The sequence below is a fragment of the Babylonia areolata genome, chromosome 11, assembly GCF_041734735.1.
Source record: "Babylonia areolata isolate BAREFJ2019XMU chromosome 11, ASM4173473v1, whole genome shotgun sequence".
In the NCBI taxonomy this organism is placed as follows: Eukaryota; Metazoa; Mollusca; class Gastropoda; order Neogastropoda; family Buccinidae; genus Babylonia; species Babylonia areolata.
Window position 1 is genome coordinate 10,725,288 of NC_134886.1, and position 142,500 is coordinate 10,867,787.

Here is a 142,500-nt window from a genome sequence, read left to right on the forward strand (position 1 = left end):
GCAGTCTTTCCATTGAGACTATTTCCGAGATTATTACCAGCAGTCTTTCCATGGAGATTATTGCCAGCAGTCTTTCCATGGAGATTATTGCCAGCAGTCTTTCCATTGAGACTATTGCCGAGATTATTACCAGTCTTTCCATGGAGATTATTGCCAGCAGTCTTTCCATTGAGACTATTGCCGAGATTATTACCAGCAGTCTTTCCATGGAGATTATTGCCAGCAGTCTTTCCATTGAGACTATTGCCGAGATTATTACCAGTCTTTCCATGGAGATTATTGCCAGCAGTCTTTCCATGGAGATTATTGCCAGCAGTCCTTCCATGGAGATTATTGCCAGCAGTCCTTCCATGGAGATTATTACCAGCAGTTTTTCCATTCAGACTATTGCCGAGATTATTGCCAGCAGTTTTTCCATGGAGATTATTGCCAGCAGTCCTTCCATGGAGACTATTGCTGAGATTATTGCCAGCAGTCTTTCCATGGAGATTATTGCCAGCAGTCCTTCCATGGAGATTATTACCAGCAGTTTTTCCATTGAGACCATTGCCCAGATTATTACCAGCAGTTTTTCCATGGAGATTATTGCCAGCAGTCTTTCATGGAGATTATTGCCAGCAGTCCTTCCATGGAGACTATTGCCGAGATTATTGCCAGCAGTCTTTCCATGGAGATTATTGCCAGCAGTTTTTCCATGGAGATTATTGCCAGCAGTCTTTCCCTAGTTTCGTTGGGTCTTTGTGATTCAGCTGGCAGACAGGCAGGCTTTAAGGAAGCCACGTGTACATGAGCACTTAACGCCACCACACAGCCACAGGTACATGAGCACTAAACGCCACCACACAGCCACAGGTACATGAGCACTTAACGCCACCACACAGCCACATGTACATGAGCACTTAACGCCACCACACAGCCACAGGTACATGAGCACTTAACGCCACCACACAGCCACATGTACATGAGCACTTAACGCCACCACACAGCCACATGTACATGAGCACTTAACGCCACCACACAGCCACATGTACATGAGCACTTAACGCCACCACACAGCCACATGTACATGAGCACTTAACGCCACCACACAGTCACATGTACATGAGCACTTAACGCCACCACACAGCCACAGGTACATGAGCACTAAACGCCACCACACAGCCACAGGTACATGAGCACTTAACGCCACCACACAGCCACAGGTACATGAGCACTTAACCCCACCACACAGCTGTCGTTTACGGGTGTCACATATCCTCCCCTTCACCTGCTGAAGAAATAAATGGCACTCAGGGGATTATGGCCTGGAGGTAACGCGTCCGCCTTGGAAGCGAGAGAATCTGAGCGCGCTGGTTCGAATCACGACTCGGCCGCCGATATTTTCTCCCCCTCCACTAGACCTTGAGTGGTGGTCTGGACGCTAGTCATTCGGATGAGACGATTAACCGAGGTCCCGTGTGCAGCATGCACTTAGCGCACGTAAAAGAATCCACGGCAACAAAGGGGTTCTCTGGCAAAATTCTGTAGAAAAATCCACTTCGATAGGAAAAATAAATAAAACTGCACGCAGGAAAAAATACCAAAAAATGGGTGGCGTTGTACATGTAGTGTAGCGACGCAGCCCGAATTTCCCACAGAGAAATCTGTTGTGACAAAAAGAAATACAATACAAATACAAATTATGTTGCTCTTGGCGCCAGAAAGCACCGCAGTATGTCAGGGAAGAGGTCAGGTGTGAAGGAGGATTGACCCCAACCTGGGCAGTGTCCACATTTCCCTTCGCTCCTCTCTGTGACAGACGGAGTGACTGTCCACGCCTTATGAACACTGCTCATTCCGTCTTGAGGGGAAACATTGTGGACATTGCCCCCAGACTGTTCTCTCCCACTGCGTTCGGAAAACAGACAGAAGGGACAGCCAGATTTGATGTGGTCATCAAGACAGAAGGGACAGCCAGATTTGATGTGGTCATCAAGACAGAAGGGACAGCCAGATTTGATGTGATCATCAAGACAGAAGGGACAGCCAGATTTGATGTGGTCATCAAGACAGAAGGGACAGCCAGATTTGATGTGATCATCAAGACAGAAGGGACAGCCAGATTTGATGTGATCATCAAGACAGAAGGGACAGCCAGATTTGATGTGGTCATCAAGACAGAAGGGACAGCCAGATTTGATGTGGTCATCAAGACAGAAGGGACAGCCAGATTTGATGTGATCATCAAGACAGAAGGGACAGCCAGATTTGATGTGATCATCAAGACAGAAGGGACAGCCAGATTTGATGTGATCATCAAGACAGAAGGGACAGCCAGATTTGATGTGATCATCAAGACAGACGTGACAGCCAGATTTGATGTGGTCATCAAGACAGAAGGGACAGCCAGATTTGATGTGGTCATCAAGACAGAAGGGACAGCCAGATTTGATGTGATCATCAAGACAGAAGGGACAGCCAGATTTGATGTGATCATCAAGACAGAAGGGACAGCCAGATTTGATGTGGTCATCAAGACAGAAGGGACAGCCAGATTTGATGTGATCATCAAGACAGAAGGGACAGCCAGATTTGATGTGATCATCAAGACAGAAGGGACAGCCAGATTTGATGTGGTCATCAAGACAGAAGGGACAGCCAGATTTGATGTGATCATCAAGACAGAAGGGACAGCCAGATTTGATGTGATCATCAAGACAGAAGGGACAGCCAGATTTGATGTGATCATCAAGACAGAAGGGACAAGACAAGAGAGACGAATGACGAGACAATTTTTGTTGACGAAAGAAATAGAAAAGCCTCTGTGTGTGTGTGTGTGTGTGTGTGTGTGTGTGTCTGTGTCTGTGTCTGTGTCTGTGTGTGCGTGCGTGCGTGCATGCGTGAGTGTGTGTGTGTGTGTGTGTGTGCGTGCGTGCGTGCATGCGTGTGCGTGCGTGTGTGTGTGTGTGTGTGTGTGTGTGTGTGTGTGTTCAGGGGTGGTGGTTCGTCTTTTACATCTGGCCCTCCCTCTACAGTTAAGTGGGACGTACTTTACGGGACGTACAGTATACGAAAAGAACAATGCAATGAAAAGTTGTGAAAGAATGCACACAGTAATCGATTCGTTTTGCAACTCTCGCTTCCATTCGACTTACATTTAAGCTATCCCTTCGTTACCCCTTCCCCGCGCCCCCCCCCCCTTTCCAGAGAGAGAGAGAGAGAGAGATTCAAAACCTTTATTTCTCAAAGATTAAGATTTTAGGCATTGTCTAGTCTGTGCTTGTGACAGCAATAACAACCATAACGATAAGACACAACTACAGCAATGTTAGTCAATACTACCACTACTAGTGATAATAATCATCGTTATCATCGTCATTGTAAAAAAAAAGTAATAAAAGGAACACATTCACACGCCAACACCGACACACCCACCACCCCACGCAGAGAGAGAGAGACAGACAGACAGACAAACAGACAGATAGAGAATCGGGGACGGGGTGGGGACTGGTATCTTATCCTGATTCTTGAAGTTCAAAGCGTGGCCACATAATCTTACCGCCCCCCACCCCACCCCCCACACCCCTCCTTGAAGTAACCGGTTCAAGTGGAAGAGGTTTCCGTTACAAGTGGATTCATTCAATCAAGCTCAAGAGGATCACAAGCATGCATCAGCTAGTGGCCTCTCCTCAGCCGAACACCGGCAGCTTCTGTATTTTCTGCCTCATCCAGCAAGGACTCACACAGGCCGGTGATATAAACACACATTAATGTCAACGCATGTCCGTTTTATTGTACATATTTCAGCCCTGCTATGGCCCTATGTGATCGGGAGTGATAATTTCAGCAACAAAACATACTAATAAGGTTTGCAACTCCGTGTGTGTCTCTCTCTGTCTGTCTGTCTGTCTGTCTGTCTGTCTTTCTGTCTCTGTCTCTCTGCTCTCTCTCTCTCTCTCTCTCTCTCTCTCTCTCTCTCTCACCCTCTCTCTCTCGCCCTCTGTCGGTCTGCCTCTCTTCTCTCTCTCACCCTCACTCTTTCTATCACGCCCTCTGTTTGTCTGTCTGTCTCCCTCTCCCTCTCTTTCCGCTGGGCCACACTCCATTCTTATGGACGGGCTTTACCTGCCCTCTCTCTCTCCCTCTCTCTCTCCTTCCCTATCTCCCCCTCTATCTCCCTATCTCCCTCTCTCCCCCTCTCTCTCTCCTTCCCTCTCTCCCTCCTCTCTCTCTCCCTCCCTCTCTCTCCATCCCCCCTCTCTCTCTCCCTCTCTCCCCTCCTCCCTCTCTCTCTCTCCCTCCCTCTCTCTCTCTCTCCTCCCCCATCTCTCTCTCTCTGCCTGTCTCTCTCCCCCTCCCTCTCTCACCGCTGGGCTACATTCCATTCTTGTGGAGAGTCTATAGGAAGCCAGTCACGTTGTCTGTACCAGACGTCCACCAAACGGCTCCCGATCTCTGCCCCATAAGAATCGACTTGAAACCTTTTAGGACAGCCAAATATTTGTCTGCTCAGTCCCCACCGCTGGACGTAAGTGCGCGGGGTGAAATGTACTCAGTGCAGCCACTTAACTCATGGTGTGACTGTTTATACAGCAGAACCAGCTGCGAAAAGTTGAATAGTTTTTTAAGACCGTGTGTGCATGTGTTCGCAGGCCGTTTCGCATGCACTCGGGCACACAGAGTACATGATCACACACACACACACACACACACACACACACACACACACACACACACACACACACACACACAGAGTTACACCAACGCACACACACACACGCGCGAACGCTAACTCACACAGTATGATCTCAAAACGCTTTGGATTCAATACTTGTACATCCTTATACAATACCTATTCATCTTTCTTAGTCTGTACGCTCTGCTGCTGTTTCTGGAATGCTGACAATTCTTCGGAGAAAAGAAACAACAACACACCTCAAGGTCAGCGCTCTGTCTCACATCTTGATCCAGAGGTGTGGAACAAGCTGCCCTTCTTAGCGCGTCACGGGGATTCCCCTGTTCACTGTTTTTTTGTCTCTCAAAACACACCTCTTCCGCATAGCTCACTATCTTACTGACTGCTTCTGGAATCTCTGACGGCGGTGGGTGTGGGTGTGTGTGTGTGTGTGTGTGTGTGTGTGTGTGTGTGTGCGCGCGTGTGTGCGCGTGTGTGTGTGTGTGTGTGCGTGTGTGTGTGTGTGTGTGTGTGTGCGTGTGTGTGCGCGTGTGCGTGTCAGTGTGTGTGTGTGTGTGTGTGCGTTCGCGTGTGCGTGTGTGTGTGTGTGTGTGTGTGTGTGCGCGTGTGCGTGTGTGTGCGCGTGTGTGTGTTTGTTTGTTTGTTTGTGTGTTTGCGTGTGCACACGCTTGTGTTTGGTTCGTTGAAGTTGAATGCATGTATACTTTTGTATGTATAACTTTCATTGTAAACGCCACGAGCTCCTGCCTGGAAGGTGTGAGCGTCAATCTGCATTGCTGTTGTTCTTATCATCATCATCATCGTCATCATCATCATCCTCTCTCCCTCCCTCCCTCTAACCCATACCACTGTCTCACATGCCACTTTTTGCAACATGCAAAATGCGCGGATTATTCACACGCCGGCATATTACTCTCTCTCTCTCTCTCTCCCCTACACCCGCTTTCTTCTTTCTCTCTTCCCCTTCCCCCCCCCCTCCTCCCTCCCTCCCTGCACCCGTCTGTCCCCTCTTTCCGTTACCACCCCCTCCCCCTCCCAATCTCTTTCTCTGTCTCCCGTCTCTCTCCCGTCTGCCGTCATCAGTGTCTCGGTCCACCATCTGCAGTCCCAGACAGCGTGCAGTCGATACTCCACTCTCCCATCGGAGTCCTGGTCGATACCCAATGGCTTTGATAGACAGCACCATCACTCCCCTCACCCTGCTTTCCACCTCTCCTCACCGGCCTCTTTTTATTTATTTATTTTTTTAATGAAATTTTATTTATGTCTTCCTCTTTTGACTCTTTTTCTTCTTGTTCTTCTTGCTCTTTATCTTGATCTTCTTGATCTTGTTGTTGTCGTTGTTGTTGTTATTGTTGTTGTCGTCGTCGTCGTCGTCGTTGTTGTTGTTGTTGTTGTTGTTGTTGTTGTTGTTGTTGTTCCTCTTCTTCTTGTTGTCACTGTTCTTCTTCTTCTTGTTGTTGCTCTTTATCTTGCTCTTGTTCTTGTTGTCGTTCTTCTTCTTCTTTTCATTTTCTTCTTCTTTTTTTTTTCTTTCCTTTGACCAACTTTTTCTTTCAAAAGAAGTGGGCCGCGATCAGATGTCACCGATTTGAGGTTTCTTTTCAGACATCTCTATTTCTGTCTGACACTCTGTCGATGGCTCAGAGTGTGTGTGTGTGTGTGTGTGTGTGTGTGTGTGTGTGTGTGTGTGTGTGTGTGTGTGTGTGTCTGTGTCTGTGTGTCTGTGTCTGTGTGTGTCTGTGTTTGTGTCTGTGTGTTCGCGCTTGCGTGTGTGTACTCAGGTGTGCGGTGCGCCCGTGAGTGTGTGTGTGTGTGTGTGTGTGTGTGTGTGTGTGTGTCTGTCTGTCTGTCTGTCTGTCTGTCTATCTGTGTCTGTGTGTGTCTGTGTCTGTGTTTGTGTGTTCGCGCGTGCGTGTGTGTACGCAGGTGTGTGCGCGTGAGTGTGCGTGCGTGTATGTTTGTGCGTAAATGCGCGCACGTGTGTGTCTGTGTATGCCTGTGTGTTTGTCTGTCTGTGCAACTAGTACCATGTGTGTATATGCACATGCGCGCATGCGTGCGCACCTACTGAGTAGCTAGCCAATATTTTCATATGCGCGAATACTTTTCTAAGTCTGTATGACATTTTGATAACCATCATGCCAGTCCGAACGACGCCGGTACATTATCAGGCCGGCCTTGCACGCAATCGCTGGCTGCAGTCACTCTGGATGAAAAGAAAAGAAAAACAAAAAACACCCCAGTATCTGCACGGTTGCCATAAATTTTCCTTCCATGCTATCCAGCCTTTACTTTCCACACTGTGACTTTTCCCTCGCTGAACTGAAGAGAAAGAGTGTGCGTGATTTGTGCACGGTGTCGTCGACTGAAATGGCCCCTCGTCCTTTTAGACCTCAGGACCGATTTGGAATATTGTTCTTAAGAAACACTGCTTCCAGTTCAGATTTAGCCCCCCCCCCCCCCCCACCCACCCCTCGCCACCACCACCTCTCTGTGTCAGTCCCCTCGCCCTATGCCAGACCAGTCATCATGGACTCCAAGTCTGGCTCTGGCCATACACATCTTCCGAAGAAGCAGATCATTCAGCACACATGTTGTTCTGTGTATCCCCCTAAAAACATAGTCGTCTTAGAAATGTTTCTTATGCCATGCCGTTCACTGCAAACAACTGCACTGTAGAAGCAATAAAATGTTGTTACAGGTATAAAATTATGGCTAAAATTGAAAGTCATATTTGAATGAGAGAGAGAGAGAACGCTGATATGTTTAATGTCATTAACTGTGAAAATTAAACATTTCAGTGTTCAGAGAGAGAGACAGGCAGACACACAGACAGTCAGACAGACATACAGACAGACATACAGACAGAGACAGGGAGAGAGCAGGGACAGGGTGCGAGCAGAGAGACATACAGAGGCAAACAGCAATAAGAAGAAAATATTTCTATTACAAAATTTCCGGGTATACTGTTTACCTGCATAATAAATCAACGAAAACAAAGGTCACTAAATCAAATGATGACTCATGCATCCAAAGTGGAGAAGAGGTGTGAAGATGAATGTGACTGTGACCTTCGCAGTCCAGGTGACCTTGGCATCATTGTAACTTCCCCGCCGACCGTTTCAAAAACATCTTCTGTTATTACTGCATCATTTTCAGTCCAGGGGCACTATACATCACTTGCTCAACTTGAGACGTGTCCTCTGCTGTGTCAGCATCCTTCTTGGTCCAGATGTAGTTAGCGTCATGACAGTTTACTGAACTGGACCCGTCTCGGGATGATTTCGTGGTGTGACCACACCTCTCTTTTTTCAGACGTAACTGACGTCATGGTAAGAACCAAAACAGGATGGTCTAAAATCACTTTGGTGAACAGACGTTCAAAAATTAATGACCAGTCATAGGATGGTCTCTGATTTATTGCATGGTGTGCTGTGGCTTAAAACATGGCGATTCCAACCGTCTTTCGCGTAAAATCCTGCTGGTATATGTGAGAGTGAGACTTTATCGTCATGATTTGGACGGCTTATTTTACCTTTCTCCTCTTCCAGAAATGGGTTTCTGGGCACAGCATCGATGTCCTTTTAAAAGGGTAATACTGTGACTCTTTGACTACAAGATGTTTGTGAAAAGCAGTCACTTTAGGTTGTATGCTCCTTGAAATGAGTGAGGCTGGCCTCAGCCGTCATTGGCCTGTAACTCCCCTGAACGGTCTGGACAGTTCCGCAGCCGTCTTAGATCTTGCGCATGCGCATCATACTTTCACTCGAAATGCGAGCAATGTCAAAGGCGATCGACACAGAGAAAGGCAGCAAACATGTGCTGTCCTCCATTTCTTCAGTTGATAGCCTCCATTGCTACAGCCAAACTCTGCTCAATCAAGTGCCATCGTATGCACATACAAAAAAGAGCGCGCGCACACACACACACACACACACACACACACACACACACACAGCCTGCTGTTTCGCACGTTCTGCCGAGAGAAGCTTTGTTGCTCGAAATTTCGGAGAGCCAATCAACTTCGAGAGCACAGATCATGCGACGCGCCTCGACAAGTCATGTAAGTATGGAACTGTCAAGCAGTCTGTTCACGACAGTCTGTGTCAACACCAAGGTCGGGTGGCTGTGGCCAGACAACTTTCATGCAGCAGTGAGTTGTGTTCATCCACAGCCTGTCCAGCCCAAGACTTTTCCTGCATCAGTTTGGCTGGTGAAGGTGGTGGGAGACAACCAAAATACACAAGTGAGTTGCTCAGCAACTTTTGAGTCTTCTTCTTCTTCTTCCATTTATGCTCAGCGGTCATAACTTTGACCATTACTAGCATTTTATGCATGATGGGTATTTTCGTGTCTCCATAACCCACCGAACGCTGACATGGACTACAGTATTTTTAACGTGTGCATTTGATCTTCTGCGTGCGTATACACACGAAGGGGGTTCAGGCACTAGCAGGTCCGTACATATGTTGACCTGGGAGATCGGAAAAATCTCCACCCTTTACCCACCAGGCGCCGTTACCGTGATTCGAACCCGGGACCCTCAGATTGAAAGTCCGACGGCTAAACCACTTGACTGAGTAAAGAAAGCTTTCAATGATATGAATTCTTTACGTATACCACAGAAAGAGAGCGAGAGAGAGCGAGAGAGAGAGAGGGGGTTGGGGGGGGGTATTACAAAGACTCACATACACGCGAGGCAACAAAACCAGTTTAAGTGTCATTACAGAAGAGCTGGACCAGTTCCCTGACAAGTACCCATTTCCGACCTCTCCTGCCCCCCCCCCCTCCCCCTCCCTCTCCCTTTCACCCTCACTTGTACATTCCACTCCATTAATTAAAAAAAAAGTGTGTCGTGTTTGCGTTGTACATTTCTGACAGGACAGCTTAGAAACCATTGAGGTGGCTGTCTCTATCTCCCTTACACTAACCATTGAGGTGGCTGTCTCTATCTCCCTTACACTAACCATTGAGGTGGCTGTCTCTATCTCCCTTACACTAACCATTGAGGTGGCTGTCTCTATCTCCCTTACACTAACCATTGAGGTGGCTGTCTCTATCTCCCTTACACTAACCATTGAGGGTGGCTGTCTCTATCTCCCTTACACTAACCATTGAGGGTGGCTGTCTCTATCTCCCTTACACTAACCATTGAGGTGGCTGTCTCTATCTCCTTTACACTAACCATTGAGGTGGCTGTCTCTAACTCCCTTACACTAACCATTGAGGTGGCTGTCTCTATCTCCATTACACTACGATTCGCGTGTGCAGCACGCTTCAGTGAATCCTTTCAACCTATTGAACGGTTGGAGGGAACAGCGACAAATCTCGAACAGCCAAACATTATGCATAATTAATGTAACGACAACAAACCCCACATAAACCATGAGGAAAGTAGATATATATCTATCCATACAGTCGTTCGTGAAATTATGCACTCAGTGATGAGACCTTTACACGAGAGATTCTACAAAATAATGAAATTTCAGCGACCGCTTTCAATAACATAATTACTATCGCAAACTATTGATACGATCCACATCCTGATTTCCTGATCAAGAACATGTGAACTTGGCGTCAGCTTCCTGGCTGATGTCGTCACAACATGACTCTGATTGGTGACTTGCTATTTGTTCTTTACGGACGGCACAGGTGAAGAAGCTGTGCCTCATCCTCTCCAGGCTGCTGCTGTTTTGACCTTCCCTACCTGGAGTCAGGTAGCCATTCACACCTGGGTGGGGTGAGGTAAACTGGAGTAAGATGCCTTCCCCCCAGGACACAGCATCATGCCGAAACGGGGACTGGAACCCTGATCACTGGTGAACGCTGGGTCAGAAGACGAACGCCTTGCGCTAATACGATCGTCAACATCACGCAATCGCGGAGTTCTGTAGCGCTGGTAGTGGGGGTAATAGCTACGTTCACATAGATTCACAATTCCACGCCATCGAAAGCAATTTCGTGGACACAGCACGCACAGAAGTTTGCATCAGCTCGTTTAATTTGTTGCCGTGGGAGAGGAGCCTGCTTGTTGTTCATCTGAGTTAACACTATTAAACATGCATGTGGTGTGATGTGTGTGTGTGTGTGTGTGCGTGCGCGCGTGCGTGTGTGTGTGTGTGTGTGGGTGTGCGTGTGTGTGTGTGTGTGTGTGTGTGCGTGCGTGCGTGAGTGCGTGCGTAACACCTTACATTGTCTCTTCCTCTCCCTTTCACTTAAAGAAGGACAGATCCCTCTCTCTTCCGCTCTCTCTCTCAATAGATAAATGAATGAATAAATAGATTAATAAATAAGAGTATTCCTCTCTCTCACATGCCCCCCCTTTTTTTTCTCTCTCTCTCTCTCTCTCCCTTCCTCCCTCTCTCTCTCCCTCGCTCCCTTCTCTCACTCTCTTTCTTTCTCTCTCTCTCTCCCTCTCCCTCTCTCCCCCTCGCCCCTTCTCTCTCTCCCTCTCCCTCTCCCCCCCCCTCGCCCCTTCTCTCTCTCTCTCTCTCCCTCTCCCTCTCTCCCCCCTCGCCCCTTCTCTCTCTCCCTCTCCCTCTCTCCCCCCTCGCCCCTTCTCTCTCTCCCTCTCCCTCCCCCCCCTCGCCCCTTCTCTCTCTCCCTCTCCCTCTCTCCCCCCTCGCCCCTTCTCTCTCTCACTCTCCCTCTCCCCCCTCGCCCCTTCTCTCTCTCCCTCTCCCTCTCCCCCCCCCTCGCCCCTTCTCTCTCTCTCTCTCTCCCTCTCCCTCTCTCCCCCTCGCCCCTTCTCTCTCTCCCTCTCCCTCTCTCCCCCTCGCCCCTTCTCCCTCTCCCCCCCTCGCCCCTTCTCTCTCTCCCTCTCCCTCTCTCCCCTTCTCCCTCTCCCTCTCTCCCCCCTCGCCCCTTCTCCCTCTCCCTCTCCCTCCCCCCCTCGCCCCTTCTCTCTCTCCCTCTCCCTCTCTCCCCCTCGCCCCTTCTCTCTCTCACTCTCCCTCTCTCCCCCTCGCCCCTTCTCTCTCTCACTCTCCCTCTCCCCCCCTCGCCCCTTCTCTCTCTCCCTCTCCCTCTCTCCCCCTCGCCCCTTCTCTCTCTCACTCTCCTTCTCTCCCCCTCGCCCCTTCTCCCTCTCCCTCTCCCCCCCCCTCGCCCCTTCTCTCTCTCACTCTCCCTGTCCCCCCCCTCGCCCCTTCTCTCTCTCACTCTCCCTCTCCCCCCTCGCCCCCTTCTCTCCCTCTCTCTCTCTCACTCTCCCTCTCCCCCCTCGCCCCCTTCTCTCCCTCTCTCTCTCTCACTCTCCCTCTCCCCCCTCGCCCCCTTCTCTCCCTCTGTCTCTCTCACTCTCCCTCTCCCCCCTCGCCCCTTCTCTCTCTCCCTCTCCCTCTCTCCCCCTCGCCCCTTCTCCCTCTCCCTCTCTCCCCCTCGCCCCTTCTCTCTCTCCCTCTCCCTCTCTCCCCCTCGCCCCTTCTCTCTCTCACTCTCCCTCTCCCCCCCCTCGCCCCTTCTCTCTCTCCCTCTCCCTCTCTCCCCCTCGCCCCTTCTCCCTCTCCCTCTCCCCCCCTCGCCCCTTCTCTCTCCCTCTCCCTCTCTCCCCCCTCGCCCCTTCTCCCTCTCCCTCTCCCCCCTCGCCCCCTTCTCTCCCTCTCTCTCTCTCCCTCTCCCTCTCCCCCCTCGCCCCCTTCTCTCCCTCTCTCTCTCTCCCTCTCCCTCTCTCCCCCTCGCCTCCTCTCTCTCTTTCTCACTCGCCTCCTCTCTCTCTTTCTCCCTCGCCTCCTCTCTCTCTTTCTCACTCGCCTCCTCTCTCTCTTTCTCTCTCTCCCCCCTCGCCCCCTTCTCTCCCTCTCTCTCTCTCACTCTCCCTCTCCCCCCTCGCCCCCTTCTCTCCCCCTCTCTCTCTCACTCTCCCTCTCCCCCCTCGCCCCCTTCTCTCCCCCTCTCTCTCTCTCACTCTCCCTCTCCCCCCCCTCGCCTCCTTCTCTCCCCCTCTCTCTCTCACTCTCCCTCTCCCCCCTCGCCCCCTTCTCTCCCTCTCTCTCTCACTCTCCCTCTCTCCCCCTCGCCTCCTCTCTTTCTCTCCCCCTCTCACCCCCTCGCCCCCTTCTCTCTCTCTCTCTCTCCCTCTCTCCCAATCGCTCCCTTCTCTCACTCTCTTTCTTTCTCTCTCTCTCTCCCTCGCCTCCTTCTGTCTCTCTCTCTCTCACTCTCCCTCTCTCCCCCTCGCCCCTTCTCTCTCTCACTCTCTTCCCCTCGCCTCCTCTATCTCTCTCACTCCCCCCCCCGCCCCCTTCTCTCTCTCACTCTCCCTCTCTCCCCCTCGCCTCCTCTCTCTCTCACTCGCCTCCTCTCTCTCTTTCTCCCTCGCCTCCTCTCTCTCTCTCCCCTCGCCTCCTCTATCTCTCTCACTCTCCCTCTTCCCCCCTCGCCCCCTTCTCTCCCTCTCTCTCTCTCTCACTCTCCCTCTCTCCCCCTCGCCTCCTCTATCTCTCTCTCACTCTCACTCTCCCCCCCTCGCCCCCTTCTCTCCCTCTCTCTCTCTCACTCTCCCTCTCTCCCCGTCGCCTCCTCTATCTCTCTCTCTCTCACTCTCCCCCCCTCGCCCCCTTCTCTCCCTCTCTCTCTCTCACTCTCCCTCTCCCCCCCTCGCCCCCTTCTCTCCCTCTCTCTCTCTCACTCTCCCTCTCTCCCCCTCGCCTCCTCTCTCCGTCTCTCTCCCCCTCTCTCCCCCTCGCCCCCTTCTCTCTCTCTCCCTCTCTCCCAATCGCACCCTTCTCTCTCTCTCTTTATTTTTCTCCCTCTCTCTCTCTCCCTCCCTCTCCCTCCCTCCCTCCCTCCCTCTCTCTCTCTCTGTCCCTCCCTCTCTCAGTCTCCAGACACAAGCCCAGGTCAAAGGACACCTGCACCAGCTGTAAAGATGACGTCATCCTCACGAACTGAGGCGCTGAGTTGTACAGCGCCAGAGAGGAAGGTAGGCAACGAACGACGCAACACACAGCTTCACACTTCCACGCCATCCAAAGCAGCTTCAAGCACATGTAAGACATCTCTCTCTCACTCTCACTCTCTCCCCCTCGCCTCCTCTCTCTCTCTCCCCCTCTCTCCCCCTCACCCCCTTCTCTCTCTCCCTCTCCCTTTTCCCCCCATCGCCATCCCCTTCTCTCTCTCTCTCTCACTCTCCCTCTCTCCCCCTCGCCTCCTCTCTCTCCCTCTCCCTCTCCCCCCTATCGCCACCCCCTTCTCTCTCTCTCTCACTCTCCCTCTCTCCCCCTCGCCTCCTCTCTCTCTCTCACTCCCCCCCCCCATCGCTACCCCCTTCTCTCTCTCTCTCACTCTCCCTCTCTCCCCCTTGCCCCCTTCTCTCTCTCTCCCTCTCTCCCAACCACCCCCTTCTCTTTCTCTCTCTCTCTCCCTCTCTCTTTCTCCCTCCCTCCCTCAGTGTGTTGAATTGTGTCTCCACGGGGGCGGGGAGCTGGTTGTTCAATCAGAGCAACAGCGTGTGCTAGAGGGAGGAGGAAGGGGAGGGGCGGAGGGAAGAGGTGTATGGGGGTGGCATGGGGGCGGTGGGGTGCGGGAGCGAGGTGCGTGCGGAAGTGAATGTGGATGTCTGGCTGGAAACTAAAATTCTTTTTGTGAAAAGTGTCTGCATTGAACAGTCAGACTGAAAAATCTCTCTCTCTCTCTTTCTTTTTCACACACACACGCACGCACGCACGCAAGCACGCGCTCGCGCGCGCGCACTCATACACACACACACACACGTCAAAACGGCCTATTTCACAGTGACTATGTTCCAAAGTGTTCTTTACCACAACATATTAAGCCGCAAAGCAGTCACAGAGAAACAAGAAATGAGACTTTTGGACGCTTTTAAAATGACTGGCATCCATGCGTTCTGTGGCGAGAAGTAATTGGGAAATCCACGCAAAGCTAATTGAAAAAACAAACAAAAACAAAAAACAAAACAAAACAAATCCAAAAAAACCCACCAGCCTGATAAACATGTCTTGTTACTTGCTGACCCGCTCGAACGATCGATTAAACCTTTCACTATTTTCTAAAAATGACGGCAGCATTATATTTCTTTTACGTGTTGATCAAATTTCGGCAAATGAGGAGAAAAAAGTAGGGGGCTTGGGGAAAAGATAGCCGTTGTTGTGGCAGCAGCACGAGAGAGAGAGACAGAGAGAGAGGGGTGTGGAGAGGGGGGGAGAGAGAGGGGGAGGGAGAGAGAGAGGGGGGAGAGAGAGAGGGGGGGTGGACGGAGGGAGGAAAAGAGGGCGGGAGGGAGAGAGAGAGGGGGAGGGAGAGAGAGAGAGGGAGGGAGGGAGAGAGAGAGAGGGAGGGAGGGAGAGAGAGAGAGGGAGGGAGAGAGGGATGGAGGAAGAGAGAGGGGTGGACGGAGGGAGAGAAAGAGGGAGGGAGGGAGAGAGAGGGAGGGAGGGAGAGAGAGAGGGGGGTGGTCGGAGGGAGAGAGAGAGGGAGGGAGAGAGAGAGGGAGGGAGAGAGGGATGGAGGAAGAGAGAGGGGTGGACGGAGGAAGAGGGAGGGAGAGAGAGGGAGGGAGGGAGAGAGAGAGGGGGGTGGTCGGAGGGAGAGAGAGAGGGAGGGAGAGAGAGAGAGAGGGAGGGAGGGAGAGAGAGGGAGGGAGGGAGAGAGAGGGGTGGACGGAGGGAGAGAGAAGAGGGAGGGAGGAGAGAGAGGGAGGGAGGGAGAGAGAGGGAGGGAGGGAGAGAGAGGGGTGGACGGAGGGAGAGAAAGAGGGAGGGAGGGAGAGAGAGGGAGGGAGGGAGAGAGAGAGGGGGGTGGTCGGAGGGAGAGAGAGAGGGAGGGAGAGAGAGGGAGGGAGAGAGGGATGGAGGAAGAGAGAGGGGTGGACGGAGGGAGAGAAAGAGGGAGGGAAGAGAGAGGGAGGGAGGGAGAGAGAGAGGGGGGTGGTCGGAGGGAGAGAGAGAGGGAGGGAGAGAGAGAGGGAGGGAGAGAGAGAGAGGGAGGGAGGGAGAGAGAGGGAGGGAGAGAGAGAGAGGGAGGGAGAGAGAGAGGGAGGGAGAGAGGGATGGAGGAAGAGAGAGGAGGGAGAGAGAGAGGGGGGGGAAGAGAAAGAGGTGGGGAGGGATGGAGAGAGAAAGAGAGGGACGGAGAAAGAGAGACAGAGAGAGAGAGAGAGAGAGAGAGAGAGAGAGAGGATAAAACAAAAAGTCGGAAAGTGAAAGAGAAATATGCAGAAACAGCCAGCCAGCCAGAAATGGACAGACACACCAACAGATTAAAAGAGAGTCAGACAGATGATAATCATGACATAAAAAAGTTGATGATTATACAGTAAGAAGTTTCAAAAAGACACGAACTATGACGGTGACATAGAAACTATAGTGGATTCCCTTGTATAGAAAAATGAAAACAGTGGGAAAATAAAACCGCCCCATCACGTGAGCAACACAAGACTCCACAGATACAAGTCTTCCAAAGACAGAACCATCCGACACAAGCACGTGCAGGTGGAACAGTGTGACAAAACCCATTACTTTGTTCACTCCTACAGAAACTGAGAATAACAGTTTTTCTCAACCGAAGGGGATGGGGGTGGGGATTGCTTTACATGTTCAAACTAACGGTCTTTCTTGGCTTTTTCCCTTCTTTCTTTTTCCTATTTTTTCCCCATGTCCTGGTAAGATATTCGGTTACTTCACAACCCAAGCCTCAGAACAATGGTGTATAATGAAAAATCTGAAACCACCAGAAAAGAGGCAACCATTTGAAGCAATTCTTGTTGTCAGATAGAGAGGGGGCGGGGAGACAGAAAGAGAGAGAGGAGAGAGAGAGGGGTGGGGTAGGAAGGGGGGGAGAGAGAGAGAGAGAGAGAGAGAGATAACTTTGGTTGCACACAGAAATCAGTTGCTGTAAGTTAGCTCTCTCTCTCTCTCTCTCTCTCTCTCTCTCTCTCTCTCTCTCTCTCTCTCTCATTTGCCGGAGAAATGAAAATTGAAAGAGAAAGAGAGAGAGACAGACAGAGAGACAGACAGAGACAGACAAACAGACAGGCAGATAGACAGACAGACAGGGACAAAGAGACAGAGACAGAGACGGACAGACAGGAAGAGACAGTCGGAGACTGTCAGAGACTGAGACAAAATAGACACAAAGAGAAACCATAGCAGATGACGAAAGTGGGTCCCCTTGTACATCACACATCCAGAAAAAAAAACCCACAAAAAAGACACACCCCCCCCCCCCCCGCCCCCCTAAAAAAACACAACCAACAACAACAAAAAACCCAGCCCTATCACGAGCACAAGAGATCCATACAGTGTGATGTACGCTGCACCTCAGTCATCAGCCTTTAAGCGGCGTGGAAGGCAAGAAGATGATCGAACAGCTATTGTGAAACATTGCATGTGACGAAACAATTCCCCGCTTGCCCCCTGGGGAAACGGTTTTTCTCCCACAACATGTCATGTGTGGGTCATTGATCCTGAAGCTTACGTGTTGCCGCGCGGGCGCAGGCTTCAGGTTTACCCGTTGTACTTACCTGAAAATTGTTTACATGGCAGCAGATTACGTCAGGATGATAGTGGGTGTCTGAAAACACTTCTTTTCGTCCCCCAGTCTGGGCTCTAATTCAGATTACCCCTTCCCCAAAAATCAACTGCGCAATATACATATACACGCGTCTACACACACACACACACACACACACACACACACACACACGCACGCACGTATCCTCCCCCCCCCCCCCCCCCCACACACACACATACACACGAATACACGCAAACATGCACACGCTCGCCAGTATCGATTTACACGTCCAGCTGTGTTAGTTCACACGTGACCACCTGCAGCATAAATAATAGAGCGCTCGCATGAATACCTAAACATAGGTTACACACGCTCACATTTACAGGTGCAGAGGTACATCCAAAACACGATGCATGATAAAACACACACACACACACACACACACACACACACACACACACACGCTCTCTCTCTTCATTTGAATGAACTTGAGGCCTGCGGCCCACACTTGCAGCAAGTACAAAAGCTAATGAAATGTGATTTATTATCTATTTGACCTTTGCCATAACTGCATAAAACCTTTGTGGTATCATCTTGAACAAATCGGAAAACATTTGCGTTTAGAGGAAGAACACCCGTTCTCAGTTTAGCGATCATATCTGTAACTAAATGTCAGTTTTCCCTCAATGTTATCTGCACATTCTCAGTTCAGCTGTCATATCATAAAATGTCACAGTTTTACCATTGTGTTATTCATATATGATTCGATTACCAAATTTGACTTGAAAGTTGAATACAGCGAACATCTCTGACCGGTGTTAAATGCAGTCAACCAGTCGTCAACAAAGTTTGCTACGAGTCGTTGTCTTGGCAACGAGTGGGGAAATGTTGGTTTTTGTTTTGTTTTTCGTTGTCTTTCGTTGTTTTTGTTTTTTTCCAACACCATTGTTCAACCAGACAAACCAAAACCACATTTCTGGAGCATGTCTTTGAGCTTTGATGCCCAGACAGTTTTCAATATTCTTCCACATTTACCTGCATTAGATATGCCTGTGTAGGCATTCCATTAATATTCATATGCAGCAGTTTTAACCAGTGCTTGATTACTCTCAGGCTTAAATTTACACGTGTCGGATATCCATCCAGCTTTCCATACACACATTGGTTTGGTGTCTTAGCAGAAACGTTCAAGAAGCTTTCACATGCCTCTGTGTGTGTGTGTGTGTGTGTGCGCGCGCGCGCGCGCTCGCGCGCGTGTGTGTGTAGTGTGTGTATTTACTTTTTCAATCGAAGCAATAGGTTTTAAAGCCCAAACTTCTGCACCATATGAAATTACATCGAAAATCCTATAAAAGTTTGCAATGTCATTAAAATTGCAGAGAGCACGGGTGCAGTCATAGACAGCTTTCTTTCCTTGTTGTTTCCAAGTTTTGCACTCCCCGCACAGTGCTCAATTTTGCTGAGGACGTATTATCCTGAATAGGTATAACTGTTAACCACTTGTAGCCCCGTATCATCCAAATATCACTTCTCATTTCTACCTGGGTGAACCCCACGACTTTTGACTTTCCTGCATTCATTCAGAAAACACACCTTTCTTTGTATAATGTACAAAGGTGATTTAACTGGTTCTGCACGCCATGAGTGTTCTTGATAATGTGTAAGAGCTAAATCATCTGCAAACAATAAGAGGAACAATTCGGTAAGACCAGGTAGAAGTGTATTCTATATTTTGTTACCTCTTCTAAAGCCACTGCTATTTCATTCGTAAACAAGGAGAAAAGTGCGGGACTCAAAATACATCATTGCTTGACACCCAAATAAAGAAATTGTTTTAAGTCATTTCCTCACTGACACGGATACATTACGAAGCTGAAGAATAAATGGCTCCTAAAGCATTCAGAATGGTCCAGATAACCCTGCTCTGAAAACACTGCAAACAAGGAAGGGTGAGATGTACTGGAACTTTTTTTTTTCCCGATCTGTGAAAGTACCTCGATCTTCTATTCAAACATTTGTCAACCATAGATGACAATGTAGGCCTATATTTTTGATATGATCAGTTGTTGAATGAGATTTTCTGAAGCCTTCCTGTTCGTCAACAAATTTTCCATTCTCATCCATGCATTAGGAAAGTCTTGCTCATAGTACACTGTATAGATCTTGCTGACTACACCTAGCAAGGATACCGTCCCCTGTAGTTATCGGGTGAATCTGGATTGCCTTTCACAAAGATGGGTATGATCATAGCACAACTCCTCGATCTGTTCTGGGAATTCGCCATTATTGAAAATCCTCAAGCATTTCGGCAGTTACGAGAAAGAGAGAGAGAGAGAGAGAGAGAGAGAGAGAAGAAGAAGAAGAAGAGGAAGGAGAAGAAGAAGGAGAAGAAGAAGAACCACGTCAAGCAATCAACACGCAATGCATCACCAAAGTAATCTTCCACAGACGGAGGAAGATATCGAACAGTATGCAGCTGCAGCAAAACAACCTGGTGAAGCCGATTTCTCCTTTCCCTCTCAAAGACAAAAAATAACGGGTTTTCTCAACAGAAAGGGAAGATTATTATCGCATATTGAAATGTCTTTCTCGGCTTCTTCTTTTCTTTTCTCAGCCATGTGCTGTCGAAATATTAATTAGCCTACTTCACATTCAGAAACTTTGAACAATAGTGTAATGAGCAAAGAGAAAGCTTATAAAAAAAATAAAATAAAAAAAATAAAAAAAAAGAGAAAAAAAGAGAGACCAGAAATGAAAATTCTTTCAAGCCCAGTCCAGCAAATGGGTGAAAACACACACACACACACACAACACACATACACACACAACAGATTGCAGCAATTGATCTCTGTTTTAGAAGCATTCCGAAGTAATGTGCAAATAAAAGGTCACAACAAGTACGTGATGACTGTTGTGACACATTCTGAATTATGACAGGGTTTGTGCCGCTTGTTTTGGCCTGTCTACAACTGCTGTTCCGACAGAGCGCGAATTTCTTTGCTCTTCATACGTATTTTCACCCTCACTCCCTGTCTCCCCTCACGTTGTTTATAGTGCAATGCTCTCAGCGTTCTGCTTGCCATGGTGAAATACATGTATGCTAAACACATCATAATTGTTCTACATTTCATTTTGATCTGTTCAGCGGAGAGTTTTAAAGTGTTAGACATTGCTTTGTTCGCGAGGTGCAGCCGGCCGCGCTTAAATCCTTCCTGCACCACCACCAACATGGCCGCTAACATGTCTTCTGCGTTCTGTGAGGTCATGTAGAAAAGCTTCTGTATAGATATATAGCATTCAGTACATAGCCAACTTATTTCAGTGCGCGCACGTGTGTGTGTGTGTGTGTGTGTGTGTGTAGCACACGCATGAGCGAGAAACTGACAGACAGAGAATGAGAGACACCATGAGAAAGAGAACCACAAACACATCGAGATTTTGAGAGCTAAACAGATCTCAGTCCTTCCATAAACAAATGACCGAGTGAAAACAAAATCCAACCTTAACGCGAGCACTAAACATTGGCCTACATGCACAATACGCAAAGAAAGCCCCGACCAAGCGATCGAATAACTGTTGCGAACGACGCATGTGACGAACCCAATTCCGCGTTAGCTATCAAATAAGCACGTGAAAAACGGTATTCCTCATACAGCGTAATGTCGTGGTTGGACTATTGATTCGTAGACTTAGGTGTTCCGGAGCGGTTGGAGGTTACAGGTTTACTCGATGTAGATAGACTTAACCGTGACCATAACGTTTACTTGGTGGACAGCAAATCAAGTCTGAGCGATGGTGTGTCTGTGAACCCTTACCCTTTTCTTCCTTTTGCCCCGTTCCCCGCCCCAACCCCTCTATCCCTTTCCTCCATCCCCCAGTCAAGGCTCTAACTCAACTGCTCTATAAAACGATCAGTACTGCATGATGCCTGTGCGCTCTGCGCCAACCTCCACTACCCACCCACCCTCCCGCTTCCCTACCCCCACTCACGGCACAAGCCTGCAAATCAACTATCGATTTGTGTGGCCGCCAGGTCTAAGAATCTATATTCACATGTGGCCGAGCTATGGCATAAAATTAGAGCACGCACGCAGATATTAGGCTACTTGCAATGATGCATGCTGTTACACTCACACAGTCACTGTGTAGAATATAGTTACATGATGGAGTCTCCCGTCGGACCGACGGACGAGTAGGCAGGCAGGCTTATCTGTCGGTATGTGTCCTCATATAGGAGAAGAAGCTGATTCTGGATGCGCATCACTTCCCACAGGTGTTGCAAGGGAAACTAGTGTCTCCAGAAACTGAGCCCTGCTTCCTTCGCTCACGCTTCTCCTTAATGGCCAGCGTTCTCTTGTTTTCAAACGTCTTTATGCCACTAGAGCACAGCATCCTCCAGCGAGAGTGGTCAAGGGCATCAGTTTCCCAGGAAGCGATGTCTATGTCACAGGCTTTGAGGTTTGTCTTCAAGGTGTCCTTGAAGCGCTTGCAGGGTCTTCCAAGTTCGCGGCGGCCTTCCTTCAGCTGGCCATACAAGAGCATCTTCGGGATCCTGCTGTCTGATAGTTACATAAACCTGATGCATGTCTACAGAGAGAGAGAGAGAGAGAGAGAGAGAGAGAGAGAGCACGCGATGTTAACACAAAAGAGATGAAGATTTATTATTATCATTATGATTATATTCTCTTTTTTTCCCTTTTTTCTTTCTTTCTTTTTTAATTTTTTTAATTTATTTTTTTACACAATCTTATTCCTGTAACTGCCCCTTCCCCACCTTCCTCTTAATTTCTTCCGCATTGCCAAGCACACTGTGCCACATGAACTCCACACACACACACATACGCACACACACACACACGCGCGCGCGCACACACACACACACACAAAACGAACGAGACCACAAGAAAATGCAAACAAGAATAAGCCAAAACTGAAGGGATTTTGTAACAAGCCTGTCAGCCGCCGGTATTGATTACTTGAGGATAAAGTCCAGCCGGCTTTGACCCACCTGGACAGAACAGATCAGACCACCACTCTATCTACTGCGGGGGAAAAACGCCACATGGTTCCTATGGCAGTGACTACTGATAACTGGGAACCAGAGTATTCCAGAACTTCAGTTCGTCTGCCTCAGTGTCGGCCGATTTGCACGAAATAAAACGTACATTCTGTCATGGATAATAACAAAGTGACAAGAGCACGTGCAGGACAGTAATGAGGGGAGATGGGGGGATGGGGGGGGGGGATATTTGTGTGTGTGTGTGTGTGTGGATGCGTGCATGTTGACGAGTGCACTTGTACAAGCATGTATACCATTAAGTCAGGACTGGCAATATCACAAACTGTGACGGGGGTGCGGAGTGGGGAGAGAGAGACAGAGAATGAGGGAGAGAAGAGAGAGAGAGGGGGGAAGGGGTGGGGAAGAGAGAGAGGGTGAGAAAGATGATTGGATGTCAGAATCTCCAAGGAGTCTCTCGACAGCATGCAGACGGATCAAGGAGAAAAGAAAGTCGATCTCTGTGTAGGTTTATGTTTTTGCCAACAGCAGTGCCAAATGAACCTTCAGACACGGTTATTTTGTGCACACAGTAAATTTGCATCCACTTGCCACGTACTCATGTTTTTCATGTGTGCATATCAGAGAGAGAGAGAGAGAGACAGACAGACAGACAGCACATGTTTGTGTGCATGCCTGTGGTGTGTGTGTCCGTAGCCACTGTGTGCATTGGTTTATTTTCTGAGGGGTCAGTATATTTTCAAGCAATACAAATATGAGTATGGATAAACATTACAATATATCATTTTAAATGATAATAAGGAATTAAGAATTGAGAAATCTAATAGATGAAGAACAAATCCCCTAAATTAAAAACAAACAGCTATCCCTCATGCTGTGCATGATGATTTGATTCAACATAATGATCCAACTGTCAAAATTCATCACCTGAATTTATGCACAAATTCAGTGATTAAAATTTGATGAATCAGTCTTAAACTTACAACTGACATTGGAAGATGATTTGAGAATTCCCATGTGTGACTTTTTTGCACTGATTGCGACAGATAATCAATAGGGGTTGAATTCCATTCTTAAAGGGGATGCCCCAAATACGATAACTTACAAAATCAACTCATTTCATGGAAGTACGCGTTTTCTTGTTAATTTTTGCAAATTATTACATGGGAATGAAGGTGTTTGGTTAAATCAAGTGAATTGACCAAATATCACGCGCACATACAGAAAGAGAAATTGAAAGAGAGAAGAAGAAAGAGAACAGGAAAGAGGAAATAGTGAGTTCTGGAAAAAAAGAAGAGACATACAAACTCCATTCTGCATTTTGTGTAAGTGAACTTTTATTTAAAAAAATATTTATATAATATAAATATATACTGTACAATAATTTGTATATCATACGGAGAACGCACTGACTGGGGAAAAATCAGCAATATAATCAGGCACCATTGTCCAGAAATCAAAAGAGCTACTAGTATGAACTCAGAAATAATGACTTCTTTTTTCTTTTTCTTTTATTTATTGCACAGCAAACACAGTTTGTCTGGCAGACAGAGAGATGGAAAGGAAGGGACAGAGAAAGAGAGAGAGAAGAGACACAGAGAAAGTGTGGGGATGGGGAGGACAGACAGACAGACATGACAGTATAAGAAAGATATAAGCAGAGAAACAGTTATTACGAATCATTTCAAGTTATGTAATCAATTTTACAATTGAACCGAACACATTATAAGTTCTGGTAAATCTGGTGTAAAAAAAAAGAAGAAAAAAAAAGGGGGGTTATGATCTTATGATGCATACATGTATCTATAACTCCAAATAAATCCCTGGTTGGTTAAATAATTCATGAACTGAGGTAATTTGCATTACATTGTTCACACACTGTCAAACAGTTCATCAAATATTTATGTTGTACACAGAAGCAAATTTGTTTGTAAGTTAGACAAACAAGCAAATGAATAGGCAGGTGGACAAGTAAACAGACAGACAGAGAGAGACTAAGACAGACAGATAGACATACAGATAGAGGCAGACAGACAGAGAAACAGACACAGAGAACAAGAAGGGGAGAAAAAACAAGAGAGAGAGACACAGAGAGAGAGAGAGGGCATAAATCTTAAACAAATTCCATACAAAAATAAAACTACAAATTCCATACAATAACAAAACTACCAATTGCATACAATAATAAAACCACCAACCCATCACCCTGAACCAGATATTCTCTCTCTTTCTCAGTCTCTCTCTCCCACACGCACACACACACAAAATTGTTGAAAAAAAACTGCAACAGCAATCACAAACCAATGACAAAGACAAATCCCACTACAGCCAACAAAAAAAACAACCACAAAAAAAACAAAACAAAACAAAACAAAACAAAACAAAAATCTGGCCCACTGTATTTCAATTTAGAAATTGTCTTTCTCTCATTTGCCAATCGCTCACTCACTGAACGGATGAATGCAACTTGTGACCTAACTCCAGAAACAGACCAGTCACTGACAGCACAGTGATCAGTTCTCAACATTCTGACAGATCAGTATCCATGGTTTTCATGCAGAGGGGAAAGAAACATCACCCCCATTCAGAGATGATAGGAAATTTCTTTTCTGGGCAAGTGAGAAAAGTATAACACAGCCCTAGTGGGATATGCTTCACAGAACCCTGGTGAAAAAACAAGAAACAAAAAAAAATATATATACACGTGTGTATATATATATATATATATATATATATATATATATTTTTTTTTTTTTTTTTTTTTTTTTTTTTTTTTTTTAACTGGTCAGGAAAGCCTTACAGAGCCCAGGTGAATAGGCCTTATAGAGCCCAGGTGAATAGGCCTTACCGAGCCCAGGTAAATAGGCCTTATAGAGCCCAGGTGAATAGGCCTTACCGAGCCCAGGTAAATAGGCCTTACCGAGCCCAGGTGAATAGGCCTTATAGAGCCCAGGTGAATAGGCCTTACAGAGCCTATACAAAACTCTGCTGCCCGACTTGTCCTCAGAAAGAAAAGATCTGAGCACATCACTCCTCTTTTGCAACATCTCCACTGGCTCCCTGTCTCACACCGAATAAAGTACAAGATCAGCACTCTATGTTATAGATGTATTCACAAAACTGCCCCTTCCTATCTCTGCGGCTGCCTTCACCTCTACACTCCATCTCGCTCACTACGATCGGCTTCGGATCCACTCTGTTTACGCATACCCAGATTCAAACACTCCACTGTTGGCCGCCGTTCTTTCTCTGTCTCTGGACCTTGCAATTGGAATGAACTTCCTCTTTCACTTCGTCAAGTCTCCACACTCAGCTCTTTCAAGTCTGGCCTTAAAACCCACCTCTTCCCAAAATAGCCTCCCTTGCCTGCCTCTTCCTTGTCTTTAGTTTCTACAGTTTTAGAATTATGCATGCGTGTGAATGACTGGCGCAAAAGCGCTTTCATTTGTCTCTGCACAAGATTCAGCACTATATAAATACCATTATTATTATTATAGGCCTTACAGAGCCCTGGTAATAGGCCTTTACTGAGCCCTGGTAATAGGCTGTACCGAGCCCTGGTGAATAAGCTTTACCAAGCCCTGGTGAATAGGCCTTACTGAGCCCTGGTAATAGGCTGTACCGAGCCCTGGTGAATAAGCCTTACTGAGCCCTGGTGAATAGGCCTTACCAAGCCCTGATAATAGGCCTTACCGAACCCTGGTGAATAAGCCTTACCAAGCCCTGGTGAATAGGCCTTACTGAGCCCTGGTGAATAAGCCTTACCAAGCCCTGGTGAATAGGCCTTACTGAGCCCTGGTAATCGGCCTTACTGAGCCCTGGTGAATAAGCCTTACCGAACCCTGGTGAATAGGCCTTACTGAGCCCTGGTGAATAGGCCTTACTGAGCTCTGGTGAATAGGCCTTACTGAGCCCTTGTGAATAGGCCTTACAGAGCTCTGGTGAATAGGCCTTACAGAGCTCTGGTGAATAGGCCTTACTGAGCCCTAGTAATAGGCCTTACCGAGCCCTAGTAATAGGCCTTACCCAGCCATGGTAATAGGCCTTACTGAGCCCTTGTGAATAGGCCTTACCGAGCCCAGCAGAATAGGCCTTACCGAGCCCAGGTGAATAGGACTTACAGAGCCCTGGTGAACAGGCCTTACTGAGCCCTGGTGATAGGCCTTACTGAGCCCTGGTAATAGGTCTTACTGAGCCCTGGTGATAGGCCTTACAGAGCCCTGGTAATAGGCCTTACAGAGCCCTGGTAATAGGCCTCACTAAGCCCTCGAGAGAAAAACCTTACCGAGCCCAGGTGAATAGGACTTACTGAGCCCTGGTGAGAAAAGCCTTACAAAGCCTTGAAGATTAGGCCTTACCAAGCTCTGTTGAATAGGCCTTAACAAGCCCTGGTGAGAACAGCCTTACCGAGCTCTGGTGAATAGGACTTACAGAGCCCTATAGAACAGGCCTTACCTAGCCCTGGTGAGAAAAGCCTTACCGAGTGCTAACTACTGTTACAGAACCAAACCTAAAATATTTGTATAAATATACAAAAATATATATTTAAAAAATCTCTCTCTCAATATATATATATATATATACATACACACACACAATAATAATAATAACTACTGTTGCAGAGCCATGGTGAGAAAAGTACTCCTGCTGCTGAAGACAAAGCTGCACAGGGCAACAGATCATGCCCCAATGACTAAATGGGCATTACACTGCCCTAAGGGAGAAAATATCAGCAGTTCTGTTACAACTTACATACAATGATACTGTATTGAGCCCTGCTAAGAAGTGTTGCACTGCAGTGCTGTAATAACTGCTGCAGATCTCTTCTGGAAATCAACAACAACAAGACAAACAAACAAACAAAAAACAAAACAAAAATCTGGTGATAAAAGTTCTGAAGAAATTGGGTGAGTATAGCACTACAAACTCATAAAGGGCATGATAAAAAAATATTTTTCAAAAACAAAAACAAAAAAACAACCTATTCATTTGTAAACAGTGGTCCAGAAACAAAATCCATTTAATTATAGGAATGAGTCCAAAACTTCCTGTCCAAACAATGTAATTAATGTCCAAACATTTTCTCGAACATTTTCTAAATAAGAAAAGAAATGTGCCCCAAACCTTCATATTCAAAGTATGTTTCAAATATGCACAGGAGTGTGTCCACAGTCCAAACAAGTACCAGATAAGTCCGAAATTGTCCCCAACTCTTACTTCCTTTGAACACACTTTCAAGATAAGCACCAGAATGAACCACAATCTTTGTGTCCAATTTCAAAGTATGTCAGATAAAAATCTAAAGAATGTGTCCCCTATCTTCCTGTCCAGTTTCCAAATAATTATACACAAAAAAGCCACTAAACTTCTTGTCCAAATCAATTCCAAACAAATCAATATGTCCCAAAACTTCCAGCCAAACAATTTCAGGACCAAACAATACAGGAGTCTCTTAACTTCCTGTAGAAATAACCAAATAACTCAGGAATGTATCCCACATCTTCCATTCCAAGTCATTTCCAAATTAGCAAATAAATGAGTCTGAAGCCTTCAAAATGTCAAAAATAAATAACACGTCCCAAACCTCCCTTTCCCCCCAAAAGTAAAAATTCATCAGGAATGTGCCCAAGAGCTTCCTGTCTAAACAATTTATCAGTAAGTACAGGAATGTTTACCAAATCATTCTGCCCAAACATGAACAGAAGCTTGAACACATTGTTTCTTTTATCCTTGGATGCATAGCAGCTAACACACAAACATACACAAAGAGTGAAAGACATTTATGTATGCACAGGCATGCTGTACACAAACACACACACATAAGCACACATGTGCATCATATCATACACATAATGTACATCCAAATATACACAACATACAAATATTAATCTTTAGTTTTCTGTGGAAATTCAGTCCACATGAACATAATTAAATTTTTACATTTTATAATCATACATAATTCATTATCATAAATATATTATCATATGATAAAAACACCCACCAACAGACCACCAAATATTCAATTCCAAGTCTCCCTTCTGACTACCTTAGATGTACGTGAATCCTATGTGGATACATACAAATAAAGACATACCGAACACAAAATCACAAAATTGACCCATCAATCTTGTTTGACAGTTTCAGCAGCTATTTATTTATCAAATAATCTATAATATAAACTGCTGATGTTCACTTCTTCACTGTGACTTTTTAAAATGCTATGAACAGTTATGATTGTCTTACAACTGTTTTCACTTGAACTTTTCCCAGAATGATTGTATTCCTGTCATCCGTGTGTATGTATGTGAGGCAATTTACACACACACACACACAGATTATTTGGAATTAAACACAATGGACGGCACACACACACACACAAAAAGCAAAAAAAAAAAAAAAAAAAAAAAGCAACTGAGTCATAAACGGGAGAAGTAATACTACTGCATTCTGCACCGATATGAAAGTTACTCTAACATGTATCGATTCTCTCCTTTTGTACCCCACTACATGAGACAACAAAAGAAATATCACATAAATGTTGACTTTTTCCACAGCATACCGTGCATTTTGTGAATTTGGATTCTGTCATTAAAAAGAAGAAAAAAAAAGTAAAAATACCTGAAAATTTCAGCCTTATGGTGTTTGGTTTGAGGACAATAATTTGTGTTCTATTTCACCATTTTCTTTTATGTCAAAAACAAAAGAAACAAAACAAAAAAAGCATCAAAAACAAAAAGAAACTATCAACAGATGCACACACACAAAAACACAAAAAGTTACTAAATCAAACAAAAAACTACTATGGATATATAACAGAATAACAGAAATATTATAATTCCAGCAAGGAGCCAGTTACACTCTCACCAAACTTCTCCAATTTGTTGTTTACTTACTCAGAGTACAACTGTACTCACCAGTGGATACAAAATGGATACACTACTGACAACACGTGATGAAAACTGTGAACAATTCAGTTTCTGAGTACTCTGTCTCTGATTAGCTGATTGAAAATAAAATGACATACCAGTATGTCCTTACAGAGCAGTTCATGTGACTGATTAACTGGTCTCTTGGGTGACACTCAATATATCAAAACAAAACAAAGCAAACTTGAAGCATTCTTGTACAAGAGCAGACAATGAAAAACAAGAATCTTGCACCCCAGAGTGCAAAATGCGACAAGGTTCATTTTCCCACCCAAAGACTTTTTATTAAAAAGATTCCAAGATTTCTGAATACAAAGCATGTCGAATACAAAGGATATAATTCATGAGACTATACCATTTAAAATACTAGAAATCAATGCCGGTGCACTGGAGAACAAGCTCCGGACTCAAAGATAATGCGCGCACACACACATGCACACAAAGTGACAATTAATATTCTCACTCTCAGTTTCACTTACATAAATGGGGCTAGCATTTGAATTCAGCATCTAAATTTCCAAGATGAGAGAGAGGGGGGAGGGGGGGGGGGAGGAAAATTTATTTTATTTTTAATTTCTGCCTGAAATGTCAAGCTGGGATCCAGTCAGCAGTGAATTTTTTGTTTGTGTGTCTTCACACTGTGTTCAATAAGAACAAAAATCCACTTGTGTAAAAATAGGTTGTTGTCATTTTTTGTTAAACTGCAAAAGGAGTCTAAGTTTGATTCTCCATGCACTGATGCAGCAATATATATACATTCAATGATAAAGCAAAATACTTGCAGACTGTTTATTTAACATTGTGTGACTGTTATTTTCAAATTGCACTTTAAAGGGGTGAAGGTTTTCAGTAGTTACATCTTGTAGTACTAAACAAATCATACTTTTGCTCACCATCTGGAATGACTGTTGTCAAACCAAAAGTTGTGTGCTGCAACTAATTGGTAACAGAACAAGAAAATCTAGCACATCCAAAGGATTTATAAACAAACTGATCTGTTCACCATCTTGAAATATGGTTTAATCTGGAGCAATTACACTCCTACATGTGGAATGTTGGAAAGAATTTTCTTTCAGCATCAGTTATCTAAATTTGGTGTTGATAAAGTATTTCCAGAGAAAATGAATTTGTTTATGTTAACCATGGATTATACATTACAAACATACACACACAACCAAATCAGTGTTATTACACTTACAGACTCACTTTGTTCACACATGTGAGCAAAAAACACCTTCTCCATCTCCATTTCGTGTCCTGAATATGTTAAATAAGAACAGGCACTACTGAACACCAACGAAGTGACTTGGCAGCAGTGCAGGTCTCCTCTTTGGCCTCCTGGTGACCTAACAATCTCTGTGGACTGCTGGCGCTGGAATGGCTATAGACGAACCTGGGTGTGACTGTATTCATATGGAGGGCTCAGAATGAGTGGCATGGGAGTAATGTCACTGAAATGATGCAAATGCCGGGACAAAAAAAGACGTATCATATTCAAATTTTTCTTTTAAACAATTACAGTGGAGAATCTTTTTTTAAATTTTTTTTAAATGGAACACAATCTGTGAAACAAAAAATGCATGCCTCTGGCATATTTCTGAATTCTCCTTTCACATTTTTCTCATCAATATTCAGTCCATCCTCAAGAGTCATGGTTAAACAAGTATAACTATGTATGAAACATAATCTAATCTAATTTCAAGTTTACAATTACATTGGTGATGTGCTGTTGTGACTGATGATATGACAGATAATGAAACACCTGAAAGGAGGAGTTTGTATTATACTCCATGTTTGGTGTTTACATATACTTACCATGTCAATGAAAAAGTTTTTGTTTTCCTTCATGCCTTGTCGTTTCAATGTTGTTTTTAGTTTGTTTAAACTCATGCTTACATGTATTGTCTGACCAGTGCGTTGGGTTTATGCGATTGCGAAAGTCAGGCATCTGCTCCTTTAATTTTTTTGTTTAAACATAAATATATACATTATTTTTTCTTTTCTTTTTCATTTAAAATAAATTTAAATAAAGCAGTTGTCTTTCAATATTAACATAAGTTACTGATGGGCAAGTTACTACATTAAATGCAGTTAAAGATCTGTGAAGGAATTAATGCATTTGAGCAAGATCTTCATTAGAATTTCACTTTCAAGCAGTACACCATTACCAAGGATGTAAAATAAATTTATGCTGCATTCCACAGTGGACTTGAAGTAAGCATAATCCTCTTGTCAGCAGTTTAAGCATTTTCACGGGCTTTTGTAGAAGTAAAATCATTTTTCAAAACAACAGATCATCAACACAATAGTCTACAAAATGGTTAAACCAAGCGCAAACAAGCTGGATGACAGTGAACACACACACACGTGTGGGCCCAAAATATCTGCCCAAAGATTCTTCATTCATGTCTATTAGTGGCGCTTGATGTCTTCCAGCAGATGTCTGTTCAGGCAGACTGCAAGATAAAATCTTAGTTTAAGAAACTGTCTGAAATAATGCTTCAGGTACATACCTAAATGCACGGTATATTCTTTCGTTTGTGCACATGTATGCCAAGGAATAAAAAAATTATAAAAAAACACACCTAAAAAAACAAACAAAACAAAAAAAAAAGAAAAAGATTTTCCTCCATCAAGCAGCTGTCAATTTGAGAGTTCTCAAAACAAGAGATACAGTTTAAAATACATGCAAATCAATGGCCACCCGCTCATATAATGGTCAATAAAATATAAAAAAAAAGAGACAAAAAAAAAAGAAGAAAATGTATCATGGTATGACTCATGACAGTTGACACACTTAATGAAGCACAGAAACTATGGAACTGAAAAAGAAAAAAAGCACTTCCAAGATGGTTTTGCAAAACAGCATTTTTAATCAAACACACACACAACTATGACCTTTACCTTTGAAAGCGAGTATGTTCTGACCATGATGCATTATCATTCCAAATTTGATGAAAATCAGAGGAAAAACCCAAGCTCTATCAAGTATCATACTTATTGTTTTCTAGATCCAGATATTGTACAACAGGTCATGTTGTTACCTGAACTTTGATCCCTGGCAATGACTCTCACAAAGGGTTTTGTAAACTATGACTTCTATCAAGCCTTTTCTATTTTGCCAAGTGATGATTTTGACCTCTGACCCAACAACTTCTTTCCGCATGCATATCATCACATATGGGATGATTTGAAATGAAAGGTCTTATTCTACCATTTTTCCCAGTTTAATTCTTAAACCACTTGCAGCAGTCAAAAAATGCCAAAGTTATAAGTAATTCCATGGACTTATGCAAATGCACACACACACACACACACACACACACACACACACACACACATGAGACCTGGCTCACTTGGTTTACTCATGTGAGTCAAAAAACAACACACACACACCCTCCCCCAAAAGAAATAACAAAACAAAAAAAACAAAAAAACAACCCACCCCCCCAACCCCCAGAAAAAACAAATCCCCTCCATCATTCTGTTGTTAATTTCAGAGTTTTGAAAAAAAGTGAGGTGTACATGTCTGGAAATCAATGGGCAGCAGCCTAAACAATGGTGATTGATTTCACTACCTCTCGAGTTTCGTTGGTGTCAAGGTTGGTCTCCACAGAGATCATGGAGATGGTCTGAGTGCCCATGTCTCCAGTCCCACAAAACTCTTTGATGGACTGCACATGATACTTCACGGTCTCCATTCCCATAACCACGCCAGCCTTCACCTTGTTGGCAGCTGTGGAGCCAGACTCCATGATGTTATGCACATACACGCTCCCAGATTCCTTGATAGACTGGACGTTGCGTATGCCACTTTCTTTGATGAACTGCACATTGCGCTTTACCGTCTGCATCTTTCTGCCGACGCCATAGCGGAGCCGCCAGCGCACTTCTTCCATTGTGTCCACAATGTTTGTAGGCAGCCAACCACCGGGTGGAATGTCTTCGCCATTTTCTGGTGTGTGGATCTTGCGAGGGGAAGTGGTGGGGCTGACTGCAGTAGGGGTGGTGAAGGGGGTCTCTGGTGGGTAGAAGTCATCACTGAAACTGTCAAAGCTTTCATCATCCTTGCAGTGCGTTTCTTCAGTCAGACTTTGGTGCTCCTCGCTAATGGAGATGACTAGTGGTGTCAGAACCACCACCTTTTTCTTCCCAAAGCGCTTCTTGCCGGCCAGCACACTCATCTTGATGCCGCCAATCACCAGTCCCAAGAAGAAAAATCCTGCCGCTGTGAAACCTCCCATGATCATACTGCAACGAACACTGTCCACAACAAGACCACGATAGACTTGAACCTGATGCACAGCTGTGTCATTGCCAAGAAAGTTAAAGGCTTTGCAAGTGATATTACCATTGAAATAACTGCGAAAGTTGGTGATGTGGAGTTTCTTGCCTTTACTCAGCACAGACACTGTGGAGACAAGGTCGATACCTATGCCTTTATATTTGCGCTGCTGTTGACAAGAGTGGCAGTCCTTTTCCAGCTGTGACCAGTGTGATGGGTCTGCAAAATGGTGGCCCCAGGGTGTTACCCACAACACTGCCGGATCAGGATTTCCTTCAACATCACAGAGGACCTCCACATTTGCTGTATAATTCACACTTTGACTAACAAATTGATGTGTAACATTTGGGGAGGTGCAGTTGATAAAATCTATATCAATGTCTGAAATTTGTTTGCCTTTGTGGACCAGAGGGGTGGAGCATGTTGTTTGGTTGATTTTTTTCAGTGTGATTGTGGTGCTGTTGAGGACTGTTCTTAGGCCTCTCAAGGCACAGGCACAGTGGAATGGATTGCCTGACACATCAAGGACTTTCAAACTGGGTATCTCAGCCACCACATCCACAGCAAATGACCGCAGCATATTGTTTCGCAGACTCAGAATATTCACTGCGCTGAGACTGACCAGACTACCTGGCATCAGATAGGACAAGTTGTTCTCATTTAACATCAGCTTCTGGAGGCTAGGAACTCTGCTGAAGGCATCAAAGGGGAAATACATGAGCTGGTTAAAATCTAGATTTAGCACCTCAAGATAAGGCAGATTTGCGAACACAAGCTTGGACACAGAAGTCAGGTTGTTATGGCTAAGGTCCAACATTTGCAAATAGTGCAAATCCTGGAATGCATCTGGTTGTATTTCCTGAATAATGTTGTGACTCAAATTCAACGCTTGTAGCCGCATCCCAAGAAACACGGCATTCTGAACTTCAAAAATCTTGTTTTCTGCCAAGCTGAGTTTATGCAAAGCTGGCAGCTGAGACAAAAAGCTTGGCAAAGATGTCTCAGCAGTGCGGATGTGGACAAGGGAGTTGCGACCAGCATTACTGGTTCTCAAAAACTCATTAAATACCAAAACACTTTGTTGAAACTGCAGGCTGGCATTGCAAGTTATCAGATCTGGACTGTCACACAAACATGAAGCAAAACATGGCAGTGGTTGAGCGTGACGAAAATCTAGCACCTGACAGAAGGAGTAGCTAACAAACAGTCCACACAGCAGCACCAAGGCACTCCACATTGCACTTTCCATCTTGTCTCACCTCCCTCTCGTATTACAACTCAGTTCACTGACATGCCATCAAAGTCTACAGCAGTGAACACCACCACAATCTGGTCAACATCAGCCACCTGATGGTTTGGTGGGGATGTCAGCTGACATCACTGCATCACCTGAAAACACACGCCATAAAAACTTTCAACAGAAAGTTCAAATTGAAATATACTGCAGTGCTGTTAATGTAAACATTAAATGATTACAAAGTTAATTACAAAGTTCTACAGTTTATTTTCCCATATGGACTTCATGATAACATATATATATATTGTTTTTGCTTTTGTTTTTATTGTCATCCTATTTTTCATTGTTATTATAGATGCAAGTTCTTGTTGTCTAATAAATTAATGCATTATCATTAATGATTTAGCTCATTATTATTTTGATAATGGTTTCCCAAGAAATAAAACTTCCATGTGTTAGGTCTTTGTCATCATCATCACACATACACCACACAAACATACTGTATACAGTGTATTAAAAAAAAAAACCCCACTGAAAATAGCATTGTTAAAATCAAGCTCCATGACACCTATGGACTATAAAAAATATATCTTTTCACATGAAGCTATTCTTTAACAAAGCTGTTTGCATGAATGTGATGTATGGAAATGCTCCTTCCCCCCTCCCCTGCACCCCTCCCCCTGCACCCAAAAATGGAAAAAAGATTGCAACACTAACCTCTGTTAAATGGGTTATCAAAACTAAAATTTTAAAAAATTCAGGCCTTAGCAGAACTAAAACAGCAGAAATGTCCTATGACTCCCTCCACTATTTCCAGATCTTCGATCTAAAAAAGTAAGCAGTTAACTCTCTCCATACGAATGGCGAAAGAGACGACGTTAACAGCGTTTCACCACAATTACCATCATCAAAATATTGCAAGCAGAAGGCTCTTATACTGAAGAGGTGAATGTTGACAAAGAATACCACAATTCTGACGACGGAAGCTAAAGGCTGGGTCATTCAGACACCCACTGGACATCCAAGGGGTCTGTGTAGAGGAGAAGAGAGGACTGGCCGTACTGAGTGAATTAATTGGGATGAGTATCACCCATGTTTGTTTTAAGTTTAACTAATTATCTAGAACCAATTGTCTCCTTTTTATACTTTTGCACTTTTAAAGATGACAATGACAAAATGCTTTTAAAACCAACCCTCCCCTTTTCAGACTTCTGCGTTTTAGTTTCAGTTTCAGCAAATGTTGACAAATTCAGGAAATGTATTCTCCAAATCTGTAAGTGTGAAGCAACAGGAATCTGTGATCATGTTAATGCGAAGCTCCGTTTTCAACAAAGTTTATAATCATCAAAACTGTGAAATTTCCTTGAAAAGAAGCTCGTCCTGACGTCAAACGATGGAGAAGAACAAAGTTCGAAAAACAAACTTCCTGTTCATCGAACAGTGTGTGACAGAATGGATTTGGAAATCAAAACGGTGGTATCAATTGGACAGGTTATCTGACCCACTTCTGCATAACATCTAAATAATATTGCAAATGAAATAAATGCATATTTTCGCATGATTAGATCGATACGTATGTAAATCTTCAAGAATACTGAAAATCCAAACCTTTGTTAACGATTCAGTGCAGAACTGGCGGCCATCAAAATCAGCAGCTGTACTCTACTTCCGTTTTTTTATTTTTAACTTCCGGCTGTTCCATTGCCTTCACATACACCGTCGTCATTGTGTGTTTCGGTTTCTGTGGAAAATCCGCGATTGAGACACCTTTGAGTCATTCATCACGCAAGCTCTTGTTTCACAAATCTTTTGGATTTTCCTTATAGAAAACCATTTGAGCAGCGTTGTTGCTATAAATACTTAAAGGAGAACGTGGTTGACAGTTGCATAGAAATTACCACTGACGTCATTTCAGCTTCATTAACATACACAGTCTGCATCAGCCATATTTGTTGTTGCGGCGAGATAGTCTTCGGTACTGGAGACCATAAGGACCCGTACATATTTGTGTCGTTGAAAGCCGTCTCCTTCAAGATTGTTTGATTGGTTTCAAAAAGAAGATGAGGAGAATCGTTGCTTTGCTGGCCTTGGCCAGCACAGCTCTAGCGATGTCAGGTAAGTTATTTGATCTTGTTTCTGAACAGTAAGTAGACGGGTAGAATTCAGTCAAGACCAATTTTATACAGTTCAGATCTCAAAGCATTTTAAAAATAGGCCTATTATTGATCTTATCTATTCTCTAGCAATTATGGGAGTATGTTTACCATCACATGAATACGCAGTCAAATTATATGAGAAGACTGGCACGATTTCATCAGAGGAATCTCTGATTGTGCAGATCTGGAGAGGTCGGACTCGGAACACGACATAAATTCATGATTCACATCGACACATGATTTAGTCTGGATTCCTTACACATAATATGGCGGATAGGCAAATACCAATCTTAAATCTAGAATGACTAGGTCTGATCAAGATGTAGATAAAGACGTTCACTGTTCAGAAGTGTTCCACTTTTCGATCACATTTCAGATCAATTGTCTGGGGATTTGGATTGAACACAAGCAAAGCCAGTTTAAATTTTTATTAAGACAAGACAACAACTATGATTATAATCTTAGGATAAGGGCAGAATGGGATTAGCTTGAGACGTGAACATCCTTTTTTTTTCCATGCCAGCCAGCACTCCAGTCTATGTGGGGTCTTTGCCCACTCTTGTTGGCATCCCACATTATTGTGAAAAAGAAGCTCCCTGTTGTAGTGTTCACTTACACAGATTACATATATTCTTCGGAAATCAAAATGGTGACAAACTGTTACTAATCAATTTGATTTTATTATATAAGATCCAGAGCCTGAGTTTCAGTTTCAAGGAGTCAAAACCTGTAGACTATACACCACAACTGATGCTATTAAAAAAAGAAAGAAAAAAAAGAGAAAAAGAGGTGTGGATGCCTGACCTTGATCAAGTTGATGTAAACCCAAAGCACTGATCAGTTGAGAATGAATTAGTCACCACAGTGTAATGATGTTCTAAAACACAAAGTATCTCTAATTCAGACAAAAGTAGTATTTTAGAAAAAAAAAAATTTTCTTCTCCATATTCTGCTCAGGACATCAGTGAGAATGACTGGAATGGGAAAATTCCAGAATATTTGAAGTGATTGTGCACGTATAACCCATCAGATAAAATTGGCAGTGACTGAAAACAGATCTTTTCTCTCAAGGCTTTCCGAAGCATGTCTGGTCATGGACACCACTTTTTATTACATTGTATACATTAATTTTGTGTGATTCAGATTCAGAAACTTGTCCACTATAAAGTTCTGAAGTTAACAGTTAAGAGAGAATATATATATATATATATATATATATATTAATGACAAACTACCAGTAAAACATTAAAGTCTCTAATAGCACTATTCGATCATAAAAATATTTTATCTTTTTCTTTTTATTACGTTAACAATTCCTTTGTTGGCAAGAAAAAAATTCTTCCCATTTGGTATATCTTATATTAGTTATAATTTCCTTTTTGTAATTCAGTATTGTGATCTGAACATAAGTTTTGGGTTGAACTCGGTAAAATGGTAACTTCAATTAGTTCAATCTTTTGTGTTTTGGGTTGTCATGGAAACAATGAAATTGAAAATGGCTTTCAGTCAAATGTTAGCCATGCACTATGCAGTTAACTATACAGATGCAATCTTTATTTCATCATGGGGTTTCCTTTTTATTTATCATAATGAAGTTCAGTTTAGAAATTTCAGTTGTTTTACATTTTAAAAAATTCAAAGAAATTTGAATAGTTCACTAGTTGTGTGTGTGTTTTTCATAACTTTTAATTTTATTTGTTTATTGATCTGGGCTTACAATGAGAATAACTTTTTAAAAACCCAGTAACACAATTAGAAATGACTATGTTGTAACCATTCTACCTTGATACATTAAATCTGCTGAGTAAAGTGTAAACCTAAAAGTGAAGAGAATAAGATCAAGGGTGATACATGTAGTAGATACTCCAGGTCCTGATTACCACTATGCCAGGATACATCTCATTTTGTAAGTTGTATCTGACCGATGTATCTTGTCAGCAGCATTTGGCCTAAAAAAAGTTATTTTAAAAAAGATTTTAGATTTTAATTTTCCTTATCCATTATAAAGGTAACGCAAATTCACATAATTTCAGCTGATTACAGTACCAGAGGCTAGGATTATTTTCACCACATAATCAATGGGTCATTTACAAATTAAACTGGTCAGCAAAAACAAACCTTGATTTCCACCCCATTAGGTCACCCCACACTAAAAAAAAATAGTAAATCAGTTTGTACTTTGTCCATTTGGTTGGTATATATTATTTTATTACATATGAATCTCTAATGTCTGTCAGATTTGAAAGAGTTGAATAACAGTAATCAAGAACAGTGCTGCCAGGTTCCTCAAGTTCCATTTGAAATTTGATTCAGATGGCATGATGAGTGACCTTTTAAATTTAATCTAAATTTTTTAAAGCCTGTCGATATTTGAAAATCCAAACATTACTGATCTCTGGCTTATTGTGAATTTACACAGTTGTAGTCTAAGTTCAAATAATATTACTGATTTTCAGAAAAGTTACAAGGTTTAATCCATCCAGTCCAATGTATTTTTTGGTTGTTTCACACCACACCATTTTTAAACAATAGAAAGACTGATATTCTTTGTTCTTGAACTATCATCTGGTTAAAGAAGAAGAAAAAAAGAACAAACATTCTCTTTTCAAACTATTCTGGTTTGTTTAAACAAAGAGGCTAGTATTATATATACATATATATATATATATATATATATGTATGTATGTATGTATAGTACCATTAGTAGTAATTAGTGAAAGTATCCTTAGTCCTCTGCATCAAACATGTCCCTCATCAAAGTCTCTTGTCAAACATAAATGTGATATACCGGGTAATATACAGTTATTAGCAATGTCAGTCTTAGTTGTGCACCTGACATCATGTTCTTTCATCAGTCCCTCATGAAACAAATAAAATGCTGCTTGCAACTGAGTTACTAAAATAAATCTTAGTCCTCTGCATCAAAGATTAAAGCACTTGATTAGTAATTCTATCACTGATCACAGAAATCGGCAAAACACACCTCTGCTTTCATTATCTCTTTTATATCTTTTTTTCCACACAACATTTACAGTTGCAACAAAACACAATCAAAAGAAGAAAGATTGGTCTTTATAATTATATTGATATATGAATCAGTTGAAAATTTGCATATAACAAATCCACAGAGCTTCATAGAAATAGTGTCAAATATTAGTATTGTGCACACTTGGTCTTTATTTTGATTTGAATCAATTGAAAAGATGCAATTAACAAATCCACAGAGCTTGATAATCATAGAAATAGTGTCAAATATTAGTGTTGTGCAGACTTGATGGTAGCACAGTGGAGTGGCTGCCAATTGTATCAGTCCCTCATCAAACAAGAACAAGATACAGTGATCAAATGAATAATTCACAAAGGTATATATTTTTACACACCTTGCAAAAGAGTGGCCTTTCGCCTTTGTATTGTGTCTTACAGAGCCCGACATCACCTTCCAGTCCCACATGCCATACTTTATCAGCTCTGCTCAGACTGCTGCCAGCTTCCCTTCTGTATAACTATAAGAAAATGGTAACACTGAGAGGCAGCAATATCAGCTCTGCTGCCAGCTTCCCTTCTGTATAAGAAAAGTTTTTTAAAATGGTAACATTGAGACAGCAGTGCTTGTTGTGGACCAAATAAATGTACAAATTCACAGAAAAATGATAATGTTAAGATTTCCCAAAGACATTGAGATAACTTTAAATCTGTGTTAATTAGATCTGTATTAGTTATAAAAAGAAATATCTTAATTATGGATAATGTGCATAAATGTGGATAATTTAAACAAATGCTGTTTGATTTTTTGTGTCTGTATTTAAGTTGTAAGGATATCGGCTTTGTTATGTTGTAGGTCTCATTTTGAAAAAGTATGTGTGTGTGTGTGTGTGTGTGTGTGTTTCACTCTGTGGGTGTGCACACACACACACATATGATATATATAATATATATACACATTACAGTGCATATGTGTATTTTGTGACAGTACATGTGTGTATGTCACTATGTATGTAAGAGTTCCATGGGTTCACAGTGTCATGTGTGTTACTCTGTGTGTGTGTGTGTGTGTGTGTGTGTGTTTGAAAATTGCAACTTGCATGAAGGACACAAAAACTTTAAAAAGAAGACCTGATCAAGTGTGCCACCTTTTCTGCCTTGTTATACACAGAAAGTTTTGAATAATTACTGAGTATGTATTGGATCCTTTTTCAGCAAAAAAAAAAAAAAAAATGATATGAATAGAGCATGGCTGATTGGTGATTTGAATTAAAATTGAAAATTACTCTGATTTGATGTATAAGCAATTTTGATTTGAAAGTTTTTATCAGTTCATTGTGGTAAAACTTTGTGACATTTTTCTTTCCATTTTTTTCACAGAACCAAATGCTCACAAGCCTCAGATAGTAGCTCACCTGTACAATGACTATGGGCGACCTGAGTTTCATGGAATCGTCCGTGAAGATGAAACTGAAGTCACCTTGCAGCACCCACTGACTGCCACTGACAATGATGATGTTGGTGGTGCATGTAAGTTATGTGTTTTGTTGTGTTACAGTTGCCTTTTTTATTCTCTCTTGAAATTCAGTTTTATTTGAGTTTATTTTCAATTCAAATTAACTGCTGCAGTTTATCATTTTTATACAAAATGACCTTTAAAAAAGTATAATAATTAATAGCATGTATAATATTGAGTTGTTTGGCATTTTATTATGAAGAAAATACTATTTATGGTGTTTGCAGTTCGAAAAGATAGTTAAGTAATGCAATAAGACCGTCAAGCCTTTTACAGTTCTTTTACTAACATGACAGCTGTACTATTTCTGGGATATCGTGTTTAACACTCAAAGACTGATAATGTTTGAACTGCCATGACTGCATTGAACTGAAATTAAGTTACTGGTGGATTGGATCATGATGGAGAAATATTCAGTGCAGCATCCCCGCATGCCTCCATCTTCCCCCTTCTACCCTCTCCCCCATTATCCCTCCCACTTCCTGTTCACCACTGCCCCACACCCTCCCTGTCCACACTGGCAAATGTCAGACTTGTTGATTGAAACTGAACAGAAGTTAGAACTTTTGAAGTCTTGAAGATATTATGGCGGTAAGAAATAAAATTTGGCTCTTCCAAATTTTTCTAATACTACGACGAGTATGATACACACACACATCAGTTGAAACATTTGTGTTGAACTTGAAGCCTACTGGTTGTTCCACCAGTTCTGGAGAGAAATCTTCTGTTTCAGCTTTCATCTGCGCTTTTAAAATCAAAGAGAACAAGAAACGCCCCAGAAAGTATGAGCTGCCCTTTGAGGTGCAGCTGAAAGAAGAGGGCAGTGGAGAAGGCGTGATCCGGGTCAAAGAGGGGATCCATCTGGACTATGAGAAACGCAATCATTACCGCTTCTACATTGTTGCAGAGGATTGCGGCTCTCCCCCCAAGGAGTCAGAAAGGTGGGTCTGTTGTTTGGAGGTCTGTTGAATGATTGATAATGCGCTTGGTAAAATTCATCAATCTGATTAAGAGAGTAGTGTTGATAGGTCTGTGTGCTATTGTTAGCCATGTATTGTATGATTGATTGTACCTTTACATTAGCATACTAGCCTAAAATTGTATTGTGTGATTATGTTACGATTCCAGTGTATGTGCTTATGTATCATACATATATATAGATGTTTTTTCTGTGATAATTTGGAATAAACAGAAGAGAATTCATTCTTTCCACACTTAACAGTCACAGTGTGTAATTGTTGCAGATTAAACTGTATTTTTTTTATCATGAACATCTTATTTTATTTACCTTCCAAATCCACAAAATTTACTGAGTTGTTCCTGACTTGAGTTGTTCATGTTTTTTGTGGATTTTCCCCCATAATATATGGTTTAATTGTGGTTTAAGACAGCGTGACATATGTTATCTTCTTCACTCAAAAGAACATTATACTATTGACATTTTTAATGTATACCATTATTCTAAAGAGGTACCAAATAAACAGAATAAAAATTTCAGTCAGTAAAATTATTTACTACTTTTTCATCAGCCATTTTGTTTGAAAATTCTGTAACTGTTGGATCCATTCTGCATGTAATAGTTACTTTTGTTACTGGTAACACCTCTTCCCCTGACACTCCGCCTGCCTCACCTCTCCCCAATGCCCACCCCACCACTCCTCTTGTGTTTCAGTTTCATTTGTTTTTACTTTTGAAAAGCAGAAAATATATGTGAGTCATGAAGGCTTTACCTCTTGTTAATATGATGAAGCCCATTACTAGCATACTGTTTTGGTGAGAAAAAAGAAAATTGGCAGGCTGCCAGTTCTTAACACATACCACTGTAATGTTTTCTAGTCGGTCATTATTGCTGCCATTTAATCCTTTCACTTTCTAGCAGGGATATATCTGCACTTTAGGGTGGTGAGTGTTTCTGTACAGTGTTTGTGTTATGAGCAACATGATAGTTAACCCTTTTGCTGCCAGGAAAAGATTTAAGTGAAATCTGTTTGCCAGGGTTTTTTTTTCCACAAAAATTCTGTGCTCTTTATTATTGGAGAAAGACCCATAAAAGTTTATATTTTCTGAAAGATAAATGAATAAAGAATACAAAACACATGATGTTTTCCCATTTTATATATTTTCGCTGACTTGCTGTTGTTTTGAAATCAGTGTTTTGTTTTTTGTCACATATTCAACTTGTTCATTAGAAACATTAGTCAGGTAATTTGCACTAAAATATCATATTTTCTGGACAAATGGATAATATCTGCACACACAAATTATACTAGAAGTAGAACAGTATCAGTAGCTCAAGGAGGCATCACTGCATTCGGACAAATCCATATACGCTACACCACATCTGCCAAGCAGATGCCTGACCAGCAGCGTAACCCAACGCGCTTAGTCAGGCCTTGAGGGAAAAAAAAGAAAGAAAAAATAATAGATAGATAAATACATAAAAAAGAACTACTACTACTAATAATAATAATAATTATAAGGCGCAAAAAATTTGATGAATTCAACTATAAGAGTACAAAAAACAAACAAAAAACAGCCACAATAACAACAACAACAAAAAAAGGAGAGGGATACACAATGCGTCGTAACTTCTCCAAGTGATAATATGGATGTGGGGCCATGTCCCCTCAGTCTCCACCCCTCTCTTCTTCACCCCTCTCACATGGTCACATCATCCAGTTCTCATCAGACCGCGCTGGCTGAGTGCCAAGAAAATCACTTACACTGTGTCCTGCTAATAATTCGGTCACTTTCTATCAGCTGTTACAGCTGTACAGCCGGCATCACTCACTGATAGTCATATCTTGGCCAGTCTCTTGATTGCTCCTTTTATTTTCTGTCAAATCATCCTATAAATGTTCATCACTCGACACTGTCTTCTCCTTTGAATTTATGCTTTAATTCTTTCTGAGCATTAGCTAAAGAAAGCAATCTTGGTTGATTTTAGTGCGCCATGATCACATGTCTTGAGCAAGGTGTCCGACATTTTGTTGAGCAAGCGAGGAGAGGAGCCGGGCAAACGTTCAAATAAATGACTGCCTCATGATGTAGATGGGGTTTCTAGTTATGAATAGAATCTAGAAAGATTGCCCAAGCTAAAGCTACAACGTAATGCAAACCAGGGAAAAGTCAGAATATTTCAGTGATGAGTTATCTCGTCATTGTGGCATCGAAGCATACATGCTTGCGCTGACGAGTTATCTCATCATATAGGCAGCCTAGGGGTTAAGGAAAACATCATTGGTCTTGGTTGTTGTGTCATATACATTTGCAAATATTTTAGCACCATTTTCACCTGTAAGCAGACTCCCCCACCCCACCCCACCCCCACCACCCTCCCCTTTAAAAAAATTTTTTTTAAGTATTCTGTATATTTGTTTTTCCTAAACTAAAAATCTTAGTTATTTTCAGTTCATTGGGAGTGATCTCATTGTGTCAACTCTTAGCATGCAATTTAGGGTAATATTTTCCATTCATTTTTCTTGAAGAAAACATAAAACTTAAAAGCATTGTTTTAATTTTTGTGATTTTTTGGTTTGATAGGTTGGTGTAGTTGTTTTCTTCAAAAATTACAAATAGTTCCAGAAGCGAAATGGTTAACCAGAATATTAATTGAACAATTTCATGGATTTGACAAATACTGAAAGAGCATGAGTGAATGCACTGAGTGCACATAGTAGCTTTGAAGGTTTACAATATTTTTTTGTTGTTGTCAGCAGTGTAGCTTTCTGCTCATTGGTTCTAAAATCTCCTCCTTTTTTGGTGATTGCTGTGGTGGTATCATAGTTTACTGATCTCTAGCCATGTTTGTAGGGGGGGGGTGGGGGGGGTTGGTTTGTTGTTTTTTTTCTTCATTTCATCATGTTTCTCAAGGATGTGTGTTTTTTGTTTGTTTTGTTGTTGTTGTTGATGTTGTTTTGGGGGAGGGGGCTTGGAATGATTTGACTTCTTGTTTTCATTTATAAGCTGTGCAATTCAGAAGTTAAAAAACAAGAACCCCAATTTATTTGGAAAGTGTGATCTCAAATCAAGAAGGCAAAATTCGGTGTCTCATATTGGTTACATTTCACTAATTTGTCTCTTATAAGTTATATTCATTATATAAGTAATGATCATTCAGAAGCTGATAAGAAATTGATCAGATCTTAAACTTTCATTTGCTACAACGCAAGTGATCACTACAGACATTGTAACAATTGTTTTGGCATGGTTTTCAGAGCTGTGGTTCTGATCAAGGTCAAGGATGTGGATGAGTTTGCTCCCCGCTTTGAAAACGCCACCTACACAGTGGAGGTGGAGGAAGGGAAGGTGTTCACCAACCTCATCCAGCTCCGTGTCATGGACGATGACGCCTCTGATGCCTATGGTCAGGTGACGGGCTTTGAGATCCTCACCCCAGGCGTTCCCTTCCTCATCAACAAAGATGGCGTCCTCCAGAACACAGAAGCCCTGGATTACTCCCGCCACCGCAACTACATTCTGAAGGTGGTGGCTGTGGATGGAGGATCACGTCGCTCCAAACCAGTGTTTGTCAACATCATTGTGAAGGAGCAGTGCCGCAGTGGGTGGATGAACGTCCCCGCCCTGGTGCGTTACACGGCAGGAGAGGGCCAGAAGCGGGTGGCCGACAGCGCTCAGCTCCGTCTGTGCAACAAGGGCTGCGTTCCTGAGGAGGTGAAGGTGAAGGTGACATTGACAACCAAGCACATTGGGAAAGGCTGCGACAGGGACACGTATTCCATCACCTCTCAGCGCAAACTGTGCGGTAGGTGTCAGTATTGTGGTTCCTGGCTTGTGTGACACAGTTTGTGCACTGCATGCAAGAAAACAGTCTTAAGCACAATGTATCATTTGTTTTGCTTGTGAGTCATCTTTGTCCATAAGGTGAGAACAGGAGATGGAGAGGGTTTATGGATCGGATATAGGGAAGCGGATGGGGGATTGGACTTCGAGAGATTGTCATTTAATTATACATACTTAACCATGACCCACTAGTGCAGACTCCGTCAGGGGTCTGATTCCTGTCCTGTGCAAACTACTACCCGCATATGTGGAGAAAACGAAAGTAGCTACAGCCGATAACCTCCTGAAGTAGGTTACCTCCCCTTTGCATCCCTGACTAGCGCCCTCTTTTTCCGGCAGTTAACTTGACTCCTGCTCCTGTGCTCTGCATACGGCTAAGTTTTTTTCTTATTTTCTGTCTGTCATTTCTTTGGCGCTCTTGTTTTGTGTCTGATGATGAATCACAACAGGTCACAAAACTACTTGGCCCGACTGGGTGATCGAGCTCATATTAAGGCGCGATCACAATCAACCGGCGGACACAGTGAATACTTAGAAAAATCGTGTTGGCGCTTACTTTCAAAAATTGAAATGCAAAACTCATTTCCTTACTCATAGAGAAGCGGATGGGGGGATTGGACTTTGAGAGATTGTCATTGTGTGTGTCACAATGTGTGTTATTTTGTATCACTTTGTTTTCATTTTGCATTTGTTGAAAAAAAAGAAGAATGGCAAGGTTTTTATTTATGTTTGTTTCCTGATTAAGCAAGAATGCCAAATATTGACCATTATAACTGGTGACTGGTTAGTCTGTTAGTCAACTTAGTGGCATGACTGGAGATTAACTGTATTATTTGCAAGATCATTCATCATGTGCATTTGTGTGACATATCATTCTGTCAGAAAACCTTGGAGATGAGCATATTGACTTCTTAGGTTTTTCATAAAGTGTCACTGTCATGAATTATTTTGCGGCATAGACCTCAACTCCTGCTTGTAACCTGTCTACATTCCAGTGTTCATTTTCATATTTTTGGAGTTGTCATCAATTTATCATGATCATGGTGTGACATTGACAATAAGTGCTTGACACTGATTTGATCATACATACATGGTTGAGCGACTTGTCCCCCATCAGGTGCCAGCGGGGACAGTGTGGACCTCCTTCCCTCACCATGGCAGGCAGACTGGACCAAGAGCCTGCCCACGGATGACGGCCACCTCATGGATCAGATCTTCTCCTTTGATGGGAGTCACAATGCTGTGGAGGTGCCTGCTGGACACTTTGACCACCACCTGGCCAACCACTTCACCATTTCCACCTGGATGAAGCATGATTTCCCGGAAGGAGGCCCAGTCAAGTCCCACGATGCACCAAAAGAGCACATCATCTGCATGTCAGATGCAGACGGTGAGTGTAACCAGGGAAAAAGAATTTTTCACAGCAGAAAGAGGGTTACATTTTGAAGATCTGTCATAGATCAGCCCATGTAGAATCAAAGGTTTTGAGCATGGATGAGCCCAGATGTGGCTGTTTATAGGTGATTTCAGACAAGCAGTATGGCATCTGCCTCAGATGATAGGGCAGCAGTATAGCTTTTAATGCTTTTTGTACAGTGGCAGTCAGCAGAAACTAGATTGCAATCACTGAAGTGATCTAACATATTGAGTGGACAGCACTTTTTCGATTTTTTGTTGAGGGTGTAATATATATATTTAAGAACAAAATTAGCATGCTTTCAGAGACATTGGGAAATGTATTACTGAAGATCTGTTTTGCTTTCTTTCTTTTTTCCTTGGGAAACAGCTTAGATAAAAATACATTTTTAATTATTTGTTTTTAATTGATCTTTATTATATTGGGATGTTGTTATGTGTATTGTCTTTAGTTGTCATGTATTTCAAAATGTGTTCAGTTTTATTATTTCAGCTTAGGTGTTGTACATTCACATTAACTGGTTTTCATTCTATTGAAGCTGGTGATATAAACCCAGAGTGGTTTTCTGAAGCATGAAGCATTTTCCACAGTTTGGAAATTTGGAAATAGATTCCCAGATAAAAAAACAAACTTCAGTGTGTTCTTATGACAGGATGAGATGACTGAAAAATCACCATGTACGTCGTGGATAAACTGGCAAATTCCCAGGTGAAAATCAGAATAAAAGAGAACATGAGTGTCGTTATGATGAATGAACTGGCAAATCCGTAGACTAAAAGAGACTGGATGGATGTCTCTATAACAAAGTTGTGTGTGTAAAGGGAGAAATATCTTTGACTTTGATGAAGCAACCAAATCCGTGTTAAATAAAGAGAGAGAGAGAGAGTGTGTGTGTGTGTGTGTTTCAGTTTTAACATCCATTCTCATACTGTGATTTTGGATGAAAATATGTGTGTGTATGTGTATTGTTGACAGGGATGAACCGTCACCACTACGCCCTGTGGGTGCACGCAGAGAAGCTGGTGTTCCTGCTGCGTCAGGAGGACGTCAAGCCTGAGGACATGGACAAGTTCAAGCCTGCCGAGTTCCGCTGGCACATCCCCCAGATCAATGATAATGATTGGCACCACTACGCCATCAGTGTTGATTTTCCTGATGTGAGTGCTTGACAATGCCAGTGGAAGAATAGGATGTCAGACATATCAGACTTGTATCTGCTTATATCTGTGAAATTCTGGTATGAACATAGCTGCTGACTTATGTCAGTTTGTTACTTTTCATATCAGCTTAAACAGTGGCTTTGTTTAAGTCTGAATTTCTTTCTTTGGTTAATGTTGAAGTCATATTCAATATTTACTTTTTATCTGTTTATTTACTTTCTGCTTTTTGTTGTTGTTGTTGTTGTTTTTGCTAACCCCCTCATGCCCCCCCTTTTTTTATTTTTTTTTATTTTTTTTTTACAATATAAAAATGAGGCATGATAATAAACAATTTTGTGTTATATTCTGTTTGTTAAGCTTAACACTGCAGGCACAGGGAAGTACATAACAATTTAGTGTTTACTGGTCTGTATGTGCATGGTCAGGTGATTTTATCTTAAGCTGGTTGAACTGCAGTGTGGCATCATGTTGGTTTTTTGTTTTGTTTTTATCATAAAGCACAGTGATGAGGAACTTGTTTGCTAAGTATGTTTACATTATAATGTAAAATAAGATCTTGTATTATGATAACGGGAACTTGAATATAGTTTTAATGGGTGCTCATAATCATTGAGACAAATGGAGCAGACTCCGTCAACCCATTGATGTATTATCTGTTAGGTCCTAAGTAGGGATTCTTTTAACTTTAGTATAACCTCCGTACCTTCCTGTTTGCTGCACCCAGTGTTGGATTGAGTAGTGTTGTAAATGTTTGGCACTGAATGTTTGACTTTCTCAGTTTTGTTTAAAGTTTAAATCTGTATGTAACACCTCTTGTTAGTAGAATTCTGCTTTTTTCATCTTACAAAAAAGTGTATGTGTTTACTTAAATTTTCATAATATGTGAACTTAATTTCATTTAAAATGTTTAAGGACAGTAAATTACAAATGTTGATTTAATTACACATACTGAGAATGAAACATAAATGCTCCCATTAGGACCTTGACAAGAATTTAATGTGAATTTAGTGCTTCTCTTTTTTTATCTTAAAAAAAATCTATTTGTAAACAAGGTCTTTTCTTCCTTCCTGTGAGGTCTTCAGTAGCTCAGTTTTCCCCATCATATTGCTTGTACTGTAAGATCTTTGGTAGCTGAGTTTTCCCCATCATGTTGTGTAGGTACGCCTGTACTGTAAGATCTTTGGTAGCTCAGTTTTCCCCATCATGTTGTGTAGGTACGCCTGTACCGTAAAGTCTTCGGCAGCTCAGTTTTCCCCATCATGTTGTGTAGGTATGTCTGTACTGTAAAAGCTTTGGCAGCTCAGTTTTCCCCATCATGTTGTGTAGGTACATCTGTACTGTGAGATCTTTGGTACCTCAGTTTTCCTCAGCATATGTAGGTATGCCTGTACTGTAAGATCTTTGGTAGCTCAGTGTTCCCCATCATTTTGTGTAGGTTAAGGTACACCTGTACTGTAAGATCTTTGGTAGCTCAGTGTTCCCCGTCTTGTTGTGTAGGTACGCCTGTACTGTAAGATCTTTGGTAGCTCAGTTTTCCCCATCATGTTGTGTAGGTACGCCTGTACCGTAAAGTCTTCGGCAGCTCAGTTTTCCCCATCATGTTGTGTAGGTATGTCTGTACTGTAAAAGCTTTGGCAGCTCAGTTTTCCCCATCATGTTGTGTAGGTACATCTGTACTGTGATATCTTTGGTACCTCAGTTTTCCTCAGCATATGTAGGTATGCCTGTACTGTAAGATCTTTGGTAGCTCAGTGTTCCCCATCATTTTGTGTAGGTTAAGGTACACCTGTACTGTAAGATCTTTGGTAGCTCAGTGTTCCCTGTCTTGTTGTGTAGGTACGCCTGTACTGTAAGATCTTTGGTGGTTCAGTGTTCCCCATCTTGTTGTGTAGGTACACCTGTACTGTAAGATCTTTGGTAGCTCATGTTTCACCATCATGTGTAGGTACGCCTGTACTGTAAGATCTTTGGTAGCTCAATGCTCCCTGTCTCGTTGTTTAGGTACGCCTGTACTGTAAAATCTTTGGTAGCTCAGTTTCCCCCATCTTGTTGTGTAGGTACGCCTGTACGTGGACGGCAACCTCCTCTTGACAGACGACACCAACTACGAGGAGATTGACGACTGGCCGCTGCACAAGTCGAACCATGTGCACTCCACCAAGCTGGTGGTGGGGGCCTGCTGGCAGGGCAAGCAGCTGCAGTTCAAGGACCACTTCCGCGGATACCTGGCCGGCCTGTCCATGCTGAAGGGAAAGACGGAGAGCGAGCGCGTCATCAAGTGTCTGCACAACTGCAAGGAGAACCTGGACTTCCGTGGGCTCTCTGACATGTCAGCTGGAACAGTGAGTGTTTCTTCTTTCACCTTTCAGTTGATGGGATTGTTGAAAGGGAAGGGGGTGGTGAGGGGGGAGGAAGGGAAGGTTGGACAGAGGAGGGGAACGAGAGAGAAAGGTTTCAAATTTGTAAGATTTAAAATGTAAAGCAGCTTCAGTTTACTTTAATGAAGAGTGATTGTTGCTTTCTGTTATTGACATAAGAAGAGTTATTGAGACTGGAGAGAGAGTGAGAGAGAGAATGAGGAAAATTTATTGTTTGTATCATCCATTGCAAACTCTGTTTTGGCTCTTTTATCCTAATTTGATTTGATAAATAAAGATCTACTGACGCTGTTATATTTTCATCCGTTTGGATCAATCTTTTTACATGTAGGTGTTTTATGGCGCATCAGTTTGATGCAGAACCTCTGCTGGATTGTAGCTGGAACCACTTTAAAAAAAAAAGTAATATAGAGAATTCAAGTTTTTGTAATTTGACCACTTTGTGAAAACGCTGTGAACAGAATTGTCCATCAAACTTTCAAATTCAGTTTGAGAAAAAAACAACAACAAAAATACGAAATAATAGTTAAAGGACACATTTTGGGGGGGGGGGGGAAAGAAAAGTCCTTGTAAGGTGTGGTCAGCAATATTACAAGCAGCTCATGGGTACGTTTCCCACAGAAACGATGTTGCACAGTGTTTGGTATGCAATTTTCTTTTCCCACTGTCATTGTCCACCTATATTGTGTGACATGTACTTGATCCTGTTGTGAGACAGATGTTGGCAGTGCCATGTGGTGTGTTGTAGGTGGTAAGCTTTAATGGGGACATGACGGAGTTCACAGTGACAGGCAGGCAGGTGACAGAGGTGGAGAACATCCTGCGACAGGTGACTTACGTCAACGCCCGCTCCTTCCCCACACCTGGCCGTCGCAACTTGCGCATCGACACCACCGTCATGTAAGTTTTGGGGGCGGGAACAACCAGTTACGAATGTGGATGATTTGTATGGAGATACTGTGATCTGAAACAGCTGCTGATGATGCAAGTGCTTGTCAGGGTAAGTTTGGTTTTATTCAATGCCCAGACCTTTTGCGGATGTTATGATAGGTTTCAGTAGGTATTGGTTTTATGGTGTTAAGAACAGTTGAAATAGATATGCTGAGAATTTTATAAAAATCTGGGAAATTATTCCTACCTGCTTCTTCCTGTTGCAAGACTGGACTGTAAAGCATAAGCATGATAATGTTGATCCTAACCTTAGTATATTTCAGCCACTTTCAGAATATTGTTCAAGGACTCATCTTATGGGTAGGTTCAAAGACTTTTATAGTCTTGATTTTCTGAAACACATGCATTGCATTCTACTGTCAAAGCAAACAGTAAGACTGATAGATAGTTGGAAAGCAGGGAAGTCTTAAACATATCCAATAATTTCTGTATTGTAAATCTTATTCTGCTAATGATAATGCACTTTGGTTTCCCTTGAAGTATAATTTTTTGAATAAGGTTTCCAAGCTATGCACTTTCAGTTATATACTTTGGCTGATGAGTTATCAGTCCTTGTTTCCTGCCAGCTTGCATTTGTACAGTTTTCATTTTAAAATAGCAGGATGCATGCAGAATATATGTCAAAAAGTAGAAAGGTTGGTTGTTGTTTTTTCCTCAACAGATATAGTGTTGTTGTTTTTAAGATTTATTTTATTATTATCCTTTTTTTTTCTTTTCTAATTAGTGTTTATTCTAACAATTGGTGACCATTGTGATGTTGAACAGGTGCAATGGGCAGAAGGTAGTGATCCCAGCAGTGGAAAGCTACGTGATGGTGCAGGAGCCCCCACAGGCCATCATCGTCATCAATGGAGCCGCCAACCTCACCCGCTTGGTGTACGAGTTTGAACGGGGCCTGCGCATATTCCATGATGTGCACATCTTTGCAACCAGCCAGCCTGCCACTGGCTCCATGGAGGATGAAGAGGAGGCATATGATGATGAGGAGGATGAAAGCAGTGAGGATGTGAAGGCCACACAGCATGCCCAGAAAGTGGACCAGATCAAGTCTGAGCGTAAGTGGCTGGGTTTATGTCTGTGTTTATTGTGTTTCTGTGGTCAGAGGTAACATCTAAAATTCCTGTTTTGTTTACATGTCAAATTCTGTATTGATTTTAGTTTCTATTGGTATCATTCCATTTGGGAACTGTTTAATGGTGAGAAACGTCTAAAAAGACTGGAAACCAGAGGGGTGGCTGTTCAGACAAAAGGAAGATGATGCTTTGTGCCATATTTCTGAATCAAAGGCAGATAGCAGATAACAATAGAATGAGAATCAAGGTGGCTTGAAGTTGAGTCCATGCGCCTCTGACATTCAGCACATGTATTTAGTTTTCACAGAGAGTGTTAATCTGCAGTGCATAGATTTTGTGTAAGGCATTTATTGATCTCTTGCATGCCTGAGATTTCCTCTAGTTTGCAATTCCTTATCACCACAGGAAAAGAATGTTTTTCTTTTCACCCTGTATAACAAAAATAACCACTTCATCAAACATTAATATATCTCTGAGGATTTTTAAGGATGGTTGCTGTATCAGTACTTTTAACAGTTTAGACCAAAAAATCATGAAATTTCTGCAACATGATTGTTATTTGCCAGACTGTGTATATTGCTTATGACATGCAGAGAACAGAGTGTCCAGCAAACTATTGAACACATTTTACATGATAATCCACAAAGCATTAGGGATAGCACAGTCAAGTGTAAAAGTAAGTACCGGCACCTGCTATCACAGGCTGCGGGAAAGCCGGCAGCCGGCCGAAATTTGTCACTTTTCACTTGATGATTTTTGTGTGAAATTGTGTATAAATCTTGTTTAAAACATACTGAAAATAAAGACAAGCCATTAATCTTTCAATCCATTGTTCATTTATTTACTTGTGTGCGAGTGTATTCGTGTCGAGAACTGCCTACCGTAATCGGCAAAACTGATCCCGTATCGCGCTTCCGCCATTGCGGATATTCCCGTTGTCCGAGGGTTGGTTGTTTTGATTTCTTTATAGGTTGTGGAATTTTCCATCCCCAATATTCAAATAAGGTCAAACCACAAGGCCGAAGCCTAAACAAGTTCCACAATCAGTTATTTTATTAATTTGCTTCATAACAAAGAGCCAGCACACCGATCTGGTTAAAAGGACACATTTGAAGGATTTCTTCGCGATGTAAATCTATAAACACCATTGCTACATCATAGTGATAGAAAGCTTATTTTTTGCTGATTCAAATGGTACCAAAGGTCAAGGTATTCATACGCACTCAAATATACCGCAGCCAATGAAAAGCACACTTTTAACCACAACACACATTCACACATTGACTCAACTCGGCGACGGCGGCTCCTATGAAATCGACAAGCGTTGATGCTAACATTTCAAACGTTTTTGTCATCCAGATAAAAAATCACCTGGGTAAGTATTACAAATTTTACAAATCGATTCATGTTTAATTGATCCACGTAGTTTTTAGGGCTTATTAATCCATAGGATTCTGATTTCATGATAAATGGAGCAAGCGTTGACCGCTTGACGAAGTGATCAACATGTGTTTCCACCAGTTGTGTTTTGCGTCAGTGCTATTTTATTCTAGACTGAAATATTGTATGAAACCCGTGTAATGAAAAGTAAATGCATTATTTTGCATTTTATTACATTGTTATGATCCTTTTAGGATTCTAAAAGAAAGGATCGCCAATTTAAATCAAGACAATTGTTCATGACATAGACCGGAAATAACCACCTCATAGACCTGTGACTTAAAAGTTAACTAGGTTAACATAATTATTGAGATTGGTTTGTTATTCCTCATTGTTAACTTAGTTAAGAAATAAATACCAACATTAATGGAATATACTGATTTATCTCACAATTTGAGCAGGGAGAGGTGGGATCAAAGGCCATTGTACATAATTGTTTCATATCATCAGGCTCTTTGTTTACATTTGTCAATACACTCTCTCTCCTTCCTCTCTCATAGTTTTAGCGCACGCACGCACACACACACACACACACACACAGACACAAACACACAAGCTTTTGTGATAACACTGAGTGACAGAATGATGATTTATTGTGCAAAGCATTTCATACCCAGTGTCTTTGCTGTACATGCAGGTTTCACTCTATAACTGATTCATATGCAATACCTTTTGATAACAAACATTAACACACGTAACAAATGTTAAATAGCTTTCATTAACAGAAAAAATCCCTGTTTTAGTGACGATTGCAAATATTAATGTAATTGTCCATAGAGAAGAGCCTTGCCAGGTTTTCTCCCTCTCTTTTTTTGTTTGTTATATTATGGTCTGCAGCAATATTATATAAACCTGTTCTTATATGCAAATACCAAAGCTACATGAGAAAAAAAACAAAAACAGAAAAAATACAGACAATGCAGAGCTTATAATTATGTACACTCAAACACAAACATGCGTGTGCGCAGCATAAATCAATGAATTGATGCACTTGCAGATGCAATCAGTATATGTATAATACATGCATGCATTCCAGGTAGCACACACTGAACCATCTTTGGATACATCATATCACAAACCAATATTTGAACATTAGTGATTTAGCCTGCATTGTGTTTTGTGAACTTGTAAACCATCTGTATCAGAACAATTTTTTTTCAGAGCCAATGGATGTTGATACAGCCCATGACCTGTCTTCAGAATCCAGCGACAAAGCTGAAGAGGAAAACACTTTTAAGGATATTGTTTTCACCAGGACTGGAGAAAATATGGCTGTCTTCTATGACAGTGATTTTCATGTCGGAAGTGTCTGAAATTTTTGGACCAGACCAGGCTAACGTGAACTTTCTACGCAAATGTACTGTTGCCAACAACACGTGTAGCCACATAAGCCAGAAGATGAGAGTATTTCTGCAATGTTTGTATTTTCTTCTGGTTTTGAAGTTACAATGCAGAATGGCTGAGTGAACATGGCACACTGAGGAAGATATACTTGTTGTACAGAGATATGCATAAATCTTGTTGACAGTCTGTGACATTGCCACCAACCTCCCTCCCACACCAGCAAACCCCCACTTTTTTTCTCTTTTGTGTCATTTTTTCAGGCTATGGAAACAGTTTACAAACATAAAGTAGTATTGACAAGTTGTTAAGATTAAAAGAAATATGTTAGACTTTTTTTTCTTTTTTTTTTCTTTTTTTTTTTTAATTCACTGTACCTCAGACATATTCATTTTCATCATATGAATAAACCAAAATTGCTTGTTGATGTTTGTATATTACTGTTTTGAATAGAATTGTTTCTTGTAACATTCTTAACACTCGTGCAAAATTTGAAGCAAATCCATCAAATAGTTTTTGAGTTAGAGTTGTTTTAAGTTCGACAGCTTTTGACGCCACTTTTTCCATCGCACAAATTAAGGAAAACCTCATTTTTAAAGGCCAATTATTCATTTGTAAATCAAGTTAATTGTACAGAAAAAAAATAAGCAAAATCACTATGTTGTAAGGGGTCCAAATCATAGCTTTCAGCTGTTTCCAATGCATATGTATAGATTTTGTGTGGCTGTCCTCTAAAAATGCCTTATCAGGGTATTTTGGACATATGAAACTGGCATTTTTGTCAATTTTGAGGCTCTGTAAAATAGAAACTTTCTGTGTAATGGATGTGTTTTTTCTTTTTACTTGTTTTTATATGTTATGTACTCATGAAAAGTAGTAAGTTGGGGCTGCTGTGGAAATGATTATGCTATTCAGGTATCATTGAACTTGAGGAAAATTTAAATTTACCAAGTTCGTCAGGACGTGTCATCTTAAAACGGCCATATCTCAGAAACTAAGAAAGTTAGAGAGTTCATTCTTTTTGTGTTTTGTCTATTTTTTAAAGTAGTTTTTCATAAAATGTATCACCAATCTTTTTTTCTATTTAAAAATTTTGACTGCCGGTACCTAGTAAAAGGTACAGTTCACATAGTAAAAACAAATTGTTTTTCTTTGTGGGTAATGATTTGAAGACTTGAAGAGAGGCCTGTTTCAAGGGCATACAATTCATCCTCAGGCAATTTCTCCTGGAGATTCGAGGTTGTTTCCCCATTCACTGTCAAGTAGGTCAGTAATCTATATAACAGTGTATCATATACACCCAGCAGGAACACAGCAGTGTTTGATTATGAATGTAAGTCCCATGTAGAGTTTCAGGCAAAGGATTAACACATATTTGGTGTACTGAGAGTAATTATTTTGACAAGACTAACATGCAGGGTTACTGAAGCACAAGAAATGTTGTACAGGAGGGATGACTGACTGCATGCTGAACGAATCCATTAGTATTATTATCATATCAGAAGATACTGTGTGAGAAAGATGAATGCTTGCTCAGAGGATGTAAGCATGAACATTTACTAGATCAGAAGGTAGCAGTGTTGTGAAGAGAGATGACTGCCTGCTTGTACAGAGGACAGCCAGAAGAAGAACTCTCTGCTGGTGGACATGTGCACGGTGGTGGCCGAGCCTCCCCTCAACCTCTTTGTGGAACACCTGTCCCTGCCCACCCGTCTACTGGAAAACCGCAACCTGGAGTGGAGCGAGACCAATGATGGGGTGGTCATCTCCAGTAAGTTTGTCATCCTATTGTTTGTGGTGGTATAATACCAGAGTCCAGCCCCTTTAACGCTGTCATTCATTCTGCCTTTCAAGCACACAAAACTGCAGCTTGAAAAATGAAGAATGATAGGTTTCCACAGAACTAAACTCCTCCTCTTGCCACTATTTTCTTTCACTGAAGTGATAGTGCGTCCACCTTCGTTATACCCTGAAAGGTAGAAGAATATTTTCTGTGGAAATTATTTTGTCAAATCAGTTTTCACATTATCAGTATTTTAAGATAAATGTCTTCTGTCTGCTGAATTGTGGTCAGATCTTTTATAATCAAAGCATGTTTAAGATCTTAGCTTGTGCAACCTATCTTCAATTCAGGCAACAGAACCAAGTCAATTTTGATTCAAATGCATGTTTCACAGGAGAGACAAACAGAAAAGTGCATGAATAGCTTCCCTTGAAGCTCTGTGTCATTGGAATCAAATACCACTATCATTAGTTGTTAGTGATTTTGAATAGAGGCATCCTTTGTTTGTTTTTTTGTAATGGGATTTCCGTTGATGTTTTTGTGTGTGTTTTGGTTATGGCAGGCTTAGTGAAGTGTGCAGTTATACAATGGCAAACGAAAATGGTCGAGCATTTTTCATCTCTCTCAGTGAATGCAGCTGAACAGAATTCATGGTTGATGCGGAAAGTGAGAATGAAGATTTTAATGTTGTAGACATGGAAATAAGGGATCCAGGATGGAGCAGATCATATATATTTTGATTTGTACTTAGATGAGTATCAAGCATTTTGTGTAGTGTGTAAAGTTATGTGGAGTTCAGTGATTGCAGAAGTGATAGGCAGTACAAGATCTGGTGTGATTTCTGTGGTGGTGTATTTTTTCTGAACTTTCGCAGTATACAATGAGCGAAGTTCTAAACGCTGTTAGCAAACCTCTTTAAGGGCTACTGTCTTCAGCAGATAAAGAAATGACACATTTTAGACTTGACTTTGGTAAAAAATGTATTTGTGATGCCTTGAAACATTGATGGTATGTCTGTTTTCAGATGCTGACAAGATTGAGAATTATGAGAATGTAATTCGCAACATTCACTACTTCCACAATGAGCCCAGCAGGCTGTCCAACCGTACACTGACGCTCAGCTGCTCTTCTCAGAATGGGCGCTTCATCAGCAACAAGTTTGTTGTCAGGGTCAGTATGTTCTCTATGTGTATGTACATGCACATGTGCTTGCACATTTTGTGTGTGAAGTGTGCACTTAAAGTGACTGTGATTTTGTAACGGTAAGTGTGTACATGTGTGCTCATGCAAATACATGCCAAAGTGCTGTTGTAGCTGTATATGTTCTTCGAACTATTCCCTTTGCACTTTCTGCATCATCAAATAGTGGCCCATTGCAAAGAGTTAACATATTGATATTGCTTGCAATGTGTATATTCATAGAACTATAACCCTATGCTCTATCAGTATCATTAAATAGTGGCACACTGCAAAGAGTTAACATCGTTGATATTGCTTTCAGTGTGTTTTGGCCATATTTGCACTTTAGAAAAATTATCATATATCCGGTTTCCGTTAGTATGTTATGGTAGAAAACAATCACTTTGGGGCAGTTGAGTTGTGTCAGAGTCTATGTTTTGACATAGTTTGGTGTGTGTGGGGTTGTGTGTGTGGTATGTGTGTGGGGTGTGGGGGGTTGTGTGTATACAGGTAATTTATGAGAAAGGCTGAGAGGGGTTTGTTAGTGTGCAATGTGTTGTGTGTGTTACAGTTGGTGGCCCTGCACGACATGAGAGACAGCAAGAGCTTTGCCCACGCTCAGGCCAATCCAGTGCATGTCCAGCAGAACCTGGTGCCTGCGTCCGGCCAGCACAACGCCCATGCCATTGTGGCCTCTTCCACATCCAGTCAGTGCTTACCTTGTCTCTCCTCAAACTGCTTAGGACATAGAATAGTGCTTGGGTGGGTGGGGACAGGGGACTGGGCTTTTGGCAGCAGTGTGTCGTTTTGCCAGTATGTTTGTGTTATGAAGTATGTTATGTATCACATGCAGTGGCTTCTTGCAGAAGACTTTATTGGCTTATAATTGATGTAGATTTATATGCTTGTATGTACATTGTTTCGGACAGAGAATGTCCCGTATACATTTTTTTATGCTTGTATGTACATTGTTTCGGACAGAGAATGTCCCGTATACAAGCTTAGAGGCAGATTTTTGGGTTTTTTTTTTTCAAAAGTTCTTGTATTTATTCTGAATTTGATTATTTATGAATTGTCATTATTTCTTTTGCTGTTATGATGACATCACTGCTCTTGAACATGCATGCATGAACACACTTTCACGCATACACATACCACTCATGTGCAGTGCTCCAATCCAACAGCACAGAAACAAAGAGAAAGAGGAACACATTGTTAATCAGAAAACACATTGATGTCAACTTTTAATCTGTACACACATACAGTCTGTGTGCATCTGCTAACACTTGAGCATTCAGGAATGTTATTTGATGTGTTCTGTGGACAAATTTTAAAAAAAAAGCTAATCACCAACAATAAATGAACTGTGATTTATCATATTAACTAAAACATTAAGAGTTGTGAATGAATGTTGTGTATCGGTGAGCATTCAGCCAGGTCTTTTGCTTTGTTCTGTATGAGTGTATGCAAATATGTGTTTCTAGAGCGTTTAGCGATGTTTGTCATGATGTGTTCTGTCTGCGACAGACTTTGGCATGGCTGCAATCATTGTGGTGTGCGTGGGGTTCCTGCTGTTCATGATCATCCTGGGGGTGGTACGGATCCGTGCGGCCCACCGCCGCACCCAGGTGGTGCATGTGGAGGAGAACCAGGACATGGAGTGGGACAACTCTGCCCTCAACATCACTGTCAATCCTGTGGAACAGGAGGTGGGTGCACAAATGCATGTATGTGCATACACACACATAGACACATACACATACCTTTCTCTCTCTCTCACACACACACACACACACACACACACACACACACACACACAAACACACATACAAACTCTCTCTCTCTCTCCCTTTGTCTCTCTACTACTACTACTACAACTACTACCACTTCTGCTACTACCACCACTGAACATGTGAACTGTGTGAGTCCCATTTATGGAGAATGCCGTTCTGCCTGTCCCTGTCACGCCTCATTTAACAGTTGCCTAAAGAAGATCCTGTGACTCAGAACATACTTTTTCTCGTGACTTTTTTTTCCCCCACTCCCATCAACTGTAGAAGCATTATTCCTGTCCTACTCATTCAGAGTCTCCCATACATAGCCACAACTGGGTTTGTCTGCTACAGATAGTGTCATCAGCCCACAGGAACTATTCATGTTCTATCCCCACTTTATCACCATGCCTTTAATCCAGTCTTCATGGAATGAACGTTTTACTGTTTTAAAAAGTTTATTATAAGGGGAGGTTACCTACTTCCGGGAGGTTATCGGCCGTAGTACTTTCGTTTTCTCCGCATAGGCGGATAGTAGTTTGCACAGGACAGGAATGTCAGACCCCTGCCGGAGTCTGCACTAGTTGGGTCATGGTAAGTATATTATTTAAACGTAATTTTAGATAGAAAATTTCCTTTATACATGTATGTATGTATATATGTGCACCATGTTCATGTCTGTGGTGTTGATTAAATCTGTTCCACCCAGATCATTTCCGTGGTGACAACCATAAAATACATCAACAAAACAAAGACCAGTAGCTGCTGTCACAATCCTGGCTTATTAAAACAAAGCACAAAAAACTGTAGTTGTGATGTCCTCCTCCTCTAACTCAGCGGTCTATTTATCTTTTCTTTATATCATGGTTCACAGAATCCATGCTAGCACATGACATCACAAGCATACATGTTGTATTACAGTTCTGAATTAGGAATTAGTTTTGCAGTGTAATGTTAACACTTCACAGAGATCAGGAAACAGATCAAAGCTGCGATACTTATCAAAACCAATACAACTTCACAATCATGATTTTATGCACAGTGTCTTATTTTTGGCAAACCGTCTGTGCTGAATGCTGACAGAGGGGAGGAAAGCTGGAATGGCCATCCAGAAATTTTACTTTGAACAACAAACATGTCAGTCGAAATTGTGGCCTGCACAACATTACCACTTGTGGGCAGAAACTTGAACATTCTGCTCTTGCACTTCAGTGTGTAAATCGGTCAGTGTCTCCCACCCCTTGCTCTTGAGCAGTCGTTCAGAGCTTTGAAATATTGCATTATTTGTTCTGCCTTCAGATTTTTGAATATGAGGACAACACTCAGCCCAGCTTCCATGATGACAGCGACACAGATGACGATGAGAGCAGCATGCAGGGGGATTATGGAGAGAGCTCAGAAGACGAAGCACCCGTGCCTGCTAAGGCACCCACCAATGACCTCGAGTGGGACCACTCCAACCTGGGCTTCTAAGTCCTGTTCTGTAGAAAATGTGGTGTTGAAGGAAGAGGAGGGTGGGTGGTAGGGAGTTTTGATGACTTGAACAGGGGGAAGTGAGCAGCTGATTAAACAAATTGGCGGCCTACAGAAGTCATAATGAAGTCAAAGACAAGTGTATTGAAGGCAGTAGTAAGCCCACACCACATTACAGGACAGACAAAGGCATTGGCAGGGGGTAGAGGACACAAGTGGAAGGTCTAAGTGGAAGTGGAAGGTTGGGTGAGAGGGGAGTTAATGGAAGGGGAGGGGGTGTGCATTCAAAAACCCGATGTGCTAGATTTTGTGGCAGTGTCATTTGTATAGCACATCAGTGATGTTAGCCATTTTCTTGTGCCCTGTGTGCAGAAGTTGTTATATCTAGAAATCTGCTTTTTTCACACAGACTGAAGGGAATGTGGTAAAAACTATTACCACACTTCAGTATTTGTCTATGGGAAATTTGAATAGAAATATTCTTTCACAGGTACATGTGCTGATATATGCTTGCTTCTGTGCAGTTGTACCTGCACACACATACATGCTGAAATTTCATGTGCATTATAATCTCATGTTTAAAGTCACAAACAAAAATGAGGTGAAGCTTTTTTAATATCAAAATCAAAACTAGGGGCCAGTGTAGAGTGGGGGGAAAGGGGCCTACTCCTTTTCAAGACATGAAATTTAGTCTCTGTAACTCCTGACTGGTAGGCAGACACCACGCAGAAACCCACCTTTCCTATGTGCAAGTGGAAAAACCATGCCTGTCAGATAGGCAGGGATGGTGAACATGTAGTTTTAAATTGTACATCTTGGATCATTGGACATTGAATGAAACAAACACAGAGCTCTGATGCTGGGTGAATTGGACATATGTTGAGCCTTTGTGATTTCAGTAGCTGTTCTCACTAGTATGTCATCTTGTGGTTGTGCAGGAATACACTGTTTTTGAGTGTGTTGAATTTGAAGCATGGTGTCCTAATTTTCAGGTTTGTTTTGTTTTATCAGTGGGTCTAACAATCATGTCTTACAAGAGTGATTTGGAAGTTGAATAGGACAGTCGTTTGCTTCTTGGATGTCTTAAGAAAATTTCCTTTTAATAAGGCTCACACATTCACATGTGAACAGATCGGTGTTTTAATGGTATGTCATCCTGTCATCAGTACTCGCACATTTGTCGTGGGAAGTGTGAAATAAATCATGTGTAATGGCAGAATCAGTTGTCATTGTTATTCATTGAATTGCAGTTAATTCAGATTCATCAGGAAAACAGTGTGTGGAAAATAGGAAGTGGTATACACAATCTAACAGGTGGACTGGCACAGGACTACCATAATGCATGAATCCTGTTCCAGGTTGTCCTGTTGGATTTTAGCACTTCTGGTATTTTGTGTGTGAATAGAATGATAATGTACATGCAACTTTCTCAACGGAGACGGACAGTCTGAGCACAATGTTTACGATAAGAAAGGAGGTGTGTTGTTGTTTTTTTAAAGAGGGAAGAAAGAAAAAAAAGGTGGAGTAGGAGTGGGTAGGTATTGGGGAAAACGAACCCCTTGGTCTTGAGTACAAATCCTGTTTCATGTTTGGATGGCGTTTGTTGTTAATCATGATCATATTTATGTCTGTGTTTACCTCATGAGGAAGCCCCATCCATCACCTTAATGGATCATCCTGTTTATTTTTTGCCCCACACACCCTATTTGTTTTTGTTCCAAGTCTCTCTTTCCCCTATTCCACCTGTCCATGTGGGTCCTCATTGTTCTTGGTGCAAGTACTGCTTCTGCTGAATCATATTAATTAGTTGAGGTTGATGGAACTGGGAAGGGGGGATGCTTAGTAACGTGTGCAGGATGGACAGAGTGTGATTGTCTGCTTGTTGGTTCCTCCGTGCTGACAACGAGAGGCAGTGATGATCAGCAGGTTGTCCTGTATTCAGCCTGCTTATTTCCTCAGACACTCGCCATCGCTGCTTGGTGCTGCTGGTCTTGTGCCTGTGTCCAAGTTGGGACAGGTCAGAACCAGAGCTGCAGTGCTACTGACTGCTCTGTTTCTAAATATTTAGTGATGAAAATATTTCTGCTGGTACCTGGCCAGAGAAATGTTTGTTCCCCAAAAGAAATGAGAGACGAGAAGGAAATGCAAATTGGTTGGCTGACATGATGACTGTCATGCAAAAACATTCAAGAAAAAATCAGTATAATTGATTTCAAACAGCACAAAAAAGCAACAAGTATTGTTTTGATGAATCTTGTTTGAATATCATTTTATAAGAGCTCACGGTAAAAGAAGCTGAGTGAATGCTAAATATGTAAGGGGGAGGAGAGGCAGTGTTAACAGCTGTAGGACTGGTGACTTGTTATTTTGTTCTTATCTTGTATTGCTGTGTGGTTCTCCAGTGTCAGTGTGACCGGTAGAGATGTATATAATTGTTGCCATCAGGTTGTTGATTCAGATTTCCTTCAGCATTCAGCACCGTTCACTGTTGTGGTTGTATTTCTTCATCATTCTGACCCACTGCTTCCTAGTGAACTTGAGTGTAAGTGGATCACCTGTTACCACTCTCATCACTGTTCAGGCTGTTGTGTTCTTTGCTGCTTTTCTGTGCTGGCTTTCAGTTGATGGCAGTGTCTTTGCTGCTTTAGCTTTCATCTCACATGAATTGTACATATGTGTATATCGATATGAATATGTATATTTTGCCATGATTGTGTTGTCAGATTGTGTCATGTACCGTGCAGACTTTGTGGCATTATGTCTTATTTCTGGTCTCATTACAGTCCCCAATTTGTTACTGGCATGGGGAAATAGTAAATTGAGCTTTGCTAGATGTACCTTTTGATCATGTTTTCAGTTTTTCAAAGCTGCTTTTTTTTTTTTAACCCCCTGATAGAGAGTGGTGGTAGGAGGGTAAGTGGAAAGAAAAGGCATGGGGAGAGAGGATTTGTCACTGTTTCTTTGTCCAGCAAGATCTCTTTCATTGACTTATTGTGAGCTCTTCCCCCATATTCCCTGTATAATTACTATTTATTGTTATTCCACCCCTTGATGTCCAGATGTGCTCAGAGGTTGTGAAGAAAATTGTCTGGGTCCAGGATATACCTGGTGATATCTACACCCAGTAGTCAACATAATGATGGATTTGAAGTGGTTATTGCTTATGTAGCAGCTGACACTTTACATATCTGAGCTCCATACACAGGTTGAGAAAGAACTGTGAAAACAAAATATTTACTCCAGCTGCAATTTGGTTTTCTTTGGGTTGACTTTTATTTAGTTTGGATAGTGACAAAGTATTTAAGTTCCCATTTTATGGTCAGGTGACAGTGCAAAACCCCAAGTGAGAAAGTACAAACTGATGTTGGAATGATGTGTTTTGTTACAAACAATGTGGCAGTACAGTTTGTAAGTATGTGCTGGAACAGAACGGCTTGCCACTTTGTTTTCACAATGCTGTATCCTCCAGTTACACAAAACTGCACAAGATGAACAAGGGAACATTCCACTTTTCTGAGCTGGTGTCAGTGTGATTTCTTTCCCCTCTTCACTTCCCAGATGTTTCTTTGAGCTTTGGTGTCTGTGAACATGTGTTGTAGAAGTAGAAAAAGTGGATTTTGCCTGGCTTCTCCAAGGATCATCATTTGACAGGATTTTTTTTTTAGAAAAAACCCCCCAACATATTAGAGTTTAATGTCTCTTTCCTGTGACATACTGTCCTTTTGACATGTGATGTACATATTTTATGTTGTCAATCAAAGCATGTTATCTTTCTGTTTTTTCCATGGAGGGGGGAAAGGGTAAATGAGGGTGAGGGGTCAGAAGGGAAGGGGGTTAGGGTGGTGGGGTGGGGGGGATGCAGGCAGGTTGGAACATGTTACACTTCTTTCTTTCAGTTGATTTATTCTGTGTTGTGAATATGGTTGTCAATGATTGGTCTGGTTTATGTGTATTTGGTTGTGCCTGTCTTGTTGGTGGCGTTTCTGTTCTCTCAAATTCACCAGCCGTTTCTAGCGTTTCAGATCTTAGTACAGGGAAGAACAGTGGGGCAAGGAGCAGTTCTGTCAGTGTCAATTTTGATCACAAACCCAATCCATTTTCTTGGGAAGCGGATGTAGTATTGCTGGATTGTTATTTTCAAAATGGTGCTTATAGCCTACAGGGTTCAGTCAAGATGTTATTTATAAGTGAGTGATTGTTTACAATAAATCAAACCCATGGAAAACCAGTGTTATTCTATGACTTTACTAACCAACCAGTCATTAAAATGACTGAATATAAAGAGTGGGATCTTTCTAATTGTACTCTCTTTTGTATGGTGGGGTGGATTCTATGACTAATTTTTCGCAATTTTAGGTGGACTTTTTTTAAATAACTTTTTTTCTCTTTAGGTGTAGTATTAAAGGTCAAACGAAGAGATGAAGGTTTAGGTTTCTGAGCCTCTTAATCATTTTATTAGTAGTTCACTTCTATAATTTGCACCAGAAGTTACTTTTTTTGTTTCTTTCCTAGCATTTCTAGTGTTCACCATAATCTAAACTAAAAGCAGTTGGTTGCTTTTGATACTAATGCTAATGGTTTGAAAGTGTGTACACTATCACAGTTCCATAATTTGACCAAACTCACAATTCTGGAAAATGGGGTTTTTCTTCTGCTTGACTTGACAACTGACTTGTTCCAGACTAGTGCTTGCACTGTCCTTTCAGTGCTGTCATACTTTCAGGAGTTAGGTTATGTACATGATCAGGTGAAGGTCCATTTCAGTATCCAATATCTTTTTACCAAATAGACTTTTTCAAAACCCAAAAGATATTGCTCTTTGCTTTAAAACCTGTATAAGATTGTTACATGTATGTATAAAGTGTGGTTGGCAGTATCATCTCTTTTTTTTTTCCTTTTCGTTGCACATTGCGAGTGTAAAATTTGTAGATTGTGAGATGTGATCAAAGTTTACTGGGGAAGTTGTCATAAACTTGCAGATGTTTTCAGGCTGTGTGACTGGTAAATTTGGAGTTATATATATATTTTTCTTTTCTATGATTTAGAATGTAGAAGCATAAGCAATGAAAGCCTTGTGTCCCAAGTTTAAATAAAAAAATCAATACTATTTTTAAAATGTCATTTGATGAGAAGGCTTGCCTTTGTTTTGTGTGCAGAAACCTGAATTAGTTTGCGGTTCAATAGGGTTTTAACAAAAAAATATTCAGGCATAATTTTACGGATGGAGTGATTTATACACTTTGAATGTGACCTTTTTCTCTCTCATCAGCACTAATACAGTCCCATGTTTTCTGATGTCTGTGTTATGATCTTGAGTAGAACACCTGTCCTGGTACGGCATTGGAGTGATATAATTTCATTTTGTGTTCACTGTCAAAAGTTTACTTTCAAAATAAAACTGCCAACCACCTCCAGAGTCTTTGTGATTTTGTCACACTTGCCAACACTGTCGTGTGGAGCTATCAGTGTACTTATTCTCTTATCTCTGTCCCTCATTGTCTGTTTCGGCATGCCTGCCTCCTCTCTAGCTCTAAAAAGTCTTTCTCTTTCTGTCCTTCAGTCTAGAAAATGCATAAATATCCATCTCTTGCTCCTACTTTCTCTTTCTTTCTTTTCATCCATCTGTCTCATAGAAAATGCATAAAGCAAAATGTAACAATGAAAACTGGGTCTAGTTATGAGTTAATGAGAGGTATACAAAGGAGTTCAGGGTGAAAGGCAAGGTATATCACCATCTTGAATCTATGGCTTCTTTATATGGGATAAAGTGTAGTACAAACAGAATAAGAAGCCTATTGCCAACTTTGTCAGGGAGACGCAATTTTCTCTTCTTGGGGGGAAGCTACACAAAATGGTGGATGTTGTACTGAGTTGACTGATGAAAACTATCCTGAAAATTGTAACAGAGACATCCAAATGAAGTTCAGTTTTGGACATCAACACATCAGTCAACAGATGAAATGAAAAAGGAATCAAAAGGGAACACTGACCCCAATTTTTGCTGTTGTCAGTGACACACGCCACATACTGACCTTTCCTACAACCTATATGCTGGAAGTGTTTTTGTTTCAGTTGTTATTGCATTGCTGAATACATTACACATTTTTATCGACTGCAGTTTTCTTAAGCAACATAACTTCTTCAGTAGAAAGTTTTCTTTTGCACATTTCACCATCTTGCAGATGAATTTTTTTTTTTTTAATAAGCTGAGAGTGCGTGCTCGTGCACACACACACACACACACACAAATGTATACTTTTAACTTGTTGGGAGAGGTAATGATTATCAATGAGATATGTCTGCACCTCAGTAGGAGACAATTAAGGTTTATGACTGACTTCGAATATTTGAAATCGCAAATTTGATCAAAAAACTTTAAAAGTAAATAATTTAGACAACAGATTCATTTGAAAGATTGAATGAATAATGGAGTGAAAGAATTTTCAAGAAATAAAAAAGGTCTGTATTGACCTTGCGGATGTAAATAATGTACAACACAAACAATACTACAATGCATCTGGACCCCAGAATCTTCTGAATACAAAACAACATAGAACAAGAGAGGCAAGGCCTTCAAGACTCACTTGTGATACACTTTTTTTTTAAATCCAAGTTTTTTATGTATTGAGTATAATTTCAAAATGTAATGTTTAAGATGAGAAAGATCAGTTTAAAGCAAATTAAGTCCCCTAGCATTAATTAGAGTAATTTCCCTTTTTTACTATCTGCACCAAAACGTTTGCAAAATAAATAAAACTTCCATGCTTAGCAAAAGAAGTTCCTGTTTGAACCAAAGATGATATTAATGACTGCTCTTTTTGTTGGGTCAGAATATCAGATCAAAGTGCCAAGTTTAGAGAATACAAAAAATATAAATATAACAGTAAATGCAGTTTGCATATAATTAGGCTTCATTTTATATATTTTTTTGTGCCCATCCCAGAGATGCAATATTGTTTTAACAAGATTACTGGAAAGAACTGAATTTTTCCTATTTTTATGCCTAATTTGATGTCAACTGACAAAGTATTTGCAGAGAAAATGTCAATGTTAAAGTTTACCACGGACACACAGACACACACACACACACAGACAACCGAACACCGGGTTAAATCATAGACTCACTTTGTTTACACAAGTGAGTCAAAAAATGGTGAACAAACACAGAATGGAACTCTGTCTTAGTCATTTTGAGCTGGGTGATTTACGGGAACCAATTCGTAAACAGGAAAGGTCCTGCCTAGATAAATGTGAAATAAAGGTCCATGATTTACCCCACACTTTCTCCCTCTCTTTCTCTCTCTCTCTCTCTTAAAAATGATTGTTTTTTGTTGTTTTGGGTGTTTTTTTTTAATTGAAAGGAAGCGGAAGAGACCACAGTACAGAGAATGATTTTTTGTGAAGGCTTCATCACTTTGTGAATGATGTGTTAAAAAATAATAATAATAATAAATTTTTTAAAATATAAAAAAAAGAAGAAAAGAAAAGACACCTCAGAATCAACAAATCGACTTGAAACAATGTTTGGTTCCACAAACAGCTGCTTCTTGATGTCAGCAAAAATGTTATTTCGGTGTGGAGGGACAGTACTGCGGTGGGTTGGACGGGTTATAACGAGCAAAGGCTGGGAGGGAAGGGTTTGTGGTGGGTGACCGGGTGGGGTGTCATAACAGGGTTATGTAGGGAGTCAGATTCCACACACACACACACACAAACAACAAGCGGATGGGAAGGTTACTGAGCCACCAAAACAACAAATAGATACTTTTTTTCACTTTTCACTTTCTCAAGGAGGCGTCACTGCGTTCGGACAAATCCATACACGCTACACCACATCTGTTGAGCAGATGCCTGACCAGCAGCATAACCCAACGCGCTTAGTCAGGCCTTGAGTGCATGCTTACATATTTGTGTACCTATGAAAGTGGATTTCATTTTACGTAATTTCGCCAGAGGACAACACTCTCGTTGCCATGGGTTCTTTTTCAGTGCGCCAAGTGCGTGCTGCACACGGGACCTCGGTTTATCGTCTCATCCGAAAGACTAGACGGAGGAAGGTGGCAGAATGGTTAAGACGCTCAGCTGCCAATACAGAGAGTCCGTGAGGGTGTGGGTTCGAATCCCGCTCTCGCCCTTTCTCCTAAGTTTGACTGGAAAATCAAACAAATAGATATTCTTTTCCCACTTTCACCTTGCAGAAACATTTGCAGGCAATAAACAGGACCAGAACTAAATTTAGATATTGGATTTTTCCGAATGAGTAGAACCTTTCAACCCGTCTTCAGTTTACGTGATATCGTCTAAAATGATAACATTTCAATTACTGTATTTAAGCATACCAATCTTGAAGGAACTGGACAGCTTATCTCGTGGCATAAACTTTGGTATTTCTGATTCTTAACTGAAACAAAAAGAAAAAAAAAAAAGCACTTGACGATTCTTTTCCACTGATCGAGGTGCGGCCATGTTTTTTGTTTGTTTGTTTTTTTTCTGACAGGTAAGCTTTCTTGTTCTTGAAGTTCCTTCGTCAAGTCGTGGCAGCGAGAAATCGTAACGGATCTTGTGCTTAGGGCATAAAGTAAGATCCTACAGCTGTGATTGCGTCCTGATAAGTATATAATTATTAATCAGTGAGGTTGAAAATATTGCCGAATTGTTAAGTCCTGGGGGTGCTCTTTACGCAAAATAGTTCGTCATGCCATCACCCCAAAAACGTTTTACAGTCAATCCGAGGGCAACTGGAAACAAAACCCAAGGACATTAGGTCCAAACATTTACCTGTCTGCATTTTCACACGTTTTCTTTCTTTTGTGACCAATCACACAGTGGCTTCCGGTGATCAGCATGTCGCGTGCCGTTGCCTTATTTTTGGCCCCCACATTGCTGAAGACAAAAAGTAATTAAAAAAAAAAAAAAAAAAAAAAAGACGGCTTCCTAACAGAGCTTTTGCTGGTAGGTTCTGTGCTTTGGGGTGACTTGAAAAAACGCAACACAAATTAAAGGTAGCTTGGGGTCATGAGTGGGTGAAGACTAAATCTACTTTCATTTTCATTAAAGAAAAAAAAAATTATTGTGTGATAGTCGGGCTGAATGGCTCCCGTTGAAAGGCCAGAAACATTCCGATTAAATGCTAGTCTAGTTCCACAGTGCTGTCTATGGTTCTAACAGAGACCGTAGTTATTTGGATTCAGTCCCACATGGATTGCCCGTGTCTCCAAACGACAAGACAGGTGAAAAGAATGTGGTAAAAAATTAACTCTGTTCCGGTTTTCGCACACAAGACTCGGCAAGAAAGTTTTCTTTGGACTGCGATCGGCTTCAGTCTGGAAGTTTGACGAAAGGTCGCACAGACATTGTACACGAAGTCAGTATTATTATCCGTATGATTATTATTATTTTTTTAATTGATATTCTTCTTCTTATTATTATTAGGTAATATTTTCAATCACTGACAAAAGTAAATTTTGTAGACAACCGTGACGGCCATTTTTAGAAGCAATAAATAAATCTTCAACAGGTGAAGAATTTTGCCGGTCAGTGTTACGGACTCGTTCGCGAAAGATTTTATTTTATTTTATTTTATTCATACAATGCCACTATGCCCATTTATTTATTTATCAATTACAATCATCTCCAGTGCCATCTATGATGGTTGACTCGAGTAAGTGACAATGGATTTAGACTTGAACGTTTTGTGATGATGTAAAGACTTTACTCAGATAGTAGTTATTAAACAATCATAGACTTTAAGGATTTTCTTGTGACACATTTCCACACAACCGCCTTCTTGTTTCAAGCTGCTTGCTTTCTTGCATGCTTTAATCCCTCTTCATGCCCTGTGGCACATTGGCTGCCACCAGATCCATTGGTGGCCATTGATTAGTTGTGGTCATGTTGAAAATGTTAGTGCCAGTGTATTGGAATTAGTAACTTACTTAGATATGGAATACAGACATTCAAGGCTGAAATTGTGGTATTTTTCAAGGAAGTGTTCTGGGCACTATACTGTTTACTATTTTTATTCGTGATACCAGATGATGTTCTCAGTCAAAAATGATTTGCAGACTATACAAAAATCCACAATCAAACTTAGCATTGACAAATAGGTCTGTTGGACAAATAGGTGAAATCTGTATTTAAACGCACACAGGTGCAAGTGGGACAAAGTCTCAGAACCACTGTCTAACTTTTGATAACAAAGTGATGACGATATGCAAGAGTCCTGACAAAATGGGTTTTAGCATTCATTTTGTCCAGGAATTATATGGTTTATGATGGCAAACAACTCACTCGGACTTATTTAAAGAACTTTCACATGCCTACATTCTGACAGATGTATTAGATATAAATTATATTTACAATACAATAGTATGAACACTTTATAATTATATGCAAAATATGCAGAAATTGGCATCCACTACATAAAGAGCAAGTGCAAATAAGGGCAAAAGCTTGGCTTGTTAATCGGAGACATGCAGAAGGTGATCCAATAGGAAAGACTAAAGCATTTAGATTTGCCATCATTATAAGATTCAGAAGATTAAAATGATGTCTGATTCTTCTTCTTTTTCTTCTTGTTTGTTCATGGGCTGTAACTCCCATGTTCACTCGTATGTAAACAAGTAGGCTTTTACATGTATGACCGATTTTACCCCGAAACGTAGGCAGCCATACTCCATTTTCGGGGATATATTTGATTCAAACATTTAAACTATCCAAAGGTATTAATAGTAATTCAGATGCAGAATATTTGTCTTTTTTATTGTCTTTTTTTTTTTTGCTGCCCCATCATTGACACCATTTCAGTGGCATTACTCCAACAATACTCATTCCCAGTCCCCCATACACAGCCTCACATGTGTTTGTATACTTCAGTCCTAATTAGTACTAGCAGGTCATTGTGAATTATCAATGTTAGCCCACCAGTCGGTCACACACGAGAGGAGACCCTCCATTGCTGTCAAGTCATTACAGTGGTGTTCTTATTGAACTTATGCTTGACACCATCTGCTGCGCCCCCAACTGATGACAATAATTGCTCAACCGCCGATATTTTCTCCCCCTCCACTAGACCTTGAGTGGTGGTCTGAATGCTAGTCATTCGGATGAGATGATAAACCGAGGTCCCGTGTGCAGCATGCACTCTGCGCACGTAAAAGAACCCATAGCAACAAAAGGGTTGTTCCTGGCAAAATTCTGTAGAAAAATCCACTTCGATAGGGAAAACAAATAAAACTGCACGCAGGAAAAAATACAAAAAAAATGGGTGGTGCTGTAATGTAGCGACGCGCTCTCCTCGGGGAGAGCAGCCCGAATTTCACACAAAGAAACCAGTGAGTGATTGTCCCCCCAAGTTTGAGACCACCACCATGTCCCACCAACAACAGTCCCACATGAATCTGCCAACACCGAAGACCACAACAGGAACTCACTCCAAGCATTGGAGTGAAAGGAGGATTGAAACCGAAGTCAGCATGACAGCAGGGCATGAAAGGCCACAGAATCTGGGACGTTGTTGTTTCCTATTTTGATAATGAATGAAGGTTATGATGTTCCTGCTGTGGAAGTCCATTTTGGTTATATGACAAGGCTGTACTCTACACTTCCTTTTTATAATATATCCCAGTATCAAGCAGGCCCAGAGATACAGACATATGCAGTGTTGGTCAGGAGATTTGAACAACACTCAAAAAACCATTTTGATGAAGTGGATGATCTTGACTATGTGGTCACTGTTTTCCAATAAAAGCCAATAGCAAAGTCAACTCTGGGAAATGACTCAAAACTTATACTGATGTACAATATTCCTGATTAACAATGCAATATGTAATGAATAGAAAATCACTGTAGTCACTATATAGAGGTCAGTGGGGAGAGAGAGAGTACCTATATACTTACAAATTCATCACATTTATGCCTTGTAAGGGTTCATGACCCCACTGGAAATACATCATGGTAACTTCAAGATTTGGATCGAAACTTGGTTAAAACAACAGCAGCTTTTAAACTTGGTTAAAAGAACAACAGCTTTTAAACTTGGTTAAAACCACAACAGCTTTTAAACTTGGTCAAAACAACAACAGCTTTTAAACTTGGTTAAAACAGCAACAGCTTTTAAACTTGGTTAAAACAACAACAGTTTTTAAACTTGGTTAAAACAACAACAGCTTTTAAACTTGGTTAAAACAACAACAGCTTTTAAACTTTGTTCTCTGCTTCTTTTACTGCTTATATACTGATACATGTATGCAGAGCTATCTGACAGATGCCCAGAGAAGAAAGGTTAGACTCTTTTTCTTTTTTCTTTTTTTTTCTTCTTTTTTTTTTTCTTCCAAAATTTGTGAATAAGGTGCATTTGTTGGAAAATCATTAGTTTTGTTCTGTCAAAAAAAGTGTCACAATGCATTTTGTGGTGTGATTCTTTTCTTATTTTTTAATTTTTTTAAGTTTTAGTTCTTTAGTAACCCTTCTGTTTCAGACCTGTCAATTTTGTTGATGTCAACAGCATCTTATCAGAAATGTATTTTTTTTTGTTCCTTGAAGGAACTTCTGACTGCAGCATTTTCACGCACAAGCAGAGCGCAGAAAGTGAGAGGAATCTGACGCAGCCACCGTGGACTCACCAGATCACAGCAGTATGGCACCTGTTGCCAAGTTCATGCTGCCTGTGGTCCTCCTCATCGTCTTTGGCGTGATGGGGGCTGCCCAGGAACAGCCGGTGAGTGATGTACTGTCAGTTCATTGTGCAGTCAGTAAGCCCTACACCTTGGACATAATCACTACAACCAGCTGTCAGTAAGCCCTACACCTTGGACATAATCACTATGACCAGCAGTCAGTAAGCCCTACACCTTGGACATAATCACTATGACCAGCAGTCAGTAAGACCTACACGTTGGACATAATCACTACAACCAGCAGTCAGTAAGCCCTACACCTTGGACATAATCACTATGACCAGCAGTCAGTAAGCCCTACACCTTGGACATAATCACTACAACCAGCAGTCAGTAAGCCCTACACCTTGGACATAATCACTATGACCAGCAGTCAGTAAGCCCTACACCTTGGACATAATCACTATGACCAGCAGTCAGTAAGCCCTACACCTTGGACATAATCACTATGACCAGCAGTCAGTAAGCCCTACACCTTGGACATAATCACTACAGCCAGCTGTCAGTAAGCCCTACACCTTGGACATAATCACTACAACCAGCAGTCAGTAAGACCTACACCTTGGACATAATCACTACAACCAGCAGCCAGTAAGACCTACACCTTGGACATAATCACTATGACCAGCAGTCAGTAAGCCCTACACCTTGGACATAATCACTATGACCAGCAGTCAGTAAGCCCTACACCTTGGACATAATCACTACAACCAGCAGCCAGTAAGACCTACACCTTGGACATAATCACTATGACCAGCAGTCAGTAAGCCCTACACCTTGGACATAATCACTATGACCAGCAGTCAGTAAGCCCTACACCTTGGACATAATCACTTCAACCAGCAGTCAGTAAGCCCTACACCTTGGACATAATCACTATGACCAGCAGTCAGTAAGCCCTACACCTTGGACATAATCACTATGACCAGCAGTCAGTAAGCCCTACACCTTGGACATAATCACTATGACCAGCAGTCAGTAAGCCCTACACCTTGGACATAATCACTATGACCAGCAGTCAGTAAGCCCTACACCTTGGACATAATCACTATGACCAGCAGTCAGTAAGCCCTACACCTTGGACATAATCACTATGACCAGCAGTCAGTAAGCCCTACACCTTGGACATAATCACTATGACCAGCAGTCAGTAAGCCCTACACCTTGGACATAATCACTATGACCAGCAGTCAGTAAGCCCTACACCTTGGACATAATCACTATGACCAGCAGTCAGTAAGCCCTACACCTTGGACATAATCACTATGACCAGCAGTCAGTAAGCCCTACACCTTGGACATAATCACTATGACCAGCAGTCAGTAAGCCCTACACCTTGGACATAATCACTATGACCAGCAGTCAGTAAGCCCTACACCTTGGACATAATCACTATGACCAGCAGTCAGTAAGCCCTACACCTTGGACATAATCACTATGACCAGCAGTCAGTAAGCCCTACACCTTGGACATAATCACTATGACCAGCAGTCAGTAAGCCCTACACCTTGGACATAATAACTGACCAGCAGTCACATCAAGCCTCTGCTTCAGTATAGTTAATAGTTGGGTGTTTGGCTGTGTTAAAGAATACAACTTTAAAAGATATTTCTATATATATATATAAGACCTCTGGTTACAAGAAACGCATTCACATGACAACGTACACCAGTACGGTACTTCTTGTTTATTGCCTGTCTGTCTTCTATTGATACTGTCATCTCATTTGTATTGCACAGGATAACTTTTGTTGTCACAGGTGATAGCATCATGTTAAAGCAGCACCACTTCTTATTGTTTTGTTTTTTTCCTCCCCCCCCTCCCCTTCCCCCTCCCTGACCCCCCCCCCCCCCCCCACCTCTCACCCCCCATCCCCACACTATGAAAATGGTTTTTTACTATCAGAATACATTTTTGTATGAAATTTTGCTCGGTATGGAGAGCACAGGAACAGGAGTCATAATGGCTGCTGTCAAAAGAGGGCGCTAGCCAGCGGGACAAAGGGGAGGTTACCTACTTCCGGGAGGTTATCGGCCGTAGTTTCGTTTTCTCCGCATAGGCGGATAGTAGATTGCACAGGCAGGAATGTCAGACCCCTGCCGGAGTCTGCACTAGTTGGGTCACGGTAAGTATGTTATTTAAACGTAATTTTAGATAGAAAATTTCCTTTTTGTACGAAATTTTGCTCGGTATCATGGGTACAACAAAGGGCGCAGGGTTGTGTTAGAAGTTTTTACAGAAAAAAACCCAATATTTCAGCTTGACACCTTCATTTTGGGGTTTTCATTTACTATGAAATACACCAGATGAAAGCTTCAAGCCGAAATAATGTTTACAGTGAGCTTTTGTGTTGTACTATTGTATGATAGTGTTTGTGAGTGTTTGGGTAGGAGGATGTGAGCATGGGTGTCTGTGAGTGTTTTTGTGCAGTGCTTATATTTAAAACAGCATGATAGTGGAGGAAACAACAGTGAACATAACTGCACTTAGTTGTTGTGTCTGATACATTTGCTGATAATGTGATATTCTAGCACCATTTCCACCCATAACATAACAGACACACACAGACCTTGCATACACATGCATGCAAATACACACATACACTTACACACGTGTGTGCACGCACACACACATACACACTCAAACAGTTAACACACACACACACACACACACACACACACACACACAATCAGCCAATAGTAAGATTAAATAATATTTTACAGTATTACAGTGTTAATAAAGGAAGTTTGAGTGACCCAGTGGACCTCAGAACTGACCCATACATATGTTGACAGATGGGTCACCTAACCCATGTTGTATTTGCCACAGTGTTTGTCTGTTTTTCCTTTGGTCACATGGTCAGCTGATCTGTACTATGCTTAGCATATATTTAGAACCCTACCCATTTCATTCTCTCTGTTTAAATACCACAAATTGGAACAACAGAGCCCCATATACATCATGTATTCAGAAAATAAAGACCTCCTTTTTCTCATTGCAAAACATTTTTTTTTAATGAATGTACTTTACTGATATTAAATCATGTCATTTTGTTGGAAAAAAGGTGTTACATGATTTCAGTTTGTAGAATGTGCTTCTACACAGCTATTAATATACATCCACAAGTAATAGAGCAGTATTACAGTAAATCTACTATGTCAGGTGGAGTCAGGAATGATTACATGACTGGCTGTTTTCATATTTCTGTTGGCTGGACAATCAGTGTTTATAATGATATTTTCCCACTCATGTGTTTTTGCAGACCTATGTATCCCCGGACAAGAGACACTGTTTCTTCTGCCCACCTGGAACACATGTAGAAGAACATTGCGAGACACACTTGACAAATTCAACATGTGTCAGGTGTCCTGACCATGAGTACAGCGACAAGCCAAACAGTCGCACACATTGTAGCCTGTGCAAGAGTTCATGCCCGAAAGACAGCCTAATTATCACCAACTGTAGCATATTAACAAACAAGGAGTGCTTGTGTCATGAAGGCTTTCACCGGTATCCTGTGGACCCAATTGATGATCACTGGAAATGCAGACCACATTCACCATGTGGGGAGGCAGAGGGGGAAGTTTATTATGGTGAGTTGTCTGCTGAATTGTTCGTGGGAATGCCCTCACATGGCAGTGCATACCTGATTTATGTACATGTACACAAGTCAACCTCCCTCCCTCTCTCTCTCCCTCTCTTTCTTTTTCTTACATGTGTGTATGCATGATATACATACATCTTCATATGCATGCACACCTGTCTTTTTCACACACACATTAATACATTCACATATGCTGCTGAATGAATGCAATATCAAACGCAATCATTTATCAGCTTGAATGAAAAGTTTTCATCAATAAAGAAACCACTGATTAATTCATGCCTTTAAGTGTTTTAAAGAAAATTATTTCATTGTTTGTCCTATTTTACTCATTTATTCATTGTCTGTTCAGCGTGCTACCAGGTACCATTACCGCTATCTTTCATTTTGATTTGATTGATTTGACAACAGACTTCTGCCCATGAAATTCTAGCTGTTCTCCCCTGGGGGGGGGGGGGGGGGGAGAATATTGCCACAGTGCAGTGCCACTCATCCCTTTTTTCTTTTTCCAGTTAGCAAGAGTATTTCTTTTACTCTATCCTCTTGAACAGACTTAAAACTTCCTTTGGTATTCGTGACACTGCACTAGCATGGATCACGTCTTACCTGTCAGATTGTACACAGAAAGTGTGTGTAAATGGTACATACTCTAGAGTATCTGCCTTGAAATATGGTGTCCCACAAGGGTCCGTCCTAGGTCCTGTTCTTTTCGTGCTGTATGCGGCTCCTGTGTCGGATGTCATCAGTCATCATGCGATGTCGCATGAGAGCTTTGCTGATGACACACAACTTTATCAGTCGGCTTCCATAGCTGAATTTGATGCACTGGTGACTCGAACACAGGAGTGCATTGCTGGCCTAAAGGACTGGATGACTCTCAACAAGCTGCAATTAAATGATGATAAGACTGAATTTATGATAACCTGTCCAAAGAAGTTTCGTCAACATCCTTCCTTTCCTGACTCTTTTCTGATCAATAGCACACCTGTTTCACTTTCTCCCTCTGTTCGCAGTCTTGGTGTAATCCTGGACCAGTCTCTTTCCTTCCAACAGCACATTTCGAATATCTGTAAAGTTGCCTATTTGGAACTGCGTAGAATCAGCTCTATCCGCCACTATCTCTCAACCGATGCAACCAAGACACTTGTATGCTCTCTGGTTCTCTCAAGATTGGATTACTGCAACTCTCTTTTGGCCGGCCTTCCCAAATACCTGTTAGACAGACTCCAACGAATTCAGAATAACGCTGCCAGACTCATTTGCAGAGCTTCTAAATTTGACCATGTTTCTCCTCTCCTTCAGTCTCTCCACTGGTTGCCTGTTTCTGATCGAATAGACTATAAGCTATCCACTCTGACCTTTTCTGCAGTCAACGGATCTGGCCCAAAGTATCTTTCTGAACTCATCCATATCTATACCCCGTCTCGCCAGCTCCGTTCTTCCTCTGATACTCGACTTCTCAGGATACCTCACGTCAGAAGTAAGACCTATGGACACAGATCGTTTTCTTTTCAGTCGCCAAAGACGTGGAACAAGCTCCCTGATAACCTCCGTCATTCTGATTCCCTCGCATCTTTTAAATCTCGTCTCAAAACTCACCTTTTCCCTCAGCAATAAGTTCAGTTGTGGCAGGCCCACAACTACATGCATGTATATGAATGTGTATTGTGTGTGCGTGTGTTTATGTAAGTATGTGCCTGCCTATGTGTGTGTATGTGTTAGGGTAGCTGTTAGATACAGATGTATGTTAAAATGTATGTATGCAGTGTGTGTGTGTGTGCGTGCGTGCGTGTGTGTGTGTGTGTGTGTGTGTGTGGTCACATTTTGGTGTGTGTATGTAACATAGATATAATGTTTTATGTTATCAAATGCGTTTTTGTAAAGCACCTAGAGCAGATTTCTGGATAGTGTGCTATATAAGTATCCATTATTATTATTATTATTACTATCAAAGTGAATTTTTCTGCAGGATTTTGCCATGGGCAGTGGGTTCTTTTATGTGTGCTGAGTGCATTCTGAACAGGGGACCTCATTATTTTGTCTCATCTGAATGAGTAGGGGGGAGTAAAAATACTGGTCTGTATGTGTAGTACTTGAATCCGTGGACACTTGCTTCCCAGTTGGGTGCATTACCACCAAGCCACTGCTCCATATGAGCACACACCACACAACAAATCAAATGAGTAATTAAAAAACAGGTTTGGTAGCTGACATGATTGGTACAGATTTTCTGGTGGTAATTCCAGACAAGGGCAATGATCGCAAAAAAAAACCCCAGAAAAAAAAGACTGCAGAGTATAGTTAATTTAAAAGCCTTTCAGTTCTGATATATATATCGGCAGTTTAGAGGTAACTGCATTATCAACTGTCCAGCCACTCATTTGCAGATGCTTACTTCATTGCCAATGGCGACTGCCTTGATAAGTGTTTGAAGCAGTATCTCAGCAAGTTTTTCCGCAATTTTGATGCTTTCCCTTTTTCTTTTTTTCTTTTTTTGTTTGCGTTTTGTGAGGTAAAAAGCTGTTGAGCATGTCAACATGGCTGCCAGGACATACTGTACATAAGAGTTTGCTAGAATTTTGTTTGATTATCAGCACAACGTCGACAATAGAAAGTATGTAGACATGATAGAAGTGGGTGTAGAAAAATCCCTATATTTTAGCTTGAAACTTTCATTTTGGGGTTTTCATTTACTATGAAACCCTCCAGATGAAAGCTTCAAGCTGAGATATAGTGAGCTTTTGTGTTGTGGTATTGTGTGATAGTGTTTGTGGGTGTGTGGGTGGGAGAATGTGGATGTGGGTGTATGTGAGTGTTTATTGTGTCTGATGCATTTGCTAATTTTGTAGCACCATTTCCACCTATGAAATAAATAAACTTGATTTATATATATATATATATATATATATATATATATATATATATATATATATATATAATAGATATTTCGTGTATTTTTTCCCCAAAAATCTGAGTTATCTTCCCCTGATGGGATTTTTCTCATCCTGTCAACATTGAACTTGTGATGATTATATTCTCCATTTTCCTTCATGAAAACATACTTTTACTTACTTTTGAGCATTATTAGAATTTTTGTGATTTTTTTTTTTTTTTTTTTTTTTTTAGAGGTTGGTGATTATTTTGCAAAAATCACAGACAGTTCCATATCAGTATCAGTATCAGTAGCTCAAGGAGGCATCACTGTGTTGGGTCAAATCCATATACACTACACCACATCTGCCAAGCAGATGCCTGACCAGCAGCGTAACCCAACGCGCTTAGTCAGGCCTTGGAGGGGAGAGGGGGTGTGGGGGGGGAGGGGGAATGAGGGGTTAAACTTTTTTTCTGCTTTAAATCTGCAGGAAATCACTCCCATGATACTAGCTGTCAGAAGTGCCAGGAGGGCAAGCAGTTTGTGAACAGAACACACCCTGTTCACCCTGTTTGTCAGAACTGTGCTCAGTGTCACCCTGACGATGTAGTCCTGACGAAGTGTTCTCTGCACGCGGACACACAGTGCGGGCAGCCTGAAAAGGACACCCAGTCTTCAGCTTCTCCTTCCACCTCAGCCAGCACCACTGCCACCACTGCTGCCACTCCTCCTGTTGAGAACAAGAGTAAGCTGTAATGTGTCGTGGTTTTGAAAGCAATGTTAGCTGTTTGACCCTTTGAGCCCTGACCACCACTTTACTGGTGGTGGGGAGGGGTGGCATAATGCCTGGGCACTGGTTGAGCGGTGCGTAAACACTTGTGTTGTGTTTTGCTGTTGGTTGACTTATATCGAAGAGCCAGTCAGAAAAACCGTAATATTCTGACGTCAGCGAACGTAGTACCAACATTGCCGCGCCTTTTCACTGTGTTTTGTGCATGTCCTTTGGATAGAAAAGATCGATTTCTACCATGAAGCGTGCAGAGTCTCAGCCTGACACTCCTCCTTTGATCCACTGATTCTGCATGCTCAGATTCATTTTCAACATCACTGTCTGTTGCAAAATCATCTGATTTGAATTCCACCTCACTATCAGAGTAATCATTGTCATACTCTACTTCCGATAAATCATCAAGCATATCAGTTACTTGCTGCGTTGTGTACAGTTGTTTTCTCGCATGTTTTGTCCCTGATTTCTGCCCTGATGGGCCAGGTTGAGACTCTGCACGCTTCAAGTGTTTACGCACCGCTCAACCGGTGGCTGGGCATTATGTAATTTTTCTCTGCTACCGGTAAAGCGGTGGTCAGGGCTCAAAGGGTTTAATACCAGTTATTTGCAAATTGTGGCTCAGGAGCTCCAGCAAAAGGGTTAAAATTGCTCAGGAACTCAGGGCTCAAAGGGTTAAGTTTCGAGGCCCCAGGGAATGGGATCAGCAAACAGCACACAGTGCTCAGTACACATGTGTGGGAAGTGTTTCAGATTAATGAATGATCATTATCCGTTTTTGTTACGCCCATGGAAATTTCTTTCAACCACTGGATCTAAACAAGTCTTTTTTTTTTCATCTCTGACATCAACAATGTGTGTGTGTGTGTGTGTGTGTGTGTGTACAAGGAAACGAAAAAGAAAGATGAAAAAAGGTGGGGTGTAGAAAAACATGTTTTACATTGACATGGACGTTGTTAGATGTCTGCTGTTTGTGTTCTCTGTTGTTACCTGCCGTTTGTTCTTTTACAGATGATACATCCTTGAGTGGGGGGAGCATTTTCGGCATTGTATATGCTGTGCTGGTCGTTTTGGGCATCATCGCTGAAGTGGCTGTATATGTCTTTTGTCACCATCATCCAAACAATACCAGTAAGTTGTGTGTTCCTCACCTTACTGATTTTGCTCTCTTGGCATTATTCACAGTGGAGCTTTTGGGTAGTACCATGTAATCTGAACATTTTCGCATTGCATGGACGGACTGCTGGTTTTTCAAATTGTGTATTAAATTGCTTTGCATTGCATTGCATTACATTGTATTACTTTCTCAGGTTTGTCAGTGTGAAATCTGGGCTGCTGTCCTGTGGAAGAGTGTGTCACCACAGTACAGTGCCACTATATATTTCTTTTTACTGTTCTGTCTCCCCTCGGGAGTGAGATTATTCTTGACTACTAATTTTCTTAAGGCTGTAGATTCTTTTACATGCGCTAAGTGCCTGCTGCACACTGGTCTTTCAGAAGGTTTATCATCTCATCTGAAAGACTAGCACCTAGACCACCACTCAAGGTCTTGTGCAGGGTGGAGTAAATATCTTGGTCCTTGCATGAATCGAAGCCAGGACCCTCACTTCCTGGTTAGGAGCTCTTCCACTTGGCCACAATGTGTGTGTGTGTGTGTGTGTGTGTGTGTGTGTGTCACTACATCCACTCCTGTTGAGAACAAGAGAAAGCTGTAATGTGTCATGGTTTTGAAAACAATATTAGCTATTTTTAGTTTCAAGGCTCCAGCGTAAGTGATCACCAAACAACACACAACACATGGTGCACACACACACACACACACACACACACACACACACACACACACATATATATATATATATATATATATATATATATATATATATATATATACACACACACATATATACATATATATGGATCTAGACAAGGGTTTGGGCTTTTTTTTTCAACATTGTAAACACACACACACACGCACGCACACACACACACACACACACACACACACACAGAGACACACACAAAAGATGAAAAAAGCTGGGGGGAGTTGGAGGGGTGGGGGGGGAGAAAATAATGTTTTGCATTGACATGGAGATTGTTAGATGTCAGCTGCTTGTGTCATGTAGTGTCAGCTGCCATTTGTGGTTCTTTTACAGATTTGAGTCAGGGGGACATTTACGGCATTGTGTTTTCTGTGAGAACCTTAATTCATCATTGTCGAATCCGTGGAGGTAAGATGTTTGTTCCTCACTTTACTGATACTGCTTTCTTTGCATTATTCACAGTGGAGCTTTGGCGTTATGCAGAATAATCCAAACATTTTCTTTTAGCACACATAGTGAAGAAACTCACTTCTCAGCTTTTGGGTAATGCAGAGTAATCTAAACATTTTCTTATAGCACATAGGGGTTGCTGGTTATTTGGATAGTGTATTGTATTGTACTGTACTGTATTGTATCACTTTGTCAGGTTTCCCAGTGTGAAATCAGGCCGCTGTCCCAGGGGAGAGCACTTCACCACCATGCAGTGCCACAATTCTTTTCTTTCTTCTTCTCACTGGTTTACTGTCTGTGTACTACAAGGTGATTTAGACCTGTGCACATTGATTCTGTCCAGCACTCACACGCACACATACACTGGGTGTGGGGAATGGAGTAAAGGTGGCAGAATGGTTAAGACGCTAAGCTGCCAGTACAGACAGTCCCTGAGGGTGTGGGTCCAAATCCCGCTCTCGCCCTTTCTCCCAAGTTTGATTTGAAAATAAAACTGAGCGTCCTGTCATTCGGATGAGACAATAAACCAAGGCACTTGGCGCACTGAAAAAGAACCCATGATAATGAAAGTGTTGTCCTCTGGCAAAATTCTGCACAAGAAATCCACTCTAATAGGTTTACAAATATATAAGCATGCACTCAAGCTCTGACTAAGTGTGTTGGGTTATGCTGCTGGTGAGGCATCTGCTCAGCAGATGTGGTGTGGCATATGTGGATTTGTCTGAACACAGTGACGCCTCCTTGAGAAACTGGAACAGAGAATGGGTGAGGGATTGGACAAGGGTGGGGTGGGTTGGTGGTGGGGAGTGGGGGGCGGGGGGTAATTTGAAAATAATAAAACTAACAGTGAAGTCATTGGGTGGAGGGGGGCATTGGTCAAATGCCAGAAACAGATATTACAACAAGCTACCCACCACAGTGTGGCATTTTTTGTTGTTTTTTTCCCCCCACTGTGGCTGTGCGCTAAGTGCATGCTGCACACTGGTCTTTCTGATGGTTTCATCTCACCTGAAAGACTAGCACCCAGATCACCACTCAAGGTCTAGTGCAGGGCGGAGTAAACATCTTGGTCCTTGTATGAATCGAAGCCAGGACCCTCACTTCCTGGTTAGGTGCTCATCCACATGGCCAGAATGTGTGTGTGTGTGTGTGTGTGTGTGTGTGCGTGTGTGTGTGTGTGTGTGCGTGTGTGTGTGTGTGTGTGTGCAGGAGTGTACACAATAAAGGGTGAGAATGTCTGATCATTTTATTGCTGACAAATGTCCCATTACTTTTTCAACAGCAACATCATTTTCTGATAAATTTCTTTCTTAGCTCGGGCATGATTTGTGACAAACTTTGGTGACAAGTCATCCTCCCCAAATAACCAGTCCTGTCAGAACAATACCAGCATCATTATGCTTGCAGCCTTGAAGTTTCACCCTGTGTCTTAGCGTTTGATTTACCAGGATGTAATGTCTTCTGTACATGTGCTGAACAGAAAAGCATCTGCTCTTTTATTTTCATTTATTTACTTTTATTTATTTATTTTTTTCAAACATTTTTTTTATTCATTTTTTGCGTTTACATTTTTCACATGAATACAGAAGACATTTTCATAAAAAGTGAATATGCATCATGAGTATATCGGTTGTTTATTCAACATTTAATGTATTAACGTAGTAGAACGCTAACTGTAATTATGTCATTAGTAGATATATATATATTAGAGGTTCATGTGTAGATAGATCTGAAGAAGGACATATTTGAATATGAAAAATAAATAAATAAATAAATAAATAAAAGATGAATAAATAATGGAAGAAGAGAGGAAAAGAAATAACCAGAGAGAGGAGGGGAAAAAAGATTCTTCATTTTTACTCCACAGTGCTCCATATGAAATGGACCAATGATATTGCTATATGTGCCCCAGAAACATATGCACATGTCTCTTCATTCGTACATTAAAAAAAAAAGACAAAAAAAAAAAGGTGTTATCATGAAAACAAGGAAATAAGCATGCAAGTAGGTGTATTACTATTGTCACAAAATTCAGTGTACTTTACATAGGCATCAGATTTTTTTTTGTGTGTGTTTTTTTTTTGCAAGAGCAGATTTGGCCATGTGTCGAACAGTTTCTCAGTCTGAATCCTTGCAAAGAAAACATGTTTCCAAGGATCAGAGATCTTTGGGAAGATTTTCTGGAACAACAACTGGTTGATGCAGTACCTTTAAAGTTCAAGCCCAACAGCTCAGAGCAAGAAATGCCTTCACTGCAACAGCGACTACAAAAAATATGAACCACAGTGTTGAATCATGAATAAAACCTTTCAGTTTGCCAGCGAGAGGTCAGAAAATACCTGCTTTTTTCCAAATCCAGTTTTTGACAAAATGACCTGGAGAAATTGAATGAAAGAGAAACTTGGACAGAAGTCGAGAAAACACTATAAGACTTTATTTTCATATTCTTCATTTTGAAGGCTTCATTTTCCATCTGATGAACGTTTTTCAAAGTGCTGGATGTTTTAATTGTAATATGCCTTTACTGAGTGATAAAACTGTGCTAATTTTTTTATCACAGCTGATTTACAACTTCAACCTTGACCCAGAAAAATATGTTGACTGGTTTTTGTGTCCCATTCATCTTGGTTTGAAGAGGAGAAATGTCCTATTATATTTAAGTGAGTCAGGATATTTGTCCTATTGTTGACCATGAGGATGTACGACCCTCTGTGTGTGTGTGTGTGTGTGTGTGTGTGTGCGCGCGCGCAATACAATACAATACAGTATGTTGCCAAAGGGCCATGACCGACTCTGTGCTGTCTTCGTTGTGGCAATAGAGAGTTACCTGTTGGACACAATTCTATCAACTCAGGACCAAGGGTGGTTCTTCTTTTTGCAGGTGAAAGGCGTCGCAATCGATGGACACTTGGGCGGATCGTGGGACTTGTTTTTGGAGTTGGCATTTTGACGGCTCCTATACTGGCCTACTTTGCCTACAGGTGAGTGTCCATTGTTCGTTTTGTTACATACGGTTGAAAAAAAAGGTTTTACATTTCAAAAAGGTGTTTTCTTCTCAGGTAACTTTTTTTTTTTCTTAATGATAATAAACATTTATAATTCTCCAGCTTTCATGTTTATAAATATTTTGACAAAGCTTCAACAACAACAAACATCAAATCACTCCGGCAATTGTAGAAAGAATAGTACCAGTACAATAAATTCTCTATTTGTGTGCTATACGAGACATAACAAATTCACCATGCGTATAAGTTAGTTCAAGTACCATTAATTCTCCATATCTGTACTGTAAGAGATAAAAGAATTTCACCATGCTTATAAGTTATGTGGAATGTCCATTTGACATCATATACCACACCATGTCAAACTAGTACAAGTGTTAGATTTTCTCATATCATATATTTCACCATGTCAAATGAATTCAAGTGCAGGGTTTCTACAAATGTCTCCTTTCAGATGAATTTTAAGAAAAAAACAAACAAAAGCTTCTCTGTCAAAGAAAGAGTGCTTCATTCAAAAGGTTTTTTCAGATTCAGCAGACTGGTCCCTTATCGCATCATATATTTATAATATATATACACACAAATACTCATTGGGACTAATTCCAGACTAAGCACAATTACTTTATTTTCAGGAGTAACGGAAGCACCAGTGGACAACATTCCCCCAGGAATGGTGAGAATTACTTTGTCACAGGACCCTTGTCACTGACAGTATTTTGAAAAGAAAAGTTCAGGTCACAAGCAGGAGGGACTGTTCATTTTTGTTGATGAAGAGGACCCTGTACAGTACTACTTATGCTTTTGTCATATGTCTTAAATGTTTTGGAATGATGGGGAGAGAATATTCAGAGAAAGTGTAAACAAAAATTGCTCAGGATTGTAACTGACTATAGAATAGTTATTATATGGAAATTATAGATTTTTAGCACACCTGCCAGCTGCCATGTTTTGAGCATTACATGCTCTTCTGAGCCTCACAATGCTACACCACTACACTGACAGTAAATATGCATGCTGAAGTTAAAAAATCAAGTACTGTTTTCTTTTTCATTCAGTAAATTGATTGATACTCTGAGCAAAGTGAACTCGCATGGAAGGGCGAGGAAGAAGCCAGAAACTCGGCCTGTGATGTGGGTGATGCTTTACTTTCAGCCAGTGAGAACTGATTCTGTGGTTCTTGATCAGCCTGAGGCAGTTGGAGTTTAATTCACACTTATCTCCCACTTCCGTTCTGCTTCTAGAGAACCAGACTGTTCTCTCCAGCCGTCATTCTCCTCCAGTGTTCAGCACTCCTTTTTAGAAATAAAATGTCTGCAGAAAGTAAAGCCAGCAACAAATTGACATTGACAGCAAATAAATGAGTGTCCACACAGTGATACTGCGAAGCTTACAGCAAAGGATATCTGCATATTTTACCTTTGCGAGTTCAAACCACTTTATGCACTGTGTTGATTCAGCTTCAGAGTGTCACACAATTGAATGATCAATGTTTCACAATATCTCAAAAAAAAATTTTCTTGACTTCAAAGTGTCACATGATTGAATGATCTATGTTTCACAATATGTAAAATCCTCAGTTGTCTTAAGAGTGTCATATGATTGAATTGTCAGTGTTTCACAGTATGTAAAAACCTCATTTGACTTCAAAGTGTCACACAATTGAATGATCAGTGTTTCACAATATGTAAAAACCTCACTTGACTTCAAAGTGTCACATGATTGAATGATCAATGTTTCACAGTATGTAAAAATCTAACTCTAGTTTTCATACTCCCAAAAAAAGGAAATATCAATTTGAGCCAAAATTACCACACGATAAGCTTTATCAACCTCCTGAGCAAGGTTTTACTGAAAGTCATCTAGAACAGTCTGAAATCTGAAGCTGAGAAAATCATATCTGAAGAACAAGTGAGCTTCCAAAATGGAAGAACAGATTTACAGCGAGAAATATCTTCAACATCAGCAGCATATATACCATGTCTTCATAGATTTCAGGAAAGAGTTTGACAGAGTGGCATGAGCTCTGTGGGTAACCATGAGAACATGCAGCATCAGCCCCGGCATCATCCCAGTCATCCAACAGCTGTACAACACGGCAGCCAGGGTAGTTCTCCACAACTGTTCCATCAGAAACTCGTTCAGGACAACAGTTGGAGTCACGCAGGGTTTTCTACTATCCCCAACACTATTCAACATATTACTGGAGCATATCATGTCGGACACATTGGAAGACCATGAGGGCACCGTCACAATAGGAGGCAGAACTGTTTCAAACCCTCGGTTTGCCAGTGACATTGATAACTTGGCAGGAAATGAGATTGAGCTCTTCTCCAACCTGGTAGTTAGACTTGACATCACCTGCAGGACATACAGAATGAAAATCGGTGCAGAAAAGACAAATATAATGATGAATAACACCAACGACATTTGCACTGATATCAAAGTCAGCAGGCAGTCTTTGGAATCTGTATCTAGGTTCATGTACCTGGGTGCAGTTGTCACAGATGAAGGCTCCAAACCAGAAGTCATGTCCAGGATAGTGCAGACTACAGCAGCGCTCACTCGACTGAAGCTCATTGGAAGAGACAAAAACATCATGTTCAGATCTAAAGTGAAATTACGCACTCACTGGTTCAATCAGTGCTTCACTATGCGATACTTGGACTCTCACTGCTGAGCTCCAGAAGAAGATCCAAGCCACGGAAATGATTTGGTTCTGAAAGCTACAAGGCATCCTGTACACTGAGCACTTGACGAACACTGAGGTCCACCAGAAGATCGCCCAAGCCATTGGACCCCATGATGACCTCATGCCTGTCATCTTGAGGAGAAAGTTCAGATGATACGGGCACGTCACAAGATCGGACATGCTCTCAAAGACCATTCTGCAGGGCACCGTACCAGGCAGTAGGAAGAGAGGGAGGCAAAAGCAAATGTGGCAGGACAACGTGAAAGAATGGACAGACCTGAGATTCCCAGAGAGTTGCAAGAGACAGGAACGAGTGGAGAGAGCTGGTCTTGAAATCATCTGCAGTGCCCCGACAACCGTCCATTGGGTTATGGGACAGGTGAAGGTAAAGATGAAAAATGTCACGAGACTTCAAAGCGTCACATGGTTGAATGATCAATGTTTCACAATATGTAAAAGCCTCACTTGACTTCAAAGTGTCACAGGATTGAATCATCCATTTTTACAATATGTAAAAGCCTCACTTGACTTCAAAGTGTCACAGGATTGAATCATCCATTTTTACAATATGTAAAAGCCTCAGTTGACTTCAAAGTGTCACAGGATTGAATCATCCATTTTTACAATATGTAAAAGCCTCAGTTGACTTCAAAGTGTCATGATTCACACACAGTATGTTAAAAACTCCAGACACATTGAATGGGAAAAGCAGCAACACCATTGTTTTATTAATTCTTTCAGAGAGCCAGCAGGACAATAACTGAGCATTATGCTGCTATTGTCACACACTGCTTTGCTGCGCTCAAATGATGAAAATGCTACTCTCAACATTCATTTGCTGGCTCAAATGATGAAAATCCTACTCTCAGCATTGCTTTGCTAAGCGTGAATGATGAAAATGTTACTTTCTACATTGCATTGCTGCGCTCGAATGATGAAAATGCTACTGTCAACATTGCTTTGCTAAGCTTGAATGATGAAAATGCTACTGTCAACATTGCTTTACTATGCTCGAATGATAAAAATGCTCCTGTCAAGTCATGTTGGGTGCTAGCAGGTCTGATATACAACAATGTGGATGATGTGTTTGACCAAATTATGTTGTTAGGTAAATATGTTGTGTGGTTGAAATAAAGAAACAACAGGATAAAGTTTGACTTGATTCACTTTTTAAGCAATTCAGAATAAATCTCTCAAATTGAAAGTCAAGTACGCACACAGAAAATGATATATACAGTTTCACATAAGGTAATTTCCATGGGAAAAGCAACAACAACTAATAGATATTAACAGTTAGTAAGTTAATATTGAAGTTGCTCAGCCTGTATGTGTGAACATATGGGATGTTGAATTAGATTATTTTCTAGTGTGAGTTTTATGTGCATACATGAAAATTGTGATTTTTCCCCCTTCCTTTTTTTTTCTATTATTAATTGTATGGCTTAATCACTGGAAATGTAATCTCTGCTCACTGCAGTAATTGACTTGATGATGATGTTGTTTTTTTGTGTGTGACAGTGTCTTAAATATGATTTTAAAAAGAAACAGCAGTGATTCCTCTGTTTTTGTTGACTTTGAATCAGCTTCTGGTCACTTCGGAGATGATGCGACCAGCAGAGAGACGGAGCTTAATCCTTTGAACAGGTATGTATTTCCTGTTCTGGCTTGATTTTTGACTCACTTGTGTAAACAAAGTGAGTATGTTTTAACCCAGTGTTCGGTTGTCTGTGTGTGTGTGTGTGTCCGTGGTAAACTTTAACATTGCCATTTTCTCTGCAAATACTTTGTCAGTTGACACCAAATTTGGCATGAAGATAGTAAAAATTCAGTTCTTTCCAGTCATCTTGTTTAAAACAATATTGTACCTCTGGGATGGGCACAAAAATTTTTTTAAAAGGAGCCAAATTATATGCAAAATGAATTTACTGTTATATTTATTTTTTTTTTATTCTCTAAACTTGGCACTTTGATCTGATATTCTGACACAGCATCAAGAGCAGTCATTTTTATCATTTTTTGCTCAAACAGGAACTTCTTTTGCTAAGCATGGAAGTTATATTTCTGGTGCATGTCTTTGGTGCAGATAGTAAAAAAGGGAAATTAATCTGTAATTAATGCTAGGGTGGTTAATTTGCTTTAAACTGATCTTTCTCACATTTAACATTACATTTTGAAATTATACTCAATACATTAAAAGCTTGTGTGTTTTACTCTCCGTGTACAGGGCTTTCACTATGTTCATTCGCCCATGTGGTCTTTTTTGGAAAATACTAAAATCAATACCACAAGTGGACTTTATAGATCTATTGGCTGAGTCCTGAAGGTCATGGGCAAAAATCAATTGCGTACGCATATTTATACATATTCAAAGTGCGTGCTTATATTCCTCGTGAACGTGAAGGACGCCATTTTGTTTCAAGTTGTTGACCTGCCCGTTCAATCCTATATTCAATGGACAATACACAATAACATTTGATGGAAAGTTGGAGAAGGAGACCATAAAATATTTATTCAGAGAAAGGTTTGTGAACGCCTCATCACTTACTGGATTATGCCCCAAACTGCCATAAAAATATCAACAAAATCAGTGGGAATTCACAGTTTAAAATAATAAACCACGAGAGTTAATACCCTTGATGAAACGTAAAAATTTTCAGTCTTGACTTTTCTCAAAATGAAGTCCTTTTCACTTCATACGACGTTTAGAAGTACTTGTACTTGGCTGTACATGTTATTAGTTTAACAAAATACTCAATTTTCATATCAACTTAAAAACTATAAAACTAGAATGAACATAAAAGAGAGATTGAATCGACCATGTCGTACAATCCTGGCAGGTGTAACTAAACTTGTACATCTAACTAGATCCAGAGAAAACGGCTAAATGTTGCAGTGTGATTGCGATGATAGCCACGTCTCCTTTACCGCGGACTTAAAAAGAATTATTAATTGCCCTTAAAGATTTTTTGAATGCCCAAGATACACACAGAATAATGATTTAAACAGCGTTCTCACTGCGAATACCGCAATCGATTTATCGCCCTTAAAAAAGCCTGTTTAATTGTTAAATTTTTTAACGTCAGTTAAGGAGCCACGATAGTGCATTGAGTAAGACAGTTTTTTTCTCACCCGAACACGCGGGGTTTGAATCTGCCTTCAGGGCTTTTTTTTTTTTTTTTTTTTTTTAACCCGAAGCTTTATAATAACAAATAAAGAACACATTTTAACGATTAGATTTTTTTTTTTTTTTTTGACTCACTTGTGTAAACAAAGTGAGTCTATGTTTTAACCCCGTTGTCGGTTGTCTGTGTGTGTGTGTCTGTGTGTCCACGGTAAACTTTAACATTGACATTTTCTCTGCAAATACTTTGTCAGTTGACACCAAATTAGGCATAAAAATGGGAAAAATTCAGTTCTTTCCAGTCATCTTGTTTAAAACAATATTGCACCTCCGGGAGGGGCACAAAAAAATTAAAAAATGAAGCCTAATTATATGCAAACTGCATTTACTGATATATTTATATTTTTGTATTCTCTAAACTTGGCACTTTGATCTGATATTCTGACCCAGCAACAAGAGCAGTCATTATTATCATTTTTTGTTCAAACAGGAACTTCTTTTGCTAAGCATGGAAGTTTTATTTATTTTGCAAACGTTTTGGTGCAGATAGTAAAAAAGGGAAATTACTCTGTAATTAATGCTAGGGGAGTTAATTTGCTTTAAACTGATCTTTCTCATCTTAAACATTACATTTTGAAATTATACTCAATACATAAAAAGCTTGGATTTTTTTTTAAAGTGTATCACAAGTGAGTCTTGAAAGCCTTGCCTCTTGTTTTAAGTGCATCACAAGTGAGTCTTGAAGGCCTTGCCTCTCTTGCTTTGTCTTGTAAGAAACCTTTGATAAAATTATGTGTGTAGCAATAATACAGTGGCCTTCAGTTTGCAAAATAAACATCAATATTTCACTTGATCACATATAGGCTTTGGTTAATGTATGATATTTTTTTTTCACCAAGTCTTTGTTGAAAGGCCTGTCAGTTCATTGTGACAGTTTTCCTTCTTTCTCTTTTTAATTCTGATTTCCAGGATTGTTGCTTAGCCGATTGTTACATTGGTCAGGTGAGGTAGTTTTGGTTGTGGGTTTTTTTTTTCCCCAGTGGGTAAACAAAGTGGGTCTGTGAAATAACCCTGGTTCAGTTGTCCTTGTGTGGTGTGTGTGTGTCCACATGTGAGTGTGTGTGTGTGTGTGTCCACATGTGAGTGTGTGTGTGTCCACATGTGAGTGTGTGTGTGTGTGTGTATCCACATGTGAGTGTGTGGTGTGTGTGAGTGTGTGTGTGCATGTGTGAGTGTGTGTGTGTACACATTTATGTGTGTATATGTGTGTGAGTGTGTGTGTGTTTGTCTGTCTGTCCACATGTGAGTGGTGTGTGTGTGAGTGTGTGTGCGTGCATGCGTGCACGCGCACATGTGTGTCCATGGTAAACGTAACAAATTCATTTCTTCTTGAAATATGTGTGTGGATTACAAATTCGGCTTGAAGATAGAAAAAAAAAAGAATTCTTTCCATATGTTCAAATTATGATGATAATGCTTGGCCAGGAAGGGCACGAGAAGCAATAAACAATTCCTCTTTCATTTTACTGCTGTACTTTTGACTCATGCTTGTTCACACACAATATCAGTCTATGCTTTGTGTTTTGTGCTTTGGTTGCCTGTGTATGTGTCTGTATGAATGTTGTCTGTATGTGTGTGTCTGTATATATGATGTTTGTACATCTGTGTCTGTGGTAATCTTTAACTCACAAGGGACAGCAAGTTTTCTCCCTTGCTTTTCCCCCACAGACGGCCCATTTGTAAGGGTTTGGAAAAAAATTACAAAAAATACAAAATACAGAGTAAGAAAATGAAACTTTTATAACTGGTTTATTGTGTGTCGGACTATTACATTTAAAAAAAATCAAATTTCTCATCTTATTTTTACAGTTTTGCCATTATGCAGAAAATAATGCCAATTTTTCACCCCGAATCACCATACCCATGCTCGCTTTCTGCACTTAATTCACTTTCTTCTTCGTCATCATCCACCTCTTTGATGTCCAACCTTTCAGTTTGTAGCATTTCAAGTACTTCAGCACCACTGAAATGTTACCGTCGCTGCCTTGTTTGCTCCGCAACATTTTGAGAAGAACCTGCTTTGGAGGCCACTTTGCTAACAGGCTGGCACGCCAGCAGGCACTTTGTCAACATGTGTGCGAGACAGGCCACACATTACAGGCTGGCCAATCATACCTTGTGCTTGTGGAGTGACCCAGAATAGCACACTCTGCTTGGTTAATCACAAAATCAGTGTACAGCATGTGATGGATTTTTATTTTTGGAAAATGCTATTCCATTCCGTCATCTGAATCTGAATACAATTTATGTAGAAATGCTCACGCATTCCGTCATCTGGAGAGAGTTAACAAATTCATTTTCTTTGGGAACACTTTGTTGAAACCAAATTTGGCTTAAAATTAGGGAAAAAATAGTTCTTTACATACATTACAGTTTTATTATGAAAGTACACGTTTGAGAAGGGCATAAAAAATATGAAGAAGCCTGAAATGTGTCTGCAGTCATGTTGCTGTTACAGTTTTATTTCTTTTTCACAGAACATTGGACTGTTATCTGATATGTTGACACATTGATTAATAGCAATCATTTTTTTATTTTTAGTTAGAACAGAAACTTCTTTTGTTTAGACTGGAAATTATATTGATGCATACATCTGCCAGGAGCAGCTAAATTGTGCCATGTTGTGCGATATCAGTCAGAATGTGCCACTGGAAATAATGTTTTACAAACAGATCTCGCTCATCAAAACATTTAATTATAATGTCAAAAAGTATGCTATTATGTGCCTTTTTTTCATTCAAAAACTGCTTGAAAACTTGACTGCTAATGCTATTGATCTTCTGTTCCATACTGGTTTAGGCTGTGCATGTGCAGTAACTGCATGTCTAGCACAAACCAGCAAAATGAAACAATAGATCTGCAAAAATTGACCATAAAAATATAATGTGGACCCAGTTAACACAGCATCTAATTGCAGAAATCCATTCTTTAATATGGCTGGCTACAGTGTGGCTGTTGGGGCACATCTTTAAAAGAGCCGACACTTTCTTGTCATTTTTTTTTTTTTTTTGATCACTAGGAATCACATTTGACCAATGAAAGCTTTGCATCTCTTATTCTTTATTTTCTGTGTGTGTTTAATATCATAGTAAAATCATATTAAATCAAATTGAAGGCACACACACACACACACACACACACACACACACACACACACACTCAAGTATAAACACAAGAACTTTGTTACAGATCAAATGGAATCGTTGATGCTAGCTTGCAGCAAGCAGGAGCAAGTCCATCTGCACCAGAATATCCAGGTGACCAACAGCCACAGAATGGCAGTGCTCCTGATCTCCCCATGGCTCCCCAGCAAGGTCCTGGGGGAGAAGCTGCAGGTGAGTATTTGTCACAGGATCCTTGTCACTGATCATATTTTGGGGAAAAAGAATGTTTGGGTCACAAGATGCAAGGGCTGTTCCTGACCTGCTCACCAGTATGATATTTGTTTGATGATTTTTACTCAGTTTTGACTTAGGAGTATGCTGGTTCGCAAAGATTCGTTTCAGGATTATAGGTAAGAAAACGCTAATATAGTTTTGGCTAACCAGAAGATTCATAGTGCGACAAAGTGGAGAAAGAAAAAAGCGCTTTCCCCTTTTTAGGGAATTTTGAGGATTCAGGGAGAATTAAAAAAAAAAGAAGATAAAGCACTATAACTATAAGAGATACAGAAAGAAAGTGTATGTTTCTGTGAAGGAAAATAAATGAGGATTCTGAATCTGGGGTTTTTTCCCTGATTATTTTGATTGCAGATAACTATTCAGGCATTTCAAAGTGAAGATGATAATTTTTGCGCAACAAAAAAAGTTTTTTCCACACACATGCAGATGATGCATTTGACTAAATGATTTTGTATCTTAGATATTTTGTTTGGTTGAAATATAGAAGCATCAGGGTAAAGCCTTATTTAGATTTGATTTTTAAGTGATTAACTTCTTGGCATTATTTTGCTTCTATTTGCCATGGAGTTTTGGGTTGTGGTGGGTAATAATTAACAAAAAATTCTAGCATGCAAACTACTGCAAGAAAGTATACATAACCCACAATTTTCTGACAGGAAAATGAACAGACTGTCAAATTCTGATAGTTTGAAGTTCATTTTAAACAATGCTTGTACATATGCGCATCCTTCAATTGCAACTCCTGCCTGTGCCATGTCCACTCACTTTCAGACAGTATCAAAGAGGTTAACAGTGACCCAGTTGGTCCACAGTGCTGGGGAGAGGGAGGGGGGGTAAGCACTGTTCATAATTTTACCTGCAGACAATAGCAGTTTGGTCATTGCAAGCATGTTTTTCTAAAAACCATGCTGTACACATAATTCGTGACTTGCACGGAACTGTTCATCACTTCGTCACTCTCTCTCTCCCTCCCTACCCCCTGAATAAGTGGATGGTTTGTGTTTGAGGTCAACTCTGGGTCAGCCACAGAGCTATACTCTACCTCTAGCCACAGAGCTATACTCTACGTCCTGCTCCACTTTCTGTCCTTGGCTGGTTACATCTGGCTCTTCAAATACCCCCACCCTCCCTTCTCTCAGCAGATCATCATTTTAACTTTAGTCATATCAAGCGAACCATCTGATAAGATTTTGCCACATCTAGCACTCAAGTTATCATCATCAGTGATTTCTAAAGCTTTTTCTGCACCTTGGAAGTCAAAATTGCAATTTTTGTTATTGAAACACCCTGCTGTTTCAAGCCAGTGGAGTAAGATTGTAGTTTGTCGTCTGCCATTTAGAAAGCATCGTGAGGGCTGTATTGATATTTACACCCAGAAATATCATAGAGAGTGTGATTAGCTCTTGCTTCTCATGGATGATTAAAGTAGACACATGAAGCTTTCTGACTGGTGGCTATTGCAACAATCGACTTTGAAATAGAACTTTGAAAAATCCTGAAATGACATTGATGTATATGTGTGTCATGGGGCAAATAGCGAAGCATTTTGGCAGACGTATATGTATATATGTCATGGGGCACTGAAGAAGTTAAAAGTAAAACCATTACGTTGAAAAACAAGCACACACACAGTAATGATGTGTGCAGTTGCGCAGTAAATAGTATCCATGTAAAACAAAAAAAGTAAGAGACATTAACAGTCATCAAATCAACACTTATGTTGGTTGGCCTGCATGCTTGATCACACACATGTTGAATTAGTTTCTACATTATGAATGATATTTGTATGTATCAGTATTATGGATTTAAAAAAAAAAATCTGTTATTAACTCATTCTACACTGCCTGATGACCTCCTTGATTGTACTCTCTGTACTGGCCGTTTGGTTATGTTACAAGAAAAATATCTAAAAAAAAGAAGAAGAAAAAAAAGAAAAAAAGAATGCAAGTACATACAGCTGTGAAATGTTGTGTTAATATAAAGAATAGAATGTACTAAGCACTCACTTCATTATTGACTGATGTATCATATTTTGAAAAAAAAAATCCATGTTTTTCACAACTGACATAAACTGATAAAGGGGGTGAGTTTTTCTCATTTAACAGAAATTTCACAAACGTGGTCTTTTGTAACCATAGACACTTCCTACCTGTTGTAATTGAATGGGTAAATGTGTATGTACAGTAGATATCTACTATAGAATCAGTGTCAGTGTCACCTGGACACATACAAACTGACACACACACACACACACACACACACACACACACGCTCACTCTTATGCACATGCTGTACTGGCTATTAGCGTGGAATACTAAAAAATCCAAAAAAATATAGAAGTCTTGGTGCCAGTCTTGCATGAGAAAACTCCGGAAGCTGTTCCTTATTCAAGTCTTGGCTTTCAGCAACATCAGCAACAGCTACATGTTCGTCTGCTGCTGAGTCACTGTCTCTGAAACATGTGTTTCACTACCAACACTTTCGCTGCTTTCATCATCGCTGATATTGTCATGGGATCACTCATCAGTGTCTAAAGATTCATCATCATCTTTATCATCACCAGAGCCAGCAGTTGTGACAGCATCTATCACTTTCCGAAGGGAAACACGCTGAGTTTATGTTCGACTTTGAGCCATGGTACTTGCCGAATTTGACGGAGACACTATCTTGTCGAGTGAGCGAGTGAGAAAGCAGAGTTGGGTGACTGTACGCTCGCATGCATTGTACTTAAACAAAGGCATTCTCAGCCACAATAAAAGTACAGGCGCACTTTTGGGTGACTGTAGAACAGAGCTGTGCCATTTAGTTTCACACAAGACTGTTAGCCTATGAACTATGATTTTTTATAAACTTGTGGTACGCTATAGCGTACCATAGTAACAAGTCGTTGTGCGCATTAGGTACGCCATAGTGTACCGTAGTATAGAAAGAGTTAAAGTACTGAATTAATGCACTGTATCTCTGCTTTTTGCAGTCGAGTTTATGGTTTCTGTCTGTCTGTCTGTTTTTAGTTAGGCCCAGGGCTGGGTGGAAAAAAGCATGTGTATTTGCTTATCTCATCACCCTGGTAAAATAAAATTTGGTTTTGTTTAGTTTCGTTTCATTTTGTTTCTCTCTCTCTCTCTCTCTCTCTCTGTCTGTCTGTTTGTATGTGTGCGTGTGTGTGTGTGTGAGAGAGAGAGAGAGAGAGAATGTCTTGAAATGATGCTTTAAAAAGAAACAGCTGGTGATGCTTCTGTCACCGATGACGCTCTCAGCCCCTGATGCCCCAGGAAGACATGGTAATGAAGATGTGTTCTGTTCTGTGAACAACTAGCACCAGCCAGTGGCTCTGTTTCAGCAGGTGCTCCAAACGTTCGGCCTCAGCCGGACACTGCCAACGATGAGGGTATTCCTGCTGCTGAAAGGGATATTGGTTCTATTTGCAGTAAGTATTGGAAGTGGCAGTATGATAGTCTTTTTCCTAAAGGGAAGAATCTTGATGTCACTGAACAAGAGCAAGACATAGTCATTGAAAAATTAATATGGAATGAGGAATATGCTGATTTGTTTCGTGATACTCTAAGGAATGATGAAATGAGGACTAAAATTGATAATGCAATAAATTTAGTAGATGTGGATGTAAATAATGCATTGTTATTGTTTAATGAATGTATAAAACAAAGTGCAGAATATATGAAAAAATGTGTGCGTGTCAATAACAAGAAGGCACGTGATGACTGGTTTGATCAAGAGTGTACCATGAGTAAAAGAAACGTAAGGACGTTAAAACGTTAAAAACGTTAAGAATTAGTCGACGGATATTAAAAAAAGAAGACGTAGATGTTTATTTGATTGCAAGAAGAGAGTACAAGCATTTCATAAAGAGAAAAAAGAAAGAATTTAACAGATCTTTAATAGATAAGCTTGTAGCACTTCTATAGACTGTTAAAAGGAATTTTTGGAGTAGTATCAGTAAACTCTTGTTTAAAAGAAAACAACCAAGACATAACTTTGAAATAGATACTTGGTTTAAACATTTTCAGCAGTTGTTACAACCAAATATAGATAATGTGGAAAATGAAGCTGTACATGATGATGATATACTTGATGATGACACAGATCAATACATGAATAGATCAATATCTAAAGAAGAGGTACTGTTGGCAATAAGGAAACTTAAAAATGGTAAAGCAGCTGGCCCTGATGGAATCATTAGTGAACTGTTTAAGAATTGCACTGATCATGTAGTTCCTTTCTTTCTTTGATTATTCAATAAATTATTTGAGAAGGGTATTTACCCAAATAACTGGATTGAATCAATAATTTTGCCCATTTATAAGAAAGGTGATGTAAATAATCCCAATAACTATAGAGGAATTTCCCTAAGCGACATAAGTGGTAAATTATATGGAATGATTATCAATAAGAGATTGCAAGAATGAGTGGATGAAAATGACATCACAGGTGACCGCCAAGCCAGTTTTTAAAAAGGATATCCTACTGTAGACCACATGTTTACGTTGCTTGCATTAGTACAGAAACAGTTTTCCTTTAACCGTAAGTTGTATGTTGCTTTCATTGATTTCGAAAAGGCATTTGATTCTGTTAATCGTAATCTTCTGTTGCCAGTTTTACTTAGGAATGGTATAAGAGGTAAACTTTGCAAATGTGTAAAAAGCATGTATGATGTAGCAGGATCTAGAGTTCGCTGCGGGGCTAAACTGACTGAATTTATTAACTGTACAGCTGGGGTTAGACAGAGGGATGCCTGCAGTCCGATTTTGTTTTCTTTATTCATTAATGAATTAGCAATCCAAGTAATTAATAATGGAAGACATGGGGCTTTGTTTCCGATTGATTCCTTTGAATTATTCATACTTTTGTTAGCTGATGATGTTATTCTGGTGTCAGAAACTGTTATAGGATTACAAACACGGTTGAACAACCTTCACCATGCAGCAGTTTCACTCCAATTAAAAGTTAATATGTTGAAAAGTAATATCATAGTATTTCGTAAGGGTGGCTGTTTGAGCAGCAGAGAAAGGTGGGTGTATGATGGTAGTTTGATGCCAGTTGTCAATGTTTACAAATATCTGGGCATATTTTTCTCCACACGCTTGAGTTTCGTTGGGGCATGCAAAGATCTAGCAAGCAGAGCCAAAAATGCACCGATTTGTATTATGAAAAAGTTGCATATGCTCAATAATGTTTCTTTTGATTTATTTATCAAATTATTTGATACACAAGTGCAGCCTGTTGTGCAATACGGTTCTGAATTGTGGGGTCTAGACAAAGCTGCTTATCACTGTGAATCAGTCCACACTTTTGCATAAAAGAGATTTTTAGGAGTAGATAGGCAAACGCCAAATGACTTAGTATATGGTGAAACGAATCGATACCCGTTGTATCTAGTTTCTGCAGTCAGGTATATACGTTACTGGTTGAGATTACTACAAATGGAACATAACAGAATACCCCGCAAAGCTTATGATATGCTATATGATTTTGATGCTAGAGGCAGAGTGAACTGGGTAACCAAGATTCGCCATTGTTTGTTTGAATATGGATTTGGATTTGTTTGGTTAAACCAAGGTGTTGGTAGCATCCAGGCATTTATTGGTGTGTTTTGACTATGTCTGATTGATTGTAGATGGCAGAACTGGTCTGATCATATTCAGAATAGTGAAAGATTTAGTTTCTATAAGAATTTTTGCAGTGTATCTGATCTGAAACCTTACTTAGTGTTGAATATGGATAGACATTTAAGATATATGATGACAAGATTTAGATTAGGTATTACAGAATTAGCGGTCCATCATTACAGATACAGAACATGTAACAGTGATTTGACCTGTCCATTATGTAAAGAATCACAAGAAAATGAGATGCACTTTGTTCTTTGCTGTCCAGCTTTAAAGAACATTCGAGAGGAGTTTATTCGGCCTAAATATTATAGTAAACGTACTTTGTTAAAATTTAACTTGTTGATGTCATCTACTTCCCCTGAAGTTGTTCGCAAATTTTCACTATTTTTATACAAAGCTTTCAAATTCAGAGAAATGGTTATTTCGTGAAAACGCTGTTTGTTTTCTTTTGTTTTTGTTTTTTCTTTTATTGTTCTACACATTGAACTGTAATGCAGGTATATTTTTGTTTGACTGTGTTCATTGATGCTCACAGTGTCGTGATGTATTGTTTGTAAAATAATGTTCACATTCCCCTTCATAAGGGGCCTAGGTCTATACATGAATAAACCATCTCTCTATCTATCTATCTATCTATCTATCTGTGTGTGTGTGTGAGAGAGAGAGAGAGAGAGAGAGAGAGAGAGAATGTCTTGAAATGATGCTTTAAAAAGAAACAGCTGGTGATGCTTCTGTCACCGATGACGCTCTCAGCCCCTGATGCCCCAGGAAGACATGGTAATGAAGATGTGTTCTGTTCTGTGAACAACTAGCACCAGCCAGTGGCTCTGTTTCATCAGGTGCTCCAAACGTTCGGCCTCAGCAAGACACTGCCAACGATGAGGGTCTTACTGCTGCTGAATGGGATATTCATTTTATTCTCAGTAAGTATTGGATGTAGCTGCATCTTGTATAAGCTCTTACTACTTTTCCTGTTACAATGACAGAAGGGAGTGTCCGTTACTTTTGATTTTTTTTTTTAATCAGTAGGTATCACATGTGAGCCATGAAGGCTTTGCCTGTTGTAATTTTAAGGTTGACTTGACCTAATGTTCATTTGATCAGAGTTAAACGTCACAATCCTTTTGTCTTTGGCAGTTTCATTTTTATTTCTGTCATTACTGCTTGTCAGGACATAGTGCATTAGCATAGCACAGCAAAGTTCAGCAACAGAAAAAATAACAACAAAGAAACAAAATAACAACAAAACAAAAGGCTACCAGAACCGAGGCAACACACTGACACTACATCATTCCTCATTGGTGGATACCTCACATTGTATGCCCCTTAAAAGCTTTGTTCTTCTTTTGATATAACACATTCTCTGTCTTCCACTCCCATGCTATGAACCTAAATCGTGTGTGAGTGTGTTTGAATTTGCTGTGTCATGGAGTCTGCAGCTGGTGTGGGATTTCTTGTCTGGTTTATTTCTATTATCACATGATATATCATGATTATATTCATAATGTTCATGTGTCATGTATAGTTTCAGTCTTTTTCTTCTTATTATTACTGTTAAAATCATTGTAATTAATTGTATCATTGGTATTGCTGTTTTCCCAGCAGTATGAGACACCACTGCACATGACAAGACCATTCCACACCATACACCCAGCATCACACCACACCACATCACACTGTTGCCCAACACACACATGTGTGTGCATGTATGCACACAGACTGCCACACATTCCATCACATCTTACCACAGTGCATTGTTAAGTCACATCATGCCATGGCTACGACACCATTCATTCTTACTGTTGCACATGGTTATTGTCACAGGTGATGTCTTCCGAGCCCTCAGTACCAGACTGGGACGTGAGTGGAAGATGTTCCTCCGAGCCCTGCCTGGATGGTCAGATATTGGCAAGGTGGATTCGTTAATTGAGCAAAAAGAAATGGAGAATAACAATAATGTGAAGTACACAATCGATGCTTGCCTGAAAGAGTGGTACAAAGAATGCCATGATTTTGTTACCAAAGATAACATTTTGAACACCTTAGTTAAGCCAGGTATAGGTAGATGGGATTTGAGAAATGAGCTGTCTGTCTCCTAGTTCAGTTTGAGGTTGTTTTTTCAGTCTGCATCCACATGGCAGATCTGTAAAACTGGTCACTTCATTGTCAGGCGGATTTCAGAGAGAGCAGGTTTGGATAGATTGATATTTACAGTTTTAGATGATTCTTCCCGATTGAAGCACACACACATGTTCTCTCTGTGTCTGTCTGTCTCTCTTTCTCTATTTGTCCTTAACTTTTAGCATTTTATTACTGCCTAGGATATCAGTTTACCTTTCTTCCATTCAGTATTAACTTCAAATAAAGGTTAGTATTTTATTTAAGGAAGGAATGTTTTGTTGTGTGTTGTTGTTTTTTGGGGTGGGGGTGGATTTTACAGACTTTCTTCCTCATAGGTTCATATGGTTTCACATACTTATTCACATGACTGCATTTATTGTGATGGCTTTCGTGTAATTTTCTGTGTGCATGGTATTTATGGGAGTGTTAATTTGGTGTCAATGATAGGAAAGCTTTGCTCAGTTTTTACTCACTTTGGTGTGACACTGGCTTGTTGAAGACCCAAAGGCATGTTTTTGATGCACAGCAGGGGCAGGGCAGGGATCCACAGGAAGTGGAGTGGTGGTCTAGTGGTTATGTGTCCATCTACGAAGCGAGAGAATCTGAGGGCATGGGTTTGAATCCCACACTCAGTGGAATTTTCTTTTCCTCCACTTGAGTCAGTCGTTGATCACAGTCTGGATCAGTGTCCTGGCCCAAGAATTTTTTTTAAGGATTTTCACTATCTGGGAGACAGGGCACAAAGTAAGTTAGTGTGATATCTTGAGAAACAGGCCATGGGACAGAGATAAAACAGGTAATATTTGGATTGCAGTCACTATCTTGTTCTGGATTTTTAAAGAATTTTTTTGCCAGTGGGAAATACAGGATGGGGTGGGGGTGGGGGGTCGCAGGAAAGGGGTGGAGCAGGTGGGGAATCAGTACGTTCCTCATTGACAGAGAACAGGTGGGGAATCAGTACGTTCCTCATTGACAGAGAACAGGTGGGGAATCAATACGTTCCTCATTGACAGAGAACAGGTGGGGAATCAGTACGTTCCTCATTGACAGAGAACAGGTGGGGAATCAATACGTTCCTCATTGACAGAGAACAGGTGGGGAATCAGTACGTTCCTCATTGACAGAGAACAGGTGGGGAATCAGTATGTTCCTCATTGACAGAGAACAGGTGGGGAATCAGTACGTTCCTCATTGACAGAGAACAGGTGGGGAATCAATACGTTCCTCATTGACAGAGAACAGGTGGGGAATCAGTACGTTCCTCATTGACAGAGAACAGGTGGGGAATCAATACGTTCCTCATTGACAGAGAACAGGTGGGGAATCAGTATGTTCCTCATTGACAGAGAACAGGTGGGGAATCAGTATGTTCCTCATTGACAGAGAACAGGTGGGGAATCAGTATGTTCCTCATTGACAGAGAACAGGTGGGGAATCAATACGTTCCTCATTGACAGAGAACAGGTGGGGAATCAATACGTTCCTCATTGACAGAGAACAGGTGGGGAATCAGTATGTTCCTCATTGACAGAGAACAGGTGGGGAATCAGTATGTTCCTCATTGACAGAGAACAGGTGGGGAATCAATACGTTCCTCATTGACAGAGAACAGGTGGGGAATCAGTACGTTCCTCATTGACAGAGAACAGGTGGGGAATCAGTATGTTCCTCATTGACAGAGAACAGGTGGGGAATCAGTATGTTCCTCATTGACAGAGAACAGGTGGGGAATCAGTATGTTCCTCATTGACAGAGAACAGGTGGGGAATCAGTATGTTCCTCATTGACAGAGAACAGGTGGGGAATCAGTATGTTCCTCATTGACAGAGAGATGTGCTCTACCTGCTGCCTTCCACTTGATTCAGTGATTCTATGATGAAAGATTTCATGTGTTTAACTTCTTCTTCCCTTTCCACTGATACTTTTATTATACAGTATATTTTCATCTTTACATTGACTCATGCGAATATTACTGACCTCCCTCCACCTATCCATACCCACCCAGCCGCCCACCAACAAAAACATATGTTTATGATTATGCATGGATTACTCAATTCTTTGGAGTGATGAACCATGATACTGCCATCATAGGGTGCAAAGTTACTTCTCATTCTACTTCCACTCTCTCCCTCTCTCTCTCCCTCTCTCTCTCTCTCTCTCACTTTCTGTGTCACTGCCCTTTGTCTTTCTGTCTGTCTTCTTTTTTCCCGTTTCCCGACTAACTTTGACTTGTTGATACTCTGTTGTGGTTTATTCATGTTGGGCATTCTCGTGTCTCCATAACCCACTGAACAATGACATGAATTACATGATCAGTAATATGTGTGTTTGGTCTGCATGCACGTACACATGAAGGGGGTTCAGGCACTAGAATGTCTGCGCATGTTTTGACCTGGGAGATCGGAAAAATCTCCACCCTTTACTCAGCCTGTCTGACAATGCTCCTGTTTGTGATCGCCAGTTTTAACCTATAGAGAAAGGCCATATTTTTTCAGTCAGGTTATTGATGCATATAAAAGATAAAAATCAGAATAGCCAGTATATATATATATATATATTTTTTTTTTTTTTTTTTTTTTTTTTTTTTTGTTGTTGTTTTTTTTGTTTTTGTTTTTTTGTTTTTTTTGTTTTGTTTTGTTTTTTGTTTGTTTGTTTTTTACCATGTGCAGCATGGCCATGAGGAATGCTTCATGTGGGACTTGTTCAGTGTTTGTCAAACTACAACCAAACCAGAAAAAATATTAGAATGTCAGTCATTCAAATTTCATGCATATTTTGCTTACTTCATTTAAGATTTGTAAAAATAAATGAATAAATTTATTTTTTTTAAAGTAAATAAAGGTAGGTAGAACTGAATACTTTTGGACCAGATTTGTTGTCAGTTGCCTGGCATTTCAAAGGCTAAGAGGTTTTTTTTTAAGTAGTGATCAACGCTGGCCAAGCAACAAGAAGAAGAAGAACAACAAAATTATAAAAAGTTGACTGAATGAAGGAAAGATGAAATCAAAACTATGGAAATAAAAAGAAAACATTTTCTCAGCTTTTTGTTTGTGACCTCAAACTAGGTCAGTTCAGCTGGACAGTGATGTTGTGATGTCTATAGGTGTAATGAATATAATCAGACCTAATCAGTGCTAAGATGTGTCATGCAGCCTTTAAAGCTAACACTGCACCACAGTGCACGTAGTCTCTTCTCTTTCTATCAGTTTCGTTTTGGTAGTTGCATATAATGTTGTTAATTATGTGCATGTGCGTTATACTGAAACACAGGTGTGCAAGGGTTAAAAAAAAAACCCAAAAAACCCATGGTACTCGTAGTACTAGTGGTACAGAAGCCGAAACAGGTCTGAGCCAGAAACTTGAGGTGACCAACAGTCACAGAATGGCAGTGTTTCTCATCTCCCGATAGCAGCCCAAAAAGGTCCTGGGGAAGAAAAGGTGGGTGAGCATTTGTTGCTGGATCACAGTATAAACCAGCAAGAACGCGATCAGTGCGAAACTGGCGTGGCGATTTCTTAATGTACATTGTTGGTCATGTGTTGTATTGTGCCATGTCTAGAAAATACAGATATTTTCTGTTTTTCTGAGCTGCTTATTGGCTTAAATAAGAAAAAGTTTGCCCAACTGTTTTAATGTCAGCCATGGCCAGCCAAACATACCAGATTAAGTGATGGAAGTACATCAGTTTTTTAGACTTAATGGTTTTGTCCATATAATATTATTTGGCCATTTCATTTTGGTTTGCCATAAGACTGTTTTAAAGCAGCCACACAATTTTTGTTTTAGTACCATTTTTTGTGGTTTGTTTTTAGTTCTTGTGTACAGATGTGAAGGAGACAATCTAGTTTCAGCAACAGGATAACGGGAAAGATTTCCAAACTCCATACTTGTGTCCACAGAGTAATTTTATATTATTCTAATGGTTGTGATACTATACATTTCTATTTATGAACACTGTGACGTTGTTGGCTGATGGGGGCAGGGAATCAAGAGTGAAAATGTTATTTATCTTATTCAAATTCAGTACTCTTTATACTTGTTATTCACAATAATGCTCTTTCTGTTTGTGATCAAGGAACTGTTTTATGCCATGAAACTGTTCATTTGGGTAGATGCTGCATAATACAGAACATGTTAATGCTTTGTAAGCTGTGCTGTGCATCTGTCATGGACAGATGTATTGCATTGTAAGCCGTGATGTGCATCTGTCATGGGCAGATGTATTGCATTGTAAGCCGTGCTGTGCATCTGTCATGGACAGATGTATTGCATTGTAAGCCGTGCTGTGCATCTGTCATGGACAGATGTATTGCATTGTAAGCCGTGCTGTGCATCTGTCATGGGCAGATGTATTGCATTGTAAGCCGTGCTGTGCATCTGTCATGGGCAGATGTATTGCATTGTAAGCCGTGCTGTGCATCTGTCATGGGCAGATGTATTGCATTGTAAGCTGTGCTGTGCATCTGTCATGGACAGATGTATTGCATTGTAAGCTGTGCTGTGCATCTGTCATGGACAGATGTATTGCATTGTAAGCTGTGCTGTGCATCTGTCATGGACAGATGCATTGCATGATTTTATCCTATGATTTAGGATGTCTGTAAATAAAATGTGCTTTACTTCCAGGCCACATTTAGCAGAAGGCTGTGGGTTGATGACCATACAGCATGAAATAATGATGATTCAGTGTAAACTGCTTTGAAAATTATTTATTGTTGTTGTTTATTGCGGGGTTAAAACATCATTGCTGTATTCTTGGATTCCAACTCTGTGGCTTCATTAAATAATGGTTGCAGCTAATATATTTTAATCATTCCAAATTTTCAGAAAAAAAAGAATTTCTGCTACTCGTGGTGGCCCATACATTTCACAGCAATGGGGTTATACTGTGAGTTCAAACTGTCCTTCTTAACTATATGGCTGACATGGCTCACGTAACAGATTCTTTGTTAGAGGGAGATGGTTGGACTCCAGTCACAGGCAGTGAAGACAGAGACTGATAAGTCACTTGCTGTGTGATAAAAAAAACAACACATTTGTTACATCAGTATCCTGGTGATGATTACATATCATTTGTTTTGTTTCTGAACGCTCATTTTATGAAGAAACAATTAGCGCCTGTTGGATCCTGTGACTGATTATCCTTGTTGATCAGCGCTCGTCCAGCGCTAACTCATCCACTGCCCGTTGTTTAACGTTGTCTCTGCTGAACAATGCTCCTCCGTCTTCCAAACACCGTTTGTCTTTCAGAGACCATTTTTATTGTCTCTAAAAGGAGCGAAGCCAAAACACAAATGGTTCCATATGAATAGATGTAATGCAAGACTGAAATGAATGATTACTGAAATGTTTACAGAATCTTTTGGCAAATATAGAGAAATCTTCAACTGAATCATGTGTGATAAGACAAGAGGATGTTTAAATAAGTAGAGGACATCACCAGAGGTGCTAAAAACAAGAGCATGTTTGTGCAGCTGACTGATAGACACATGAACCTGACAAATATATGTGTTAGTTAGATTTCTGCAGAATAGTGTGTGTGTGTGTGCATGTGCACAAATGTGTTGGTTTACTTGTTACTTTGTTTTTTACACTTTCCTATTGTTCTGCATTGTGTATTCGAACAGTTGATGCTTTACTTTGTGACATATTTATAACAACACTAGTCTGTACATGTTGAGACTAAATTCTGTGCTTGTAGAATAGCTTTCTGTCAATAAGAATTAATCAAAACACAGCGATTTTTTGCCCAACCAACTGTGAAAGACTGACACAATCATTTCAGTGTGAAATGTGAAGACAAATGGCAGTTTGAAGACCAGCTTGTGATAAGACTTGATGTTCTCTGTGAACAACAGCAGGACAGGTCAGGGAACTGCAGCTGTGATATGAGAACAGAAGGTCCACAAACTGTGACAAAGGGTGCTTCTTGGAAATATTTATTGTTGGTGTGATGCCCGTTCTCTTCCATCCACCCCCCCCCCCCTTCTCCATCACTGTCCTTACCCCCCCACACCGCCGACCCCCAACCCACACCTCTCCTCCTCCCACCCACCCCTATCCCCGCCCCAGACCCACCTCTCCTCCCCCTACCCCAGCCCCTCCCCCTGGCACCCTCCCACCGCTGACCCCCCTTGACCCCCTGCCCTCACACACACACACACATACACATGTATGCATGCATGCACAAACACACACACACACACACACACACACACACACACACACACCACAATCCCTTTGTTGTTGAGAGGCATTTTCTTTCAAAAACGATCTTCCCCCCCCCCCCCTCCCCCGGCCCTACCCCGTAAAAAACTCACCAAGAACTGAATGAACAATTGCATAATTAGATATACTTTTTGTTTGTTTGTTCACCAAATAAACAAATAAATGTGAAATAAATACCCCTTTTTTATGAACACTATCCAAAACCAAAAACTAACCCCCCCACCCCCACCCCAAAAAAAAGAAGAAACAAAAACAAGACAAAAACCAAATAATTAAATAGACGATTAAAAAAAAGAAAGAAAGAAAAAAAGCTTTTCTTTTAAACACGTAAAGTTGAGATTCAGAGAGTGAAAATGACAGAAAAGTACTTATTGTTGGTCACAGAGGATGATGTACTTAGAGCTCAAATCAAAGAGAGTGTATCTTTATGAATGGTCACTGACTGACTTGCCACCGTTGATGTTTACAATTACAACCCTCATAGGATGCTGTGCACTCTTTCAGTTATGAACAGTGTCCTCATCTTCAGGAAATTCTGCACTAAAAACGTCCTCATTTCTCTTCTTTCATTCCAGATATCTTCTTTTCTGTTGTCTCTTCCTTTCTCCCTTCCTGTCCAGCCAGTTCATTCACCGACATTTCCCTCTAGAAAGCCTTGAATGTTTTGTTTCTTTTCTGGATTTGATAATTTGGTGTTTTTCCTAAATTACATTCCTTTGTGTGCCTCAATTGTGTGAGATGCATGCTGGCCTTTCTTGGTTTGGTTATTTGTTATTATATGTGATTCTGCTTCTGACAAAAACAGTTGAATGCTGGGGTTCTTTCAGGGTAAGTGGTATCCCCACCTTCTGGAAATTTTGTATTAGAAGTTTCCTCTCTTTTTTAAAAGTTTAAAAAAAAATTTTTTTATATAGCTCTCTTATGTTTTTTTGCACCCAGGTCGTGTAATGTACCTTTAGTAATTTTTTGGTTTTGTATGTGTTATATAATTTTTGTGTATCTTTCTTCTTCTCATTAGTCAAATTGACTTTTTTGCTTTCCCCCCATAGGGATGCCGGGGGTCTTTCAGTACAAATAGCATCCCTGCCTTCTGGAAATTCTGTGCTAGAAATTTCCTCTTTTCTGTCACTCTCTTTGTTTCTGCCTTTTTTTTTTCTTCCTTCACTGTTGTCTCCTTTTTCTGCCTTCCCAGTCCATTACCCTTACTTTTTTCATGCAAGCCTCGACACTTTTTTTCTCTTTTCCACAGTCCATGATGTACTGTCTGTGCTGTTTTGCTCTGGCAATTAGGTAGTGAGATGTAAACACTGGGATGGGCAATAGCTGCCCATTCTGCAGTGCTATTTGCCTATATGGCCTTTCTATGTTTTTATTTATTTTTGTATTTTGGGTTGTTGTTTTTTTTGCTTTGAAGTTTGTTGTTTTTCCTTTTTGTACGATTTTTTTGTAATCTGGGGATGATAAATTAAGTGGAATGGCTGGCGTCCTCAGCATGGCCTGGGATACTGTGTCATGAACTGTTTTGTGGGTTTGTCTTAGTGTTTTTTTGTGAACGTGACAGTTTTGTGTTGACGCGGTTGAGCACTTGTGTAGTTTGACAGTTAAGTCCTGATGATGCTCTGTGCGGTGGGCCCTGTGTGGTCGGCTGGACAAGAATAAGAATTTTTTTGTTTTGATACCAACATGTATAAATATGTTTATGTTCAGGTTAGCTTTTATAAACCCCTGTTAAAAAAAAAAATGGACAGAATGATTGACATCAAATCATCTGCTTGGTTTATCTGCATGACTGTGGCTGCAGTTGTACCTGATTTTCTTTTCCAGGTTTTGTCGATTTTTTTTTTTTTTCCAGATTCTACAGGGAATATTTTCATCACTGATAAGTCCCTGTATTGTGTGGCTGAGTCTTAGACAACAGTGATAAATAAAATGATGGGAAGACAGGCATGTTTTTGTGTGTGATGTTTAAAATAATATAAAATCAGTGCTGTTGTGCTTGGAGATTGAGTTGAGACGATTATATTTTTTTTAATGGCTGTTTTTTTTTTAAAGGGTTTTTTGTTTCTTTTATCTTCAGTTTCTATTTGGTTGTAACATTTTGTAATCAAGTGATATGTTTGTTGTTGTTGGCTTTATTTTCTTTGTCAGTATTGAATTTGCTGTCAGTTTTATTCGATGATGTGTGTGCTTTGGTTGTGCTCAGATGTGTTCGCATTTTGATTTTTATTATGGATGTATACAATTGTCACACTTATCAATCAGATATGAACATCATGTGAACAGTATAACCAAAATCATATCAAATTTCATGATGATCATGCACATTTTTCACAACTAACTTTTTCTTCAACTGTCTTTTTATTAATACATGGTGAATTTTTTGTTGTTACACTTTCATGGATTTAAAAAAACACATCCAAGGCAGCATAGAACGTCAGTTTTAAAACTGCTTTTGAATGTTTCTGGCGTTCATGTGTTGTGAAATGATAAAAAAATGCCTGTTGTTTGCAATATTTTTGCGTCATGTTCATGTGTGTCGTTTTTTACACAGGTGTATGAAGTGAGACAGAGACATCCTGTCTTTTAAGTTGACAGTTTGCTCACATTCTCTGTCTTTAAGTCGGCTAAGTCACATTGCTTTGGTTGTGATGGTGGCTGAAAGTCTGCAGTCAGAACTAACCATGACTCACCAGTCATCTTCTCTGTCCATGGCTGCTACTGAGGTGTTCACTAATTTGTACCAGTTGGCTTTTACATGCATGACCATTTCTGCCCCACCATATAGGCACTCCATTTTCGGGGGGGTGCATGCTGGGTACTGATTTGTACCAGTTGGCTTTTACATGCATGACTATTTCTGCCCCACCATATAGGCACTCCATTTTTGGGGGTATGCATGCTGGGCATATTCCTGTTTCCATAATCCCCCAAATGCTTACATAGATTACAGGATTTTCAATGTGCAAATTTGTTCTGTTCCATGCATTTACACACTTAGGGGGTTTATGCTTTAGCAAGTCTGCATGTCTGTTAGCTTGGGAGATCAGAAAAATCTCCACCCTTAACCCATGAGAAGTCATGATTGAGATTCGAACTCAGGACCCTCAGATTGAAAGCCTGATGTGGGTGGACAATCCATTCAGAGAGAAGAGAAAGAGATCAGTGTCAGAATGTTCCTGTCTCTGTGTGTCGCTGTTGATCTGTCTCAGTCTCTCTTGCTGTCCCTTCCGCTCCCACACACACTTAAGTTGTTAGAGAGCGAGTTGAACAAAGATATGTTTCCAAGTGTTCTTAATTCTAGGAATATTTGTGGTTGTACATTTTTTATTTATGTCATATGTTATATTTTGAGCTGACAATATCAAGTTGAAGTTCTTTTTAGACGCTTTTATATACAGTTGCTTCTGGTTACATAATATTATTGTCTACATGAACATGTACTCTTTTTTTTTCTTTTTCTTTTTTTTAACATGTACATATATACATGTATTGGACCAGGCAGATAACCAAACCAAAGAGCAGATATTGAACCAAAAAAAAACAACAAAAAAACAAAACAAAACAAAAAAACCCAGTTTCCTGATAAATGAACAATTGTCACATGGATAATATGCAAAGACACATACCACATTTGATTCTGAAAATCAAACCAGAAATCATGCATACACAAATGCAGAGAGGGGGAAAGCTTTTGATTAAATTAAAAATGTAAACATCAGTTATAAGAAATATGCTTAAAACTTCTTAAAAATTACATCCGATATAAGAAACCCCTCCAAAAATTCCTCCAAACCTGTAGCTGGAGTCAACTGTACTTTAGATAACAGTGTTGTTGGATTTGTCAATAAAGTGTTTTGATTTGTACTATGTTGTCTGTTGATTTATTTGAATGCTGGTAAATGAGATTCAAAGGGAGAATCAGGAATGCAAGTGATGTTTCATGTCTGCATACAATAAAACTAACAGGTTTTGATTATAATTAAAAAACAAACAAAAAAACCACTATATCACCATTGCTAATTTTCCATACTGCTTCTGTGTGTATTTGTACTGATTGTGCTGAGGTCTGATGTGAGGAGTGGTTGGCAGACCCAATGCACCAAGGGGGAATCCCCAAAGAAGCAAGTTAAATCCCACACGACTTTCTGTCTGTTGAGCAGGATAGTGTGCAGAAAGGCATTCTTGTTCTTTTTGAAAAGTTCCTTTTGAAGTCTGGAGAAATGAAATTAAGGGGCAAATGTGATCCTGTATCAAGGGCCTAGTTCAGTTCAGTTCAGTTACTCAGTGAGGCATTACTGCATTCGGACAAATCAGATACACTACATTTCACCTGCTAAGCAGATGCTTGACCCAGCAGCATAATCCAATGTGCTTAAGGGCATACCTAAAGCTTTTTATAAACTTTTCTATTGAATGTTATTTTTCAAACACACACACACACACACGCACACACACAGAGTTACACACACACACAAAGAGATCATCTTGCAGAAAGAGAGCTGGCTATGTCAGTCAACTAGATGCATGTGAACATGGTTATGTTTTGTGTTTACTGAGGTGCAATCAGTTATCCTTGAAATCCCAGCCACACAACAAATCTATGGCCCTTTTGTGAATAATGTGATAGGTATATTGAAGATTTGAGTCATACATGACCCTTTTGTGAATAATGTGATAGGTATATTGAAGATTTGAGTCATACATGACCCTTTTGTGAATAATGTGATAGGTATATTGAAGATTTGGGTCATACATGGCTCTTTTGTGAATAATGTGATAGGTATATTGAAGATTTGGGTCATACATGGCCCTTTTGTGAATAATGGGATAGGTATATTGAAGATTTGGGTCATACATGGCCCTTTTGTGAATAATGTGATAGGTATACTGAAGATTTGGGTCATACATGGCCCTTTTGTGAATAATGTGATAGGTATATTGAAGATGTGGGTCATACATGGCCCTTTTGTGAATAATGTGATAGGTATATTGAAGATTTGGGTCATACATGGCCCTTTTGTGAATAATGTGATAGGTATATTGAAGATTTGTCATTCCATGTCAATCTGTCTTTGGTGTGCTGCTCTCACCTCTTTACTATTATTGATTTCCATCAGATTTTAATGTACAGTTAGTGTGCAGAACATAACAGCTAAACCAGCATTCAAATTATACACAAATGATTGAAACTGACAGCTGAACTATCATTTAAAGTAACTATACATATTTAAATCTTTGAGCTTGGAAAGTGAAACCAAACCTAATAATAGTCGTTTTGTATGCATGCATGTTGCCACATGGAACTGCGTGTGTGGAGAAGTGCACATGATTTTTGCAGTAAAAACTTTACGTTATTTCTCCTGTTCATATGGGCCAGATGGCTTGCAAAAACTGAATAAACCATTATTGTTATTGTTACACACACACACACACACACACACACACACTGATACATTGAAACATCTTGACAAAAACAAACACAACATTTGATTAAACAGTTTTGTGCTCGCTGGAGGGCTTGTGCAAGAACTCGTAGTCCACATGCACGAAAGCCCTCTCCACTTGAGGGAGGCTCTCCAACTTCTGCTGCAGACTTTCTCCAATGTCGTGAGCTTCACGCAGGCACATGGCAGCCGGGAGGACGATGTCCACCTTGACCAGGCAGTTGTTGCCATAGTGGTAGGCCCGCAGGGTGTCGATGTGCGTGATCCGCGGGTCATGGTTCATGCAGATCCAGGTCAGCTGGGAGTGGAAGGCCTGGCTGGCAGTGTGGCCTGTCAGCAGCCTGACTTGTTCTGCAGCAGTCACAGTGAAGACAGTGACACACACATTGACCTCACCCGTAACAGTACACAGTTAACAGTACTGACAAAATCCAGAAGCAACATCATTGTAGCAACAAGACTGGAAAATTATGTTTTTAGTTACAGAATAACTAATAACTGGAATAGACTAACTCCAGATATCAAACATGCACCCAACATAAATGCCTTTAATAATCTTATTGATGACCATGATATTATAAAGGAAATAATGTTTGACTTTGATGGTCAAAGGTGAACATGGCCTTGTGAGTATGTGGCCAACCCCCCCTCACCCCCCAAAAAAACACAACAAAAAACGAAAACCGACGGGGCGTACAAAGCTGCAAGGCTACAATGCTTGGCATCACCCCTAACCTGAACCTGAACCTGAGGGCCTTTGTCCAGTGGGTAAGGGGTTAGTTGGACTTTCAGTCACAGGATCTTGGGTTCGATTGTGGGTTGAAAAAATTTCGGATCTCTCAGGTCAGCAGATTTCTGGACATATTAACACCTGAACCCCCTTCGTGTGTGTATGCATATATGATAGTCGTGTCCGACTATGACCATCAGCACAGCAGAGGAGGCAACTATTGCCTGACTGTCCGGGCTAGAATTTCATTTTAGTGGAGAGAGTCTTGCCCAGGTTACATCCCCACTCTCTCGGCCAAGAGGGTTTTACGACAGTCGGTGTTGGGATGGTTTCCAAAGGCCAACGCCAAGGCTGCAGTACTAAGAGCCACTGCAGTACTAAGAGCCACTGCAAGCAGTACTAAGAGCCACTGCAGTACTAAGAGCCACTGCAATCTCACCTTCTGTTTTGAGAGTCATAGCCCTTCACAAAAGATTAATGCATGCAGAAGATCAAACATGCATATTATAGATCTTGTTATCCATCTCATGATTTGAATGGGTGATAGGAACACGGAAACACCCAGTGGACAACGTCACGTCAAGAATGAATCATCAGTAAGTTGATGGTTATGTAATCGAAAAAAGAAGACATGGAGGTCAAGGTTTGTGGACGCGCAACACCCGGGGTCGTCACAAAGCCGAGTCAGCATGGGACACATGACCACAACATGAGACACCTTGATCAGTCCATCGATACTCTTCGATCACTGTGAAGACTGAGTAATGGTGGTGCTCATGGAGGAACCAGACATCGGGTCCCAGATTTGAGCCCCTCGAAAATCGTCGAGATAAGTATCGGTAACAAAGGTTTTGTTTCAAACATTTTTCACTACGCTATAGCTGGCTGTTCATTATTTGCTGGTAATTTTAAATTGACCCTTTATTATATATGTTGATTAATTATGAAACATAATTATGGCACATCAAGTTATCTCCAGTCTTCTACGACTGTGGAAAGCGGTCATGTTTAATTCAAGCTGCTTTTTTGTTGTTGAAAGTTTGAGTTAGTTAAATATTTAGGACATAGCTTACCTGTGTCAAACTAACCGACCGACTGACTTACCATCGGACACACACACACACACACACACAGAGGCAATCCCCCCCCACCCCCCACCCCCCCACACGCACACACAGACGGAGACTAACCAGATCCGGTCTTCCACCAGTTATAGATGATGAAAGAGCTGATGAGAATAGCGCCCAGAGGGTCCGTGTAGATGAAACCCGTCAAGTGTGTCAGGGCCTGGAAGTTTCTGGAACCTATGCAGGACGGAAGGGGTGGTGAGGTGGATGGTAGGGCGGGATTGGGGGAGAGGGTGTGTGTCACAAGACTGCATGTAAATAAAATACCACACGCAAAATATGTCACATACAAAACGGAACATGCAAAACACAGTAAACTGTAAAACACTGCGTGCAAAACACATTACATAGTAAAATACTGCATGCAAAACACATCACACAGTAAAACACAACATGCAAAACACATTACACAGTAAAACACTGCATGCAAAGCACATCACACAGTAAAACACAACATGCAAAAGACACACAGTAAAACACAACATGCAAAAGACACACAGTAAAACACAGCATGCAAGATACATTACGCAGTAAAACACAACATGCAAAACACATTACACCGTGAAACACTGCATGCAAAACACATCACACAGTAAAACACTGCATGCAAAACACATTACACAGTAAAACACTGCATGCAAAGCACATCACACAGTAAAACACAACATGCAAAACACATTACACCGTGAAACACTGCATGCAAAACACATCACACCGTGAAACACTGCATGCAAAACACATCACACAGTAAAACACTGCATGCAAAACACATCACACAGTAAAACACTGCATGCAAAACACATCACACTGTAAAATACTGCGGCAATATTAACATTTTTACCCGTGCACTCTTCGGTGTCGAAGTCAGAAATCAAATCTACCCAAATGAGTATACCGGCTGGTGACAAAGTTGTGCACCATCTCTGGTTCGACATTCTTATATTATAATTAACATTTTTACCCGTCTGCAGTACAAACCATACGTGAGAAAGTCCCAAACGGGTGAAAATGTTAATTATATATATAAGTTTGTCGAATATAGTAGAGGATTTTAAAACGAACTTGTCGAGATTAGAAAGGTGTCTAAAATACCCGGGCTTGTCACGAAGTTGTGCACCATCTCTAGTTCGACATTCTTATATTATAATTAACATTTTTACCCGTCTGCAGTACAAACCATACGTGAGAAAGTCCAAAACGGGTGAAAATGTTAAGTATATATATATAAGTTTGTCGACTATAGTAGAGGATTTTAAAACGAACTTGTGGAGATTAGAAAGGTGTCTAAAAAGGGATGCTTTTTGGGGCATTCCATGCACCTAGCAAGGGGCTTGGAAAGAATGGGGGATACGCAAAGTGAAAGAAAAAATGTGACCCATGGGTCAGTTCGAACTTTACCCGTCTGTGGTACAAAACATACATGAAAACGATTAAGACGGGAGTGTGTATATATACAGATGTTTGGGTCAGTACTCGTAATGAAACTTGTCTCGATTCTAAACGCCGGTATGTCCGAGTTCGTGGGGCATTCCATGCATCAAGCAATGGGCTTGAAATAGAAAAATTCGTAAAGAAATCAGGACTGCTTGTCGCTGTCATATCTCCAGGAGCGGACATGCACGAACGGGACGTATAAGGCAGTTCGATCGAAAGCGGTCAGTGAACGCGATCGCCAGGTTATTTAAAGTGAAGACGGAATGAACTGTACCATGCTTCGCGAGAGGATGAAAACAGAGTGGGGGACGAGACAATAGGTTCTGATCCTAACATGAACATGACTGAAAGTAATAAAACAGCTTACATGAAACACTCACGGGTGTGCGACGTCAAAAGCCGGAGTGACGGCAGTCTCCTGTGGTGGGTCCGTTTTTTTCGGCCTGTTTCGTTGTACGTCCTTGCTGTATCGGTTCCGACAGCACTGACCGGGTACACGTGGAAACCGCACACCATTCCCTGTATTGCAGTGCTCAAATGCGTTGCAAAGAGGACTTCACATTAAAAAATGAGCTTGACTGATGGAACTGACCTTCCATAACAACGTGCTGTGCAGAAAAGTCACATACCGAAATAGGAAAGTGCATTTTAACGGCCGAGTCAGTGTCCGTGCTGAACTTAACCGTTTCAATTGGACAGCTGGATGTCCCTTTCTTGTCAGTGATGCTTGCGCCGGCTGTGAATGTTCAAGTCAGCGATTTCACGTGTGTGTGTGTGTGTGTGTGTGTGTGTGTGTGTGTGTTGAGAACTTCATTCCGTGATTGCCTGTGGTGTGTGTTAGACAACTTGTTTCCTCGACAGCACGCGTCACATACGTGTGTGCTGTGTCCTGTGTTGCATGTCAGTGTGCTCCTGGCCTTCCGTGGAGAACTGAGGGCGAGACATAAAATATTTAGCTCCACAGATGGCCATTCTTTCCGTACGCACACAGTTGTTCATGTTACGTTCGGAACCCATCAGTTGTCTAGTCCTCCACTCTTGTTTTCATCCTCCCGCTGAGGCACGGTGCAGTTCATTCCGTCTTCACTTCAAGTACAAGATTGTCAATGCACAGTAACCTCTTTCTTATGTCCCCTTCGTGCACATCCACTTCGGCAGACAGGACAGGTCGTGCATGTACAATCACAACATTCCTTCAACATGTGTCTGGCAGTGTACAGTGACAGGTTCATTCCGTGTTTGCCAGTGTGTCCGTACAGTTGCCGGGGCTCAGGCTGACTTCATTCCGTGACTTATGATGCTGTGCGTGCCAGTGTACTCTCACAAATTCATTCCGTGATAATGTGTGTAGGGTTGACAACTTCATGGTTCCGGGATTCTGTGTGTAGGCACTGACACCTTACTTCATTTCGTGGTTTGGTGCGCCACGAAATGAAGTCAGTTGTCAGTGCCTACACACACAATCCCGGAACCATGAAGTTGTCAACCCTACACACATTATCACGGAATGAACTTGTGAGTGTACACTGGCTCGCACAACATCATAAGTCACGGAATGAAGTCAGCCTGAGCCCCCGCGGCAACTATACGGACACACTGGCAAACACGGAATGAACCTGTCACTGTACACTGCCAGACACATGTTGAAAGAATGTTGTGATTGTACATGCACGACCTGTCCTGTCTGCCGAAGTGGATGTGCACGAAGGGGACGTAGGAAAGAGGTTACTGTGCACTGACAATCTTATACTTGAAGTGAAGACGACGGAATGAACTGCACCGTGCCTCAGCGGGAGGATGAAAACAAGAGTGGAGGACTAGACAACTGATGGGTTCCGAACGTAACATGAACAACTGTGTGCGTACGGAAAGAATGGCCATCTGTGGAGCTAAATATTTTACATGATGTCTCGCCCTCAGTTCTCCACGGAAGGCCAGGAGCACACTGACATGCAACACAGGACACAGCACACACGTATGTGACGCGTGCTGTCGAGGAAAGAAGCTAACACACACCACGGACAATCACGGAATGAAGTTCTCAACACACACACACACACACACACACACACACACATGTGAAATCGCTGACTTGAACATTCACAGCCGGCCAAAGCATCACTGACGAGAAAGGGACGTGCAGCTGTCCAATTGAAACGGTTAAGTTCAGCACGGACACTGACTCGGCCGTTAAAATGCACTTTCCTGTTTCGGTATGTGACTTTTCTGCACAGCACGTTGTTAAGGAAGGTCAGTTCCACCAGTCCCGCTCATTTTTTAATGTGAAGTCCTCTGTGCAACGCATTTGAGCACTGCAATACAGGGAATGGTGTGCGGTTTCCACGTGTACCTGGTCAGTGCTGTCGGAACCGAGCAAGGATGTACAACGAAACAGGCCGAAAAGAACGGACCCACCACAGGAGACTGCCGTCACTCTTTTGACGTCGCACACACGTGAAGGTGTTTCATTCAAGCTGTTTTGTTATTTTCAGTCATGTTCATGTTAGGATCACAACCTATTGTCTCGTCCCCCACTCTGTTTTCATCCTCTCGCGAAGCATGGTACAGTTCATTCCGTCTTCACTTTAAATAACCTGGCGATCGCGTACACTGACCGCTTTCGATCGAACTGCCTTATACGTCTCGTTCGCGCATGTCCGCTCCTGGAGATATGACAGCGACAAGCTTCCCGATTTCTTTACGAATTTTTCTATTTCAAGCCCATTGCTTGATGCATGGAATGCCCCACGAACTCGGACATACCGGCGTTTAGAATCGAGACAAGTTTCATTACGAGTACTGACCCAAACATCTGTATATATACACACTCCCGTCTTAATCGTTTTCATGTATGTTTTTTAACACAGACGGGTAAGTTCGAACTGACCCATGGGTCACATTTTTTCTTTCACTTTGCGTATCCCCCATTCTTTCCAAGCCTCTTGCTAGGTGCATGGAATGCCCCAAAAAGCATCCCTTTTTAGACACCTTTCTAATCTCCACAAGTTCGTTTTAAAATCCTCTACTATAGTCGACAAACATATATATATAATTAACATTTTCACCCGTTTTGGACTTTCTCACGTATGGTTTGTACTGCAGACGGGTAAAAATGTTAATTATAATATAAGAATGTCGAACCAGAGATGGTGCACAATGTCACAAGCCGGTATACCCATTCGGGTGGATTTGATTTCTCACTTCAACATCGAAGAGTGCACGGGTAAAAATGTTAATATTGCCAATACTGCATGCAAAACAATGATTACAGCGCAGACATAAATTGCCGTGTACAAAATTCCGTTTCCAGCAAACAAACTATTGGTTCAACAAACACTCGTCAGTTCTGATCGTGGGCAAAAATATGAATTTGATGGATGTAATTATATGTCATTACTGGTATCCCACCTGCCCTCTCTCTCACTTTGATTCCACCCACACCCACATTTCACTCGATTCCGAGTCTGTGTTTGTAAAGCGCTTTGAGTTTGGCCTCTGACTGAAGACAGACACTGAATGAGAATCATACCAATAAGGAATAACTTCCAGCGTTTTGGGTGTTGTTATTCAAAAGGAACAACACGTGAGCCTTGAAGACTTTGCCTTTTGTTTCACAATTAATAGCCCGCTCACTTCGATGCTCCTTGATACTGAAACTGACAGCCCAAACACCACATCATGTATGGAGGCCTGTCTACGTACCGTGATAGCCACATACGATACTGAAACTAACCACACAAAACACCACACACGTACCAAGATAGTCACATACAATACTAAAACTGATGACACAAAACACCACATACGTACCAAGATGCTACAAAACACCACAGACGTACCAAGATGCTAAAACTGATGACACAAAACACCACATACGTACCAAGATGCTAAAACTGATGACACAAAACACCACATACACACCAAGATGCTAAAACTGATGACACAAAACACCACATACACACCAAGATGCTAAAACTGATGACACAAAACACCACATACGTACCAAGATGCTACAAAACACCACAGACGTACCAAGATGCTAAAACTGATGACACAAAACACCACATACACACCAAGATGCTAAAACTGATGACACAAAACACCACATACACACCAAGATGCTAAAACTGATGACGCAAAACACCACATACGTACCAAGATGCTACAAAACACCACATACGTACCAAGATGTTAAAACTGATGACACAAAACACCACATACGTACCAAGATGTTAAAACTGATGACACAAAACACCACATACGTACCAAGATGCTACAAAACACCACATACGTACCAAGATGCTAAAACTGATGACACAAAACACCACATACGTACCAAGATGTTAAAACTGATGACACGAAACACCACATACGCACCAAGATGCTACAAAACACCACATACGTACCAAGATGCTAAAACTGATGACACAAAACACCACATACGTACCAAGATGTTAAAACTGATGACACGAAACACCACATACGCACCAAGATGCTAAAACTGATGACACAAAACACCACATACGTACCAAGATGCTACAAAACACCACATACGTACCAAGATGCTAAAACTGATGACACAAAACACCACATACGTACCAAGATGTTAAAACTGATGACACGAAACACCACATACGCTACGCACCAAGATGCTAAAACTGATGACACAAAACACCACATACGTACCAAGATGCTACAAAACACCACATACGTACCAAGATGCTAAAACTGATGACACAAAACACCACATACGTACCAAGATGTTAAAACTGATGACACGAAACACCACATACGCACCAAGATGCTAAAACTGATGACACAAAACACCACATACGTACCAAGATGCTACAAAACACCACAGACGTATCAAGATGCTAAAACTGCTGACACAAAACACCACATACGAACCAAGATGCTACAAAACACCACATAGGAACTAAGATGCTAAAGCTGATGCTACAAAACACCACATACGAACCAAGATGCTACAAAACACCACAGACGCACCAAGATGCTACAAAACACCACAGACGCACCAAGATGCTACAAAACACCACAGACGTATCAAGATGCTAAAACTGCTGACACAAAACACCACATACGAACCAAGATGCTACAAAACACCACAGACGCACCAAGATGCTACAAAACACCACAGACGCACCAAGATGCTACAAAACACCACATACGAACCAAGATGCTACAAAACACCACAGACGCACCAAGATGCTAAAGCTGATGACACGAAACACCACATACGAACCAAGATAGCCGCACACAATGGCCACAGTGTTGGACATGACGTCGTTGCGGTGATCTAGAGCCAGAGCCTGGACTGACGGATTGTCCACCCGCCGACAGATCAACCACAGAATGAACTTGACCACTACATGCACACATACGAAAGCACGTCTATATACACATGGACACATGCACATAAACGCAGATACACACATACACACACTACGCGCGTGCCGAGTGCGCGCACACACATGTCTACACACCAAGATGTGTGAAGTTCTTTACTTTCAGCTTCGTAAGATTAGTAAAAATCCGCCCCTTCCTGTCTGTTGATGCCGCCAACAAACTTGCTGTTGCCTTCATAAAATTTTTATCCCGCCTAGATTATTGTAATTCTCTCTTAGCTGGCCTTCCCAATGATAAACTCTACAAGCTCCAGAAAATACAGAATAGTGCAGCTCGACTCGTCCTTAAAAAGTTGAGGAGAGAGAGCGCTACTGCTCTCCTGCGAACACTTCATTGGTTGCCTGTTCAAGCCAGAATTGAATATAAGGTTGCCTGCCTATGCTTTCAGTGCCTGAATTATGATACCACACCCTCATATCTTTCTGAGCTTATTAACCCGTACTTGCCAAACAGAACATTGAGATCGCTTAATTCCTCCCAGCTAACTGTTCCCCGATACTTCCTTAACTCCTGTGGAAAGAGGTCATTTTCCGTCTTCGGCCCAACAACTTGGAATTCTCTGCCTATTGCTTTCAGACAAACAACTCATCTCTGTACCTTTAAAGCAAATCTTAAAACTTATCTCTTTAAAAAAACACACTTGCCATAACTCAAATAGTGCTGTTGTCCCAGGCCCATGGCAATGTGAGTGTGTGTGATGGGAAAGTAGAGAGAATGGGGGTGGGTAGATGGATGGTGGTGGTGTTGTTCGAAAGGGAGAATGACCCGAGTTTTACCCCTTTTACCTTTTCTACCCAAAATTTTATTTTACAATTTTTACAAAAGCTGTGGCATGCAGATTACAATGATGTTCCTTTTTACATGTATGTATTGTAAGTGAAAATTGCTGTTATCTCACCGGTTTAATCACGTGTGTGTCTATGCGTGTGCCACGATGTTAGTGTGAGTGTTGGAGTGTAACAGTTGTAGTATTGATAGTATGTTACTTTGTGAGTTTCATGCATTGTGTTTTTACAATATTAATGATTCTGTTTTATGTTTCTGCTACTTTTTATATGCTTTCTTGCTTCACTTTAGTTACTGGATTGTAAAGCGCTTAGAGCTTGCTTATGCTTGTACTATAGCGCTATATAAAAATAAATTATTACTATTAGTATTAGTATTATATCTACACACGCGCGGGCACACACACACACACACACACACACACACACACACACACACACACACACACACACAACCATCAAAACTTAACATTCCCACCTCCAACGACTATCCCTCAGTATCATCACCATCTTCACCACCACCATTGTCACCCGTCATCGTTATCTTCCACATCATCATCATTGTCACCCGTCATCGTCAGTTATCTTCCACATCATCATCATTGTCACCCGTCATCGTTATCTTCCACATCATCATCATTGTCACCCGTCATCGTTATCTTCCACATCATCATCATTGTCACCCATCATCGTCAGTTATCTTCCACATCATCATCATTGACACCCGTCATCGTCATCTTCCACATCATCATCATTGTCACCGAACTCCACATCTGCCGCACCGCAATGCTCTACGAACTGACCAACAGTGCTGCCAGCGATGATGAAGGTAGACAACTCCATGCTGGGCAAGGCCGTGTGGTCGGAGACCAGGGTGGCGATTTTCTCCCCTGACTCGCGGATGAGTTGAACGGAGGCCAGACCCATCACCACTGACAGGATGACGATGGACACAGGCTCCAACTTGGACCTCCCTGAGACGGCACGATAACATTGTTGATTAGGAGGAGGATGACCACCACCACAACCATGCCACGACAACAACAACTACAACAACAACTTTACTACTACTACGACAACTTCTACTATGTGTGATAGTCTGTCGTGTTCGACCTCGACCATCAGAACAGCAGAGGAGGCAACTGCTGTCCCCACTATCTGGGCTAGAATTTGATTATAGTGGAGAGTGTCTTGCCCAAGTTACATCCCCACTCTCTCGGCCAAGAGGGTTTTAGGACAGTCGGCATTTGGGACTGCTACTACTATTACTAGTGTCGCTGCTGCTGCTGCTGCTACTTCTCAGTTTCAGTTTCAGTTTCAGTAGCTCAAGGAGGCGTCACTGCGTTCGGACAAATCCATATACGCTACACCACATCTGCCAAGCAGATGCCTGACCAGCAGCGTAACCCAACGCGCTTAGTCAGGCCTTGAGAAAAAAAAAAGGTGAATAAATGATAGATCTCAGTGATGATGATGATGATGATGGTGGTGGTGGTGGTGGTGGTGGTGGTGATGGTGATGATAAGAAGAGTAGAATGAAGAAGGAAGTAACTGATAATGACAAAAGAAAAAGACTCTGAAATAACATGTTACACACACACACACACACACACACACACACACTCACTCACTCACTCACTCACTCACTGTATCTAATTATGCACCTTTCTCTCAATGTATCTGTCTACAAACTTTACCATGTATCTATCTATCTGTCTGTCTGTCTGTCTGTCCATCCACTGACTCGGACAAGCCACGAGAATGAACGGATACATTCTTTATTCATAAAACTTCTTCCGCAAAATTGAGATGTTACATTCACAACAGAACGGACAAAATTATGAAGTAAACATTAAAATAGCCCCTTTCCCTTCCTTCAAACCACGTAACGATCACAACAGCTGAGTGTTTCATTGTCTCTGTAGCTGTTCGTCTACTGCCTCCAAGATTACCGGGGCTGATCTACCTTCTCTAGACGACATATAATTATTATAAGCGGCTACTCAAAAAAAAAAAAAAAAAAAAAAAAAAAAAAAATCAATCAGCCAGGACGAATCACACCCAGCTTTTTGGGATTTTGGAGATGCTCCACTCTAGTCGACGGTACAGATGTATAAGGATGAAAACCAATCGCTTCGCCAATAGGCTTTTCCCCAGAGCAGTCAATGCCCTCTCTCTCGAGCAAATCCAGTAATGATAAATAGAATTGTGCAATCAACAACCATCTACATGAAGATCAAGTCATCAGCCCAGTCCACATGTAATATGCGGCTTCTGTTCAAACGTGTGTGTGTGCGTGTGTGTGTGTGTGTGTGTGTGTGTGTGCGCGCGCGTGTGTGTGTGTGTCGGTGTGTGTGTGTGTGATAGAGAGAGAGAGAGAGAGAGAGAAAGAGAGAGAGAGAGTGTGTGTGTGTGTGTGTGTGCAGTGCGTGCATGTGTGAGTATGCACAAGGCTTTGTATTGTTATGCACTTGTGTGTATCCTAATTTCTACTGTGTCTGTGTTTGTGTATGATTTTCGATTTATGTTCGTACCTTGTTATGTACTACCTCCCCCCCACCCCCCCCCACCCCCCCGCCCCCAGTATTCCTTGTAACCCCGGTACACTTGGTAATAAAGACTTCTTTTTTTTTATTATTCTATTCTATATCTGCATGTTACGTTTTGTCTGTTTGGGTCCAAACGCCTTGTCTTGCATCGTGTGTTGCACCTTAAGTCCCTCTGGTTCCGTTCACAAAGTGAGCACAGAGCCAGCCTTTTCTGTTTCGTACAAAAAAGACGGAAAGGCTTTCAAGAAATATAGCTGTGCTGGTAGAAAGGCAGACTGAGCTACCGAATGTCCAGTATCACATTATTTTATTGCACCCCATAAGGATCGTGCGATTCCGGTCCCTTAATCTTTTAGCGAAAGGTTAGTTTATATTTCCATGAGATAACTTCATGGAATCCATTAGAAGACAACAACACACACTTCTTCAACAACACACTTCTTCTCCTCCCCCCCCCTACCCCTCTCCTCCTCTTCTTCTTCTCCTCCCCCTCCTCCTCCTTCCTTTTCTTAACAGCAGCAGCATCAAACTATCATCACTCCACTCCCTTCCTTGCTGTCCTGTTGGACCGACCTTCAGGGTACAGGTCGGGATCTCTCCTCTTGATGGCCCGTGCCGCCCACAGCAGGATGACCCCGGAGAGCAGGTCCACCACGCTGTCCACCAGGCTGGAGATGATGGACATGGACGACGACAGGATGCTGGCCGCCAGCTTGGCCCCCAGCAGCATCTGGACATAACGCTCTGTCTGACTGTGTGGGCTTTAGAAATGTTCAGAGGACCCATATGGAGTGATGGCCTAGAGGTAACACTTCCGCCTAGGAAGCGAGAGAATCTGAGCGCACTGGTTCGAATCCAGGCACAGTCGCCAGCATTTTCTGCCCCTCCACTGAACTCAGAACTCAGAAAAATATTCACTGCAAGGCAACCGGCCTGTTTGCAAAGAAGGTACATACAACTGAGACACACAATATACCGAAAATAAAGGGGGAAGGGACCAATGTCATGGACACAACATTTCATAACTGAAAAAGTACACAAAGATTTTTAGTTCGTGACAATTCCTGCAGTAACTTTAAGGTTTTTGAAAAGTGATATAATCATGTCATTTCTCTCTCTCTTTCTCTCTCCCTCTCTCTCTCTCTCTTTAAGGCGTAATAAATAAACATTGCCACAGAGAGAGTCGTAGGCCTGTTTTCATTTTGTAAAAGTAACGCTAAGTCTGTGTATTCATTTATGTTTCTGAAAATTTTCATAAGGTATTTTTACCCTGATTAACTGATACATTGGACATCCTAACAGAAAATGGCGTTCGTCTTCTTCAGCCTTGCAGAAATGGCAGGAGTTTGATTTTTCTGTGTATCTTTTGTGCAAATTCATATCACTTATGCCTAGCCTGAAAGATAATTCTTTTTTTTTTTAAGCAAAGACAGTAAGAAACTTAATGATAGATGAAATGTACTTTTCTGGTCGCAACAATGACTTAAAACAGCGATATGCAGCGTATATATCACTTTCAAATTGTTTACTTGACCAATCTTGTTTATGACAGTCTATTATGCGTTGTTTAAAACCTTGTATGAATTCGTTTTCTCTCTCTCTCTCTCTCTCTCTCTCTCTGTCACACACACACACACACACACACACACACACACACACACACACACACACACACACACACACACACACTGAGACAAACACTAACACCACTAAGACAAACAGACAAACACCCATACACAGATACAGACGCAGACACACGCACACGCAAGAACAACAAGAAGACTCCAACGCACACAAACTAGAATATTCCACAGTGACTGACCAGATTCACGGCAAAGGTGATTTTGGAGAACAACGTGGTCAGCTTTCTGCTTTTGGCTGTCTCGTCTTCAGAGCCGCTCTGGAAGGCTGTGGCACCGCTCAGGTCTTCAAAGACTTCTATCAGATTGTCCTGCTTCTTGTAGTACGACCTGACAACAGAGCGTGGCAATAGCTGACATATGGCTGTGTCACCTGTGTGTGGGAGAGAAGTCAGATAGAAGAGGGTGGGGTGTGTACGCGTTTCCGCTCTTGCGCTTCTGTGTGTGTGTGTGTGTGTGTGTGTGTGTGTGTGTGTGTGTGTGTGTGTGTGTGTGTGAAGATGGTAAGAGAGATACTACAAGTTCGGAATGGAAGGCAACTTGGGATAGATCATGCCTCCCAAACAGATTATCCTTTTTCTTTCTTTCTTTCTTTCTCTTAGACCAGTGCTTTAAATGGTGGCAAGGGTGATAAATAAGCATAATCGGCTCTAAGCAATGCTTATCAAATCAGCAAAACGCTGGGCATTAGAAGCTCTTCACCTTTTGCTGTCGACATTGTTTTCTCTCTCTCTCTCTCTCTCTCTCTCTCTCTCTCCCTCTCTCTCTCTCTCTCTCTCTCTCTCTCTTTCTCTCTGTCTTCGTCTGTCGATCTCTTTCCCTGATGTTGCCCGAAAAAAAAAGCAAAGAAAAGCAGGCAAGCAAACGGCAGAGATCCGCACCAATCACGTGAAGAAAGCTCAACCCAGAAAGTCCCTCATTACCATGACCGTGCCTTATTTCTACACACCCCAGGGAAAAGCTGCATGCCAAGAAAATATTTGTATTTGCATTTGTATTTCTTTTTATCACAACATATTTCTCTGTGTGAAATTCGGGCTGCTCTCCCCAGGGAGAGCGCGTCGCTATACTACAGCGCCACCCATTTTTGGGTTGTTGTTTTTTCCTGCATGCATTTTTTTTTTCATATCGAAGTGGGTTTTTCTACAGAATTTTGCCAGGAACAACCCTTTTGTTGCCGTGGGTTCTTTTACGTGCGCTAAGTGCATGCTGCACACGGGACCTCGGTTTATCGTCTCATCCGAATGACTAGCGTCCAGACCACCACTCAGGTCTGGTGGAGGGGGAGAAAATATCGGCGGCTGAGCCGTGATTCGAACCAGCGCGCTCAGATTCTCTCGCTTCCTAGGCCATCACTCCACAGACAGATTATCACCACCAAAGTCCACCCAGTTGTTTCTTTGCAGCAACAGGCCTATCCCGTATTTGTCTATAATAGAGAAAAGATCAGAACTAGTTAGAGTATAAACTTTCAGCTTGATTGGTCAAGAAATGTGGATCTGGTTAGTGGTTGAATAATGAGTTAGAAAAGTGGATTTGGAAAGAAGTCGAATATTGGTTTAGAGATTTGGTTAGTGTGTCAGAATAAAACTGAAGACAATGATGTATGGTAGTGGTTGAACGTTGGTTTAGAAATGTGGATTTGGTTAGTGCTTGGATATTCGTTTAGAAATGTTGATTTGGGTGTATAGTGATACGGTATTAGTACAGAAATATTGATTTGGTTAGTGGTCGAGTATTGGTTTAGAAATATGGATTTGGACAATGGTCGAGTGTTGGTTTAGATTTACCTGTGTGGATTTAGTGAGTGACTAGTCTAGTATTGGTTTAGAAATGTTGACAGACAGGTAGACAGACATAATTCTATACACACGACCCACTATGGAGCTTTATCGATGTGTCATCACATTTGTTGACGTCACGCTGTCAGCCATATTAGTTACTGCAAACCAGACGGTGTAGGTTTCACGAGCTTTGAAACTAGCAATGTTTACACAGTGTGAAAATCACCGTTCATCTGCAGCTTGATGGCAATAGGAGGGCGTTGTATGTAATCCCATAGTAATCAGAACTCTGGCAGAACCGCACGCGTTAACAACGCGGAAAGAAAATCCCTGACAAGCCAAGAGCTAAACGACAGCAACAAAGCTGGAAGAGCAGTGGGCATTCCAGGATCGCGCGGGCGGCAGGGATTTAGCGGCCAGTTTTTGCTGTCATATTTGGGATCCATACATGTCGACAAATCATCAGCATATGGGTTTTTTTTCTGGAAATGCTGCCTGGTTTTGTTTTTCCATGGAAAAGTATCACAGTCACCGAGTATAAAGCACAATAAGATAAGCAACGGAAACGAAAGGTATAATGCCCGAGCTGCCACCAACGTCTGACCACCAGAGTCGTGCTGACCCCTTAGCTACATGACATGGGAAAGCTCCACAGAAGACGTGTGTGACGAACAGCTAATTCAGGCTCACCGGACTTTCCTTGACTTGATCTGTTTCACTTCGGTGCCCTGTTTCTTCACAACGAAGTCTTCTAGCGCCTGTGGCACGTAGCTGTCCTCTGAAATACAAAAGTATGAAAACGTGATAACAGATACATGTAAAAAATAAAACAACTAAAAAAAAAACTAAAAAAAACCAAGCCCCAATCCTCCCCCCTCGTCCCCCCCCCCCCCGTCCCCCTCCCACCAAAAAAAGAGAGAGAGAGACAGAGACAGAGAGACAGAAAGAGAGAGAGAGAGAGAGTAATAATAATAATGGTATTTATATAGCGCTGAATCTTGTGCAGAGACAAATCAAAGCGCTTTCGCACCAGTCATTCACACGCATGCATAACTCTAAAACTGGAGAAACTAAAGACAAGGAAGGGCAGGCAAGGGAGGCTATTTTGGGAAGAGGTGGGTTTTAAGGCCAGACTTGAAAGAGCTGAGTGCGGAGACCTGACGAAGCGAAAGATGACGTTCATTCCAACTGCAAGGTCCAGAGACAGAGAAAGAACGGCGGCCAACAGTCGAGAGTTTGAATCTGGGTATGCGTAAGCAGAGTGGATCCGAAGCTGATCGTAGTGAGCGAGATGGAGTGTAGAGGTGAAGGCAGCCACAGAGATAGGAAGAGGCTGATTTGTGAATACATTTATAACATAGAGTGCTGATCTTGTACTTTATTCTGTGTGAGACAGGGAGCCAGTGGAGATGTTGCAAAAGAGGAGTGATGTGCTCAGATCTTTTCTTTCTGAGGACGAGTCGAGCAGCAGAGTTTTGTATGCGCTGAAGGGACTGAATGGATGAAGCAGGCAAACCAGACAATAGAGAGTTACAGTAGTCAAGGCGAGAGAGAATGAGAGAAACGACAAATCTAGATGTTGCGTCAATGGACAGATATTTCCGGATGGAACTGATGCGTCGCATTTGTGTGTGTGTGTGTGTGTGTGTGTGTGTGTGTGTGTGTGTGTGTGTGTTTGGTTGTTGTTGTTTGGGTTGGGGGGGCAGGGAGAGGGAAGGGGGGGGGGGGGGGGCGAGGGGGTTGTTTGTTTATTTGTTGTTGTTGTTCTTTCCCTTTCATGCTCTCCTCCAGTGTCTGTCGTGTGTTTCCTTCCACCCACCGTTTTTACCGACCCCCTTGAGGACTTTGATGCAGGTGGGCGAACACAAAGAGTTCTCAACATATCATGGGTGGCTGTATAACCTAACCAATGGATACATTAAAGGATGTGTATTATCTAGATACATTCACTGAAAACAACAACAACAACAAAAACAGCAAAACAAAGCACAACACCATCCAAACATTTAACTTCTTTTTCAACCTCCAATTAAGGACAGCGTGTCAGGTCTTTATTGCACGCATGCCTCTGTGATAAACACGGCGTTTTTGCAACATGTCGGTTATCAAGTGAGTCACCGTTATTGTAAGGTTTTCTCTCCATTATTTTTACTGAGTAATGAAACATTAATTCTTGACGTAATTCAAAAATTAACAGACGCCATTAACGTTTCTCATAATGTCCACGTTGAAGATAAAATGTAGGCAACTAGAAATGGAAATCGACGATGTGTATAGCTAGTCTTGACTACTGACTACCACAGCCAACAAAAAACAGTATCAGAACAAACAAATAAAAACAGTAGCTGTGAGTTGTTTCTTGCTTTTCACTGTTTTACTTGTTGTTGTGACTGGTAGAGTAACTAACTGGCGTGAGAACTGTTGTATAATTTCCACTGTTGTTATTACCATTTTGGTGGTGACAATGATGACGATCATAGTGATACTGATGATTACTGTTGTTGTCATTTGTTATTGATAATGATAATGATATATTATTATCATTATTATCATCTTTCAGCTATAAAGTATAAGTATCATGAAGGAATCTGACTATAAATATTATCACTGATGCTCTTGTATCCGATTTTGTTACCAGCGACTAAAGATAAGACTAGAACAGCAGCAGCTTTAGTTCGCATGTCTACTGTTAAAACATCATGATTAATATCGTTGCTATCATTGTCTCTTCATCATGCTTATGATGCATGTGTTGATTACTGTTTACATGAGTAAAACATCCTCTTTGTAACCAAATCCATGACTGAACTGAAAACAAAGAAACCTCGACGCAAGGGCAAGAACACTGGGCCTGAAAAAAAAACAAGGAGAAGCGGAAGTTGGAGGGCGAATGTTGAACTCTTTTGGAAAGAAGTTTTTCGCAGTTTTTCAGAATTTTCTGACGCCGTGGAACAAGAAATTTTGCATGGAACCTTTTTTTTTTTTCTTTTTTTCTTTTTTTCTTTTTTTTTTCTTTTTTTTTAATAAAATAACAAATTTAAGATTGGTGGCAATGTTTTGTATTTCTAAGATTGGGTTAGAAAAAAATTGTCTACTATGTAAAAGACCTTGTAAAAGAAATTGGGAGATTTTTAAAATTTTCATTAATTTCAAGATATAATTCATAACCCAGTTCTAATCATGGAATACTTTGGTACAGTAAATTCAGTTAGAAGCTTCTTAAGAGAAAAGAATACTGTATTAAGTAACAATCACAATAGAGCGGATTTTAATAAAAGCTTAAAGCATTATGATAAAAGCTCGAAAGGGAACACATTGATTTCATGGTATATTTATTGGGAAGCCAGCGCTACCTAATGCTTGCTAAAATTGGGATCATAGTTATGAAAATCAACTCGAATGGAAGAATTCTTTTTAATACACTAAAGACACAAGAAATAAAATTATGATGGTTTCAGATTACAATTAATCATCGTGTCCTTGTGACAAATTCTATGTTGATGAATATGGGAGTGTTAGCAGACAACAAATGTGATTTGTGTAAAAATAGGACACGATCCGACACTGTCTATGGGAATATAATCATGTACAAGTGTCTTGGACAGAGTTTGCACGATACTTTAAAGAAAAGTGTCAAACTGTGATAGACTTGATCTCAAGCATGTGTTGGTGCTCTTTGGGTGAAACAATAAAACAAAGACTGATGGTCGCTTCTCACATATCTTGATAGCCAAATTCTTTATGTACATATATAGAATCAATAAAGCAAATCCAACAATACAAATGTTCTTAGAAAGGCATATGAAATTGACAAGTATGTTTTCTTAGAATATTTATAGATAATAACAAATGTGTGCAGAAATGGGCACCATACACATGTATTGTACAAGATTAAGATTTGTGTCATATGGAATTAAGGTGGGATTGAATGGTTATGGTTACTGTTAATTAGCATTAAAATTAATGTAGGAATGAATAGTCGTCATGTACAAGTGTACAACTCATTATGCTTTAATGTGAACCAAGCATTGCGATACTACATAGAAATACATATATAATGAGTGAATGAAAACCCATTTACCTGGCTATATTACTTTGATGTAAATTGGGCACAGCAATACCAGTGGAATCAATGTGTAAATGGATAGTTTTAATTCTGTCATTACTGCAATTTCATTGTAAAAGTGCGTTAAGATATCACACAGATCGATGTTTGAATTGATATTTGCTGTTCTGCAGATGTGATGCTTGATGTGGAATGGTTGATGTTCGAAACAATATATTGTTGTATTTTCCTAATGTAAAATATTGTATTTTGTACGTAAACCTTTGTCTGAATAAAAATGTTTGGAAAAAAACATAAAAAGAAAGAGGCGCTGCAGTTGTTGATGCGGCATTCCTGTACCACAACTTGATAAGGACATCTGCCGCAGCCTTCAAACGGCTGAGCAAGAGACAAAGAATTCAATTGTCTGCCGATGGTGTTGTTACTGCTTACATTATAATCATAATTATCGCATGTTTTTTTTGTTTGTTTTTTTAAATTTTTTTTCTTCTGATACACACAGCTGAGCAGCAGTTTACACCCCCAGCAGCAACAGCTGTAACGTGATGTGCAAATAGTAAAGAGTGGTAACTCTCTCCACACACAAGGTACATAACTTCAAGCCAATGCTGCTATTTCTTAATCATTTGATCTCCTGGCCTCATTGTTTATTGATTTCAAGCTGAAAAACCACCGAGGCAACCATGTGCTCATTCTGTATTGTCCGTGTGTTCTGTGTGGCTTGTTGAGGATTAAAGAGGCTATGCCAGTCTTGAATAAAAGCTAATTTGTGTTTGCACATTTCTTCTGTCATTGCTGCTGTGTGCACATGTCAAATGATCGGTATAAGAGCAAGCCCGGCGCTTCCTTTCTGGGGGAAGTGTCTGGGTTTGTTCCAATGTGCCTTTTATTTACCTGGGTGCTAGCTGAATTGGTAGCGTAAGCAGTACTGACTTGAAGTTGTGTACCTTGTGTGTGGAGAGAGTTACCACTCTTTACTATTTGTTAATCATTGGATCTCTTGGCCTCATTGTTTATTAATTTCAGTTTGTACCGTGATGTGTTCTACGGTCACCTTCCTCTTGACCCGCTGCCCGAACGTCGCTCAGTGCGGTGACACTCAGTAGCTCAACAAGCCCCCCATGATGTTCTGAGTGACGAATCGTTGAACGTGTTACCCCATTCCCTTGACCAGTCAGAGACGACGGTGTCGTGTCCACATCACGACGCACTGCTGGTGAGGGCTGGTTGGTGCTGGTGTCTTCCCCACTCACACTGTGGGACCGGGGTTCACTTTCCTGTTGACAGGAAGCTACATCCTGTGAAGACATGGCAACATGGTATACAGGAGCATGCCGAAAAAGACGGGTTTTGCAATTGTTACAATGTCGGTGAACCATTAAAGATGTAAATAATGGGATGAAACACTTAATGGTTAGTCGGTTTAGTATCTACAATGTTCAAAGAGGGTATCGCAGCAATGGCTGGTGAAAATATTTCGAGGATCAATGATTATATCGTGTACTTAATGTATTGATATTGTTTTATATTCGTTTATATTCTTGTGTGTTTTGAAGGAAGGAAATTGGCAGAATGGTTAAGACGCTTAGCTGCCAGTACAGTGTCCGTGAGGGTCTGGGTTCGAATCCCACTCTCGCCCTTTCTCCCAAGTCTGACTGGAAATGGCAAAGTGGGCGTCATTCGTATGAGACGATAAACCCAGGCCCAGTGTGCAGCACGCACCTGGCGCACTGAAAAAGAAGACATCTCAAAATAAGTGTTGACCCCCAACATAATTCTACAGATGAAATTGACTGCCAGGCACACAATACATATGCATGCACTCAGTCCTGACCAGCGCGCCAGTGATGCTGCCGGTCAGTCATCTGCCCAGCACTGTGCTGAGGCATACATGGATTTTGTCCCAACGCATTGCCACCTCCCTGAGACACTAACACTGTTGAGTGTTTCTACATGGTATCTGATTAAGGAAAACGTGGTGTGCATACCTAATGAAATACAACAGACCCACACAGACAGACAGACACACACACACACACATGCACACACACACACATGCACACACACACACATGCACACACGCACACACACACACACATTCACACACACACATACACACATGCATGCACTGACTGAAACCATTTATTGTCAGATTAACTGTTTGTTGTACTGACATTTTCGCAACCATTTGAATAAAATATTAACTGAGCAACACAAGGAAATTCTGATTTGAGGAAGGTATGATTTAAAAAAAAAAAAAAAAAAAAAAAAAACAAAAAAAAACACACACACACACACACACAAACAAACAAACAAACATATTTAACAAATCAAGGTACCAAATTTCATTAATATCATTATCTCCAAAAAATATTCTAACGCACCCACATACTCACATACGTTTCTCCCCCACCCTCTCTCTACATACATCCATGCATGCACACAAATGCCCATTATAATTCCCCTACCTCATTCCCCTGCCCACTCACTCACACACACACACACACACACACACACACACACACACACACATTCACACTGTCTCTCACTCTTTCTCATCAAATTAAGGTTTCGTAATGTAATCAAGACGACATATTACATGTTAGGGTCGAACAGTTCCACTAATTAGAATAATGGGAACTTTGCTCTACAAGTAAATCTGACGCTATCACCCAAAACGAAACACTATTTTGGATTAAATAAAACAGAGGGGAACCTCTGCAACAGAAAGGGGATGAAACAAATTAGAAAAACCGACCAATTGGATGGCTTTTAATTAGGTCAACTGCGGTTTTTGTCAGAGACCAACCATTTTCTTTGCTAGGGTGAAAAACGCTGGACATGACTAATGGAAGATTAAAGGATGTAATCATATCATGAAGGGGTTTGAAATGTAAATGTGTATCTGGACATTCGAGCAAAAAATGTGGGATGTCAAGGGTCTTACCACAAATACATAGTGGTGACGGTTTCAAAAATCTGCATAACCATGCATTAGTTCTTAGCCTATGTGTCAAGTTTCTTGTGGAAATTGATCCTGGGGGGTTAGTGCCTTTTCTTGCTGGAAGAGAGAGATCCCACTAGAGCTTCTTTTTTGAGTTTTCTAAGAACTGTTTCTGTCTGAAATTCCAGATATATGTTGAGAGAATAGTACAAGCTTCAGAAACAGAAATAGGAATATTGTGATTGATTGAATCTGAATTGTTCGATGCCGCTTCCTTGGCACAAAAATCGGCCATTTCGTTGCCACGAAGATTAGAATGTCCAGGAACCCACAAGAGTGAAATGTCGGAGCCTCGCATAATTAACTGGTGGATTAAATACAAAATTTCGTACATAATATCTGCTCGTTCAGATGAAGATTGATTATTTAAAGCCATCAATGCTGATTTTGAATCAGACAGTATAAGGATTTTTGCAGGCACAAGAGGCATATCACTAAAAAAGGTGAAAGCCATCAGAATTGCAAACAATTCAGCAGTAAAAATTGAACAACCTTTAGTTAAGTGGAATCTCTTTTTAATGTTAAGCTCGGGGATTACAAAAGCGGCTCCAACTTCAGAGTTACTACTAATTGATCCATCTGTGAAAACACGGAGGTAATATTTGAAACGTGTATTAATTAGTTCTTTGGCCCGAGAGGCAATAATGAGTGGACTGTCACTCTTTTTTAATTGTCCATATGTAAAAATAATATTTGCTTGCTCAGTCAGCCAAGGCGGATGAAAACAATGCGGAATTTTCGCAATCTGGGAAAGAGGCAGACTGCAACTCTCAAAGACTGACTTAGTAAAATCGAACAAGGACGTGTATACAGCTTTGTTACGAATTTCTCTACAGATGTACGTTTCTTCATCAATTTCAGAGACAACCGAATTTGGAACAGCTCTAGCCCTTACCATGTAGTTACAGGCACATAATTTCCTGTGTTCAGGTAATGGCAAAACACCAGCTTCTTTGTATGTTTTGTCGATTGAAGCCCATCGCGGTAACCCAAGTGCAATCTTAAAAGCTAAGGAATCAATACTTGTCAGTTTATGAATATCAGAGTTTGAAGCAGTGAAATAGATTTCCTGACCATATGATATAATTGAGCGGACTAGTCCCATTGCAGCATTGATCAGATTATTGCCACAATTTATAACAGGGATTCCAGAAAGCACACGTAATAGAGCTATTTTCTTCCTCGCTTTCTCAATAAGGTAGTTTATATGCTTAGTCCAAAAAAGTTTATAATGGAAGATAACACCGAGAAATTTCACCTCTTTATTCGGATATATGATAGTATCATTTACCTGTATTTTAATAGCATCCCTACCTTCAAATTCAATCAACTTTTTAGTAAATATGACGAAAACAGTCTTTTCAGCAGACAGGAGAAAACCACTTTCTTTCATATATTCCACAATGTTGTCGATGGCATCTTGAAAATGCTTAATAATTTTATTTCGTTTTGATGTATTTTTTGTAATATTACAGTTTACATTCTTCCAGAGAGCTATGTCATCTGCATAAGCTACTAATGTGGCACCATTTGTGTTGATATTTTTCATATCATAAAGCATTAGTGAAAACAGAGTGGGAGAAATCACACTTCCCTGGGGAACACCCATATTGACGGACCTTGATCTGGATAATATACCCCCTAATCTCACCTGGAATGTCCTCTGGGATAAGAATGACTTAAGAAATTTTAGAAATCGACCTCCCAACCCTACTGTATTTGCTTTATGAATCAATTTATAGTGCCACACAGAGTCATAGGCTCTATGAATATCAAAGAAAGTTGCGACCGTGGAGTGACGCTTTGCGAGTGCCTTCTTAACATGAGAAGTTAGATGGACGACATGATCAGTAACACCCCTACCTCTTCTAAAACCAGCCTGGAAAGTAGGTAAAATTCCTTTCTTCTCCAGAAAGTGTTCTAATCTAGTTTTCAAAATTCTCTCAAAAACCTTCCCAAGATGGGGAGTTAACGAAACAGGTCGGTAACTGGAAGGGCTAGATTTAGGTTTTCCTTGTTTGTGAATAGGTACTATGGTTGCTTTCTTCCAATCAGTTGGAAGGATACCAGAATTCCAGCAAATCTGAAAAAAATCTAACACTCTTTTTAAAAAGATATTTGGAAAATGTCTGATCATGTTGTACGATATTGGATCTGAGCCTGTCGCAACTTTCCCTGACTTAACAGCATTGAGAGCACGGTATAGATCCCCCAGCGTTAGGTCTGCATTAATGTAAGATGCACTGCTATCATTCTTATCCATTTCACAGGGGCAGTTCATATCTTCAAACTGTTTCCTTCTCTTTTGCTCATAGGATGGCAAGTATTCTGTCTGACTCATTTTTGCGAATGTATCCGCAAATAACTCGGCTTTCTCTTCCCTAGTTTTATACACAATATCATTTTCATACAAAGGAGGATCAGGAAGATTATAGACACCCTTTATTTGCTTTATTTCTCCCCACAGTTTTGAAGAGGCAGTTGGGTTGCTAGTACAGTCGTTAATCAGATTTGTGTAGTACATCTTTTTGGCAGCAGCCACTGTTTTATTACTAAAACTATTAGCCTGTTTATACTTGTTGTGCAGTTCTGATACTCTTTCTTTGGATTCGATTTTTCGATACCTATGCCAGTTTTTGAAAGCCTCTGTTTTCTTATTGACTGCTATTTCACATGAGCTGTTCCACCAAGGATTACCAGACCGTTTTGGATTGGCTATATACTTTACTTTTGGAATTGAACCATCAGCAGCCTTCAGAATAACATTCCTTAGAGACCGATAACAAATTTCTAAATCTTCTTGTGATGTAACATCAGTGTTGAAATTTAAATCAGCAGAGTAATAAGCCAGCATATTACCAAACAGATCCCAGTTTGCTTTCTTTTCATTATATTTCAACCCCATATTATCTTTAATTATGATCTCATGTTTTACAGATAATACCATTTCAACTGGAAGGTGGTCACTCCCCAGTGGTGTTTTGAGAACTTGCCATTCACAGTATGGATTTATATCAGTCGACACCAAAGAGATGTCTATTGAAGAATTTTTTTGATCTGCCCGATCAGCGATTCTTGTTATTGAACCATCATTTAATATAGTTAAGTTAGAATGAACTATGGTATTCGCTAGATATTCATTGTTGGTTGTGAATTCGCAATTTTTGTCCGACCACAAGGCATGGTGCGCATTAAAATCCCCTAGAATTATCCAGCTATGGGATAAATCTAAATCCATTAACCAGTCAGCTTCACCTCTTGAAACTCCATCAGGGTAGTAACAGTTAACTACAATTAATGTTTTATCTAAGACAGAAAGCTCTATAGTTGAAGAATACAAACGTTTGTCTATACTATAACATGGTGGTTTTCTAGCTTTATATATAATTGAATCTGAAATATAGGTTGCAACTTTAACTTTTCCTTTGCGCTCTGTTTCATCAATAACTGGAGGGTAGAAGTAACCCTCTAACTTAGGGAGATTGCTTTTATAACAATTGAGGGACTGGAGGGCAATTATATGATAGTTGTGATCTTGCAGAAAATGGATCAGATAGTCAAAATTACATTTACTTCTACAGTTCCATTGCAAAAAACGAAATAGGCCTGCGCCACACCCATCATCATTACATCCTGCTGTCTGCATAAGTGAATAGATACATAGAATAAAGAGTATCTGTCTAATGTACTTCAGGAAAAGAAAAAATAAAGACACATTTACCTTACATACATTCATTTGGAATTCACACGGCAATTTGACAATATTGATTTCAGTTCAGAGATTGAGGACGTCATGACGCCCGTTATGTTTTTCATGATGCTGACAAACTGATAAGAAAGGTTTTCCAAAAACGTGATTATACTTCCAAGTACAAAATCAGAAGGATCGGAAATTGCAGACACTGGTGAGATTGATTCTTTTCTCTGAATGGGGTTGGTCTTCACAAATGTTGGTTGACGTGTATTGACAGGGGTTTTGCAGGATGGTGTTGATTGTTCTGAACAGCTTGATG

The 142,500-nt window shown here is 41.0% G+C and overlaps 4 protein-coding genes across 9 annotated transcripts in view; 2 read left to right on the top strand and 2 right to left on the bottom strand.

Annotated features, from left to right (window-relative positions):
* Nucleotides 1–23,487: 23,487 nt before the first annotated feature.
* Nucleotides 23,488–36,282, bottom strand: LOC143287513 (uncharacterized). Its single transcript, XM_076595548.1, has 2 exons — nucleotides 36,223–36,282; nucleotides 23,488–34,766 (listed from the first exon to the last, which is right to left on the bottom strand). The coding sequence occupies exon 2, from the start codon at nucleotides 34,624–34,626 to the stop codon at nucleotides 32,644–32,646; it is 1,983 nt and encodes a 660-aa protein (XP_076451663.1). The 5' UTR covers nucleotides 34,627–34,766; nucleotides 36,223–36,282; the 3' UTR covers nucleotides 23,488–32,643.
* A 245-nt stretch (nucleotides 36,283–36,527) lies between these two features.
* LOC143287512 (calsyntenin-1-like) lies at nucleotides 36,528–67,448 on the top strand. Its single transcript, XM_076595547.1, has 14 exons — nucleotides 36,528–36,729; nucleotides 41,133–41,282; nucleotides 42,002–42,209; nucleotides 45,486–46,033; nucleotides 47,189–47,461; nucleotides 48,464–48,645; nucleotides 50,706–50,990; nucleotides 51,775–51,926; nucleotides 52,743–53,032; nucleotides 57,444–57,602; nucleotides 58,639–58,784; nucleotides 59,365–59,500; nucleotides 60,321–60,502; nucleotides 61,865–67,448. Exons 1-14 carry the CDS (start codon nucleotides 36,675–36,677, stop codon nucleotides 62,036–62,038), a joined length of 2,940 nt encoding a protein of 979 aa, XP_076451662.1. The 5' UTR covers nucleotides 36,528–36,674; the 3' UTR covers nucleotides 62,039–67,448.
* Nucleotides 67,449–71,146: 3,698 nt separating this feature from the next.
* LOC143287293 (uncharacterized) lies at nucleotides 71,147–106,800 on the top strand. 3 transcript variants are annotated; one of them, XM_076595236.1, is made up of 13 exons: nucleotides 71,147–71,402; nucleotides 74,582–74,756; nucleotides 77,978–78,308; nucleotides 81,682–81,936; nucleotides 82,987–83,106; nucleotides 84,132–84,206; nucleotides 87,130–87,229; nucleotides 87,883–87,923; nucleotides 91,523–91,583; nucleotides 96,310–96,455; nucleotides 99,838–99,948; nucleotides 102,961–103,071; nucleotides 103,973–106,800. In XM_076595236.1, exons 2-13 carry the CDS (start codon nucleotides 74,676–74,678, stop codon nucleotides 104,245–104,247), a joined length of 1,707 nt encoding a protein of 568 aa, XP_076451351.1. In that variant the 5' UTR covers nucleotides 71,147–71,402; nucleotides 74,582–74,675; the 3' UTR covers nucleotides 104,248–106,800. The 3 variants fall into 3 exon arrangements, with proteins under 3 accessions (XP_076451351.1, XP_076451352.1, XP_076451353.1); XM_076595237.1 differs by having other exon boundaries at nucleotides 102,988–103,071; XM_076595238.1 differs by having other exon boundaries at nucleotides 99,865–99,948; nucleotides 102,988–103,071.
* Nucleotides 106,801–114,929: 8,129 nt separating this feature from the next.
* Nucleotides 114,930–142,500, bottom strand: part of LOC143287514 (uncharacterized) — a 32,425-nt gene continuing 4,854 nt past the window's right edge. The window contains exons 3-10 of one of the 4 annotated variants that reach the window (XM_076595549.1): nucleotides 136,517–136,781; nucleotides 132,108–132,195; nucleotides 129,816–129,963; nucleotides 128,567–128,723; nucleotides 126,248–126,418; nucleotides 124,496–124,618; nucleotides 117,862–117,975; nucleotides 114,930–116,292 (exon numbers count right to left, since the gene is read on the bottom strand). In XM_076595549.1, coding sequence (XP_076451664.1) covers nucleotides 115,988–116,292; nucleotides 117,862–117,975; nucleotides 124,496–124,618; nucleotides 126,248–126,418; nucleotides 128,567–128,723; nucleotides 129,816–129,963; nucleotides 132,108–132,195; nucleotides 136,517–136,781 — 1,371 coding nt within the window. In that variant the 3' untranslated portion in view covers nucleotides 114,930–115,987. The remainder of the gene's footprint in view (nucleotides 116,293–117,861; nucleotides 117,976–124,495; nucleotides 124,619–126,247; nucleotides 126,419–128,566; nucleotides 128,724–129,815; nucleotides 129,964–132,107; nucleotides 132,196–136,516; nucleotides 136,782–142,500) is intronic. The other 3 variants (XM_076595551.1, XM_076595550.1, XM_076595552.1) reach the window with 3 other exon arrangements.

Bases quoted from the DNA above. Each gene is read 5' to 3' on its own strand.
- LOC143287512 (XM_076595547.1), top strand. From the start codon at position 36,675: ATGAGGAGAATCGTTGCTTTGCTGGCCTTGGCCAGCACAGCTCTAGCG. The intron at 41,283-42,001 runs GTAAGTTATGTG...CTTCTGTTTCAG, and splicing joins TGATGATGTTGGTGGTGCAT to CTTTCATCTGCGCTTTTAAA. The intron at 47,462-48,463 runs GTGAGTGTAACC...TATTGTTGACAG, and splicing joins CTGCATGTCAGATGCAGACG to GGATGAACCGTCACCACTAC.
- LOC143287293 (XM_076595236.1), top strand. From the start codon at position 74,676: ATGGCACCTGTTGCCAAGTTCATGCTGCCTGTGGTCCTCCTCATCGTC. The intron at 87,230-87,882 runs GTGAGTGTCCAT...CTTTATTTTCAG, and splicing joins CTGGCCTACTTTGCCTACAG to GAGTAACGGAAGCACCAGTG. The intron at 96,456-99,837 runs GTGAGTATTTGT...GTGAACAACTAG, and splicing joins TCCTGGGGGAGAAGCTGCAG to CACCAGCCAGTGGCTCTGTT.
- LOC143287513 (XM_076595548.1), bottom strand. From the start codon at position 34,626: ATGGAAAGTGCAATGTGGAGTGCCTTGGTGCTGCTGTGTGGACTGTTT.